General features: G+C 31.7%; 7 protein-coding genes and 1 pseudogene across 11 annotated transcripts; 4 read left to right on the top strand and 4 right to left on the bottom strand.

The window, feature by feature from the left end:
- Window positions 1-25,442: 25,442 nt before the first annotated feature.
- Window positions 25,443-26,294, bottom strand: LOC125073165. The gene is made up of 2 exons (XM_047683883.1): window positions 26,039-26,294; window positions 25,443-25,855 (listed from the first exon to the last, which is right to left on the bottom strand). The coding sequence occupies exons 1-2, from the start codon at window positions 26,196-26,198 to the stop codon at window positions 25,467-25,469; spliced, it is 549 nt and encodes a 182-aa protein (XP_047539839.1). The 5' UTR covers window positions 26,199-26,294; the 3' UTR covers window positions 25,443-25,466.
- A 413-nt stretch (window positions 26,295-26,707) lies between these two features.
- Window positions 26,708-32,956, top strand: LOC125073098 (serine/threonine-protein phosphatase PP2A 65 kDa regulatory subunit). Its single transcript, XM_047683794.1, has 6 exons — window positions 26,708-27,075; window positions 28,825-29,059; window positions 30,107-30,293; window positions 31,365-31,519; window positions 31,720-31,837; window positions 31,921-32,956. Exons 1-6 carry the CDS (start codon window positions 26,850-26,852, stop codon window positions 32,770-32,772), a joined length of 1,773 nt encoding a protein of 590 aa, XP_047539750.1. The 5' UTR covers window positions 26,708-26,849; the 3' UTR covers window positions 32,773-32,956.
- Window positions 32,957-34,456: 1,500 nt separating this feature from the next.
- Window positions 34,457-42,994, bottom strand: LOC125073011 (V-type proton ATPase subunit B). Its single transcript, XM_047683667.1, has 11 exons — window positions 42,835-42,994; window positions 41,619-41,737; window positions 40,272-40,401; window positions 38,944-39,075; window positions 38,092-38,216; window positions 37,396-37,626; window positions 36,810-36,912; window positions 36,406-36,560; window positions 36,137-36,274; window positions 35,806-35,934; window positions 34,457-35,578 (listed from the first exon to the last, which is right to left on the bottom strand). Exons 1-11 carry the CDS (start codon window positions 42,917-42,919, stop codon window positions 35,441-35,443), a joined length of 1,485 nt encoding a protein of 494 aa, XP_047539623.1. The 5' UTR covers window positions 42,920-42,994; the 3' UTR covers window positions 34,457-35,440.
- Window positions 42,995-46,091: 3,097 nt separating this feature from the next.
- On the top strand, window positions 46,092-65,455 carry LOC125073218 (4-hydroxybutyrate coenzyme A transferase). Of its 2 annotated transcripts, XM_047683957.1 has the most exons (11): window positions 46,094-46,251; window positions 46,287-46,516; window positions 56,432-56,594; window positions 58,183-58,321; window positions 58,793-58,883; window positions 59,390-59,578; window positions 60,520-60,646; window positions 61,212-61,300; window positions 63,340-63,459; window positions 64,486-64,632; window positions 64,881-65,455. In XM_047683957.1, exons 2-11 carry the CDS (start codon window positions 46,330-46,332, stop codon window positions 65,063-65,065), a joined length of 1,437 nt encoding a protein of 478 aa, XP_047539913.1. In that variant the 5' UTR covers window positions 46,094-46,251; window positions 46,287-46,329; the 3' UTR covers window positions 65,066-65,455. The 2 variants fall into 2 exon arrangements, with proteins under 2 accessions (XP_047539914.1, XP_047539913.1); XM_047683958.1 differs by having other exon boundaries at window positions 46,092-46,516.
- A 454-nt stretch (window positions 65,456-65,909) lies between these two features.
- LOC125073219 (casein kinase I-like) lies at window positions 65,910-84,130 on the top strand. 4 transcript variants are annotated; one of them, XM_047683962.1, is made up of 9 exons: window positions 65,910-66,361; window positions 76,224-76,330; window positions 77,349-77,470; window positions 78,779-78,973; window positions 80,106-80,205; window positions 80,482-80,584; window positions 81,011-81,097; window positions 81,403-81,582; window positions 81,669-81,877. In XM_047683962.1, exons 1-9 carry the CDS (start codon window positions 66,230-66,232, stop codon window positions 81,777-81,779), a joined length of 1,137 nt encoding a protein of 378 aa, XP_047539918.1. In that variant the 5' UTR covers window positions 65,910-66,229; the 3' UTR covers window positions 81,780-81,877. The 4 variants fall into 4 exon arrangements, with proteins under 4 accessions (XP_047539918.1, XP_047539915.1, XP_047539917.1 ...); XM_047683959.1 differs by lacking the exon at window positions 81,669-81,877 and adding an exon at window positions 82,633-84,130 and having other exon boundaries at window positions 65,914-66,361; XM_047683961.1 differs by lacking the exons at window positions 65,910-66,361; window positions 81,669-81,877 and adding exons at window positions 71,958-72,112; window positions 82,633-84,130.
- Window positions 84,131-90,584: 6,454 nt separating this feature from the next.
- On the bottom strand, window positions 90,585-125,605 carry LOC125073111 (probable sodium/potassium/calcium exchanger CG1090). Its single transcript, XM_047683813.1, has 16 exons — window positions 125,240-125,605; window positions 102,101-102,287; window positions 101,221-101,351; window positions 100,714-100,821; window positions 99,334-99,475; window positions 98,857-98,967; window positions 98,393-98,570; window positions 97,952-98,098; window positions 97,712-97,806; window positions 97,221-97,333; window positions 96,675-96,770; window positions 95,696-95,780; window positions 94,241-94,405; window positions 93,754-93,856; window positions 93,441-93,571; window positions 90,585-92,354 (listed from the first exon to the last, which is right to left on the bottom strand). The coding sequence occupies exons 1-16, from the start codon at window positions 125,249-125,251 to the stop codon at window positions 92,155-92,157; spliced, it is 2,004 nt and encodes a 667-aa protein (XP_047539769.1). The 5' UTR covers window positions 125,252-125,605; the 3' UTR covers window positions 90,585-92,154.
- LOC125073244 lies at window positions 104,072-104,167 on the top strand (annotated as a pseudogene).
- Window positions 125,606-135,392: 9,787 nt separating the features above from the next.
- On the bottom strand, window positions 135,393-137,908 carry LOC125072955 (piggyBac transposable element-derived protein 2-like). The gene is made up of 2 exons (XM_047683591.1): window positions 137,273-137,908; window positions 135,393-135,506 (listed from the first exon to the last, which is right to left on the bottom strand). The coding sequence occupies exons 1-2, from the start codon at window positions 137,906-137,908 to the stop codon at window positions 135,393-135,395; spliced, it is 750 nt and encodes a 249-aa protein (XP_047539547.1).
- Window positions 137,909-142,183: the final 4,275 nt, after the last annotated feature.

Genomic DNA, 142,183 nt, shown 5'->3' on the forward strand with positions numbered 1-142,183 from the left:
ATTAACTATCGAGAAAGAAGTCCGTTCTAAAAGCACCAAACCCTTCTTTGCAACTTCATACATAATAATTCGTAGAGAGCTCACACAGCACTCATAAACATATCATAAAAGATAACCTCTGTAACATATTACCTAGGTTTCTAAAAAACAACATGTTCGAGATCGTTTTATTGTCCAGGGTTCCGTGCAGGTAATTAAAAAAATTCATATGTAATTTGTTTTATACTTATGGACGTTGTTCGAACTTTTTGAGGAAATAATTCGAAAGTATCCTAAGTTTAGTAGCTATTCTAGCTCCAAACATCGCTCATTTTTATTTGTTCTGGTTTGAAGTGTTATTGAACCGGTGTCAAGGTGCACCTCAGATAACATGGTTGACGGAGCGTTGAAAATGTTAGGAATATACATACGGTGTACAAATATATCATTACGTTACTGCTAGAATAAATAAAAAACTGGCACAAAAATAGCTTACGTCAAATATGGTAGAAATATAAACATTCCTCGGCTTAGTGTTTGGATGCACTTAGTATTGTAAAAATTGTTATAATAGCGACAAGTCCCGGCTTCGCAGGCGCAGACTAAGAGTTCCCATAAAATATTTATAACATAATTGGTCGGCATATTTTTTTTCTGACAACTTCAAAAATCGTCATTAAATTTCAGCCAATTTACACAAAATAGAAATTACTTGAATTTATCTGACCTAAACATAATGAATTACACCATTGAAAAACGTATAAAAATCCGTTCTGTTTTTGAGTTTATCGCGCACGTACACGGAGGGAGTACTTTATTTTATGTAAGTAGTTTTCTATGAATTTAACAAGATTTAGTATTTACATGTAGCTGTTGCTAGTGAAATCGTTTTGTTTTGTATAAAATAAAAGATAAGCCTGAAAAATAATAATATGTATCATTTGTTACGACATTAATGTTCAAACAATTTGGAGGCGACTCCACCATATCATTTTTCGAGTTGAAGTTAATAAATCGATTATATTAATATTAATGATTATATATTTTTTTAATTGGCATATATTTTATACCTTCGTCTACCTATTAATATAACACTTATTATACCCATATATATATTTTAAATCACCGGGTGAAGCCCGAAGTAAGTAATAAAATAAATAAAAACATATTTTATATTCAATATACCTGTCTTGGGCTTTGTGCTTACCCGTTTAGGTAGGTTCCATCACTCATCATATAATCTATCACTACGCACCATTACTTAGAATTATTGTGTTCCGGTTTGAAAGATGTGTGTGCTAGTGTAACTACTGACATAAGGGACGGCACATCTCCGCCCCCAAAGTTTATCGATGGACTACAGGCCAGTCCACCTAACATGCTCACAAAAAAATAAAAAAAATATAAATATTTTATTAAGGATCCCTAAAATATATTAAAAAGAAAATTTGTAAGAATTGTAATCGTCTCGAGTTACGATAAGGTCGTGTCACGTTATCAGAGTTTTAATCAAAATGTATGCGTTTATTCACTTTACTTTTCATTTTTTGAGATAATTCAATTTACGTTCAATAATATTGTATAAAAGTAGATGTATAAATCAATAATTCTATTATATTTAAGGGGTCTGACCGCGTCTGGATCATAAAAAACTGGACACTTCATACGGACACATTTTCAAGGGTGCTAAAGGTACCAGGTGACCTTTTTAAAAACAAATATCAAGTATTTGTACTTTTTATACATTTTTAATCAAACCACAGACTAAAAATTTATATCCTTGCTTAATTTTATAATTAATTGTTAGTATTAAACAATGATGTATATCTCTGTCTCTCTTCAGAGGTTTCTTAATTTTTAAGATAACGGTTCTGCTAATGTTCTGCTGTAAATGACCCTAACTAAATAATTTTCAGATATTATTTGACGATATCGAGATTTGTTGAACGACGGTGCTTTGCATTCGACTTCTAAGCTCTAAGCAGAATTACCAATAAATTAGTATGAGACTAATAATTAAATTAATAATTCGTATTTTTGTTTTGACATATAAATCATACACTTTAGCCTTTATAGATAACACACGTTAATCTACACCTAAACAAACCAAACTTTCCCTATAACATGAAACGAACGCTAACTTTCACGTTATCGTTAATACAATTTCGAAAGACGTCGGTTAAGGAATTCCTATTTGGATAAACAACAAAGAATACAGTTACATAGTAGCCTATCTAACCAGACATAATCTTAACTGTACAATGATCGCTATAAATGGAGAAATATTTGCATGGCGACGCCAAGCGGCGGGCGAATGAATTATTCATTATGTGTCAATGTTAGTGAACGATTTTAAAACGATATTAGATTAGATAGACAGCCTGAAAATGTCCAAACGCCAAATGTGGCAGTGTTTCTTCTGAAGACCAAACACAAGATTAATAATGAGCGCAAATTAAACATATAACAATGCAGTGCTGCTTTCCTCTGTTTTAACTCGCAATCTTCGGCTAAGATTGACGTGTCTAAATCACTGGCCCTCTTACTGGTACTTGTACGCAAAATCATTTGGGTAGATACTTTAAATACAAGGTAGACTGAGTCAAACTTCGTAAACAATGACTTACTAACCTTACAGTATTATTGTTTTTTAAGTTTGGTGACCCCTTTCCTTTAGGTGATCCATTTGATTATCTAACTCTTGAGCCATAAACTCATTAAAACAATAATCTCAAAGAGGACCAAGATACGTTTCTCAAGGTATTATATTTATAATCGTTACTCAGAATAACATCGCGATATAAATAACTCAAAGTTCACCGAACAATCTCGCGTTAAAGAAAAAAACCACCCACGCTGCTAATTATAGACACAATTCATTATAATGGAAAAATATTCCGTGTTACAAGATCACAGCTCAGAAAACCTACTTTTGTCTTGATAACTGTAAGGGCCGTTAGTAATTTATAAAAATCACGCTAGACTGTAGGCTGTCGAAAAATTATGAACGACGCAATGATGTTCTGGAACGACGCATATTTTTTTGAATACCTATAGATTTATATGTTAGAGTTATTTTTTTTACACATTGTATAACTATAATTTATTAGATTAATTTAATGAATAATATGACTATTTTTAGAATATGTTGTAATGTAATATTTTAATTTTTCACGATTAATACTGGCCGGTAAGAAAAAGAATGTCAAGAAATCGAACGCGGCGGCAGTGTTTTGTTATAATGCTAATTATTTTTAAATAGGATATTTTAAAATAGGGGGGGGGGGTATATGAAAAATACGGGATGTATTATGAAACAAGGATTAGTGAGTAAAATAAATGTGAAAATAGTGTTAATAAATGAATCTGGAAGAATATCGTTGTTTAAACTTGCGACCATCCTTAGATATATAATAATAACCTAACCCAAAAATTTACTTACTTTCGAATGCTCCATTCACACTTTTTTAAATTGACAATATGTCTATTGTAACAATTCTAAGGTCTTTTCAAGTTGACGGTGACTTGAAGCGAGTTGCTCGTGGCATAGACAAGCAATTGAATTAATGATACTTTTAGCTTAACTTTTGACTTGATCTTATACGTGATGTGTATTAAGTATCAAATACGTGACCAAGCGTTGGTACAACGACGTAAATCACACGGTGACAAATAGTGTAGAATTCTTATAAAGATTTAGTAGTTTTAAAATTTACGTAACTAATTATAATCTACGTCTATTAACTTTGCCAGAAATCTGGTCATTTGGTCCCTGACTCCTCTCAATATTATTAAATAATTGTATGGTTATTCAAATTACGTATACTAACAAAGTATCAAGCCAAACCAAAATTAGTAATAAATGCTAAATATTATTGTATCTCATCATAAATTAAACTCTACGTCATATTCAGAAGCGTTTAGTGCTACAACGTTACATGAAAAAACGTTTTAAATGTATTTATTTTAAAAATAGAACCAAAGAAACCTATTTCAGAAAAAGAAAAAAAGCTGAGAAATCTACCCGAACTAACAAACGCTTTGTGTTATTTGCAAAGAAAAACGAACAGCAATCCTAAACCTACACATCTTCTCGAAGAGACAGTTACTGCAACGCCGTTGTTAATTGTTATCAACAGCTTTACGAGCGATAAACTATGAGAACAGTTAACCCGTTTAAACATTTTACTACCTTGAATGTCATAAAATACAAGAGATGTATATTTTTTTAATGTGCAATAGAGATGAAAAAATCAGGCGTCAAAAGTGGACGTGTTAATACTTTTGTTTTTGAGTTTCGGTGTGAATGATTAGCGGAAGAAGGACTAATTTTGATAGTTCAGTGGATAGAACGCATTGATCTTACGTATGTGCAGCCATCCTAGAGACTCTCCGATCCATGTCAAGGACGATTTTGGGAGCGATTTTTGGATAAAAATCACGCATACGAGTGCTGAGAGGCAAGGACTCGTGTTCTTATTTTGAAGATTCAGATTGTGAATATACATTTGCTTAATGAGTTTTAATAATTTATCTATTGCTCGATTATGAAGAAAAACATTTCGAGGAAACCTGCATGGTTTAGATGTAAATCTGCCTCATGCATCCATTAACCCGCATTGGAACAGCATAATGGAATAAACTCCTAACCTTCTCAAATGGTCTCTACATCCTTTAGCGCAACAGAGGGAAATTTAGTCAGTAAATAATTGTAGTAATAGTGCATTAAAAAGCGTTCATTAATCGTCTAAGTAGAAGCCATTTTAACGTCCATTTAAAAGTTTTTATTTCAACGTTCCTCTTACTGTAATGGTTTTAAAAGTATTGAGTTAAAACGCTGTCACTGTTACGAAATGCGAATATAATTTAGCACAATGTTTGAATGATTCATCGGGACACAACTTTGTTATAGAAATTTTAGCTTCTTTTAAGCTGTCTTACTTTTTACTATAGATAGTGGAAAGTTAATTGAATTAATAGGGCAATGTTAACATTAACATTATTATTAATGCTGAATTATTATTAATAACTATTTTCTCCCGCGACTTCGACCGCATTTGGAGGGGAAGGGGTTAATTACATGATAATCGGTAACAAACTGAGGTTCACGTTTATATTATTGGTTATGATTACGTTATTATATGACCCGACATAGCCCAGTGACTTTTTTTAGCGTGCGTTGGTAGATTGGCACATAAACCAGCTGAGGGTAAGTGGTCGCCATTGCTCATAGACATTGGCAACGTAATTTTGTTTAAAAATTACATCACCCACCTTGGAACGGAAAAGTGTTGTCCTTTGTGCCTGTAGATATTCGTACACTCTATCATTCCACACACTCACTAAACACAACAATCTCTAGTAACTGCTTACTTATTTAGAAAAATATAGTTTGTTTGCCGTACAGATAGATTAATTCCAGACTCTCTATGTGTATTATATATTTTTTAATTTTTCTATAAATCTCTCTGTCTCTGTCTCTCTCTCTGTCTGTCTTTCTCTCTCTGTCTCTCTCTATAAAAAAAATCGATGTTATTTAAAACAAAGATTAATTTTAAACATATTAAAATCTACGTAATTTATATGCTTTTATAAGTAGAAAATACTTTTTTGATATTCAAGAGAAACTAGAAGAAAATTTTACACCTTTGACAGCAGAGTTTCATTCCAGTTTTATGTAAACTTATAATGAGGGATCTATTTCATCTAAGTTATATTGCATTTATTTAAAAAAAACTGCTAGATTTTGTTTACAATCAAATGCAGCAAACGGCTATTGACCAAATCGAAAATTGAATTCAAAATTCTTAATCACGTAAAACTATCTCCAAACCAATTATATATAGAGTTCTAATTCATATTTGTTCAGTTAAAATATTTTTTCAATGTTACTTTAATTTTGTCAATTCTGAAAGAAGGTTTCATTGCATTTATTACTTATTAATTAGGATTTATTTTCAAAATGTTTCAAAATGACTGTCAATTTTAATATTTTGTTTTATTACATTTTTATCTCACAAAATTAAAAACATTTTTTTCATTCAATTCTACCTAAATACTTCTAAACAATATTTTTAATTTATTTTCCTTTATTTTTTCGAATAAATTAATTAAAACAAGTAAAATACCATTTCCAAAATTATTACGTTTAACGTTAGCAGAATCAATTAATTATATAAAACTATCACGCCTACGTGTTAAGTTCCCATGTTGAACATTCGACATTTACGACCTTAAATAGTTCTTTTTTACATATTTAAAAATAGACTCACGTATATTTTAGGCAAATTATGAAAACCACTAAAACCTGCTTTGGATGTTCTTGCTCGTTAAATAAAACTTATTCTTTGATTTGCAATATGATCAATGAAAATATGCTTCCTTCAAGTACTTAGACGCACTTTTTAATTGTCATTTTATATCGACGATTATACTAGGATTTTATGGTACAGATGAGATTCAACCATGTAGAAATCCAGCAGTTACTCAAAGATATAAGTTTAAGTTTTTTACAACATAATATTTTTAAAAGAAATCAAAGAATACGAAAGGAATTCAATCACAGTAGTGCTCGGCCGGATTTGAACCAACGTCCTATCTCATCTATCATTAGAGTTTTCAGAATCTAAACATACGTTGACCATTACTGAGTATATTATCTTTAAATATCAATTTTAATTCTACTGTACGTATATATGTACTGTGTGTACTAAACTCCTTCTAAACGGCTAGACTGTTTTTTTTGTGTGTGTTTCTATGGGTCTCTGGTTGGCTTAGACCCAGTGGCGTAGCTATCGTAGGGCAAGCTGATGCAGTGCATCAGGGCCGGAACTCGGGGTGCCCTCTAACCTAAGCTTTGAAAAGAGCTTTGAATAGAGATGACGTATGGATTTAACCTACTAATGTTAAGTCCAATACACTGTACCCTGTATCCTATTCTCTTCTATTATAGGAATAATCCTATCTATAATTTTGAAGGGAAATTAAAGTTAAAGAGGGTGGGAAAGAAAGGGTGAGGGCCTGATTCTTTTTCTATGTACCAGGATCCTTGTCCACCTAGCTGCGCCATTGTTTAGACCGGACCAGGTAGGTAGCTTAGTAGAGTGCGGAAATTTTATATGAAATAAATAAAATAATAATTACAGGTAGATAATATAATCATATATTTATCATATTGTCAACACTGCACTATTATACTGATCACACTACTCACTAGATGAATTAAACTTCCATGTTCTTGAATAACTTATGTTATTGACTCGCATACAATATGAATATGTAAATCATTTGTACGAAACATCAGTGCGATTTAAAAGACTAGTAATTCCATCTATAAAATTGTATGTGAAATAAAAATAATTGATAAATATAACACAAAATATTTTAGACAATATTATTGAAAATCTAACATAAAATGTTGCAGACAAAACAGCAGCCAACAGTTCATTAAAGTCCAAACATTGTCTAAAATATGCGTAATCTCCTATTGAGTTGGTTCTTTAGTCAAACCCAAGGGATAAACAGAAGGTCATCCGACGAACAAAGTTTATTCAAAAGAAATCAAGCATAATACTGGATCCGAAAGGGTCCGTAATCCAATAGCTTTTGATTCAATTTGCAAATTGGTAAACCATTTATTAAATTTGGTTGTTAGTTTTACTTTTTTAGTTGCTGATTTGATTAAAATACTTTTTTTTACTTTTAACTTGTGTCTGGAAGATTCGTGGTTATTATTCGGAAGTTATTATGTCGGAGGAAGATATGAGTCAGGTTGATTGATGTTTGCATGTATAACACACAATATTATTTGTTTACATTTTAATATCTTTTAAAATTCTTGAGTTAATTGTATTTGATTTGTTACTTTGTTTTAAGAAGTTATAAATCATATTAATTTTATTATAAACGTTATGAATATTGTATTTCTTGTAACGACCAATCAGAGCGAAGCATTTGCCTCGAGCGGGGTCGAGGCGCCATCTGGTTGACAGAGGCTGAGACAGTTTTGACAGATGCATTTTGTTTGATTAGAAAAAGGAACAGATCGAGTTGGTTCTTGAAAAGTGTAGAAGACTATAAAAGGTCAGATCGGTGCCCTGAAACCGCTGCTGATGTTGTTACTAAATGTAATTAAAGTGTTAATTTGTTGACTTTATATTAATTAAAATACTGTGATTACGTGATAGTTGTGTTTTGTGCTTGTTCTTTACCCTAATGACCCACTAAGCCCGTAACAATTGACGGCGATGTCAACAAGAATGATGTTCTCATTATATATTTTATGCATCAAATTAAAATTCTTAAATAATTTTTGACAAAGTTAATTGTATTCTAAATATAAGATTATCTACCAACATTACGAACTTCATTGAAATTTCCTCGAGAATATTTAAGACCGGAGCGCTACCTTATGTTATGAAGTAATAGCATATAAACTACCCAAAATCTTTCCTCGTGATGTTTTTTCGATGACTATCATTTAATAATTTTTGCTTAAGCATATTTTTATTTAAACGATATCAATGTCACATATTATAACAGAGTTCACTTACTATTATTAACTTATTACAAAAAGTCCATAAATATATACGAATTTGTGATTCAACGGTGTAATGCTGCTGGCATTCTTGCCACCATTCCACGTGGTCAAGTTTTCATAATGATTACAATAATAAATTAAACGATTAATATAAAATTATACTAAGTGACAATTTAAACATTAATCACTAAAAAAATCACCAACTTAATCTATATATTTATTTAAGATTCAGCATAAATAAAGTAATGTTTTTTTTTCTTAATGCGTCAATCACGTGAAAACTACTGAACGTTTCCGTAAAACTAACGCGAAATCCCTGTAAATGGTTATATGCTTTTAAGTTTTTAAATATTACCGATCCTTCCCCTTTTCTTTATTAAATATTAAATAAAGCGAATGGGTATCAGCTAGAATTAAGATATCACATGCATTCTCAAGACCTTTTCCACAACATGGTCCTCATTCCTCCGCATAGCATACCCATACCATGACAGCCGTTTTCCAGATAGCTTCTAGGTTACCGGTGCCCTTTCAAGCTTTAACTCCATACACAAAATAAAAACTAACTCATATATATTAAGCAAATTATTATATATAGGCATATGCATTATTTTTAATTCTTCATAGCAATATATGCGTTTAACTACATATTACTAAATATAATGCATCTACAATATGAAAAACATCACCGTCCCAATGGAACAAAAGAGTTATGAAGAAAAATTCTAAGCAAGAGAAAATTTATTACAAATATTTCGCATGTCTGGGTTCTATATTAAAGGCTTTATAGGAATCCTTTGTTTAGTAAAGTCGGGTATATTGTGTTCGCTCGGCGCGGGATACGACGAATGTCTGACGTGGATAGGGATAGCGGTCACTGAGTGCTAAGAACTAGTTTGTTTAGCTCTACAATCCTTTGTAGGTCTATTGTTATTGGCTTGGATGTGGTAACAAGTATTTGTTGAGTAATTGTCTGGTAACTGTCATTGCTACATTTGATTTACATCTTATCTATTACATAGAGATGAAAAGCTTGTTTATAGAGCCCATTTTTGGAAAAAAATATAAATTAAAAGCGTCACGATTCGAGAGCGATTCGACAGGCTGTACACAGTATGTGCCTGAAGTGCCGAATAGAAGGCCCCTGTGGATCAATAAAAATATAAAATAAAATATAGTTTTTTTAATGAAAAATCCTCACTTGCTCTTACAAGTAGAGTTTCTGTGTTTGCACATTTATGTCCGAACTAATATTTCCTGCGCAATCGATTCCAACCGTGGGTTTTACAAAGGAGAACCGGTAAATAACTCAGAAGCTATGTAAAACGTGACAAAGTATGATGTATATATAACAAACGAATACCACATCCATTTCTACTAAACCAAACACTATTTATCCCTGTCCTACAAGCACTAGCAATATCGTCACTGAATACTTTGCCTGTTCGACACAGGCAACTGACAAAACCGTCCAATCGAAACAAACATATGACTATATTTATAGTTTTCTTAAACCTTCACGATCTTTATATCGTATTTAACTATTTTAATGGTATTACGTTAGTATTTATTCACTGATTTTCCGTTCACAGTTCAAAACATCGCATAAACTTATAGGCTGGCTAAGGAAAATCAACTGCTTCTTTCACGGTAACATATTATCCCTTTTCTTGTATGAATTTTAGTACTTATGTACTTTGGTAGAATACTGTGTATAAAATTAATAAGAGATCAACTTTGGTTAGTTCAGTTTGAGGATCAAGTTGTAGCGAGTAAAGAAATATGTCAAAATTAAGGAAAATAATGAATTTCAAATCACAGACACATATTCAGTCATTATCCTTAACTTGTTCGAAATTACTACATTTTTTTTAAAGCAAGACCTTTGGCTAGTGGGAAGATGCTTAACATTGAGGGAATCAACAGATAGTGGTTTCCTCAATGTTAAGCCTCTCAACATTACTGAGATTTAGACATTTAGAAGCGACTCTATAGAATGGTGTAATGATACAGAATATGTTTATTTTTTCATACTCAACGGGTTCGATTCCTGGCTAGGAAAATTGTATATCAGAAATCTAATGACGTTTGGTTTTCATCAAAATCGTGCCCGAGTCTCTATGAGTATATTTTGCCATTTCTCATAGTTTCCACCAACCTTGAAGATGCCTTAGCACAGCAGTGGGAAACATACGTGCTGTTACTGTACACAGCATTTGATTTGGCCACCCACGCCCACTTGAAATTTCATGCCGATCTATGTGAATTTATTTTTACGCACAAAACTAACACAACAACAAATTAGACAATATTATTTCGATTGTTCGTTAATTCTGTTTGTAACAAAAGGTAAAAACAACCTAGTTATATAATAGAACAGAGAATACTAAACAACATGTTCGTTTACCAGATCTTAATACTTATGCTAATAAAAGAAATTCCCAGGCAAGTAACCTAACGAAAGCCTCCAATTTGATTCATTGTAGATAAAAGAGATCCTCACATTAGCAAATTAGGTATCAAGCTATCCAATAGAAAAACCACGTGTACCTTAATAAATTAACGCCGAAAAGAATTGTAATCAAATAAAGCAGCAGCTATACATACGCTTAATGTAGCTTCCATTCCAGTTTATTAACTTCCTTGTTTAAACTTATTGTTATACGTCAGATTTTTCTAATGTTTATAATATGTTTGTAAGGATTAATTACGGTCAAGTGCGTGCACGGTGTACTTAGTCTAATAATGGTAAATATTGGACAATATCACATACATTACTCTGATCCCAATATAAGTAGCTAAAGCACTTGTGTTATGGAAAATCAGAAGTAACGACGGTACTACAAACACCCAGACCCAAGACAACATAGAAAATTAATGAACTTTCTCTACATCGACTCGGCCGGGAATCGAACCCGGGACCTCAGAGTGGCGTACCCATGAAAACCGGTATACACACTACTCGACCACGGAGGTGGACAAATAATGGTGATCCTGGATTGAAATCACAGATCGGGTTAGTCAAAATTAAAGTATTTTTTATTCAAGTAGGCTGTTAAAAGCACTTTTGGACTGTCATCGTTAATGTGTTGAATTAACTGTATGTCCAAATCGGTGGTAGCTTTACCACCGATTCGGAAAGTAGATTCCACCGAAAAGAGCCGTCAATAAACTCAATAGTTACTCTCTTAAAACATTTGATATACAAATTTGTTCTGCTCTTATTATGTTTTTAGTTATGAGTGGAAACTTTAGTGATATGTGTGCTAATTTTTATGTTATAGCTTTAAGAATGAATTGTACTGTTTGTTTCACAAATAAAATAAAATTTACATCTTTTTTTACATTAACAGTCTGTAAATTTTCCACTGCTGGGCTAAGGCCTGCCCTCCCTTTGAGCAGAAGGTTTGCAGCATATTCTACCACGCTGCTCCAATGCGGGTTGGTAGATATACGTGTGGCGGAATTTCGTTGAAATTAGACACATGCAGGTATTTACTTACGATGTTTTCCTTCACCGCCGAACACGAAATGAATTATTAACACAAATAAAGTACAAGAAAATTCAGTGGTGCTGCCCGGGTTTGAACCCGTAATCATCGGTTAAGATGCACGCGTTCTAACCACTGGACCATCTCCACTCTCTAAAAAAATATAAAATAAAATAAAACAAAGTTATGTCAGTTAAATACAATTAAATTTATTTCATAAATGCCCAAAGTCAACAAGTATTAGCACGCTATTTTATCTTCTATAATATTGTGTTGAAAATATGCTTTGTTTATAATAATGTTTTTTAGTAAATGTTATTTTTTTTTGGTGACAAAGACTCAGTAATAAGAATTAAGAAACAAACAGTGACTTACAATCCTGTACCGCGCAAAAGATATAATGCTGTTAGTTCTGCACCTGACCACAGTTTTACTGAGAGAGATCCTCGCCAGTCGTTTTAGGTTAGCGTTCCGTCGTGCTATACGTCGTGAGACTGAAGATATACAAAGTTCGCGTGTGTTTACGCTTTTTTGTGCAGAATAGTATCACTTGCTTGCCTGTATTGCCAGTTGCCTCGTTTTTGAGATTAATATATTATTTTCTTTGTACCATGTCTCCTTGCTTTAGAAAACACACCGATAATTACGACTTTTAAACATTATTTCAATCGAATGTTCATTTCGTTTACTTATTCTTATTATTGTTGATTCGAACTATTGTAGTGGACTGTTTTGAAGGAATTACTCATATTCCGATTATCGCCTTCAATTAAACGTAAGGAGTGAGTACCACCACAAGCCCCCAGGATAGAAAAATTAAAAAAAAATATTTTTCACATTGATAGGCGTCTTTGAGGTATTCATTATAAAGAATTACCACGATTATAATTTTAAATTTACGGGTAGCAAAGCGTGCGTTTAACATATATGTGGTTTTGAATTAACAACATGGTGTTCATAAAAAAAAATCAAATTTATAAAACTAACGAAAACATAAAATTCACAACAAAACAACACAAACAGAAAATTATATCGTGACACGAGACATCAAACGCGGAGGACGAAAAATCGCCCACTCATTATAACCTACGATCGAGGAAATAAAACTACAATCAGAATTTGGATGTGTTATTTTATTTTTAATTTCATAAACTTTTCAATAAAATCTATATGAAAAATGTGGTGTGTGTTATATAAAATTATACATCTTTGAAGTAATTAAAAATAGTTTTTAATAAAATAAAAAGCCTTTTATTTCTCGTATAAATTAAAATTAATTACGATTTTTATTGCAATTATAATATTAGATAATAATTTCTAAAAAAACATAAAAATAGTTTTTAATGGCATGCAAATATTTAATTACAATAAAATAATTACAATCTACTTATTAATAATAAAATTATTAGATATTATTATTCTTTTTTTGGTCGCTACTATAACAGTTACTAAGAAATTTAAACCTTCACAGTTTTAATCTGTAATAAAATGAACGAAATAAGATAAGGCGTGAAGTTGTCTATTTGTTGCGAGCGACTTGTCATTTCATTGGAGGTTTAGCGAGCAACTTCACCGTGTATTCAATCTGTTATAAAACATCCCTGTCAACATTTCTTTATAACGTGTCGAAATAAATATTACTTTAAAAGTGAGTACCTAGTTTAAGTAATAAGAAAATGTGTTATATGTCACCAACGTATTAAAAATAAAATTCATTATGCGTCAGAGATGTTCTATTTCGAAAAGTTACATATATGTATGACCTTGAAAATTTACACCCATTTTTCTCGATTCAACTTCATTTCAAAATTATAGTTAAAAAAAAACAAACAAGAAACTCGTTTCAATTAAAACATGAACATAATTCAAAAAAAGAATTATATAATATATAAACTCTTTCAACTTCATATGTAAAAAGGTTCTATAAATGCGTTGTAAATGGACTTTGTCTATGGTCACGGGCAGAATCCATTTACCAGTTTGCCATGCAATTTATAATAAAAAAAAAAAACAGGCAAACTTTTGTACTAATAGTAGTGTTATCTTATTAAGCCTTAACTTAAGTTATGAGTCAACATAAAGTAACAATCTTGGACGAATTGACGCCCGTTCATTATAATAACATTTACGACTCAGATAGAAATACCAGACTGAAATATAGCTTCGGTGACGACTTTAATATGTGTTTGAGAACTGCGAATGTGTTAGTGATAAAGTATATTATATTTTAAAATATACTAGAGATCTTATCCGGTTTCTTTCAGGTTGATTTGCAGTGTAATTTTTTATCTGCAAATTAAGCGTAAAAAAGCATGTGTCGTTTTTAAGATTACTCGGAAACGAAACATATTTTTTTTTATTTTTCATAAATGGTAAGTAAAGTGGTCAGATGGTCAATCTGATTGCAAAGGGCTACCGCCGACTCTATATATAGGATATGTAAAAAATATGTAACTATACCTTTGACGTCAATATCATTAAAACGGAAACGGAACACAACAATGTTGAGTGGTTCTGTTTGGCGGTAGAATATATGATGATAGAATAGTACCTACCCAAATGGATTTGCGCAAAACTTGTAATTTATGGTTACTCTACGTAATTTTTTTTTATGTAATAGGGGGCAAACGAGCAGGAGGCTCACCTTTTGGAAAGTGATTACCAACGCCCATGGACATCTGCAACACCAGGGGTGTTATAGGTGCGTTGCCGGCCTTTAAGAAATAAGTACGCTCTTTTCTTGAAGGTTCCCAAGTCGTATCGGTTCGGAAAAACCGCCGGCGAAAGCTGGTTCCACAGAGTGGTTGTGCGAGGCAGAAAATGCCTTAAAAATCGCGCTGTTGTGGCTTTACGGACATCTAAGTGGTGCAGGTGAAATTTAGAATTTTGACGAGATGTCCGAAGGTGAAATTCAGTGAAATTCAATCTTGACGTGAGATCCACGTCAGTCATTTAAACACTTAAAGAAAATAAAAAAGTATAACTCATAAAAGTATAAAATATACTCGACGTTCTTCACGTGTTTTAATTTGATTTCCAATTAAATTAATAAAAAAATCTTACTAATATTATAAATGCGAAAGATTGGATGGATGACGTTTGTTACTCGATCGCGCCAGAACAGCTAAACAGATCTAAATTAACGTTGTCAGAGAGATAAATTTTAGCAGATATATAGGTTATGTTTATAACTGACAAATGTACCTGAAACTCCAAAGTCACAGGGAAACCGCGAACGGAAACCAGTAAACTTTTAAGCACGTGGAGCACACGAAATCAGTTGATATACAATTATTACTAAAAAAACACATTGAAACAATAACGCATTCCAATTTGAAATAGACGTATGGCAACAGGAACAGCAGTTTCTTTACGAGTCCGGAAAAAACACACAAATAAAATTTTCCTTCTCATAATAGTGATTAGTGTCATGTAAATCATTCCGTTTATTTACCATTCATAATATCTTATGCTTTATTATAAAACAATGTTTATCGTATAAATATTTTATTAACAATTAAATATTTACGTTACAAATACATACTTATGTTAATTTAATAATATTTCACTCGATCGCAGTGCTATTTATTGGGTTCAAATTAGCAACACAATCAAACATAACACACATAAGTCATCAAAATCGGTCCAGCTGTTTAGGAATAGTTCAGTCACATAAGCACAGAGTAACTAAAAGACCAACTGTCCATGCCATTACATTTGATTGAATTATAATTAATAATTAATAATCATTTAATTAATAAAGAAACCTAATTAAAATCGTTCGTAGATAAACGCGTTTTATCGTATAAATGATAGTAGTAGGTATACTTAGTAAAGCCATAGATATCTACATAGTATAAAACAATGTCGCTTCCCGCCGTCTGTACGCTTAGATCTTTTAAACTACGCAACGGATTTTAATGAAGTTTTTATTACCAGAGTATAATGAAAAAGAAGCCGCAAATTTCGATTTAAGAATTTTTCTTTTTATCTTTGTTTTTATATTATTTAGTTTTTGTTATTTTTAATTCATTGTTTTGTTATTACTTTTACATGTTATCTATCAAAACTCTGTGTTGCTACTTCTATTAACTAATATTAAGTTTGCATAATTCAATGGAACAGTAATTGGCTCTATTCTCTGTATACTGTATTTTATGTTTATATTTTTTATAATATGCTGTTGTTTTCCTGAAATAAATAAATAAATAAATCTTTTATCTTCAATCTATTAATAATCTTCAGTCTATTTTTTGTATATAGACCCTTATTATCCCCATTGAAAGCCGCTTGTAAAATGAAAAATTAATTAAGAGATTATCAACAGACTTCCCCTAATCAACAACGAACCGAATGGTTTACTGTCAACATAATATGCGAACCATTCATTATAATCAACGAGTATTTAAGCCAGTCGTAAATAAAGTCTGATAAATTAAAAAATATATTAATATATAAGATTACAAAAAATACCAAAAGAATAAGGGCACATCTGACACACGTATCTGGCTCGATGGTGAATCGTGCGGAATTAATCGCTCGCACGAACTGCTGACCTAATTGCGGACAGAGACGCTAAACGCCCAATCTCGTGTAGGCAAAACACAAAGCTATCATACGAAAATATATACATTGAAAAATTTGGTAAATACGAGACTATGAGAAGTCTTAGAAGACTAGATAGGCTTCAGCCTCTAGCAGCAATTTTTATACTTGATTTTCAATGTGAAACATCTCGGGAGAAAGGCCGATTCGTATCCCGTCACGGCAAACAGCATGTTGTTCTCCTATGCCATCTACTTCGTCTCCGCCAACGTTCAAAAGTTGAAAAATTTAAGGCACTCTTTAATGTGTTGCTTTAGCTGCTTAGCCTTCAAATCTAAACAGCGTCATACTGTATAAGAATTCAATTGTCATTCAAAGTCAAAAAGGGATTTACGCCGAGACGCTAAATAATTGAATGCGTATCATTTAAATATTATAATTATTACAATCAACGACCAATATCACTTTCAGAAACACCACAGGCAAACGCCTTTTACGAGAACTTTTATTCGAACAAAATTACTTTATATATTATAAAATTATAATTTACTGTAACATTAGCTTGTGTGTCCCGTCCTTAGCCAAAATGCCTATTATTTTTTAATGGCATTGGTTGGCGGACGAGCGTATGGGCCACCTGATGGTAAATGGTCACCACCTGCGCTGTAAGACATATCAACCATTCCTTACATCACCTATGCGCCTCCAACCTTGGAAACTAAGATGTTATATCCCTTGTGCCTGTGTTTACACTGGCTCACTCACCCTTCTAACCGAAACACTCCAAAACAGAGTACTGTTATTTGACGGTAGAATATCTGATGAGTGGGTGGTACCTACCCAGACAGGCTTACACAAAGCCCTACCACCAAGTAAAGCCTAGGTATGCTATAATTAAAGCATTGGTACTTTCCTGCAAAAACACGAAAACTTTGGTCGCAATGGTTTAATTCTTAAAGCATCCTTAAAATTCCATTGTCTTTGATATGTAAAAATCTTCGTCTCATTTTCCCAATGGATGATAAATTTGCCATCAAGCATGTAATAATCTGTCAAGACTAACAAATGATCGGGTAACGTTGAAAAAAGCCGCTTTTAAAAATATCACAACACGATTTTCCTTTTAATGTACGTAAGTAAGGGAACCATAAATTCCCATAAAGGCAAGACACTTTTTTCACATTATTTTCCACGTTCCAATACGATGCTAAAATTATGCTTTCAAGCCCATCTTCTACTATACATTCGTATAATTAATAATGTAGGCCCAGTATAATTATAGAATAGTTCACGGCTGAATTTAGGGAAAAGCATTCAGGCAGGGCCCAGGGCATACAGACCGCGCCTCCACAAGATAAGCTATAGATTTCTTAAAAAACATTTCATTTCCAACGAAAAATCTCTTTAATATAGTATTAATGTGAATTTAATATAATACAAGTATCATTATTTTCATTATCTATAGATCTCTTCACTCAAATAGGCCTAATTTTAAATTATCGGTAAATATATTTTTTGTCATCAATAGGGGGACCGGCACATGTGCCAGACCTGCCAACCTGATGGCAAATGGTGAACACGGTCAATAAAACATTGTTACTATAAGAAATATTAATAATTTCTGATAAACAAATAATATTATATGTTTACCTTTGTTTTTAAGTTTTACGTGTAGTTTAATGTGGAGGAATGCACTTAATTAATCAGACCTAACTATGTTTATTAATAGAATATAGTTATTTCTGCAGCAAGTTATGAAATAACCCATACATAAATATGATAAAAAAAGCGATTGAATAATCAATTACACGGTTGATAAAAGTTGATACATATTAGTTTACATAACATATTTCTAGAATCTCGTAGAAATCTGTGACTTAAAAATCAAATTAAATGATGACTAGTCTCGAGATAATTCTCGATCCTCTGCCGTTGTAATTTGAGATCAATTCAATCTCCAGATTTTAACGCTTAACATGACTAAAGAGTTCATTTCCAGATTAAAGAATCAGCCAATGTAAAGACGGACGCAAGATACTCAACAAATAACCTCCTTTGATGGATTGATAAGTATGATTAAGGAGTTAACATTTTCAAATTATTTGTCATATTAAATTATCACAAAGTAACGGCGCTCTTAAATACTCGTCGTTTTTACTAGCAACATCTAGTTGTCGTAAAATTAATTACTAGAAGATGCCACTGTTTCATTTTAGACATCAAATGTAGATGAGAAACGAAGCAATGTAACATGGGATTATGTTTACTTAAGAATATCCTAGCTTTGATCTTCAGACTGACCACATTCTTGAATTCAAACGAGCATTCATTTGTGAACATGCTGTGCCCTTGTCTTCGTTTGTATCAATTTAAAACATACGATTAAAATATCGCTTGTAGTTAATGTCATTCAAGTCTCGGTGAAAATATTATGTTTGTTTGGAATTTATATCATCATATAATTGTTAAGTAAAAAAGAACGAATTAGTTACAAATCTTGTATACCGTTTTTTATTTGTTACGTCTTTTTTTGTTTAATTTTAAAAATATACATAAAGCAAACGACATTGACGATCATTAATTTTCGTACTTTTATTTTCAAAAAAAGAACACAATAACAGTTCAGACACAATAACAGTTTTATTATATGTAAAGTTACTCGCGCCTCAATTAGTACATCGAAGTTAGATTTACGTTCCGAGTCGAGCTAAGGAATAAGAAACTGTATTACAATTGTTTTGGACACAATTTATATTGTCACAGAATAGTTTTCAATCATAGTATTATATACGACATTTGTCTTAGCCTTTTAAAAGGTCTGATTAAAACAAGACTATTCAGCGAAGCTTCAATCATAATTAGATTTGACAAGAAACTGTTTTTGCAATTCTATCCGTTTCAATTGATTAAACAAACTTAATAAAAAGTTCATCTACACGACTTATAGACATATTTAACAAATTAAATATCAAATTAAAACCGCATATTTAAAGCTACCGATAAATTAGTTGGATATAGATAGCCTAATGAGATATCTACCCAATATTTCCTTATAATAATAAAAACGAACTAACTGAAACACAGTTCAGGAACAATTATCTGATATCAGTGATAAAACGAAATTACTTATAATAATAAGTTTTAAATACTACAAGTATTTAAAATTTTAGTATGTTCACGTGAATAAGACATTCGTAAATAATGTCGAAATATCGAGCTCCATCAAATAAAAATAAAAAAACATAGTATAAAATCCCGTTTTAAGTACGTAGTAATAAAAATACATGGTTATTTTTATTTAATTTAAAATCTTATAAAGAAATTACTTATGTCCGTTATGGACTTTAAAATAACTTCACCAAGAGTAGTTGTTTAAATTTTATTGATTTTAACTAATTTAGAAAAAAAATCTTAAATTCTATGGTTGTAGATGTCATAACTACATACCAATAGGCAGCCGGTTGGTCAGTCCTTTGAATAAAAATCAAATAATAACCATTTAATTTTAGTTTAGTAAATTTTTTACCTTTATTAATCGAGCATTTTGAAACAAACCATGATGAAATCTATCGATTTTTTAAATTCCGTAAACCGTAAATTTTCCACCGAAACTATTTTATCTTAGTAAACAGCTAGCCGTCTATAACAAAAGTAATGTGTCCGAATGTATGGAACTCTTGTTTTATGTACTATTAAGGCATTAACCTTGATTTTCTCATATTGGGGCGTGAATTTAAGAGTTTTGTTTACAGAAAGTTTGTAATTCAGCACAATAGATAGAGTTTATATGTACCTACGTTATGTGTGACAAAGGGCTTAATGGTTCTAATGGCGCGTAATTCAGTTCAGAAATATTATAACTCTGTGCCTAATTGTTTAATATTTATCTGTGGTCTGTAAACAATGGCCTTCGTTGAATGTAAATAATTAAGTAGGTAAAATATGATTGTTTCCAAATTACTAATGTTCGTGTTTTTCACCTCCAGTTAAACTTAAAATTGTTTATTTGCTCTAATAACGGATAATATAATTATAATTATCATCTCAAAATAAATATTGTTATTTTTATTATGGCCCTGCTAAGATATTGTAATACCTACCAACTTAAAACTTTTAATAAAATATTACGTAAGCATCATGTTCGCAGGACGAAATAAAAAGATTATCTTTACTAATATGATAAATACGAAAGTAACTCTCTCTGTCTGTCTGTTGCTCTTTCAGAGCCAAATCACCGAATCGAATTTGATAGAATTTGGTATGACGTAAACTTGAACTCCGAGTAAGAATATAGGCTACTTTTATGCCTAACACTACGACTAACCCCTAAAACCCGAGCGAAGCCGCGAGCTACATCTAGTAAAATAAAATAGAATAGTAACAATTTATTCGTATGATTAATAATTTGTATTAAAGGAAATTATTACGGAAATGTTATATCAGTTTTCAATTATTGAATGTCTATACACTATAAAGGGAATTAATAAAAATAATCAACTCAGTAAATAGAACGCAAGTGTTAAGGCCGCAGAAAACAATATCGGGACATGATTCCAAAAAATACAGACGACAAGTTAGTATCGGTTACGTTAATGGGTCGACGGGTAACGCCATCTGGTGAAACCGACACGCTCTTATTGTTCACAGAGTATAATGAAGTTTTTTTTTTTTGCTGTAATATCGAGAAAAATTTTTAGTCTATGAAATATACTTTGTAAGGTATATAAAATTCTAAACTTCTTTTGTTACTTGAAAATCATCATATATGCTTTATAAAAAATAATACTTTTATAAATTATTATTATTATATTTATATTATGATCTTTAATATAATTTGGCAAACTTAGCTTTTTACAGCCATTCCTTACATTCCTTCCGAAAGACAACAATAGTATTTTTTTCTGTTTAGCGGTAAAATAAAGTGGGTTATGTCTACCAAGGCAAACGTGCAAAGCTCTACCACCAAGTTATTTTACATATAAATAGTTTATGACAAATTTCTATCCGAAAAAATGCATCAGAACAAAGTCGTGTGTTAAAACTAGTGTATATAATGTAGGTATATTCAGCATATCCGTATGTTAAAAATAACGTTTAAACATAGTCTAATACACTTATTACCAACCTTGCTATATATTTAAATATATATTTTAAAATTCCATAATAACTAAAAAAAAAAAAAAAATATAAATAAAAAGTAATCCACAGACAAAGATTATTTTCTGAAAATATACACTTTTAGCTCAGTATTTATGATAACGAATCCCGTGAATAAGACAATTGAAATAATACTCATCTCAAACGAAATTTATTATATCAAAAGCACTGAGGGCTAACCAACCGTGTTCTGCGAGTCTAATGTACGCGACGGGGTCCGCGCTGCGTGATGTCGATCACTTTATCCAAGAAGTTCGTATATATTATGTTGAAAATAAATTTTGGTAAAGCGTGAGTAGCAAATATATTAAGTCTCAATAAATACACTTTGAGGAATCGAATTCGGGTACATTTGTATTTATCAAATCAAATAAAATCAAATTCCTTTATTCAATATCAATAAGTAAGTATAATAGAAGCATTATTTAGTGTCAAATTAAACACTAGCACCAGTTCGAATAAGAAAATACCTGAGAAAGATATAGAGAATACTGGTGAAAGAAACTCAGCGAGTCCCTGTTTTTTGTCAATTTGTTATTATTTACATGTTATCAAAAAGGAATAGCCCGGAAACGATCGTGTTATTCCCAAGCTAAAACCTATGCAAGACCGGATTATGATAAGTACATCAGCTTACAGTTACAGTTTTCACATTTGGTGTTCTAAATTTTACAATTTTATTTTATTTATTTATTATTTAGCTTAAACCAGTGTACTGCTTCAGAGATGGCATTGTTTACATCACACTGTACCTCATTTCGTCATACCATACCTGCTTTCTGTTATTTTAAAAGCTAAGGAGATATCATCAGCAAACAATACTATATCTTGTTTTCTCCCAACAAGAAAGGGCAAGACATTTATGAATATGAGGAATAGAGAAGGTCCAAAAATTTATCATTGAAGAACCCTCATTCCAACTGAGACCCCAGGAGACCTTATTCCTTTGTGATAAAGTTTCCTGACCAGAAGTTCATGTTGAACATATATGTACATACTTAATGTACTCTTATAATATATATGAATATAATAAATATACTATTGACATTGTAAAAATATCTAATACAATAGGAGATTTTATGATCGTAGACATTAGTACCTTTGCCTAAAGCGTATTAGCGACGGCTACAACTAAAATGATGCTCCTTTAGATATCTAAGGGTCTCCCCACATTTATTCGATGCGGATTCGTTTTAAATTGATCAGAAAAAGTTGCAGTCAGAAAAAAAACGTCCACGATATAAGGGTGTCAATAAAACCGTTCTCATTGACTTGATTTGTTCTCGTCGACTGCAAGCTATCGATACTTCTCCGATTACATGTTAACAGCCGTCGAGACAAACGTTTGGCTTAATAGGAGTACTTAGGAGATGGGCAGTCAGTGTAAGCCGATTCCACGTCGATACAGGATGTAGGATGTACAAAGGTTACATTCAATAATATGTCTACAGTATACTTACTTAACATCCAATTAAAATATGCTTAATTATAACAAACCTTCATTTAAATTCACGGTTAATATGTTTGGGTCAAGGGCTTGCGCCCGTCTGGGTAGGTACCACCCACTCATCAGATATTCTACCGCAAAACAGCAGTACTCAGTATTGTTGTGTTCCGGTTTGAAGGGTGCATGAGCCAGTGTAACTACAGGCACAAGGGACGTAACATCGTTGGCATAGTTTCCAAGGTTGGTGGCGCATTGGTGGTGTAAGGAATGGTTAATATTTCTTACAGCGCCATTGTCTATGGGCGGTGGTGACCACTTACCATCAGGTGGTCCATTTGCTTCGTCCGCATGCCGATATCATAAAAAAAAAATCTTGCAATTAACTTTTACACTAATTACTAGTTCTAGTCCGGTTGAGTTTGTTTTGCCAACACTATTAATAGTAGTAAAAATATTATCAAGTATACCTAAATATGTATTATAATTGTTAATTTTTAAAATTACCGTCAATTTAAGGTTTTTATGTTATTTCATTGAATGTGTTTTGGATTGCGTATTTATTCTATGATGAAAAATAATTACCTACACAACGACGGGTAAGATCTTTGTTGTGCGTAGTGTAAATACTTTATGAAATAACAATTTGTATGTATACCTATATAAACCTATCTAGATAAATTAATATTATAAATGCGAAAGTAACTCTGTCTGTTACCTGTTCACGCTTAAACCTCTGAACGATGAGATGAAATTTAATATGGAAATAGTTTGAGTCCCGGGTAAGGTATTATAGGTATAGTTATAGTAGGTATATTAGGTATATTAAGTAAGTATAACATAGACTATTTTATTTATTTTATTTTATTTCACATTCAAAAGTCCAATACTTTTAAAATGAGTAATTTACCTGAAAAGGAGGGCTTTTCAGATTGTATGCTATAGGTAAAGCTTAATAAATTTCGCGCAGGTAAAGCCGCAGGTTCAACTAGTTTAATAATAAATATCAAAACAAATTTACTTATCGCTCGACATCATTTTGACATCTTACATCTGTTAATTAAATTAGTAATTATTTTACTACGGAATACGGAACACTAAAAATGGCGCGTACAATACCTTCATTGTTGTCTCCAAGGTCAAAGACCTAAAATCAAAAGACAAATATAATTTCGAGAGAGGGAAAGAGCACTTCTTCACCCGACATAAATATTTTGTACGCACATTAACGTTGAGCCTATAGAGGAATAATATTATTATGTTTGTTTTATTTTGAGAATTATATCAAATGTAATACAGCATAAGCACTTAGATCAGTGTACTTGAATAAGCGCCAAGCGCACTTCTAATTAAGAAAAGAGTAGACGAGGCCTAAGGCTAGCAATGCGTCATAAACATATTTTTACTTTTTAAAAACGACTGAACAATCTCTGCAGTCGCCATTTTTTTAAAGCTTTCGCATAGTAATATAAAATATGCTTTTAAAAAATCCATCATATCGAGATTATAATTGTTATACATCACCATTAATAATCAAGACTTTTACTTTTTTTTTAGACATAGGTAGACATAGGTAGCCCTCAGTTCAATGGAAAAATAAATAATTTTATTTATTTATTATATATTTTATTGATTTTATTAATAATATTTATTATTTAATACTTTAAAAAAAATGTATTATAATTCTCATCTCTAATTATTGATTACGTTTAATTTATATTTTTAATACTAATGCCGTTACCAAATTGTATTTCTCTCAACTTTGAAATATTTGTGATGAATTACAGCTTATGTGATGACTGTTATATTATATGCACAACTTAAAACTTAGTTTATTTAAACTTATTTATTAGAAAAAAATTAATGTCGGTTAATTTAGTCCTATAAATAATCTATGTCAAAAATGTAATTCGTTTCTCTTTGTACTTCATCCCAGTATTAAGCTCTTGACGATTTTCAAAACATTTCATCCAGGAAATGTCGGTCGGTGCACAGCCAAATTGAATATAAAATGCAGCTGACGAAAGCAATACCGAGATTTTACGCTACTCGAGAATGAAATCTCTATTCTTAAATTGGTCGCTGTGACCGAACTAAATCTGGTAATGGTAATATCCGTCTAAACGTAATACAAACTTGTTTGTTCAAAAGCAGAGGCATTACCTTGATAAGTATTAAAATAATTAATAATTATTATTATACATATTAAGCTTTTGATTAATGGATACCAATAAGTTTACAAGACACAACATGATCGAATAACAAACAACAAAAAAAAACTCAATAATTTCGGTGATTATTTTATTCACAGCTAGGAGAATTGAATACGGAAGATTTTATAGGCACAGTATTCCATAAGAGCAAGAAACAGTGGATAAGCGACTTTTTGACCAATTTGAGGAGTAAAAAAATATGCAACAGCTCCCGCACCAGCCGTATACCATCCCCAAACCCTATCATTCTGTTGAGAATAAACACACAATGATACAATATTGCATGCTATCATTAAATTTCCTAAATGTGGATTGTCGTTTCCTGCCAACGCCATCACGAATGGAATCAAACCAGAGACGAGATGGATGGTACTTAAACTTTGGTCGCCACGGTATAAATCTGCCATTAGACAAGGCAGTGCTAAATATCGACTAGCGCTGTAACTGATGACATAGGCTGTTCTGAAATCATTATTAAATCTGCCGCCTGAAAAAAAAGTATTATATTTCTTTATACACACGCGACTGTTATAATTCACTATTACAAAATGTAATTATCAGCTGTGTAGGAAAACAGTATAAAGTATCACATTATAATATTACAATTTATATATGTAATTTCACGCTATCTATGTATTTCTCATATATTTTGCTTGTTAAAAAGCCTTACTTTGGAAGTGCAAGAATCCCAATATTCCATGTACGAAAAAATTGGCATGCATCCCCGGGTGTGAATAACTTTTGGCATGTACACGCCCTAAACTTTGTCCGGCTACACAACATAACACAATGTGTGCAATAGATGTATTAAGATCATCTTCTTCTCCCATAATATGTAATTCATTTAAATAAAATTATAAATACTTATCTAAAAATCTCAAAAGGAATAACGTTATTGACAAAAGGGCTTAGTCATTTTAAAAACACTGGCCATTTTATTACAGGCATTGTAAAAAGTTCCGTGTACAGTTGAAATGATTATAAAGTGATTTAAATTTAATAATTCTTATGTATTTTTTTCATGGATAAATTATTATAAATTAAACTTACAAATTTATAAAAAATATAGTTAATAGTACAGTTTAATCAATCTTATTTTTTCATATGAATAAAGCATTAGTAAACGATATTATAGTTTTATAAAAATCAAAAAGAACTTTTGCTAGTATGCACCAGCCACAAATACAAATCTAATAAATAAATAATATGTTATGTTAAGCTAAGGCTCTGATATTATTATTTATAACTATTATAAATTTATTATTATATTTAATTTTTACATTCCAATGAGTTACGTTTTGAATTTTTAGTAGGCAACACTAGAATCCAGATCAAAGCATAGACAAAGCCAATTCTAAACTAAAGGCTTCCATTTTGCTGCTAAATGCGTAAGAATTTCCAAAAAAATAACGTCTCAAATTGGTGTGTACAAACGTGAATACAAAGTCAATTCTTAAAAACGCAGTGAATAACAGTTGAGGATGGCGGCTAGCGACTCCGGGACGGATGACTCACTTTATCCCATTGCAGTACTAATTGACGAGTTAAAAAATGAAGATGTTCAACTGAGATTGAATTCTATCAAAAAGCTGTCGACAATAGCACTCGCTTTGGGCGTGGAGCGAACCAGGTCTGAACTCATCCCTTTCCTGACAGAGACCATATACGATGAAGATGAAGTGCTTCTTGCTCTCGCTGAACAACTAGGTAAGCTTTTATCTTTAATTTCAGCGTATTACTATTTATCTCCATTTGTTAATCAATGCTCTGTATAGTATGATAGTTAATGCTTTTCTCTTATTAAATAACTAAATATACAATATTTTCAAATTATTTGGATTTGTATTTTGAGAATTTAAGAATTTATTAAACAGGAAAAGGTTATGTTAAAATTTTTTTTTACAAATTATTCTTAAATAGTTTGTAAATACGAATTCAACCTTCAAGCAGTTTTATTTTTATTTAAATAACGTAAAATTGTAAACATTAGGTAATATTCAAATAATTTGTTCTTGTGTGGTTGACTAAATCTATAGTAAATTGATAATTTATTGTGATCTGTAATTTAATTGCAATTTTAAAGTTTAAAGAATCGTTCAAATTATATTTTCGTTGTTTTAAGTAATTTTAACTTTTAATATATTTTATACTACCAAAATTAGACAATTTTGGTGAATCGTTCTATTTCCATGGATACAGTAACTGAAGTTATATTAGCTTTATTTTTTCAACAAAGAGTTATATAAACTTGAAATTGATTATCTAAATTAGCAAAATTGTCTTTTATTACTAGTTAGTAGGGGTTTGTACAAGTCACTAATCAGATAAGCTACTGCCAAACAGCAATTCTTAATATTTTTGTGTTCTAATTTGATGGACGAGTGAGCCAGTGTAAATGCAGGCTCAAGGGACATAACATTTTAGCTTTCAAGGTTAGTGGCATTAGGTTAGATGTAAGGAACCATTAATATTTCTTAGAGCAAAGGTCTAAGAGTGGTGGTGACCTCTCTCTACCAGGTGACCCATTTGCCTGTTCTGGCTATTACATTACAAATTAGAACAAAACGTTTTTATTTATTCATCTGTAAAAAGCATTTAATTTGTTCAGTATCTTTGAAATATCAAACAATAGATGTATTTTTAATCTAGTTACTGTCTTGCTGGATACAAAGATAAATTTATTACTCTATACCAACACAATTAAATGACATATTTGTCAATAATATCTCCCAATTAACTATAAGCCAACTGATTTTAGTTGATAACATAATATGTAACACTTATATATCATTCACATTAACTTACTTTACATTTATGTATATCTTAATGTCTTTAACATATTTTATAATCTATAAATATATATATATATATATACATACATATATCTTTATACTATGCATCATATCAGTCTGTCATGCATATTATATATGATGACAAATACTAAATAATGATTCCCTATGAGTTTGTAATTATTATGCCTCATTAAAGAAAAATGTACAGGTTCTAGAAAGTTCAGTTGAATTAAATATTGTGCAAGAAACGAAATATTGAAAATGTCATATAAATTAATTTGATTAAATTTTTAAATGTAACACAATATAAGTCATATATAATAAATAGGCAAAGACCAACCAGCTTGGAGCCTTTTTCTCCTATGTTTATCAACAGTTTTTGTTATAAGCTTAGTATACACATGTAGGTTTCCTCACTATGTTTTCACTTGATAACAAAAACAAGATCAATTTTTGATTCCTATTTAAATCTGCAATCATAAGTCTTCATCCTTTAATCTTTCTGTTACAATTTTTGTCAAAGCAATATATAAAAAATAACATGAGTATGATTACTGTTGTAAAAGTTATTTGCTATTTTCAAAACAAATCTTGAATCAATCTAAACAACAGCATATTTAAGACAAGGACTTATAATTAAATATATTATCTGTTTAATCCTAAGGAAACTTCATTAACCTGGTTGGAGGCTGTGAATATGCTCACGTCTTACTGTCACCACTGGAGTCTCTTGCAACAGTTGAAGAGACAGTCGTGCGTGACAAGGCTGTAGCATCATTGAGAGCAGTTTCCGCACATCACTCACCTCAAGCCCTGGAACAGTACTTTGTGCCATTAGTCCAACGTTTAGCTGGCGGTGACTGGTTTACATCAAGGGCATCAGCATGTGGACTTTTCAGGTATTTTTATGTAATTTTTTAATAAGTCAAGGTTTTTATAATCTGTTTTGTATTTACAAGATCTAAATCAAAATGAACAGGGTGCCTAATAATGTGCATATTGTGACAATGCAAATGTTTTTTCACTAAAAAGCTATTTTATTTATTGGTTGAGTGTACAATTATTATTGTATTGCACAAGGGATGGATATAATGCCTTCTTTAGGAAATTCCAAAGGTAGTACATACTATACTGTTGACATAACATTCAAACTTAAACTCAAACTCAAATTCCTTTATTCAGTATAGAAGCATTACACTTTTTATTGATGGTCAAATTAAACACTACCACTGTTTCGGAAAAAGGAACACCCTGAGAAGAACCGGCGAAAGAAACTCAGCGGGTCATTTATTTTTTTTCGTCAAATTAATTATATACATAATTGTATATGAATAGAAACAGCCAGTTTAATTTATACCTTAATGATTGCTTGGCTCCTAGGTTATAGATTGTTCGAATTCTGTTTATAATAAAACATTCATAATAAAATGCTATTCCACCAAACTACTTATAGTATATAATATACTTATAATATTCCGATAACCACTTCACCAACATTTAAAATGACAATTTTAGATCTTGACCAATATTTTATTTATTTACACCACTTTTGAATAAGCTATTATCTGCCATTTATGCTAAGCTGATATCAACAATAGTGGCAAATGTTTGATATAATAACAGACATTGTAAACATTGGTGATATGGCTTAGTGCAATCCCTTCTGTTTAAGTACCACCCAGTCATCACATATTCTATACGGCCACACAGCAATTCTTCTGTTTATTGTGATCTAGTTTTGAAGTGAGTCACAACACTTCCAGTGTGACTATTAGCACTATATATATCCATCTTAGTTCCTAGGTGGCACTTTTTAAAAATAACTTTTCATATATAGCCAATGTTTATGTATGATGGTTAAAACTTACCGTCAGGTGGCCCATTTGGCTGGTGGCACTTGAAATAATAATAGTAAAAAGAACTAATTATATTCTGTATCTTTTTAGCGTATGCTACCCCCGTGTATCGGCACCTGTCAAGGAAGAACTCCGTGGGAACTTCCGCTCGCTGTGTCAAGACGACACGCCGATGGTGCGTCGCGCGGCGGCGTACAAGCTGGGCGAGTTCGCGAGAGTGGTCGAAGTTGAATATGTGAAGAGTGACCTCATACCGATGTTCGTTACTTTGGCTCAGGTAATATCATTTATCTTTATCGTTTAACGAATTTAAGTGATATTGGCTGCTGTACTTTTCAAAGACTGACTCACTTGAGTGTAAAGTAAAGATGCAGTCCCTAAATGCCCACTGCTGGGCTAAGGCCTCTTTTTTTATGACATAGGCTGGCGGAAGTAAATATGGGCCACCTGATCGTAAGTAGTAACTACCGCCCATAGACAATATGGCGCTGTAAGAAATATTAACCACTCCTTACTTCGCCAATGCGCCACCAACCTTGGGAACTAAGATGTTATGTCCCTTGTGCCCTTGAGAAAAAGATTAAGAACAAATTCCGCCATGTTAGCTTTGCTGGATACATAAACGACCGATCCGCAGTCAGCACTTGCAAGTTTGATGTTTTTCTTCACCGCTACTCACGAAATAGTTAAAACCACAAATTAATTAACAATTTCAACAAAGAACATTTAGCTGATTTGTGCCCCTTTTTTTACCAAAAAATTTGCAATTAAGTATTGTCTTTCTTTTGGACAAACTTGCATGTTTTTATTTCCAGGCTAAATCAAATTCGTAATTTTAGGATTAGACATTTTGGGTACTTTGTCGTCTGGATTTTTTTTTTTAATATTATTGTTGCGATTATGTGGTAGGTATCGTACCTAGTTTCTTTCTTGGAAGATTGTTATTGACCATTATTTTCTAGTCTAGTCTACGGTACTCATCTAGTTCTGTGCCTCCTTACTTCACCAAATCGCCTTATTTACCAAATTCCCACACCTTATCTTTACTTTTGTCAATGTGAAATACGAATTCTATGGATATTACTAATACAAAATTCATACATGTTGTGCATGCTGTGCTTGTTATTGTGTATGCTGTATTTACTGTTACAGTTAGTCATGTCACGCACACTAAGGCATCTTGTAAGCACAAACGTCACTTATTCATACTAATGCACGCCAAATATTATAATATTTCACCTTCCACGTTGGACGAGCGCGCCTTTATGAGTGATTAGATTTATATTCCATACTCATTATTTATAAGCTCAACCGATTTTCATATATATGAACTGTTTGGGTATTCTAGGATGAGCAAGACTCAGTGCGCCTGCTGGCAGCGGAGGCCTGCGCCGCCGTGGCCGCGCTGCTGCCGCCCGAGGACATGGAACAGCTTGTGATGCCCACCGTTCGTCTGCGCGCCGAGGACGCTTCCTGGAGGGTGCGCTACATGGTAGCTGAAAAGTAAGTCATCTTATGTGCATATATTACTGTTTAAAACCTAGACATAGGAATATTTTATCTTTCTCAAATGTATAGAGTCCAAAAATGACGCACTGCTACGCAAAGGCCTCGTTTTCTATCAAGGATTAGGCTTTGGGATATGATACATGGAGCCAATGAACTTAGTCTTCAAATTAATTAATTGTAACCTATTTTGACAGATTTGTTGAGCTCCAACAAGCTGTAGGACTTGAACTGGCACGCACCGACCTCGCACAAATATTCCAAGCACTTCTTAAGGACACTGAAGCTGAAGTACGAGCCGCAGCTGCAGAGAAAGTAAGTTAAAGTTTGTAAAATAAACGAAGTTGCAGTTATAAGAAGTTGTATCAAATTATTGATATATAATACTTTCTTTTCAGGTTAAGGACTTCTGTATGAATCTAGACAAGGCACACCAGGAACAAATCATCATGACTATGATACTGCCACAGATTAAAGATTTGGTCTGCGACCTCAACCAGCATGTGAAATCCGCTCTCGCTTCTATCATAATGGGTCTTAGTCCCATTGTCGGCAGGCAAAACACTATTGAGCACCTTTTACCGTTGTTCCTGACGCAATTGAAAGATGAATGTCCAGAAGTCAGGCTAAACATTATTTCAAACCTTGAATGTGTAAATGAGGTCATTGGTATTCAGCAATTAGTCCAATCACTTCTACCAGCAATCGTTGAACTCGCCGAGGACACAAAATGGCGCGTCCGTCTTGCCATAATTGAACATATGCCACTGTTGGCTGGACAACTTGGCCAGGAATTCTTCGATGAAAAGCTGACTGGTCTTTGTATGTCCTGGCTGATCGACCACGTCTATGCTATCCGTGAAGCTGCTACATTAAACTTAAAGAAATTAGTCGAACAGTACGGAGCAGCATGGGCTGAAACGAATGTAATACCAAAAGTGCTGGCCATGTCGCGTGAACAAAACTATTTACACAGAATGACATATCTATTTTGCATCAATGTCCTCTCAGAAGTTTGCGGGAAAGATATAACGACGCGAGTACTTCTGCCGACTGTCTTATCTATGGCTGATGATAATGTTGCCAACGTTCGGTTCAATGTTGCCAAGACTCTACAAAAAATGGCGCCATACTTAGACCCCGCTGTGATCCAGCCGCAAGTAAAACCGGTTTTGGAGAAGTTGAACGTGGATCCTGATGTTGATGTTAAATATTTCGCTTCAGAAGCAATCGCTGGAATCGCCGGTTAATTTATATTAATCTTTGCAACTTTTCTATTTTGTATTTATTCCAAAAAACGATCGTTATACGAAGCCCTATACCAACTCGTCAAGTTTCATTCCAGTGTTAAAAATCAATAGAGAACACTTCAGGCGGCATTTAATTTGCACACTTTAAAATTGTAAACAAATTTAATATAGATAATAAAAACAATTCTTGTTTTATTTATCACATCAACATCCAGATTTTCCCATAGACAATTTACCGTTTTTAGTAGTTCATATAACGCAATTGAAACAAAACATGTTATGGGTTTAAGTCATTAGGCCTAAAGGCTTTATCTATAAACGTTGTTAGTTAATGATGCGTCTTCTTTCGAATGTCAAATCAATGATGATAGAAAGGAATTAATCAGTGTTTGGCTAAACACCGCCTCAACAACTAAGGCCTCAAGTCTTGAATTGTATCGTAGAGTAAACGTATTTATGTTGCATAAACTCATCTATAAATAAATGAATGTATATCTATATCAGTAAAAATACAAATCGAAAATCGAGAAGTTTTATTTTAGTCCATCTACAAAATATATTAAATTTATTATCAAATTGTACCTTTAATTTGAGAATCCGTATCGTTCATATACATTTCAAAAGCTTTATCACTTTTGCTTTACGCTGGTATTTTGCTAGATCTATTCTAGAAGGCAATTTCTTCCAAGTTAAATTAATATCCAATAATAATTATAGTAAACGTAATAATTAATTTGCTGCTTCAATCCCAAAAATTTTGAACTGATTTTCCCTGCCTGCCCAAGAACTTTTTAGGTATATTTATTATGGTAGTGTTTTTCGAACGACTTGTTAGTCGAATGAAACGTAAAAAAAGTCAGATGACTCATGGCCTTAAAACTCCTTTTAATTTTAGTTACTTCTCAATTTTTATGGTACCAAGTGTTCCTCCTCTTTGAATTCCTTTACTCAATATAGAAATAACTTTTATAAAAACAAGGCAAAACTACTTTTATAAACTACATATTCCGATAGTTATATAGGGTATTAGTCGCCGATCTTTATAACCTGATAACGAAAGAAAATCAGCGACTCATTTTATAATTTTCAATACAATAAATATGGTCCAAGTCTTGACCATTATCAGCCAATCGCTCCACAAGGCGCGACGACCGGTCATTTTGCATCACCGGTACTCTGGATTAAAACGGGCCTATACACTAACCTAACCTAACAGAAGTAATATTTATTGATAATATGAATATCACATTTGGACACTTATTCTTTAGAGTAATATGTATTGAAGAGAAGGTTAATGTCGTGTCGAATCCGCCATCCCATCGGATTATGAAATTTAGGAAATTGTGTGTTTGCGCACACATATCTTCACTACAATATGTCCTGCATAGTTGGTTGGTCTTCTTTGAGATTGGCCGCCATCGTTCAAATCAGCCAGGAGTATATCATCATCGTTTTCCATAATGCTCTATGTCTCCAATAAAAATTGCTGAATATCCAGACCACTACAAGCCGCTGCAAGATAACGTCATCCGCATTGTACAATAGGTTTCAACTATCATTTTCAAATTCTATATAAATTGCTAGACATTTTCTCACGTTGTGACTTAAAATAACTCAATTAAATGCTCTTTGTTTCAAAACCCCCATTTACAAACTACGAATTTTATTTAAAAAAAACGAATGGTTTAACTTCTATACTTTTTATTTCCATAAAACAACAATGTCCTAATTCACTTATTCATTGAAGATAGAATTTAAAGAGTGAACGAGGAGAACTCGACGTGGAATGCAACATATTGTTACGGGGCTATATGAATTTATTATTGCTATTTACATAAATAACATTCTGTCACAAATTGTTACGAATTCAGAAATATCACACATGGACGTGTATTACGCGATGATGTTATTACAATATAATTTTATAGATTAAATACATTTCCATTGAACACACTTTCAACAATTTGTGCACGAAAACAACAGATAAATATCATGTGTCGGAGAAGCACCAGCATTATAACAAAAATACATTTATTATTCAATTCGTCCAGCAAAAAATACTACTTCAGAAGAAAATATATACACGAGACGGCAACATTTCCTTTCACGTAGCAACACCGTTATATGGCTATTATAAACATTTATTTATTTTTTTCTAATTATTATAAAGCAACACGATTGTTATAATTTTGTAACTTGATTGTAATACATGTAATACACATTATTAATAAACTATTAACAACTTACTAGTAAACAGTATAATATCTTACAATTTACCGCGGACCGACATCCCAGCCGAGCGAAGAGGTAATAATAATAAATAAAAAAAAAAAAACTATAAATAGAATCTCCGCTATAATTAAAATCGTTGTACAGTTAATTCACTCAGAATTTACTTTCAAAAAAGCAATAGTATTGATGACAAATATGGTAAAATTAAAATCAGTGTTGTCATAATTTATTTTTTATATTGCCTAAAAAATACAGTGTAGGATGTTTATTAAAAAAACATATCTTATATAAGGAATTAATGATACAGAAATACAATCATCAATATCCCCTACTTTTTTCAAGGCGAATATTCTTCGATATAGTATGACAACACTCAATATTAAAAGAATAAAGTTTCTGGCTAGCGTGTCGGGCCGCGCGTATCCGTGGGGCGAGTTTAGTGGCGCGAGTCTCTGGGGTAGAACTCTGCGAGGATGGAAGCCGGGATACGTTTGAGCATCTCCTTGGGGAAGATACGGAGAAGCTGCCAGCCGATGTCCAGGGACTCGAAGACTGTACGGTTCTCGTAGTTGCTCTGGAGAAACATCGATTTTTTAATATGTTATGATATGAACATGTAATTTTCAAGCATACTTTTAAGTCATTATCGACCCTATTTTCTGAGGTAAAATAAATAAAAAAAAACTATGATTTAATCTACAAAAAAAACTGATTTCTGTCATTTACACTTTCAGAATATTTGTAAGATACACTAACTGTTTAATTACAAGAAGAATGTCGCTAGTCATTCGTATAAGTTACCTGGGTGATGAAGTTCTTCTCAAACTTGGTAAGGAACTCAAGGTACAGCAAGTCATCAGGCGTCAACGCCTCTTCACCCACCACGGCCTTCATGGCCTGCACGTCCTTACCGATAGCGTAGCAAGCGTACTGCGGAGCAACACGCAAATATTATACACACATTTATTATAATAACTCATTATTGTAACTAGTTTGTAGATCCAAAAATAAATAAGTTCACAATTCTCAATGTTCATATTAATATTTAATGGTTTTGATGGAATACTGACAATTAGGAAGCAATATAGCTGCTATGCCTGCTATGAATACAACAGTTAAGATTTATGCTCACCAGCTGGTTGGACACGTCAGAGTGATCCTTGCGGGTCATGCCCTCGCCGATGGCGGACTTCATCAGACGTGACAGGGAAGGCAACACGTTGACTGGTGGGTAGATTTGTCTGTTATGGAGCTGACGGTCTACGTAGATCTATAGAAACAAAAAAAATTATGATGCAAAAAAGTAATTAAAAGTTTTTTTTTTGTATTTGCTTATATTTCGTTTATAGATTTATGATTTAACTGAGCCAGCCTTATAATATGCAGTCATAGAATTCTCACCTGTCCCTCAGTAATATAACCTGTCAAGTCAGGAATTGGATGGGTGATGTCATCGTTAGGCATAGTAAGAATAGGGATCTGTGTGATGGATCCGTTACGGCCCTCGACACGTCCGGCACGCTCGTAGATGGTGGCCAAATCCGTGTACATGTAACCTGGGTGACAAACATTTACAAATATATTATTTAAGCTCAACATTTTTTTAAAGATTGGTTATTATCATAATTAGATAAAGTATTTAATTAAATCACAAATCGTCATTTAAAATTGTACCTCTTGTTAGACTTCATAAGGTCAAAAATTCAATAGATTAATTTCATAATACTTTTATGACATGATTTTAAAAGAAAATATCCGAAGCGGTCAGCTGGTTTGCTATGTGTAGTACACGCGGAGAATCGTACCTGGGAAACCTCTTCGTCCGGGCACCTCCTCACGAGCGGCCGACACCTCACGCAGAGCCTCCGCGTACGAAGACATGTCCGTCAGGATTACCAGTACGTGTTTCTGTGGACCGACAACATCGGGTTTAGTGAAGCCATGGCCAAAGTGACTTACGAGCTATTTTCTGACTATCTTGCAAGAGATGGGGCTTTGATGGAGATGATAGAAAAAGTGTAAATTATTCAAGATTTGACGTCTGTTGTTGATTACTTTATAAATCACAAATATGGGACATTTTATCTTTTGTAGAAATTAAATTGAAAATCAATAGGCGCCTTGTCTCGTTTCATATTAGCATATCATGTTGTGTGTCAGCATCAATAGTAAGATCATTAGCTATCAAATTGGTAGTCCGACTTTATATAAACAAGTTATGTTATTGAGAAGAGGTTATACTCTGCAATCTGTAAAATCATTACATAAAAATCACTAATAGTAGTTCCCAATCATACTAAACCAAAACATTTTTTAAGAAACTCCTCAACAATGCACTAACTTACGAAATCATTTCCATGAAATATTTGTGCTGAAATATACTCGTCTCACCTCACACTGGTAGGCCAAGAACTCAGCGGCCGTGAGAGCCAGACGTGGGGTGATGATTCTCTCGATGGTGGGATCGTTGGCCAAGTTCAAGAACAGGCACACGTTCTCCATGGAACCGTTCTCTTCGAAGTCCTGCTTGAAGAATCTGGCCGTCTCCATGTTGACACCCATAGCAGCGAACACGATGGCGAAGTTGTCTTCGTGGTCATCCAAAACTGATTTACCGGGCACCTACGGGGGTATTAAATATTTTTGTTGTTATATAATTACGAAGAGAAGTAAAATGAATAAAATATATTAATATATTATTTTAAATCAATTTTGACAAAATGTTTTATATTATATTAACAAAATGTCGGATGATCATCGCCTATTGAAAAACTATAATTGATAAAATGTTGTAATTACTTCTAAGTTCATTTAAGTTTACTTACTATATTCATATACATTTTTAATACATTATTGAACGATACGATTAATAATAACGATATAACTTTTTTTTGTTATATTTTGATTTGCAATCGCACTTTGGTCTGACTATAAGCGGATAGGTGGTGCGATTATTGGCGAAATGACTAAGCATCCATCGAGGACACAACTCGTGATATGAGGATGCCAAGATGGTTTTCGCTTTTGAGTTGGTTTGCCAATTGATCGGGGGAAGAAAAAAAAGATAATTATAATATTCTTACGAACCTTGACAAGACCGGCCTGTCTACAGATCTGGGCGGCGATTTCGTTGTGAGGCAAACCGGCCGCAGAGAAGATGGGGATCTTCTGACCACGAGCGATGGAGTTCATCACGTCGATAGCGGAGATACCTGCAATCAGACCACGGTTATAGAATGCTGTGTAATTTTACTCAGTTAAGGGAAAAAAATGTTGTCCAAAATCAATTAAATTACATCACATTACATTACATAATGTAATGTAATTGTATATAATGTAACATAATATTTTTTAAGGGAAAAAAATGTTTTCCAAAATCAATGAAGATTCATTATTAATAATATCAATTATATATTTACTACATAATACTAATATCAAACCAAGATCAGAAGTAAAAGTTGCTTCATCTAATCAATTCAATAAAAACTTTTTAAAAACAAGCATTTATTTAATCTGTGCTAAGTACTAACCATAATAATAGACAGGTATTATTGATTGTATTGTCTCCTGAGCCAAGTGTTGGCAAAGTTACAGCTTTCAGCTCAATATAGATGAAGGATTAGGAATGGATCAAAATGTACTTTCAAGATTTGACTAAAATATTTAGTCACTATTAAACAAGTTTAATCCAAAATTGAAACATTTTAATTTTGAATTTTTCCGAAAATTATTTTTTTAAAAATCATCAAAAACATAATCATATATTGCTATTTTTTTTATATTAAAATTTAAGTAAATTATAAAACTGCGATAAATCACTTTGAATCAAAATTATTTTTATTTAGATATCAAAAAAGAAATTACACAAATATTCAATAATGTCTTAATTAGGAAATTGTTAATTATATTATGTTTTTATAGATAATTCAGTCCACTTACCAGTCTGAATCATTTCCTCGGGGTAGATACGCGACCATGGGTTGATGGGTTGACCCTGAATATCCAAGAAGTCCTCAGCGAGGATTGGGGGTCCTTTGTCGATTGGTTTACCGGAACCGTTGAACACACGACCTGAATGGATGTATCACAAATGATGTAGGTAGTTCTATCTTATTCATTAATGAATGACAAATTTAGTTTATTGAGTAATATTTTGATTATATTTTGTGAATTGAACAAGTGGAAGACCTGATGGTAAATGGTCACCTTAAACTATAGACAGACATTACTAGACCTAATCAACTCCTGAAGTCCTTACACATGTTATGTCCCAGTACAACATTGATCTACGATTATGTCTCTCTCATGCTTTTATAAAACCGACTCTCCCTTCGAACCAAAGCAAGACTCAGATGTTCAGTGACCCAATAAATATTTAGTGAGTGGTATCCACATCTGAATAGAGCCTTATTACAAAATAGGCACAGAGTTTTGAATTATTTTAAAAACATCATTGGAAATAATTATTTCAGAAGACTCTTCTTCAGACTCTATTGAATTACTAGCAGCTTTATCCACGCGAAATTTATAAAACAAACTTTAACCCCCATTTTATCTCCAAAGGGGTGGTGTGGTCTTAGCGGATGTCTTAACCCTATAAGGAACCTACCTGCCAAAATTCAAGTTTTTAGTTGTTAAAGTTTCTGAGATTTCCTGATTAATCAGTGATTGGTATTTCGATTATATTAATAAATGCATATATACTATTTATTCTTTTCTTTATAAAAACTTTTCAGTATAAAACTAGTAACTGGTAATAGGGAAATAGATTAAGAAGACGCCTTAAAAAAAAAAACATTTTATTAATAAAAAAATGATAAGGTTAAAATATGTTTGACAAAATATCATGTTTCTCTTCCAAACTGTAACATGTTGCCTAAATACAACTTCAGTTTTAACTATCTATATCTTTATCTTTGAATATCAGACCAGACTGTCAAAATTAACGATTTAAAGACAAACTATTATTACTAAAATATTATGTTTTTAGTTTTAGTAATTAGCTGCATGCCCGTGTTCTGTACAATATTTATAGGTATCTTTGCTCGTACGTCGAATGATTTTTATCCATAATATTTAATCCATGGAAGATTTTTTCAAAAAGAAAAATTTTAAATACTTCTTACTAAAATGGCATATACAATACAAAAGTGTTTTTTTTTTTGTAAGTCTTAATTGAAATACCGATTCGATTGGTATTTTATTTTAGAGTGATAGAGAACAAATGATATCCTATATTGTAAGAAATAGTTTTCAATAAGACTCACCCAACATGTCTTCAGAGACGGGTGTGCGCAAGATGTCTCCCGTGAACTCGCAGAGCGTGTTCTTGGCGTCGATACCCGATGTACCTTCGAATACCTGGACAACGGCCTTGGTACCGCTGACTTCCAGCACCTAATCGTTATATATATTGTTAAGTACATAAGTACATAACAGCGCCTTTTGAAAGAAATATTAAGGATCCTTTACATCATAAATGCATCATAAACCTTGGAAACTAAGATTTTATGACCCTTGTGTGTACATTGAAATAAATTCTAATTGGATCACTAAAATATATCCAGATTTCATTAGATTAAATTTTATAAGAGATTAAAAGTTTAAACACTACTGGTCCAAAACACCATCAGCTGATGGTGTCAGCTGACAGTCATAAAAAACATACATCTTAACACTACCAATAACTAAAACTATGCACTAATTATGCCTATCATAGTTGTAGCTACACAATTGAATATGTACATAATTAATCTGTTAATATAATTTAATTTAATTTAAGATTAGTATGCAATCCTTAAGTACTTTAAATGCAGGATGTGGTATATAAAACCATAACTGTTACTAAATCTATAGTTTCATCAAAGTCTGTTAATATTTAAACTGTTGTGTACATTTAAGATAACCAAGCATAGATGGCCCAGTTAGAATGCCTGCATGTTAATCTATGACTGCAGGTTCAAACCCAGGCACTTAATTTTCATGTGCTTAGTTATAATTCATCTCACGCTCAGAGATCTCATATTCATACTATTCAACCGCTGCATTGGAACAGCTTAGTGGAGTACAAAGTGTAAAGTTATATGACCTCTAACATTAATAATATTTTAAGATAGTTAGACGGTCAAATATTATATTCCTTGTCAAGTGCCAAATGGTACTTTTGGGAAATGAGGTTTAAAATTAAGTTAGTAATCCTCATTTCTCAAAAATATCATTTTAGTGTTTTACCCTTTCTTCTTTTTAATTGACATGGATATGTGAACAAAATTTTAGAAAATCAAATTTAGTTGAATCAAAAAGGTTTAATTTTTTTTCAGAGTGACAGGTGATATATCAAAGATACTATATCAGAAATATTTTTATCACATCATATGTCAGTAACAGTAACAGGATTTTTATCCTCAATTATTTGAATTACAATGATTTTTTTCAACAATAAAAATCTTTAAATGTGTAGGCTTTTCACTTTTTATTCATCATTCTAAACCCTTAGAGTTAATCCGGGATGTATATACATAGAATATTCTACCAAGGTAAGTCAGTCAAAAACAAAGTTTTAATGAATTAAATGCACATAAATTAACATAAATAAGATAAAAAATAATTATTACCTGACCAGACCGGAGGGTGCCATCAGCGAGTCTGAGCTGTACAATCTCAGAGAATTTGGGGAATTTCACCTCATCTAAGATGACAAGGGGTCCGTTTACACCCGACACCGTCTTGTAAGCTGTACGACAAAACAAATTTTAATAACATAATCTTAATCATCTTTGCTAATAAATAATTATAAGTGACCACTATGTAGTTAATCTTCTAAAAATTTCTGTTACAGTTTACACCTATAGACATTATAATAATTGCTTATCTATATATTAGTGTATTGTCCCTGAAATTGTTAAATTGGTGTACTTTTTTTATGAATTCAGGTTAAGACATTGCTTAATATATTTGTGATATAATAACTATGTATTATGCTAGGAAATTAGTGAACTATATAGTTAACTCTACTAGATTATAGTAACAAAACCTAATTTCAAATTTAACTTATAGTGCCAATTAGGTATTCTATTCTATAAGTAAACATTTTGACTATGCATAGTTTTATTGAAGGTAATTTATAATACTTAAACCATTATTTGCTAAAACTCAAACTCTTAGACAGCAATATTTAAAAAACGAATTCCATATATTTTTATAACCAGCCAAGAAAGTAACACAAACCTTAAGGAAAATTTAAAATAATTTCGAAGTTAAATTTCTACTTAACAGCTGACCAAAGTCATGTGATTCCAATAAGACACTTAAATCAATATAAAAAAAATTACATGAAGAACAAATATGTAACTATATTTTTTTATATAACGTTCTTGGGTTTATTTTAAAGCCCTACTTTTAAAGTACGTAAGATTTACTTTGATTTTTAGATAATTCTCAAGGCCGTGTCTCTATACATCTAGGGCGTTTGTCGCAATATAAGACATTTCCACAATTAAATGAAAAGTATACTGTGAAAATTATGAGAATGACTTTAATCAAGATAAAAAAGTCCCCTTTATACCAATTAACTTCTCTCAAATAGTATTAGAAGAGATTTCAAATACGATTCAAGATAGCTTCTATTGGGGACTTTTTATCAAAATTGATTAACATTGGCTGATTCCTGTAGAATTTACAGATAGATATATATTTTTTTTATGGAAAAAAGTCAAAAACAAAACATTACAGAAGAACTTAATGGCAAAATCGATAATTTGACATCGCTGACTTGCCAAGTAATAAGAGCTATATACGTATAATATCGCATTAAATCATTATAACACTTACTCAGACGGGGCTGGGATATGAAGTCACGGGATACCACCAGGGCATGTTCCTTATTTGCCTGGGTAGCCGAAAGACTTTTAGCCATGTTTCAGTTTTCTTTTGGCAGGCCGCTCAATAAAACACCAAACTGCGCTGCCTCCTCGCCCGAAAACTGACGAATAGATGTTTTGTCTATGCCACTTCACGTGCTGTCACGTGACCTATCACAAGGTAAAAGTTGCCATAATATACAAGACCTTTCCAATAATTGTAAGCATAAATATGAATAATATTATACAGGTTTTTGTTAATTCGACTTATTCCCGTTAGGAGGTAATAGGGGTGACTATTTGCGATAATTTTAACCACATATGCAAAAGTGAACCATTTTTGAGTTATTACGTTTTTTATATTTTTACAAAATAAGTCAAAATTGCAACTTCAAAAATTTATTTAAAAAAAAGTATCGATTAAAATCTTTTTTTCTACTGATTTATAAAAACAATTAAGCACGGGATATTTTTCAATATTTTACTAAACAAAACATTTTAACAACTGAAATAAAATGATCAGAAAGAACGATCGTGGAAATTCGTATTCGAACATGGACCGAATTCGTACTAAAGGTCGCTCTTTAAAATTCCCACAAAATTGATTTAAAATAATATCCATTTTCTTAACTTACTTACTTAATACAAATTTTAAATACAATTTAGATACATAAACAGTTCAGTAGTTAAGTTACAATTAAGATATTTTGTATTTTAGCCTAGTCCTTGCTCGATGACTTCCCATAATGCGAACGCAAAGTCGCATTCTTTTTCTAAGTTGTGACATCAACTACCGAACTAGTCAAATTATTCCGCATTGTATTTGAAGAGTTTATAATTCTTATTTTGATTTCTTCCGCGGATGACACAGGCGGAGACGTCATAAACTAGGGATTTCGTGTGACCCGAATATGGAAATCAACCGGCGTTAAGTCCGGACTTCTCGCGGGTCACAGGATGGGTCCCCTTCGGCCTATCCAACGATAAGGAAAATGGCTATCAAGCCATCGCCTAGCATTGAAATGTGCAGGACATCCGTCTTGCTGGTATTTTTTGCCTAGTAGCCAAAGGGACGTCTTCGAAGAGGCCAAACATTTTATTTGCCAAAATATCTTCGTAAGCTGCAATATTTAGATTACTTGGTAAAAAATATGGTCCGATTAAATTGTCGTCAATTATTGCCATCCAGACATTATAACCCTTTTGGCCTCTTTTTATTAGGAATATTTGTCCACTTTTTCACTCTTATAATGTTTATTGTGGTAGTTAGTAATACCATCTTGATCAAATTTGGATTCGTCAGTCAAGCGGATTTTTTTCAAAAAAGATGCATCTTCTAAATCCTCATTAAGCATGAATCTACAGAAAGCAACTTTTCTATCAGCATCCTCTTCGTCATTAATTTGTCGTCTCTTAAAACTACCAGTTTCCTGGATTCGCCTATACGCTCCATTAAAAACTGGTACATGCGGTAGTCGGCGATTATGAAACCGACGCGAATAATCTTGTCGAGCAGCTTTTACTGTTACCGTCGCAAAAGCCGTAACAAAATAAAATATTAGCGTATTCTTCATTTATATAATTTTGAATGAAATGCCTACGCTGTTCATTTTGGTCAAGCTCTTCTTCCATGTTTCAAATAAATTACAGTAGTTAATTCAAATTAAAAAACAATCGTGAGTGTATTAACTTAAAACTACACGGCGCCAATTTGTAAAACAAATGCAATTCTTAAGTGAAAAGTTTTTGAAAATATTGTTCTTTTTTTTCTTAACCCGCCATATAAAATAAAAAGTCGAGTAAAATTTAAAAAAAAAATTAAATAAACTTATTTTTGTATATGAAGGCAACCTTATTTTAAAATATTGAAATCACTCTATAATAAACCCAAATTTTATAAATAATTTAAGTCACTTTAGGTAGATAAATTGGTAGTAACTTTTTTGTATTGTTATTATGTGTATGTAGTATTTACTTCAAAACAAATATACAACTTAACCTAAAAACTATTGAAAATAGTTTTATGTCATAATCTTTTTCAGGAACGCTTATGTGTACTTGTAACATTCTTTTTTTATTTTTTTAAAGTAAAATCAAAATAAGAAAAAAGTGTACTCGTGTAATTCACACACCGAAGAAGTGAAATTTTATTATTTCTTTGTTTGTTACTATATCGTAACACTTGTTCCTTTCGTCGAATTTCAAATCTAAACGAAAGAAGCTTCACTTCAAAAATATTTTATTTTGATAGGTATTGCGATATTTATCAAAATAAAACGGTATTTTTTTAAAATGTCTTTGATGTCTGATATTTTTATTTTTTAACTTATTACATTTATTATTGGAAAACCAGCAATACAATGAAAATAAACAAAAACAACAATGACAATAATTGAAACTAAATGTAATATGTATTAATATAACCTAACATTTTTTAAATAGTATTAATTTTTAATCTGTTGAAATTGCAAAATGACGATTTGCCGCGTAAATTTAATATTATCGTCAGTCTCTAACTGAGCTGCTCTAAACAAAAACTAATTAAACTTGAAAATAATTTGAAATACATAGTATTTTATCTGTTTATCTTATAGTTACACTGTATTGTATCAATTATTTTTGATTATTATGCATAATATTTAATTTATTTTAAAAGAACTGCGATTTACATACCTACTTGTCAAAAACAAGTTTCAACTATCCTTAGTGAGTAATTGTTTATTTAGAATATCAAGACATAATGTTAATAACATTTTCAAACAACTTCATATATTATCGAATTTCAATAAATAGACTAACTTTGAGTTTTTAAATTAATTTTTTTTTTATGAAATAGGGTACATAGCTAATTTTGATTAGTCGATTTGTTTATCGATTGATAAATAAATAATAATAATCAAAGTTATAACAAAAACAAATATATTGTACTACAATATTATTGTTCAAATATAAAGAAAAAAAAAAACTAAGTATATTTGTCAAAGAATACATTTATTTCACGAACTCTAATGTTTAATATCACAAAATGCAAAAGTGAGTTTAAAAGTATAAGAGCATGATCCACCACGTATTATATTCGTTCTAATATATTAACATTATTAAATTCAATATATTTTTAATATATTATAAGAGTTACATTTTAAATAATGCTACGTCATATCTTACTTATCTGTGGCATGTTCGTAAACTGTAGGTAATAATAAATATTATGTCAAAATTCTTGAGTGAAGTGCGCGGGGTACACAAGTCAGACGGCCTGTTTGGCGCTCGGTTTTGCTGTATTGTATACACAGAATACTTTAGATTTAGGTATAGTTTTCTCGCAACTCGACCTATCGTACAAAGAGGGTCGCCCCTCTTTTTATTTTCCTGTGTCGATACATATACATTAGTATTTTTTATAAATTATTAAACAATTTCCAGTTACATTTATTTGTGAAAAATATAGTTAAAAAACCATAATATAATGTCGGCGATAGGTAAAATAGTGCCTAATGTATCGGCATGGAACTTCTCTAAAATAAGCGCGGCGTTACAAAGTGTGAAATCGAATAAGAATTATTTTACGTATACGCAAGAGTTATCGCAGCCTTTGGACCGAAAACCTGAGTTTGTAACAGCTAAGCAGGCGTTCGAAAAATGTTTAAAATCAGGTAAAGTTTATTTATTTTATAGTTTTAAAATAAACTACATTATTTTTACGAAAAATACTATTATTGTTAAGATTTACATATCGATACTAATATCGAATTCAATCATTCGAATGTTAAAAAAAGTAAATTATACAAATAATACAGAGTTTGAGTTAGAGTTATATATAAACCCACATAAGAGTTAAATAACAATCATTAATCTATTAGGGGAATATTATCCAGAGGCACAGAGTCAAACAATTGAACCTTGTACTCTGAACTCCACTGTTTATTGAACAGTACTAATCATGGTTCTGATTCCATACAAATTAGAACTTTGTATGTAGAATATAAACCTGTATTCTATTCTGTTTTTTATATACTTAATTATTAAAGCACCTTGAAAATAATAATACTATTAAGAATTATATAGTTCTAAATATGTAATATTGTTTCTGTTGTGTTTTCATTTGAACTTTACATATTTCAATATATTATTTATTGTAATCTTTTATAATATAAAATAAAGCTGAGAATCATTAAAGGAAAAACCAACAATAATTATTTACAAAAAAAAAAAGAAGTTAAGTCTTATCCAAGGTCATTGTTTTACCATTTTGACAAAAAATCCATTACTAAAACATCTATCTGAATTAACCAGTAAGTTTTATGTTTATTGACTAAAATTATAGTAATATAAGTAACTAAGTATTAGAATTATAAATTGTCAGATAAGCATATAAACATGACTGAGTGACTCAATCAAAAATCATTATTATTCAAATCATACCCTTTAGAATGTAACCTAGCTACAAAAACATTCCAAATTTAAATATGGAGCTTTAGAAGTTTTATATAGATGATAAAAAAATAACAACATTAAAATAGTAAATGTTGTTATTTTTTTTTAATCTGTGGCATTAATTTGGAATGAGCTAATGATGAAAGAAGATTGTTGAACATGTCAATTATCTTTATTATAGCCATTTTGTGATAAGTAATTTTGTTTGTGCATGCTACACGGTATAATATAATTTCCTGTTTTATTTTTAGTATTTGTGTTCTGTAACATGATAAAATATTCCTTAAAAATGTTTTTTAAAATATACTAATTATATTATCTGATTGTCTTATGGATGGATCTGTAAGGTCATAGACAATCCAATCCCTTATCTAAATAATTATAATATTCAATCATTATAGAACATTTTCTAGCTAAAATATGCAGTCAAGAACTGGTTATTTTTTGTCCATTGACCATCTTAGTTGAATTCTTTTTTTTTTAAATGATATCTTTTATTAAAAAAAATATAACTAATGTTGTATACTAGTTGTCCATGGCTTTGCTCTTGTATTAAAGGTTGGTCAACAGTTGTTAGGTGTAAAAAAATTACTTTAGCATTTATAAATGTTAAAGTAAATTATTATGTATATAAACAATTAGGAAAAAATAATAAATTTTAAAATTAAATATCATGTAAGGTAAGTTAACATTTAATATAATACAGAGAAAAAATTATATGTATTCATAAAACAACGCAATCTTGTTCAATATATAATCATGAAGGCAAGTAGCCTATCCTAAGCAGGGATTGTATATATAATTTATTTAATAAATTATATATATTATTTTACTCAAAAGTCATTTATATTCCACCTAAATAAAAATATACTTTTATTGTCCATACCCCAGATTAGAGTATTTCATGCATGGAAAAAAATATTGCTATTTTTATAGTACATCCAGTCTGCATTTTTCCTTCACTGTTTTAAATGGGTATGTATTGATCCTATTCTTGTTTATGAATTACTGATAACTGTGACTTCAGAGAATCTTGAGTACAGCCAATCATAAAAGTGACTATAAAATAATTTACATCTATACTAGTATTATAAATGCGAAAGCAACTCTCTGTTACCTCCCCCTTCAACTGCTAAACAAATTTAGATTAAATTTGGTTTGAGTACTAGATAGGAGGAAATGAGGAGTGACGCATTGTGTACTATGGGTAAAGTGTTAGCGGCAGGTTCAGCTAGTAATTTATAAAATACAAAAATAACTGTCGGTGGACATCATCTGTCAAATTCTTTAATTAAAATCAATCATACACTACCAGTCTGGACACTAATGATATAAAGATCTAAGTTTTTTTTTGTGTCATGCACAAAACGAATATAATATGAGTTAAACAATACTTTCTTTCAACTGTATAAATAAAGTAATAAAGTGAAAATAAAGTTATATTGGAAGCGAATGGTAGATTATCATATCATCCACTTATGTTGTCTATGTTTCCTCATGATGTTAACCGCGATTTAAATTATAAATTCAAATTAATTAGTGGTGCTTGCTGCGGGTTTGAATTCATAACCATCGGTTAAGATTCACATCTTGTAACCACTAGGCCATCACGGCTAATCACATCACAGTATTATAAATTAAGATATAATAATCAAGAACAAGTTGGTAGTGCATAATATAACAGGGTTATTAGCAAATCGTATGGAATACATACATAAGTCGAAGGTTTTCAACTTCTCCTGCCATTGAAATAAACTAATGTTGAGAACCACTGGCTTAGATAAAATATTAAGTGCCGCTAATCAGTTACAAGTGCTCACTCCCTCTCTGTTTACGGCTTTAATCTCCGTGTAGGTGTTGCGAGTTTTTATTACAAGATAAACATAAAAGATTAGCTTGATATATTTCGTATGAATAAACAAATTAAGTTTAAAAAAAACAACAGACATGTTTTTGTATTGTACACATAATAGATTCGAAGTTAAAGATGTATGTTAATTTATATGAATCAAAGTGAAGTTATATATATCACATAGAAGAATACGTCAAACTGAGAGCGTAAACAACTGATTAAACAATATATTTTAATATAATATTTATTCGTGATTAATGGTCTGTTAAAATCAACCGAATCAATTTGAATACGGCTGTCCAATGCTGCAAATTTATAATGATGACGCTATGTTCTCAAGTTCCCATCCAACGAGTGAACCGCAACTGGATTGTTGTGTTATTAGAATAGGAAAGCTTAACGTCAACGATAAAGTTTCGATTCGATTTCGAACATGTGTCAATTTTTTAGTAGAAATGATCTTCAGAACATGTAGTACTCATGCATACAACTGGTTGGTTTTCTATTCCCTCACTCTAATAAATAAATGGGATTGCAACCCGACCAAACTTTAGCTGTTGAAGCAACAGTCTACTTGCGTTTCGAAGCAACGAAGTGTATACGTCATCAACTATCAAGTTACGTACTGATACTCGGGTTTTTTGGTCGCATAATGTATTTTATGATCTAAGACCTCGGGATCGCTAGCTATGAAGCTGAAGGACATACAGACAACTGAATTATATTATACAGACAACTTTTTACTTGGTCGTAGATTTGTGCAAGCTAGCATTATATATTTACCTGGTGGTAGGACTTTGTGCAAGCCCGTCAGCCAGGTTGTGTTGTTGTGTTCCGGTTTGAAGGGTGAGTGAGCCAGTGTAACTACAGGCACAAGGGACGTAACATCTTCAGTTTCCAAGGTTGGTGGCGCATTGATGATGTAAGGAATGGTTAATATCTCTTACAACGCCATTGTCTATGGGCGGTGCTGATCACTTACCATCAGGTGGCCCATTTGCTCGTCCGCCTACCGATATCATAAAAAAAAAAATCTACCGCCCCTTTATAATACTAGTGATGTTTAAGTTTGAAGGGGGATCGAACCAGTGTAACAAACAAAAGGGATATAAAATCTCAGTTCCTAATATTGATACATTGTTGATGTAAAGCAAGGTTTGTATTTATTCTAATGTCATGGGTGACCTTTGGTGACTATGTACCAGCAGGTACAGCATAAACAAACTAAATTATTTAGACCATGTAAGATAATAAGTGTCTTTTAACTAAGAATACATCCCATCAGATGGCTAACTTACCTGACAATTACAATAAAAAAAAAACTAGGCGGAACGTATACACGAAGGTAGTTTAGTATAGTAGTAAGTATTAACCAACTAAATAAAATAGACTTTGTAAGAGCTAATTATCTTAAAGATTCGTTTTGTCGTGCGGAAAAGAATAAATCAGTTCGCGACTGTACTTGTTGACTCTATAGTCTTTAATGTATGTAATATGCATTCTCGTGACGATCGTAGTTATATAAATAACATATCATGATAGCCGCAATCGAGACAATGAGTTCTCGATTAAAATCATTATTAAATAAAACACTAAATGGCGCTTATTACTTTTTATCATATTAAAATAATACTTTATTCAAGTGCGCTCTTATATGCACTTTGGAATCATGTTACACGATTAAATTGAATTTTAATCTGTAACGTACAACTATACGTGGATCGAATGAGTTCATTAGTTGAATTCCAACAAATTGTATTTTTTAACCCTGTGACCGCTACTTACTTCGTATTGTAAGTGCACTCTGAGTAAAAGCTAGTACTTTTTTTAATAACAAATGGAGTTAAAATTTTTGTTTGATTAAATGTCAATAATATTGTAATCGCTAATATTTTTCGTTTTTTCACTCCAAAAATTTATATTCATAGGAAATTTTACCGTTGTCTTTATGAAAAGCAATAACATTAATTATCGATAAATGCGTTTCCCTAAAATAAGAGCTTGTCGTTTTAAGGCGCCGATGGCGGACGACTCCAATGGAAATTCTAATATTATTTTCTTGTCCATGACACCTGATTGTTATGATGACGTTCGCGTATACTACTGACCTTTTTTTTGCCTTATACTTTTCCTATGCAAATGCCATCAAACTAGAACACATACCTTTTAATACTATAAACACTCCACACAGAAAAATAGTGCGTTTGCCTCGAACTTGTTTATTAATAATTTTTTTACTTCCGTTACTATATTTAATTTACACACGAGTCAAATGTGGGGTCGTCTAACGTCGATGACTATCTGGGTATAAAATATATTTTACTCCTGCTGCGACGTTGGCGGTTAAAGAGTTACTCTAACTCGGTAACTCACTGCTGAACGTGAGCTTGAAATCCGACATTGACTATTATAGACTAAAATTTATGGGATACAAGTATCAAAATGGCTTATCACTGTGAAGTCGATTGTCAACATTTCACGAGTGAGATACGAAGTGAATTCTTACAGAATCGCGCAGTATTTTATCTTATTCATAAGCTAATTACAAACTATAGCCTTTTACAATCAACGGAGGCGTAAAGACAAATAAATTAAATAAACGACTTTGATAAATGACGTGATGTCACTGGTCGAGATATTGAATAATCTACTATTTTCATTACGGATTCGAGAATAAAATGGTTTTTGAATATAGTCGAAAATTGCGTTTTGAACGTCGACGAAACTGTATCGGAATTATGAAAAATAAAATGAAAGTGGAAATAAGCAGTGAAGTGGAATATAGTGTTGATTATGTATTCAAAAAAAGATATGTTATTTAATTGCTGCTCGTGATGCTTAACTTGGTGGTAGGGCTTTCTGACCCGTCTGGGTAGGTACCACCCTCTAATCAGATACTCTATCGCCAATTAACGGTACTCAGTATTGTTGTATTCCGCTTTGAAGGGTGAGTGAGCCAGTGTAACTATTACTTACCTTAGATTTACGTATTTCATGCGATTTGCTAATAACTCAGCTATATTTTGCACTACCAAGAGTTTATGATTAATATATATTTATAATACAACACTATTACACTTAACTGCAGATTTCCACTTTAATTTTACTTCCAAAATTCCGATACAGTTTCGTCGACGTTCAAAACGCAATTTTTTCGTAAATCCATATTGAATATTATAGATTCATCAAGCTCTCGACCAATGATATCGCGTCAATTTGCTGTCAGATATTGTTTATTTGACTTTTTTCCTGTTATGGTTGGAATAGATATAGATACATACTTACCAGGCTTGTTATGGATATGACATTTCTGATCTGGATATGGATACGGATATATGAATATTATTTTATTCCGTTTCACTGAAATTATTTCGGATAGTTTCGGTTACGGGTATTACATTATTTAGAAATTGTTAAAGAATAAATTACAACATATTAATTTGACTTAATTTTTAGATTATTATTTAGTATTAGGTGTAAGCATAGAAAAAACGAATAGCTTCAACTTACAATTAAATATTATCTTTAAATATAACATGATGCAAAAACCAAATTATAATAAATATTTTTTATCGGTTTCGGTTACGGTTACGGAACACTGTAACATCCCTGATCCATCCATCAAATGGCTCACTTGTCTGTCTACCAACTTATATTATAGAATATATATAATATATATTAAAACCTTTTAATTCCAACGTGTTTACAGTACAAATTAAATTTTTTATATATAAGAGTCTCGAGCCGCAAATAATAGGTAATTTAGATCTATTTTTATAATGTTACGAAAACGCCGACATTGAGAATGTTGCGACCGCGATACGTGTTCGTTTAAATTAATATTATTTGCCTTATCGTATGTTCTGTAACTTTATCAAAATAACTATTTTTATTTAATTTTTTAAAGGGTAACAACCAGGCCGTTTGTTTGATCTTTAAAATAAGGAATTAATATTACTGAAATGTATTTTTTATTAGTTATCTAGAAATCATGTTTTTGTTAGCGGAACGATTTTGGTTTTTTGTAATTAAATTTGGAAATTACAGTATGTTAATTTTTTTTTAGTATAAGCCAGTCCCGAATTCGTACGGTTGAATAAGACTTTTATTTCCCATCTCACCTCAGTTCAAACTAACATTGAAACAAACACTCATCGAAACCGGATAAACCGTTTACTGACACACGTACAGAGAAGTTATATACATAAAGAAAATTTTATATGTGTTTTAATAATCGTTATTCGAACGTCATCGTTTAGTTTTAAAAAAAGTATTAATGCTTTTTTATGTAATTGACATTAAAATTTAAAGTATATCTGTGTACGTACTGGCTTTCGCCCGCTTTTTGTTTTTTTTTTTTTTTTCGTTCAGAAAACGTTCCTACGTACGTACGTTTTACAACGAATCAATTAAGATTGTTTACATTTTTCGCTTTTAAATAACTACGCAACTTATTATATAAACAGATAATATTATTATCTATAATATATATTATATATTGTATGTTGTGACATGTACTCGATGTCTTGAGGTTAACGACATGACATAATTTACATCGATTGCTGTTATTTTTTTTTAATTATTTCTCGAACCGGTCTTTGTAATGTCATAAAGATGGGTGTGGCATAATATTATGATACACGAAAATAAATGTATATGTTTATAACGATTTTATAAGGTAATAGTCGCTGTCGCTGTAGCTTCGCTGATGTTTTAAAGGCTGGTATAAAAAAAATATCGCCATATCCTCCCTTGGAGTTCAAGCTTGCTTCATTAGACATCTCATCAAATTCGGGTCAGTGGCTTGGTCGTGAATATGTAACAGAGAAATATAATATTAGTATTGATATATTTTTAATTTATTATTTATATAAATTAGACAATAATTTTATTTTATATTTAGTTTTCTGTTAGGATATTCTCAATAGCAAAGTTTGATCCTAATAATTGATACCTAATAAAGTATCTGTTCCTATGTGATCGCCGACGCATAGGATCGTGTGAAATGATAATTAGGGAATAGCACACAGTCCCGTCTTAAGCAGAACAAACGCACGGGTGCAAGCATTGTACTGGCGATCTTTCTCCCTTAAAAATATTTCAATGGTTCAATTACGATAGTCCATTATCGGCGAGACGGTACCTTTTATGCGATATGTCTGGGTTTAGACCCATATAGTAACATTTTACTGTGCATAATCACTATAATATATCCTGCACTGGTTTCTCGGTCTTTCAGTCAGATCAAATTCTGTTAAAAGCAGATTATTATTATTATTTGTTGTGTAAACACAATTACACTGCTATAAACACTAGTGCGTTTATAATGTATCTAGGTTAAGGTGAACTTGAACATCGAATTGTAATTGATAAACTGTTGCCTCTGTTTTCCTCTGCTCTTTTCATTGTATTCGCAGTGCAGAGATAAAACAATAAAAAGTTTTTTGCTTACGTTTTTTTTTTAATTAATTAAGTAGTCTGGCAAATGTGAAATGGCACTGTAAGAAATATTAACTATCCTTCAGATATCCCTTACCTGACATTGTCAATGCCCCCCCCCCCACCTTAACAACTAAGATGTCCCTTGTTCATGTCCATGTCCATTGTCTTTGAACTGCACGGGCTATGAACTGGGTCACTCATATTTCAAACCGTAACACAAAAATACTAATTATTGCGACTAGGTTAGACGAATATGTGTATGAGTGGTACCTTGCGGTAACATATCTTTGTGTAAGCTAGTAGGTACCACCTAGCCGAGTAAATTATATGTGTGGTATTGTTGATCGAAGGTGCCAAATTATGTATAATCGCACGGGAAAAATGGGTAATTCTGTTTACTGTTTAATAAAAAATTATGTCTTATTATTTTAAATTCAATGAGCCAATGCTAAATCTCATTGGCAGACGGAGTAATTAAAAACAAATATTTGATTCACATATCCCATACAAAAACAAAAGTGACCTCTCTATAATATTTGTAGGATACACAAGTAATAGTTATTTTTGTACTGTTCGTATTGGTTACAACTGTATAGTACAGTTGTAACCAATCAGAACTCGTCCCTTCGTTCAGTTAAATCACAGACAATCAACAATTGTGTACGGCCGATTTCCGGTATGAGGGGTAATCCAATGTAACCAAGATACAAGCCATACCGACTTAAATTGGTCATTAGTGACGTGTTTGTATAATGCCTTGGCATATAACTAAATATCTTTTGAAGTCACTGGGACAGTGTCTGTCTTCTATAAAGAGGACAGTGCGCATATTCCTCTAATACAATGATCTAGTTGTGGTTGGGTCGATTTGAGATCGGAATAGATCTGAAATCATATGTTAGCATAATTGACCCCTGATTTTTTGATTCTATCCAATGGCGTATCTATCGTAGGGCCAGGTGGTGCAGTGCACCAGGGCCCCGGAGCTCAGGGGGCCCTCTAACCTAATCTTTGAATAGAGATGACATATGGATTTAGCCTACTAATGTTAAGTTCATCTCAATGTATCCTGTAACCTATTTTTATTCCTATCTATAATTTTGAAGTGTAAATTATGCAATATAAGTTAAAGAGGGGTTGAGGTCCCGTTTCTTTTTTTATGCACCAGGGCCCTTGTCCACCTAGCTACGCCACTGATTCTATCCTACCATGAATGACATTCATTATCATTTTGAACGTGTGGTTAGCATATGTAGCTTCATATCCCGGGTCGGGCTACTAAAGATATTATCGGACATTTTTACATTACATACATTAACAGCCTGTAAATTTCACACTGCTGGGCTAAGGCCTCCTCTCCCTTTGAGGAGAAGGTTTGGAGCATATTCCACCACGCGGCTCCAATGCTGGTTGGTGGAATACACATGTGGCAGAATTTCGTTGATATTAGACACATGCATTTTAGGTTTCCTCACGATGTTCTCTTTCACCACCGAGCATGAGATAAATTATAAACACAAATTAAGCACATGAAAATTCAGTGGTGCTTGCCTGGGTTTGAACCCGAAATCATAGGTTATGATGCACACGTTCTAAGCACTGGGCCATATCGGACATTCCTTTAAAAACAATTTAGTAACGTTCACTAATTGGTAAAGACTTGTTCCTGAACTCTACACTCGTATCTGTGTGTGTGTGTGTGTGTGTTGGTGTGCACATTTGAGCAGTATAGTATCAGATACGCATTTAGATATTCGAGATAGAAACAGTGGTAGCAGTTAATTAAGAGTACAATATTGAAAATGGCAAAGTAAGTAAATATTGCCATGTAATATTTCAGGGCAAACCGTCTTCGCCCAGGGTGCTGCGGCCACGCCAGTGCCGCTACTCAATGCTATGACGGAGGTCGGCAAAGCAGGCTCCCTTAAGGACATTAAGGTCGTTCATATGCACACCGAAAAAGAAGCCGCGTACGTTGCCCCGGAATGCAAGGACATATTCAGGTAAAACATGATATTGTAAAGTATATAATTATTTATGTATCTTCTATATAGATATAATAAAATTCGAGTGTCTGTTTGTAATATTAAAATAACCACTTTTTACTAAATGTATATGTATATATAATATAGGTATGTATACACGGTACATACACCAAAATATTTTTTTTACAATATTTGTCTGTCTGTCTGTCTGTTATGGCTAATCTCTGGAACGGCCGGACCGATTTTGAGGGGACTTTCACTGGCTGACAGCTGATGTAATAAGGAGTTACTTTTATTTCAGAATTATATTTTATATATATATATAAAGTCACGCTGCAATGTCCAAATAAAGTAAATTCAAACGCCCACGAAGTCGCAGCCACAGCTAGGGTTTTATAATATATCCTACCTAGAAATCACCAAACACTAATTCAACGCTTTTCATCTTTAATATTATCATGATATAATTCAGTAATATGTTTAATCAATGTTTTTGTATAATTATTATTATTTATCTAATATAATTAATAAAAATTCAAATTATGAATTAGATGTATTATCATCATTTGTATGATCTCGACATGGTAATAATACTTATTAGTTTCATCTAACCGCCCTTGACGGTATTATATAAGCTGTCATGAGTGTTTATCATAAATACCATTATCTAAATATGTGTAAATACGTCGCGATAACGAATATTCGAATAGTCTGATATCATTGACTTTATCGACAGAATTTGTTTAGTTCAAGTATCAAAATGGCTTGTATTAGCTACATCAAAATCGACATCGGGAGCCATATAATCTAAACACTATGTATGATATGGATGAAACAAAAAATAACAATGTTTTTAACATTTTATAAATTACAGGGACAACAATTTTATAAATAACATCTAATACCAAAAGCATTACAGTATTATATACAATATACAGTATATTTTTGGAATGGTTTTTTTTTTATTATTTAATTATCATTATATCGTGTAGCTAGTAATAAAATGAAGATGATTCCTACTGAACTATGAAACGGTTATATTAAATTCAAGGTCTAAATTTACTGAACTGTATCCAACCAACCGATATTAGAGAAGTAACTTTAGCTCATCCTATAAATTTTAATATTTTATTAAAAATACATCAATAAACAAGGCATATAATCAACAAAAGATTATTGGATGATAAAAAGCATGGAGTTGATTTTTTTTGCTTTTCAGACAAGATATTCAAAAAATTTAAATTGATGGAAAAGAGTAACGACTGAAGTTTTGACCATTTTTCTTAGAAGAATCTACATTCCAAACCGGATGTTTTTATTTTCGATATTAAAAATTTCGGGCAGGTCTAAGATAGACCCTATCTAAACCTATCCACTATTATAATCGTTAAAAAAAATATTTCAACGGGAGACCACGTTTGACGTTTACGAGTGCATTCACAGAGTGTGTTCCCAATAATAATTTCGTGGAGTTATTAAATAGAAATAAAAGTTTATATTTAATAATTTGTTTAGTTTAATTTATTTTACCCGACCGAAGCCTAGTACTCGCCTACATGAATAAAATATATATGTAGATTTTGATCCAAAGATGATGCACTTCCAGGTCCGTCTCTTTGTTTATGGCAGCCAACGTCCGTAAGTCAGTTGCCGAAGGACGTTCGGACGCGATACCAATCTTCCTGCAAGACATCCCCAAGCTGTTCCATAGGAAGATCATTCAACCTGACATCGCTATCATTCAGGTTAGTCAAATATATGTTACTTCTACTGAAATAAATTTGACAAAATTTCTTTAGATGTTTGTTTAATTATATGATCGAAGAATCGTCCAAAAATATATATTCTATTCTCAACAATATGAAACAAATACTATTTATAATGTTGTTAGGGCAGAAGTGAAATATCAATCAAATAAAAATAATATTTAATCTAAATATTACAAATTTAACGACATTTTATTGACACACGAAAGGAACAATTAAAATAAGTTAATTATTTGATATTAATCATTTACAGATCAAACCATTATATAACACTGACAGTTAGCTAATTAAAGAGTCTGTAAAACAAAAGAGGTCCCGTGGTCGTTGGTTGGCCTCCTTTGTCATCTTACAATATATATATAACAGAAGCAACAAAGTAATTTAAATAAAAAAAAGATGAATATTTTGATTCATAAATTTGTTTAAGCATTTTTATCGGTATATTTTTAGGTTTCGCCCCCAGACCAACATGGATACTGCAGCTTGGGCACTTCCGTGGATTGCGTGAGATCAGCTTTAGTCAATTCCAAGATCATAATTGGTAAGTTTTTCTCGAACTTTAAAAACGTTCTAGTCGGCATTTGTCCGTTAATATCGGTCGAATGACAGCACCGCTCTTCTAAGAAACTAAATCTTTAGAGTTACAAACTTTTAATATTGATCGTGATTCAGCGATTCTCAGTATTGCCGTATGTATGTACAATCGAGGTACAATTACGGACACTAAAGGCAGCGTAAGAAATGATTAATATTTTACAGTACACATTGGCACGGTGGTTAATTGTGAGCGTAGGGTATCAAGGCTATTCCAACGATAAGAGATCAAAAGCAAAATACACAACATTTGACAGCAAATTGACACGATATCATTGGTCAAGAGCTACTCATTATATATATTTGACAAAAATTGCGTTTCAAGTGATGTATTATAAATAATGGATAAATAATAGCGGACAATATAGCCGAACTATTATGATATCGAATGAAATACTTAACTTACGTAACTTTGAGGATCGTCGATTCGCGTTAACACGAGCTCGCCCGCAGCCCAGATCAACGTGAACATGCCGCGCACGTTCGGCGACGCCATCATCCACGTGTCGCACGTGGACTTCGCGGTGGAGGACAACACGCCGCTGCCCGAGCACGGCGGGAAGGGCGCCAGCGCCGACGAGACCGAGATCGGCCGCCTCATCGGGCAGCACCTCGTGGAGGACGGCGCCACGCTGCAGATGGGTGAGCCTCTCTCTTTATTATGCTTTACCACCGCCGTAGACTGCGACCTACACATAAGAGATACACTAAGGTTACACTGGCTCGATACTGAATACTGCAGTTTGGCGGTACCGAAGTATCTGATAACACTTCGTTAGACCTTACAGAAAGAAACGTCCAAAAGGGACATTGCATCAAAGGCATTATTTAACACTTGAAGAGATTTCTTCAAATCAAATAAATTAGAGGTACACAAAGGTACAAAATGATTATTAATTTAAGATTTTAAATTAACATGGTTATTTTTATTACTAACAGTATTCAAAACTAGTGGAGCTCGATATTTCGACATTATCTACGAATGTCTTGTTCACGAGACTGACGTTTGCGGGTAGATATTGACGGCATTAGAAGTGTCCATATCGGACTACCTCCTTTCTCGTACGTTTGCTGCGTACGAAATATCGAGCTCCAACAAATAAAAATAAAAAACATATTAAATATTCCGTTTAAATACGATTATTAATTTGTTTCATATTTTAAAATTATATCTATGTCGCGGTTACATCGATGCTGTTTATACGTATTTAAACGGCACGTGTAACCGCAGCACTCGTATGTAACAGTAAACCAGAGGTGACAGTTACGAAACAATATAATCGTTGATTTGCCAATGCAATCTGTAACAAATAATGTTTAATTTAATAGTTGTAGTGGTGAAAGTAAATATCGTGAGGAAACCTGCATGATCCGGATAAAAATCTGCCACGTGTATCTATCCGTATTGGAGCAGATGGAGTAGGCCCTGAACCTCCTCCTTTTTGTCTCATCTTCTTATTTGGAGAAGAGGCTTAAGCCCAGCAGTGGGATACTTTACTATATAAATTACATGTTAAAATCTATTTTAACTGTTTTATTTCCAAGACAAAGTTTCGTTAGTAAGTCATTGTTTTATTTTCCAGGTATCGGCAGCATCCCCGACGCCGTGCTGTCGGCGCTCAAGGACCACAAGGACCTCGGCATACACTCGGAGATGTTCAGCGTCGGCGTCATCGACCTCGTCAAGCGAGGCTGCGTCACCAACAATAAGTGCGTTATTTAAAATTTTAATAACACTTTACCTATTTGTAAGTAATTAAGTATTAATTCCCTTTTTCATGTCCGTTTGGTCTAGATTATACATTATGACTAGACGCAATTCGGTATTTCTGGAAAAGTTATCAGTAGCTGCTAAGAGGTAGAACAGATAGTGTTCGTGCTTTTGGAAGTGTGTAAGGATGTTTCATTTGATGATCCTCCAAGTATTCCATTGGATTAAAATTTTGAGATAATAGAAGGTTTAGTCTTGTCCAACACTTTTGACCTTGACAATTTTTTTTTTTTGAAAATCGCTTTCCAAGGTCTAACGTTAAATGTGACATCATTAGTCGAGATATGAAATTATATTATGGTATTGTAAGAAATGGCGTTTGTTTATCGGTGAAGTAACTAGTAAGTTTATTAGTAAATTCTATTCTAAAATTGTACAAAGTATTACTTTATTGTATAACTATATATAACTTGAACTGTTACTACAAAAATAATTGATTGTAAAATGTTAAAAAATATACTAGAACCTTCATTGTTAAATTTATTAATAAAATTGATGTTTCAGAAAAAAGAACCACAAAGGGCGCATTGTAGGTAGTTTCCTCGTCGGCAATAAGGAATTATATAACTTTGTTGACAATAATCCTTTCATTGGTAAGTAAATTATAAATATTAATGTCTCAAATAGCTTTAGACGTTAAATTACAAGGAAATCGCGTGTAAAATAACTAGCTTTATCTGATCACTCAATCAGTAAAATTTAGTTAAAATGAATTCGTAAATATTAGAACTACTGGTAATAATATACCAAAAAAAATAAATAACCTAACAATAATTTTCTGGTATTATGTCGTATAATTTTATATTTTTGTTTTATGACAAACTCAGATTCGCCTAGCAAATATGTTAATGTTTTTTTTTTATTTGCAGAATTTAATAAAACTGATCTCGAGAAGTTTAATCAAACATTTTTTGAAAAGGTTACCTTTAAATTATTTTGTAGTTCGATAAAGTAGGTTATTCTGGTATATACAAAGTTAATTTGTCATTACTAATAGAGTTGCTATCCATTTTTACACTATTGCCAAAAAAATTATTGTAACGTTTTCCAGGATTAATGTATATTCTGTCTGTATGTAAGTTAGTTTCTTTATTCCAGCATAAATTTTAAATACCTACTAAGATTGGGATTAGGATCCCATTCCTTAGAATCCTTAGCCCATCCATCAGCCCAAGTGAAAATGGCTAAATTAATTCATTGTTTAATTCGAGGCAGTCATTTGTTTTTTAAGGTTAAAATATTTTTTTCAAATCAAGCTGTTATATAAGCTTACTCTTTGGAATCAATTCCACTCAGCCAGTCGAGCTGGCGACGTACTTGTGCCTCAGCGCAGAACAAGACCATGAAATGTCAGATATGCAACATTGTCTAATTATTCAAATTTTTATATAATGTATAGAATACTCGTATATAAATGGCGTATCACCGTAAGTCGGTTATCAACGGTGAGATATGAAGTGAAGTCTTATAAAACGCACAGCTGATAAATTTAAAATTAGTTGTCTATTCCGATGGCAGGAGACTAAAGCGAATGCACAACTTCAACCTTAAATTGGCATGATGCAATTGGCCGAGATTTAACATAATCTATAGTAGGTATTCATTGTGTATTTGTGAATAAATTACTTTACGAATGTCAGTGAAGTTTTATAAGACTTCGACTCGTGGAATGTATAGTTCATTGTTATTATGGTATGGTTTATTACGCCACGTGTGTGTTTTGCGACATTAATTGTATGAAACTTCAAAAGGCCTAATTCGATCCTCTATAATTGAATTAAATATAAATCCACGTGAAAAAGTCATACACACATATGTGTGTGTGTGTGTATAATACACATATTACCTTTACAATGATACGTAACTACTAACTACGAAATTGTGACGTACATTCCATTAATAATAGGGACAATAATAAACTTGTTACTCCAAGTACCCGATTATAACACAGGGCTAGTAACTCTTTTTTGGGACAATGTATAAGTTTTTACAACAGGATCCCAGAAAATGTTAAAATTATTCAATTATAAAATTCAAAAGAATCGTTAAGGACCGTTTGTGTGCTAAAGGATATTACAACACTAATGACTTTTTAGTTGACTGTACACCTTGGGAATGAGATGATCGCCTCTAGGCTGCTTCAAATCAAAAATAAGTTTGTTATTAAAACATGAAAATAAAAAAAATAAAATATATATATCCCGTTGAGTTTTTATCGCCGGTTCTTCTCAGGTCCGAGGTATTAAATTCCGAACCGGTGGTAGATTTTTGACTATCAATAAGCAAGTGTAAACACTTCTATATTGAATAAAGACTTTGACTTTTTGATACACACACACACATATATGTGTATCAAATGGGAATTTTATACTGGGAACAGATCAAATAACTTGTGACATTATTTTTACTGATTCGTGATCGAATCTTCTACTGTAAAATGGTCATTATAATATATTAGTGTCTATTTCTTACGACTTCGTTTCTCATTAAACACACATAATTTAATGTGTCCTATGAACTTAGATAGGGTCAGCAAAATAAAACATTTTTAAAGTTTACTGCATTTTAAATAGTTAAGTTTTAATAACCCAAAATTTAGGATTGGTAGGACTGTACTGAATTATCTTTACAGAAATGTTGGAGATTGACTATGTGAACAACACGCACGTCGTATCCCTGCAACCCAATATGACTGCAATTAACTCATGTATAGAGGTTGACCTCACAGGACAAGTGTGTGCTGACTCTATCGGTAAGCACTATTACGTTTGAAATAGTTTTCATATTTTACGAGACATTATTAATGCCAAATTAAGCTATATTTTTTTCATTATTAAAAAATATATATTATATTACATTGTGATCTTAAAATAAAATAAATACATTACAAAATAAAAATAATATTTACATCAACAATAATTCTTGAACTTCAAAATGATCAGGTATATGTACAACGTAAGAGTTGTATGTAAATCTCAATAAAAATATATATAAGAGGAATAACTTTATTATGTACTGTAAAAAATCTAACCTGTTTTAAAAAAAATAAAAAAATCCACCCAGTGTCGTCAATCATATAACGTACTTATATCCATACATCACCTGATCAAATCATACTTCTGACAGGCCAAAACGTCTTTTTCTTTAATTTTTTTTAACTAAAAGTTTATTTTTGTTTCGTTAATTTTTCCAGCCTCTGAGTACAATTTCTCCGGAATGGAGCTTGAGAGTACCTTTGTTGTACACCAAGGTACACTTGAGCTAAGCACAACATTTCAGGATACCTATAATTGTTGCGGATCCACCACTGAAATAGGTCGTTGTTGTGCCTTTTTAACTCGACACGTTGTACGAGTGCAGTTCATGAGTTTACCTTGACTTGTCATCTTGGATATTTTCTATTTTTCTACATGTACCTTTTTTTGGTAGCATTACCGAAATTCCGGTGTGCTACTGTTTCTGTAGTGTCTGCAGACACATGCTTTAAGCCGACTAGTTCGAGTGACTAATTGCTTAGACTAAAGTGATAGTTAGCACATCTCTGATAATTTTCATTACTTTTAAAATAAATTAAGGACGGCGATTTGTTTAATAACTGCAGATTAAAATAAGAATATATATTTTGAATACGTTCAAGTCCTAGGTTTAAGTAAACAAATATAGAATCTAGAATTTTTAGGCATGACGGTAAGGTGATTATTCCCACCTTATTCCGTAAGTAATTAGCCGCCAACTCCAAGACTCGGGAGGCAGGTGTTGTAAGTCGCGCGGTCCGCAGGCACGCGCATGTTCTCGGGCTTCGGCGGGCAGGTGGACTTCATCCGCGGCGCGGCCGAGGCGGTGGACGGGCGCGGGAAGCCCATCATCGCGCTCGTGTCCACCACCAAGCGCAACGAGTCCAAGATCGTGCCCACGCTCAAGATCGGTCAGTTCATATACTACGCCTACATTATTGATGTCAATGATGCATGTAACGAATAATATTATCTAATGATAAACGAGAACCAAGATCAGCGAATCCCTGAAAAAAGGACTTGTTGTTTTAAATCTTAAAGTTTCCTATATTCATGTTAAAATAATTTAAAAAAAAATTCGCCCCACATATAAACAAGTAGTACATAAATTTATAATAACATAAAATAATTAACATTTTCATTAACACTTTATAAACAGGTGCTGGTGTTGTAACAAGTCGTGCTCACGTCCACTACGTTGTCACCGAACAAGGAATTGCGAATCTTTTCGGTAAGACTCTGAGACAACGCGCCTACGAACTAATCAAGATAGCTCACCCAGATCATCGTGAAGAACTAGAGAAAGCTGCTTTCGAACGTCTCAAATGTATGCCTGCACCCTAAACTATGGATAATTTACAATCCATAGACTAAAATGTTGCCAGTGTAGAAAATACAATGCAATATGGTAGTTTTCATTTGTTACTTCTAGAAGTAACAGTGATAAAAAACTTGTCTTGTTTGGTACGCAAATATTAAATTTCGAATTTAAAAATGCATTTGACACGTTAGATAGAGCGTTAGTTGTGGCCTAATCATTACTGAGATTTAACGTAGCAACGATTTTAGCTCGTAAATGATATTTAAATTTTGTATCACACGACTATGTAGATTTAAGAATATTTTTTGCGAAGTCTTATATTTTATGGTTAAACCGCAGTCTATTATTTCATATATTTTTATGTGAGTGTTTATGTTACTGTTTAAAAAATGTAAAATAAAGGTTCAACTGTACTTGATGTTTTTATTTTATTCTGAAAAAAAACCTTTTAGGTTATTAGTCTATAGTTCAAGGGAGTTTTCCAATATACTAGTATTGTCTAGTTACTACTTATTTTTATTATCCTTTTTTTATTATTAAGTATGTACAGGTACACATACTTTTACCAACGCAGAAATATTAAATGATGAAGAACTATAAAAAGATATAATAATACATTTAGAGTTTCGAATTAAACGTTTTTTACATAAGATAACACTTTAAAATCAATAAAAAAATGTATAGCTGAAACGCAAAGTATTTATAGGCGAATGAAAAAATTTAACAAAGAAGTAGGTAGAATGTTTTATTATTATGCTTACAATTTATTAAGCTTAAAATAGAAAATGTGTAATATTTAAATGACCAACACAAATCTATCAAATCTGTACATGTAATTGTATAGTCTGTGATATCGTACAAATTGGAAATTTGGAACGCACCGTAAGGGCGGAGGCCATTTCCATTATTACAAGCCACATATTTTTGTTTCTTTCCGTTCAACAAATCCAATAAATTTTATATAAATCTAGATTTAAATAAAAGTGTTAGCGTATCAAAACGTGTCATTGCAGTGTTGAGTATTTTGGTTGCTCTATAAAAAATAAACTAAAAACATCTGCGAAGTACTTTTATTTGCCAACTGACGAATCGTCGATATCTTACTAAGCGAATAATGATCCTTGACTCCGTATAAGTGTTAATTCGAACTATTATTAAAATAATATAATTGCACACAAGACGTAAACATGTCTTCGTTCAACCATCTCATCGCTTTTCGACAAGAACTTCTTATTATAAATAAATATAGAATCATTCGAAGAATCGGAGGTGGCTCATTTGGTGAAATTTTTTTGGGAATAAACGTTGCCAATGGCGAGGTAAGTCCTAATCATTTACTAGAATTAAGAAATACGACAAAAAATATTATACTAAATATTATAGTACAATACGTTGTTTGTGTTTTATCGTGAATTTACGTCAATTTTCTTTAAACAGTGAAAAAAGATATCATTTCAATTTACTAGTTTACCTAACTAAACTATTTAATATAAAGATAAAGCACGTAAACTAGTATAAAACCCGAAAGACATCTGTTGAATATATTTTTTTTTACAATTGTCATATTAAGCTGTGTTATTCGAGCACTATTTCATCACATGTCAATATTTATTAATTCAAGTTTTGATTAGGAAGTGAATGAGCTAACAATGACCTTTAAGTAAGATTACGATTGCTATAAAACACATTTTATGTGTGGGTTTCAAAAATGTTAAAGTTATGAGTTAGCCAAATCACATATGAGTTATGAAACACCTAAAGTTCTGTCACTAACATTTCACATAATATATATAAATTATTTTTAGTCTTAAATTTTTATTTACACATGAATAAAATAATAGTTTTCTTATAATTTGATTGAATATGTACATTTTTAGTGGTTCATAAATGAGTATTGTTTTACTCAGCAGTATTTTGAGGTTGTACTAGTATGGTATACCCTATTGAAGAAGTAAAGATAACTAAACCTTAGATTTACATATTCCATTTGATTTGATAATAGCTCTAACTACATAAATACTACAGACAGTTCTTGTTTAATATGTTGCATATCTAAAGATAATTACTTATATCCTATACTTAAATTTTTCTTCAAAAGTTCTGATAACAACTTTGACGATAATCAAAATACTGTTTTACAAACCATTAATAAATATAATTTATTATGATTCAAGATCTTGAACAATGATTCACATCAATGCATTGTCAAATTTGTTTAATTCGCTTTACTTCCCTACTGGTTGAAATAGATTATGGATTAATAATATATTATATTCGATAAATATATTGTGACACAACTTGATATCATTGGCTAACTTAGAATGGACGCTTTTCTTGCTTGGGAAGATAATTTACAGGAAAGTAATTATATAAATGTAACCCATAGTTAGCTTTTTCAAAAAACATCTTGTGTTGGATTGTCTCATGATGGTTTCCCAAACATTGACATTTATTGTGTTATATATAGAATAATACAAAAAGATAAAGGCAGCATTAATTATACGGTCCTTAAATAAAAAAACCTAACTTCAAATTGTCAATAGAGGCAAAGTATTTAATTTGATATGTATTATTTACTGAATTTCAGTAACTGATTGTAATTTCATTCAGTACAGTTTTGTTCACTTATAATATTTTAAATCTGATTTTTAGTCTTGGCCCTCAGAACAGAAAAGAAACATAAAATATTGAAAAAAAAACGGCTTTACTAGCTGTAACTTCAACATATGTATGATATTTATAAATTGATATTTCTGATGTCAGTGATATTCTTTTATATCTTTAAATAAAAGGCTTTGCATAGCCTTTTACAATCAGAGAAGGAGAAGATAAAAACAAACCTTAGATTTCCATATCCAATTTATTTTGCTAATAATTCATCTACAAGATTTTCTGTTGTAATTGCTCACAAAAGTAAACAACTAAACCAATATCTTATACCTTATACTGTATAAGGTATATTGGTTTAGTTTGTGCATTTCGGAGAAGGTTGTAGTAATATATTGATAAAAGATTAAATTTAAAGAGCAAGTAAAAATGCAATGCGCAGACACGTTTGTAGTTTCACAGTCTTTAAATTCAGACTACTGATGTCACAAGCATTGGTAGTATTTCACATACATGTCGGTTTTTATAATTAATCCTATTCCACTTAATTACTTAAATTCACTTACTTATTACTTTCAATTCATATTAAATATTATGGGTTATTCAGGATCTTGAATTGTATGTCTATGTTGTTTACTTGTATTTACTTCATTGTTGTAATAGACAGAGAAATATAAATTGAGTTTTTATGTTGTTAATTCTTAAATTTAAGATTCTTACATTTACAACATTAAATAGTAGAAATATGTACTTATAATATTATATTATCTGATCCCCTATTTGATAAGTCTTTTATTAGACTATATCAAGTTGTCAGAATCTCATCAAAGTAAAAATTTTAATTACCGAAACAGTTATAAAAATAGAATTAGAAATCTGAGTGGGATAGTTATACTAGTTTAGAGGTTCATGTAATTCACTATTTAGTAACGATCATTTCATATAACCTTATGATATGTTTATTATTGAATATTTTTTTAAATAAAATAAAATTGTAATATAAATAATGATATAATATTGATAAACAGTGTTTCTATTGCAAAAGAAAGTGCATTGAATATGTAAGTCTATGGTTTGTTTATCTTACTCCTTTTGCCCAATGGCAATTCCAATGAATTTTGCCCAATTCCAATGAATAGGTTATATCTGTACACCCAGAGATACTGCTTCGATATTTATCATCACCGTATGATTATTATAAGTAAAAAAAATCAATATAAATATACCAACTCTTCGATTCCGCGAAATTAAAAACGCGTTTGTAACACTATTAAATTTTATTAAGTATTTATTTTTCTTTATTTTTTGCTGAATCGAACATAATCTCTAACTAATCGCAATATGACGAAAGCTATAAATAATCTTATCAAATTATTATGACGTGACAGTATAACATATAACATTTACAAGTTATGGATTTAATATTTATTCAAGTAGTCTCATAAAAGCACTTTTAAATCGTCATGTTACAGTATTTTACTAAATATAAAGCGACTACCGGTTCGGAAAGTCGATTTTACCCGGAACAACTGCCACGAAACTCAGCAGTTACTTTTATCCACCATTTAAATTACAGAGATTATGTCTGTAATGTACAATTTAATTTATATAAATCCTACCTTGCAAATCAACAAATACTAAGTTGACGTTTTTTTTTTAAATTAATACTCTTGGATTGAGTAATATGCTTTATATATTTTCTTTTTTTTTTGACATGTGATTTTTTACTACTGTCTTACTGATTTAAATTTACTACTGTTATCCAGGAAGGAAATACAAAGTAAGACTTTACGAAGTCGGTAATTAGTTGTTATAAGTTAAGCTTTACAGCTCGTATTATATTATTGTAAGCATACTGCAAAGCAACTGTTGGTATATACATTTCATAAAGATATTCTGAAGGGAATCTCGAACTCCAAGTTTATAAATATACTGGACAGCTTTTTTTTACCCCAAAGCAAATTGCCGTTACATCAATAGCATATTATCATCAACATCAATTAATTGTTTATTTTTTTTAACCACATATACTGCGGAGTCTAGTTAGTCTAGTCTAGAGTCTATCAGGGACGATAAATGAGGATTCCATTAAAATTTTGTCTAGTGATTCCTAAAAACATTATAGTATTCGTTTTTAAGTACACTATCTAATGCTTTGGATAAATCACGCATATATCAGGGCAAATGAATTATGCGATTAATCCCATGCATCGTATATATGTATATAAGCAGTGCTATTCCAGCATCACTTTTTGACTGACACCTAGTAAAATAGTAGTACTTATACCGAAGCGAACCAGAAGTTGATTTATAATATATTTTTTCAAATATTTTGCGTAACGACGGAAGTGTAGAAATAGACCTTTAATTACAAGGATCCTATACTACATTTTAATAAGGCAGGAAAAAAACTCGATTTTAAACACTTGTTAATAATTGAGGATTTTTTATCGGAGCGATATCATAAATGATACTATTGAATAGGTGAAAAAAAATTCAAAAGCATTTGCCACTTCCCAATCCAAATTTACATATCTATTTCATAAATTTCATGAAAAGGCAAAATCTTCTTTTAGCTATCATAAACTTCTTAGAAATCCTGTCTATTTTTTCGGGAATATTATAACAGACAAATTTGTTCGTTACGTTATACCAGAAAAAATCAGGCATTTTGGTCAATCCAGCGGTCTTTTCGACTATCAGGACGACTTTTCTTCAGACTATTTAAGATTCTGATCTCTTCCTTATTTAAAATTTAGATAACTCAAAAACTAAGCTACGAGCCCATAAACTCCATCGTAACTCCAGTGATGATGTGCTAACCAGACTGGAAATTTAAATTGGCTTAATTATCGTAAATCAGTCAAAAATTGTAACAGTAACACTATCAAATGAATGAGTTAGGTGAGATAAATTTCTGTCTCCAACATGACTGATCTTATACGACACGAAACACATTCGAAAAATTGATATGGATTTTCCCAGTAATTACTAAGCCGAAACAAAAGTTTTTTTTTTTGCAAAGGATTTTATTATCTCATATGTTATCATTAAAAAATTTCATACGATTGTATGAAAAATTTTTTAACTTAGGTGAATTTTTTTCAAAAAATTTAAATTATAATGTACATAACTTAAAATATCTATGTCTGTATATCTAACATCAAGAATGATGAAATATCATTCAAACTTTTTCTTTTTGAAAAATCATCTGTTAGTGGCTCTCCTAAGTCACATTAAAATTTCATCCTATTAGACCCACTGGTTTAGTCTGTGCGTCATTTTAAAATTTTATTAAGTAGATATTATGTACAATAGCGGATTTTCTGTGATATTTCTCAAATAACCTCCAACCGTCTTATTATATGCATAAAAAAACAGTATATGTAGTAGAACTAATAACTTCGGGCTGATATTCAAACAGTAGACAGACAGATATTCAAATAGACAACAGAATACAATGTCATAGACAAATATAGGGAGAGAAGCCTACAATTATTGTACATGGTCATGATCAGAACAATAGGTTGCTGTTCTCATGTTATGTTCGTAATATGGTTTATGTGCTATGCTTGAAATTTACGAGATTTCTCTTCCAGCTTTTGGATTAGAGGACAATATTATTGTGGTCAACGATCCACTTTTTTAACAGGCTGTAAATAAATAATAACTAAAGAGGTTATGATAGGTTAGATTTAGAGATGATATGAATGGATTTTGCATTCAACAAAATATTTATCAATAGATAATATCATTCAATCAATAAATGATAGGTTTTTGAACCAATACCAATGGTCCAATAGCTTTAATACTATAAAAAATGATTAGTCGTACAAGTATTAACTGAATACGTAATTTTTTTTTTCAGCCCTCTCACATTCGTACCAAAATTGTGTAAATCTAGAATGATTTAAATATTTTTAATTTGAAGCGCTCGGACGCGTACAGAATACATTGATGTTAGGTCAAACTCGAAAATTTAATTTTATTAAAAAAATTTAAATACGTGTTGGTATTTTTTACCCTTAATGATGAAAATAAAATAATTCAAAGCATCCAGATTTTTTTTTAATGTTACAATATACGTTTCTTGCTGATAGTGCAATCGTAGCCTTATAGTGTTGAGAGTTCGTACTACGACATATTCCATAGAGGCAAATGAAACTATAGACTTCAAGTCTACGATACAGTTTTAGATGTTTATATTTATCTGTGGTAAAATATTTGTTGATTAAAATGTGATCGAGATTTCATATTTGTTATTAAGTATATTATTAAGAGTTTTCAAGAAATTAGTTTAAGTTACACGTGCTTGATAGTATCAACAAATAACTTGAGATAGGCAGTACAAGATGGCTAGCCTCAGGCATATATTTATTGCCGATAGATATAAAATAGTGGCAAAATTAGGAGAAGGTTCATTTGGTGAAATATATCAGGCGAACCACAGATATACTGGAGAGGTAAAATACATTACCATGTGTTTTAAGTATATTTTTTTAATCAACAGAATAATCAAAACATGACTGAATTTGACTACTAAATATTTAAAATAAATATTTGCATGCATTCATATCTGTAGCTCTTTTTAATTAGTAAACATGGATTAATGTAATTTCGTCTGGACTGCCAAATGACAAATAAAACAGAATTAACGATAGCTGAGGTGATGATGAGTACAGAGAACATAAAATGAAATACGGTATTTAATGTTTTTGCATGATACACGCACTAACACGAAGCCAGTTACGATTTTATATAAACAGCTTATTTTAAACAATTATAACAATCACAGCAAGAGTAAATAAACAATTTTATCATTGGTAGAATTCTTGAATGATTTATAGCAGTGGTGCTCAAAGTTGACTGGAACTCAACCCATCTAAAAAAATGCCCGAAATCAGACATTTCCTTTTGGTTTTCATGAAGAAACTATTAGAATGTCACAGTAAGTCATCACCACTGAATAAGCATTGGCATCCTAATAAATTTAGTTTATTATGATGTTGATGTTTATAGTAGACTTTAATGAGCAGGTGGTAACTACTCTATGGGTTTGCATAGCACTACGACCATGTATAAAACAGTTTCATTTGTCTAATTTATTATTAATATTAATCAGCCTAAAATCCTACCTCATATAGGAGTATGGTACTGAAGGATAGGAAAACATTTTTTTTCAATTTTAACTATTTAAAAATATACATTTTTTATAATATGCCAATGCATTTTCTTCAATTTTTGAATTGAGTAAAGAAATGTTTTTTTAAAATAATTTCCAGTTTTTATTAATATTTATTTTTAATTAATTTCAATATAATTTTTCTCTTCAGATTTGTCACCATTACAAACTTCATAATAAATCCTATGTAGTTTCTCTGTAGTATTCTTGGTACAGTCAAAAATAATAGATGATAAAAAATTGATAACTAACTAATACATCTTTAATGCTTAGTTTTGGTTTAATGCTGTAATGCATGTTTACTATCTCCATATGTGTATTAGTATGATGAAATTAAAAAAAACATTTCATATTGAAGATAAAATAATTTTAACAATCTTAATTTAGGTGTGAAAAAAAGTTAATAGAATTCCATTCATGTCTGCATTGTGGGACTAGTGACTTATAACACTGCAAATTGAAAATATCTCAGTAGTAGCCTGGGGATCTGGTTAATGTTTGCACTTGACTGATGCTGAAAGTATGTAAGTAGCTGGTCCGGCATATTTTACCTTATCCTGTGTGTCAGTTTTCTATCCTGATGAATTATGAAAGTGACAGCAAATGGATAGCACCTCCATTGGACAAGTCAATATTATAGTACTATTATTAAAAATGCCTCCCTGAATATAATTTTTAGATTTAACTATCAAATTACTACTAAAAGTAGCATAGTATAATTTAATTTATACTTTTTAATAGACTTAATAATATTCTACTAAATCATTCCTAATCATACTCCAAAAATCCAATCACTGATCTAATTATTTTGTTACATTTGTCATTTTTAACCATTTTGAAATGTGAGCTGGACAAAATAAAATTAAAGTTTGTTCTACTTATCTGCCATATTGATTTCAATAAAAGGTGGTTATTTTGACATGCTTTAATTTCTTAAGTTTTGTACAAGACAAAAACTTCATGTTATTAGGTCCAATTATGTCAACTTTAATGTTTAGGTCCCTGTAGATAAAAAAATATTCACATTCTAAATTTAATTTAAAAAAATCATCAAAATTTATTCAAATTACAAATTAGCAGCCTTTTTTGATAAATATATTAGTTATTTCTTACAAATATATCACTTTCAAAAACATACATAGCAGTCAACGTGAGCACAAACGTGTGAATGAAATTGTTGGTTCTTCGGGGCCCTCTCAGGATGGGGGCCCTGTGCACATGCCCCATGTGCCCTATGGTAAAAACGTAAATGATTATCGGATCAGATTAGTTGAACGAACAAAAGGTAGACGGAGCGCGCGGAAAACTGGTATAGTGCAGCAATAAAAGCGAATATAGAAGCGAAAGCGCATTCCTGGTAGTGCGAAAGTGATATTACTTAAATTATTGATATAACCGGGAACTTGTATTCGCTTTTTCACTTTAATGACAAATATGACTTCTATAATAACTTAAAAATGATATATATAATAAACTTTACTACCCGAGCATTTTTTGAAAAGCGTATTTATACACACTTAATTTTAACATTAAATTTTTAGAAAAAAAAAAGATTTAAGTTTCTGTATCAGCCATCAGAAATACTTTAATTCTTAATAAAATAATGTCTTCTGCTGGATTATTTTTTACCACGTTTTTTTTTTATGTTCGGAATTTTGGTTTAATATTTCAACAAAGAGCGTATGCGTTATTATCGACTTCATCAAGTACTTATATAAAACCATAGATTTGTTATTTTTTTTTGTCAAAAGTGTTTAATGTGGTGTAACAAATAAAAAAATAGTACATACCATTATTAATATTAAAGCCCCGACAGAAATGTTTGTAAAATAACACAATATAGTAATCGTTCTGGCAACACTGATCGTAATGGTAGTTTTGTTGAGAGTGGTAATATTTCAATATTTTAAGTCTGGTATCACAGCTATTGTGACGTCACGAGGTACAAGCTGACGATGACCACTTTGTACTAAAATGATTAATTTACGTAGTTTTTCATAGCGTTCATATACAATTAGTGATTTTTAAATAAGTATAAAAACTAAAACTAAAATGGTAAATTAGTGTCCTAAAATAGGAGTTTACATAGTTTAGTGACAGCGAGTGATGAAGGCAAAAGAAAATGGCTTCCTTCGAACGCATTTTATATTGCAAGACGAAATTAATAATAAATGGTAGATATGAAATCATCCGCAAAATCGGCAGTGGAAGTTTTGGAGATATATTTTATGCTAAAGACAGAACGGAGGAGGTAAATAAAACTTGAAACAAAAATTATGACTCAACAAAGTAAGATTCTCATAAACGGCCCGTTCGATTCACGAATTCACTTTAATAACTTTACAAATCAAATTCATATTATATTTTACATGTTTCTGAAGTTATAATATATATACTGTATGTTTTATTATATTTTTAATGTAATTAGCCATTTTAAAACGTTTCAATAGATTGAAGTTTTCATATATTGAATATACCACAATGTAGGTTTTATATTTAAGAATTTCATTTCTTTTTTAATATTATTATTTATTGTGGTTTGTAAATAAATGATATAAGATATTTTTTTAAATCTGACTTTTACGATTTATATAGGAAATAAACTTGAATTATTTATAATCTTTCACAAATTCCTAAAATATTATATATGTATGTATAACTATGTCGAAATGAGTATTTTTTGTTGCACAATTTATCTGACAACAATCAATTTGATACATTGTTATGTTTCTATAAGATTTTTATTTAGAGCCAATATGAAGTATACTTGATACAAAACAATTGTTTTAATCATGCTATTATCGTCATAGTATAAAGTGTCAATAGTTATTACATATATATTTACTTTACTTTTGTTCTAATCTGTAACTGTTTAAAGGTATCATTGTGAAAGTTTTAAGTATATTACAATAGGTGTAAGCAAGTTCTTATTTATAGCACAGTCACTCAACATTCTGCAATTACATTTATTTTCATTAATGTTATAAAAAAATAATTAGCAATAGATAATAGTTCTCTAGTTCTAATTTTTACCAATGCTATAAGATATGTTGGTTTATTGTGGAACTACCATGGAGTTGTCAGTCAAATGAGGTTAAGCCATAAGCTAAAAATATGAATTGATTGTGAAGCTCATTCTAACATTAATTTTAGCTTATATTATATTTACAACTCGCAAGACATGTCTTAATTTAAGCTAAGGTTACGGCTATGTGCAGTTTTAAGGTTTGTTTCACAATACTTTATTAGTGAAATTAATGTCATAGTAAAATTATTATAATATTGCTACAAAACTGCTTATCTTATAGCTTTGGTATACATTTCATAGGTATCCGATAAGGTGTATTTCTACTATGGTCTCTTAACAATTTGTATGTAATTAATTGTCACAGGAGGTTGCTGTTAAGATAGAATCGATAAAGGCGCGGCATCCACAGCTTCTCTATGAGAGTCGAGTATATAAAATGCTCCATGGGGGCATTGGCATACCACATATCAGGTAAATAAGGAAGCATGATAAAATTTAAATAGATAATTTTTAATTTAATGAAGGATTTTTTAGTCTATCTATACCATCCCCTCATAAGATTTTCTACCATCAAACAGCTGTTGTATTGTTTTGTATTTTTAAAGGAAAATAATAAGATTTCAAAATTATCAAAAATTGCAAAGAGGAAGTGTTTGGTAAAAATATAATTGTTTTTAATCATTGCAAAATCTCTTAAAAATATTATGACTTAGCTTAGCTTTTGATTTTGCAGTGTGAACCCACAACAATTCTGTCAATTGATATATTTTGTTTGTGTAGGCTTTATTTAAACATAATTAATTGACACATACATGATAATATTATTATATTTTAAAGTCATTGAAGTTGGTGCACATTGCCAGGATATCTCAATTATTAATAACATATTAGGAAACAAAATAAATATGTATCATTAAGTTATTTTAAATTAATAACAAAGCTTATAAAATCCTTGGATTGAAGAGATTTTCACAACCATATTATGTAAATTGTCAGTTGACCTCATTACAGTTTTAGCAACAGTTTCAAGGCCTTCTCAAATTTGTTGCTTGTTATAAGTTTGAATAAATATTAATTAATAATATTATATAATAACACATAGAATTAAAACTTAAAAACAGGTTTGTTTACTTGTAGTGGAAGTCAAGTTGTACATAAACACAAATTTAATAATTGATTTAGCAACTCAAGCTAAACTATTTATAGTGTAGGTTGAATGAGTATTAATTGCCTGCCGTAAGATCAATTTAAATAATTTTAAATTCCTTAGAATGTTTACAAAATCCCTTTTCTTATATTTCATGTCTACAATTCTCCAACAAATAATGTTTAACACAATGGTTATAAATCTCTTCAGTATCCAAAAAATGATGTCTGGTTCTTGAAACTTTGTAGTAACACATGATATTTATTTAGTTTCTATGCTTCGTGTTACTTTTAAAGTAAAATTTTATTAGTGGGAATCATAAGTTAAAGTTATTTGTTTCAGATGGTACGGCTTCGAAAGAGACCACAACATCCTCGTGATGGACCTTCTGGGTCCATCTCTGGAGGACTTGTTCAACTTTTGTTCGCGTCAATTCACAATCAAGACGGTTCTTATGCTTGCAGGTGAGTGGCTTATAATAAATAGACAACATATTTGTTTGCCTACATTTTTAATTTCTTTCTTTGATAAAAAGTAACATTTTCAATACTTATTATGAGTATAAAAGGTGTTTTTTTTTTAATCCTTTTGTGAAAAGCACAAATCTGCAGGTTTCAGGTTCTATATCTATAGTTGAAGATTAATTTGTCACTGCTTTTATCAAAAGTTTATTATTTTGTTTGTCTATATCAATAATTAATTATGATTGTGTGAATATTAGAACATTTATCAGTTCAGAATGTAAATTCTAAACAAGAACTGGCCAGCGAGTAAGTTAATCTTTTATAACATTTAAATTATTTAAGTATTACAATTAAATACATTTTAATTTATATACAACCCCATATTATCATATTATAATAATAATGTTAATTTAATGTAGTATTCTTGTTTCCATGTGAACACAAGGGAATAAATAAATATGTACTACCAGTTGGTGCAATGTCAAGAACATAAAGTATTTCAATAATTTGTGTTGTTTGTTTTAGGGATACCCGAGCGTTTTTAAAAATACGTATAAAATTGAAAGTTGTAAGATACATTAATTTCCACATTAATCGTTTATATTCTATTAAAATAAGTGTACTTTGCCGCGTTTTGTGTATAATTCATAAATCTCAATCGCATGCTAAATGTCGTAAGAACTAAAGTTGTTATTTTAAAAGTATTTTATTAAAATAAAATATTTCAATACTTAAATTAAAGAGTTAGTTACCAAAACCCTTTAAATTCAAAATGGCGACTAACGGCGGAATGTGGTCGCCATTTTGAATTACTGACTCCACCTCAAAGTTTAAACTTGCTCAAACAATGCAAATTCAAGGAAATATTGCAGTCCTACTGGGTGCTATATATATTAATGAAAGATATTTTCTCGCCATGGTTACGGTTATTCACAAGGCAGACGTCATGCATGTATTAAAATTATAGCAGATAGCGGTATTTTCATCTTTTAAATAAATCTGTGGAAGATTAATAAAAAATATACCCAAATATTATTTGATAATAAACAAAATTATATATTGTATATTTTATAATTTATTAGGTTTAAGTATACAAATACAGATTATTTGCCTTAACAAATTTGGTGCAACTGATGTTATTTCCATTTCAATGTTAATCAAAAAAATATTGGATACTTTCGATTTAAACTTTAATTCGGTTTTTATTAAGGGGTTATAAAATTTTACTTAAATTCCAACATAGAATCTGTTTGTTGCGAAACGAAACATTATTTATAGAACTTTTGTGTTTTATAACTCGTGACACAGATCAAATGCTGGGACGCGTAGAGTTCGTCCACTGCAAGTGTTTCATCCACCGCGACATAAAGCCGGACAACTTCCTGATGGGCATCGGGCGACACTGCAACAAGCTCTACATGATCGACTTCGGCCTCGCCAAGAAATTCAGAGACGTCCGCACTCGCGTTCACATCGGCTATCGCGAGGACAAAAACTTAACCGGTCAGTATATTTCATACTTTTCAACCGGACATTTTCTAACATATACTTTAGAGTTGAGTTTGTTTTGTCCTTGCCCAACCACTCGCCAATTGACGAAATTCTATTTCCAGATAACGCTATTGATATTGCTGTTTTGGTTTAAATGGTAATTTAGCCAGTGCAGATTCAACATTATTTTATAAACAAAACTACTAAACTTTTCTGCCAAACTTGATTTTTTTGTTGCATATTATTACAAACATTACCTTGAGGAAATTTTTGTAATCATAAAGTGTAAATTATGGATTACATTTAAGTAAACAGTATGGATTGAGTACGGCTCATACAGTACTGACAACAGCACAAATAAGTATCAGCCTAAATTAAACTGAGATCATATTTGTTAATTTAAATGAAACCTGTATAGCTAATAAATACCTTAGATATACTACAGTTCGTTTAGTTGTAAAATTTAATTTATTGTTTTTTTTTTGCAATTGACAATAAAAAAAAAGAACAAGAAATATACACATTTATTTGCATATAATTTAACCTGAAATTCGGAATTGATAGTTTGATAAATATAATACTTCTTAGTTCAAAAATATAATTTCGTACTGAATAAAATAACCTAAAGAAATATAAATCGAATACAAGTAGTTAAGTGGAATATTTGTATTCTATTTGATTCTACATACATTTTTACATATAATTTTTTTTTTGCGGAGAAGGCTTAAAAGCTTAATTCTCCACGCTGTTCCTATGTCGGTTGGTAGACAGTCACGTGGCATATTCTCATGCAATGTTTTTCTTCACAACTGACCACAAGATGAATTATAAACACAAATGTGGTATGACATGAAAATTAGTGGTGCTTGTCTGATTTGAACTGGCAGTCTTTGGTTCAGATTTACATGATGGTGCATCTCTTTGATCATTTATATTATTTTTCAATTTTAAAATAATAATCATTGTCTTTTAATACTAGCTTTGCCCTGAAGAATCTTATAATTTAAATAATAAAACTGCCAAATACTAAAGCAAAAGTATTATAATAACAGAAATTACAAATCAAATAATCATAATGGATTATTAACAATTAATTCCTTGCTTGAACACTTTTGAGGTTCTAACTCATAGTCTCTATTAACAGGCACGGCTCGCTATGCGTCAATCAACGCTCACCTCGGCATCGAGCAGTCGCGGCGAGATGACATGGAATCTATGGGCTACGTACTTATGTATTTCAATAGGTGAGTTTGTCCTGTCCTTTGTGCAATAATTAAGAATTAAAAAAAATACTATAAGTTAATCTGTCGTTATGGCTGATACAATATATCTTTATCGCATAGACCATTCTAACAATTGTATAATACATCTTTGGAGTCCGAATTGTTTTTGTACATAAAAACGTTGCACTAATATTATTATTCAAGTAAGTTTTACTCTAAATTCACATTTATAACTGCGACTAAAAATATTTTGATGATTAAATTTTTTAAACACACAATCAATGCATCGTTTTGCAGAGGTTCCCTGCCGTGGCAAGGCTTGAAAGCTATCACAAAGAAACAAAAATACGAACGTATTAGCGAGAAGAAAATGTCCACACCGGTCGAAGTTTTGTGCAAGGTAAGTATTTTTATTGGATTTTTTACAATAAATTATTGTATATAAGTATTGACTGAATATTGATGTTTTTGTTTATTCTATGAACTACTAGTCGTCGCCCGTGACTTCTCTCACATTTTAGAGTTGATCATTAGATGATAAGGTATTAAAAAGTAGCGTGTGTTCTTCCTTGGGGCTAACACTTGCTGTATGCTTAATTTCATCAAATTCGGTGCAATTGTTTTGCTGTGAAAGTGTAACAAACAGATAGACAGACAGAGTTACTGCCGCATTTATAATATTAATATAGATATTGTGTTCCTCCAGTTATAACAATCAATTACAGTTTTGTATTTTGATGTCTGTGAAATGTTTATTATATTTATATTTTGTTACTTAGTTAATTATTATTTTTTCGTTTTTATAACATAATTTCATCTCTTACAGGGATTCCCAGCGGAATTTTCAATGTATTTAAATTACTGCCGTGGTCTTTGTTTCGAAGAAGCTCCTGATTACATGTATCTTAGACAGGTTAGTTAAATTAGATTTAATAGATATTTTTTTTACATATTCCGATGACGGCATTGAAGTTGGCATCAAGCGACCGTGCAACCTGAATTATAAATTCATTCATTTGTTCTTTATAAAAACATTGGATCATTCAACTTTATACAGAAGCAATCACTTGCTCGGTATGTATGGTAATGATAACGATTCGGCAAGATAAATCGGATCTCAAAGTATCTCGTATAGCCATATAAAAAGTAATCACAATTGAGAATAGGACGCGCCCACCTCGAGCAGAGTATCGTCTCTAACAAAGTATCGGCCCGCAGCTGTTCCGCATCCTGTTCCGCACGATGAACTACCAGTACGACTACACGTTCGACTGGACGATCCTGCGCCAGCGCAAGCAGCAGAGCACCGAGGCCAGCGCCGCGCCCGCCGACCGGCGCTCGCCCGCCGTGCAGCGCCGCGCGCAGCAGCAGCCCGCGCAGCCGCCGCCCAAGACCGAGGTACCGCCGCCCCCTCGCGGCCCGACCGCCCCTAATGACCCCCCTAGTCGGCCTCTATGATCCCATCCTCCTCCTGTCCGTCCCAGGTGAAGTCTATCCATGCGGTTCAGAACTCGAGTAAACAGGCGGTCAAACCTCACCAGTCGGTCGGTCAGTTGAAGAAGAAATCCATTCCGATATCGCCGACGAAACCTTGAGTCGCCGTCGAGAAATGCACCTTAGCTTAATATAAATTGTTGTCTTTTGAAGTTATTTAGTAGAGTATTTTAATATGTTTCTGCTCCTTTTGGATTTGCATGATCGATAAGAGTTACGTGTCATGATAGAGTTGTTATAAAATACCACCTCCTAAATGTATGCGTTTTAGGTATGATCTGCAACATACAACTTTTATTGCTTTTGGTATGATAATAATTAAAATTGTAGTAATTTTCTTAACATATTTTGTCAATAATATCTCTAATAACAATATCGATAGAATTTTGTGGTTAACTTATTTTTTAAATTGGTAAAATGTTTTTTTAATAGAAAGGCATTTATAGTAGTTTATTATATGGAAGATTGTTTGAACGTTGCGTGTAAACTTGTGTAAAAATTGTTAATAAGATGGAAAAGAAAATAATAAAAAATAGGTTTGTTTCGTTTTCATATGGGTTTCATTAAATTATTAAATTGTCTCAGGACAGCTTAATTTAAAAATGTATTGAGTTATTTTTGCCTTTTGGAATACTACAATCAACTGTGAATTTTGTATATATTGAATAAATATTTAAAAATATTGAATGTTTTTAAAACAAAAGAGTAAAGGGGACGATTACAAAGAAACGGTAATAACATGTTTTTAATTAATTTAGACTCATCATCATTATCATCTGGCTCTGTATTGTATATATAACATCGTAAGATTGATGTCAGTAAACTCCATTTAATTATAGTATATATTATCTAAATAAACACCACATAGAAAAATAGATGACAGTAGAGCTGTGCTATTTTAATGAGTATTGTAATATAACACCCGTAACTAATTGAATGTTATCTCACTTTCAGTGAAAGAGATTACGACGTTCGGCAGCCACGGGCGGTCCCGCGAGGAAGCGAGCGCGATAACTGTGTGTGTGACGGTGTGACGGTGTGACGGAGTGACGGAGTGACGGAGTGCCGGAGTGCTGGTGTGGTTGTGTGCGAGTGCGTGTGCGTGTGGGCGACCCGCTGCCGACCTCGGCTCGTCGGCGACGTCACGCGACGAGGCCGAGACAGACTTTCTATTTTATTACAGAGGCCTTTTAAGTTAACGTCGGCGTAGTGTATAGTGTCCTTTTGTTTAACGAAAGTGTATAAAAACTTCGGTGACTAACTTTTTCTGTGAATGCAGATATTGAATAATATACCTATTTTTTTCATATGGGATTGTATTATATTTTTGGTAATGTCCTCACCTATCGAGTAGCAAGTGTTAGGATCTTCGGATCGTTGATTTGCATTTTTTTATATCGAGAAAATAAAAATTCATTGTAATGTTTGAAATAATGTGACATTTTGATTAATAATTTAAAATTTAGGTCTTATTTTGTCTCAATATTTATTAAGTTCGTCGATGTTAGTTCTTCCTAAATAGCTAGAGTTAATCGGTATAATTAGTTATATGTCTAAAATAGTTTTGCAGTGTGCACAGTCGCTTGAGAAAACTCCAAAGTGTGTGTACGTTTTTTTAATATATTTGTAAAGGCGCATATTTTTTTAGACGGTCTAATACAGATATATACAATTATAATAATACTTCGATGCGAATATTGGCTAAAAACTTTTAAAACACTGATTACCGGTATATGATAAATAGGTCTCTTGATTGAAATTAAAAAATGTAAAAAAAATAAAAATAGGTTTAATGAAAGTGAATCCAATCTTATGGAATGCTTCACACACGCCCCATATTCATAGATGTAAGTTCCATTGTTTATAAATTTCTTTTGTCATTTGTCAAATCGTACTCTTGAAATTGTACATAGATAGGTGCGTGTGTGAAGCGTTCTGAAAGAACTAGGTACATACATATGTATCGTATATTTTAAGTACTACAGAAGAAAAATGTAAATACGAAACATTGTTCATTTTAACTGTTATTTTTTTTAAGAACACTTGGTTTTGTCGTGGTTGTGTCGACACGTGACGTCACAAAACACAACTACTCCTTTCGACCGTCAGGTGATATTTTTATATGAATTAAATATCAAGATGCTCCTATATTATTAGCTCCCCGAAATAGAAGACACTTCTAAAGTTATTATATTATGAAAGTGTGCATGATCGATATTATACTGCGAGCATTTGTAACTTGGGGACAAAAACGACCATTTACATCCGTAAAATGACTGGAATATATATTGATCAATTTTTTAAACTGGTGATAATGTGGATCTCAATATTCCTCTTTAAATCTGCGGTCAAAGGATACGTTATTTGGTACATTAACTTGACGATGGTAATTTCGTCTCCATTTTAATATGTTCATTATTGCACTTAACTCTAATAAATAATAATAAACGTGCTTATTGGGTTTTATTTTTATCCTCTGTATTGTCACCAAAAAATAAGACTGATTTAATTTTGTCCCGTCTAGAATAGATATTTTGCAAGAGTTCGTCAATTATCTGCTGCAGAGTATTTATATCCCTTCGGTACAAATAAAACTTCATGCGATTTATTGAATCAACCATTCACGAGTAGATAAAGCTATTTTGTTTTTTAAGGGTTCAGTGGTTTCGCAGAATTTCACTAAAAGTAGCTTCGATATGAAACCGAACAAAAGATAAATAGAAAGCCACCATTGCTTTCCCTGCAGTTGCATTCAATGATCTCTGGGAGATGTAAAAGGAACATTATCACGATATGAAAAGAAGACGAGGTATTATTTTTGTACTACGCATATCACGCACTTAAAATTATGTACTACAAATACCGTAATAAGTCAATAAAATTATTATTACCTATCTTTAAATTACCCTGCTTCTAGACGGTTAACGAGCGCAAATGTGATTTCGAAGAGGTTATAGCAAAACCTAAATTTATATCATTGTGTCCATCTTTCTCCAACAGACAGAACTCCACAAACAGACAGTTTATGTCTTGTTGATTTATAAATTTAATTGCCTACAGGAGTTGGGACTCTGAGAGTTGGGAGGGCTGCCATTTAAGTTGTCTTTTGAAATAAGTATAGACAATCTAATAGATGATTACCTTTTATTATTTTTCAAAGAATTCTCCGCGATATTTAATACACTTTTGCATGCATTCAAACCAGTTTAAAATATTTATTCCACTTCGAAGTTGGTATACAAAATGACCAATTTGTATGTGTCAACAACGTCTTCGGGTGAGCTGAAACGTTTGGGTGCTCAAAAATATCTTTGGCGGGCGGTGTGCGAACTTGCATTGTCATGGTGAAGTATCATCTCGACGTCTTGAATTGTTTTTTCGAAATTCGGTGATGACAGTCAGCGGTAACCGTCTTGCGATCTTCTAGTACAATAGTGGCGACGTTACTACTCTTTGCCTCAAACAAGGCAACCATTTTTTTAAGTGCTCCGTGAGCGTATGATTTTAGTCGGTTTTGGCATATCCTGGAAGACCCTGACAGTTGACTGCTGCTTAGAATCTGGATCGTAAGCAAATATCCAAGACTCGTCACCTTTAACCATATCATAAACATGCTTTGACTCTCCTCGGTTGAATCGCTGCAGAGTTTTGCGACACCAACTAACACAGGCTGCAATTTGGTCGTCGCTAAGCGAATGTGGTATCCAACAAGACATCAACTTTCTTGCGCCAAGTTCTCCGTGCAGGATATTCTGGACAGAGGTCTCTAAAATGCCCACGGATGCCTCTATTTCACGGTATGTCACATGACGATCTTCGAGGATTAGTTGCCGGACGGCTTCGATATTCTCTTACGTCATGGTGGTTTTTGGACGACCTTCAGGTTTCCATTTTTACAACCGACTTGTCTCCTTTGAATAAACGATACATTAAAACTATTCGACCAATCTGAAAACATTCTTTTGTTTTCGAATTCTAAATTCAAAAAGATGAAAATGCCATATGTTTTGTGTAGAAGAATTAAATATGGCATTTTTGTAAAAATAGTAGTTTTGAATAGTATTTCTTAAAATCATTATCTTATATTTTGCTATTGGAATATCTGTTTTAAATAATTTTTAGGACACATCGTAGTTGACTTTCTCGTTACTTTATCTATGTAGGCATATTGGTTTTACTGCATATAAAGATGTCTCTCATGTATTTAATTTTCGTAAAATAATTTGTTGACAAGAAAATACGAAATAAATTAGTTACCTTAAATAATTAATTAATCATGTAAACAAAGTGCGCATGTAAACTGGCTTTTATCGACCCACTAAACAAAAATGACTGAATTATTAAGAATACAAATTATTTGCTGCTTTCAGCAACTGTCAGCTCCTCTTGGCTGCTCGCATTCGACTAAACGAGTTGTGGACAATTGACCGTAACTTAGCACGCGAACCAACACTTTCCGTGTAATATTTTGTTCTTTTTATATTGTATGAAGTCGGAACTGAGCTATGGTTCACTTGTGCGCGCTCTCATCAACGCAAATCGTCGCAACCGAGGTCTCGACTGCGGGAGTTCAAATACAATAAGATTATTAGCGAGTACTTTTAAAATATTTTACATCGAAAGAATTACAAAATTAACGAGTAAATAAATTATAAATTTTTAATTGAAGTTTTTGGCGTCGTCCTTAGACAAAAATCTTTAATTAAAGCATGGGCCGAAAATTATGCGATTAAAAAACCGATCTTCAAGTGATTCGAGGTGCGATTTTTAAGTAGTACATAATATTTTTTTCAATTATGTTCTGCATTATTTTACTAACTTTATTTATTATATAACCTTAATAAAAAATAGGGATCAAAAACAAAAGTTTTAAATAAAAAATCTATTTCAATTTTGCTTGGATTTTTGTGCGAGGTCCCTGCAAGAGAGGCCCCGGGCGATTGCCTTATTCGCCACCCCCCAAGGCCGCCGCTGCGTGTGTTGTATCTTTAATTGAGATTTCTCTTCCCCAAAAAATATTTTTAAAGACACTTTTTGGAGCGCTTCATCGAAGGTTCAAGACTGTTCAATGTTGTTTACACCTTTAAAGACGTATCACTTTGTATGTTACCCAAGGCAGATATTAATTTTAAGTGCTTAGTAATAAGTTGATGGTGTAACTTTTCCAATAAATAAATAAATCATCGGCGGGGTGACCTCAACGTGAATGTGCCGTATGAAATTCAGCCAGATGTGCCACCTGATGGTAAGTAGTCACCTCCACAGCCCATAGACAATGGTGCTGTAAGAAATATTAATCATTCCTTACATGACCAATGCGACACCAACCCTGGGAACTAAGCTGTTATGTCCCGTGTGCCTGTAGTTATACTTCATATCAGAACACAACAATACTGGGTACTGCTGTTTGGCGGTAGAATATCTGATGAGTAGGTGATACCTACCAGGTTGGGCTAGCACAAAGCCCTCCCACCAACCGATCAGCGTAGGTACTTATGTATGTACATCCGTTCCGTTTATCTAAAGCGTTTCCACAAGAGAAGAATCAAAGGGCCGCTGAAACTTTACTTTACTTTTATAGCAAAGGCATTAACGACGACAAAATAAAATCATAATTACAGTGTTTTTTACTTTATTTAACATCATGTCATATAACTTACAGCAATTAACAATATTTTCACATACTTTCCACTAGCTCGAATGAGCCTTACATACACATTTTGAAAAACTAACACTAATAATATAATTGTAACATATTAAAACGTCAACATACTGGATACGAGTTCAGCTTACAAGAAATTATTTGTGTTGATAAGAATTATTAATAATGTTAATTTGCAGGATTAGTGTAGCGTTATTTTATAATTTTACTCTTATAACGAACAGAACATACGTTAAGTTCGAATCAAATTAGTGAACGAAATTTATAAAATTGACGGAATTCAGTGAAATTTGTCACTAGTGAAATTTTAATGTCACGACTTTCAATAACCAAATAAAATTTCAGCTTAAAATATAAAAACAACATCAAAGTTTCATGTACAGATAATGCTATTAGATTGTGAACACATAATTATAAAAAAAAAATAAAGGTATAATATTTTCAATAATGTTGGTATTACATATTTTAAAATTCGAATGTCGGTAGGTATATGAAACTTGACGTTGTTTTTATATTTTTAATTTACACAGATTGTTGATATTAGCCGCGATATAAATGAAATTTTATGAACGTTTTCATTTGATATTTCAACATTAGTTATTAATATTATTAAGTTAATAAAATATGCTACATTTATTGTATATCAAAACACTACATGCTTCGAAGCCATTTGAATATAACGTTGACATTACAATATTATAATAAAGCTAAAGGAAAAACGTGCAATTAAACACTTAGGTCTAAATAATAAATCTTATAATAAATTGTTATTTATCGACATGAGTATTGTTATACGCTCATAGTGAGCATGATTTTTCTAGAAGGACTAGTACTTAATTTTTATCATTTGAAATTATTGATAAAATTATTGAATAGACTCCTATATTGAGTAGGGATGTTTGTTCTGAAAGTAGGTAGTAAATCTTACCTATGTAGGTATATAGTTTATCTTAGGACACGTCGCAGTTGATTTTCTCGTTTGGGAATGATTTCGACATTAGCTTTTTTTTAAATTCATTTATTGATTATGGTCTGATAAATTTTAAATTTACATATCCACATGCCTGCCAAAAGTGAGGTGTGTATTTAAAAAATAATCTATTTTGTATAGAGATAGTAGGCCATAACAGGCGGATTCGCCAATGTATTGTGAGCAAGTCACAAGTATATTCACTGATCCTACTATTATGAGGTGACACAAAAAATTAAATTTTGAATAGTGAATTTAACTTTACTATTCAAATTTAACAACATTTACATACATTAGGACCATATTAAAGGGACTAATATATATTTTTTTCAATTAGCACTGGCAGCATTCACACAAGCTTTTTTTTCTAAACATACATTAACTACCGTTTTATCATTATTCCACTTCAAATTGACATTTATAATTGATGCACGTGCGTGCATAGTTTTACTTTTTAAATATATTCTTGAAAATGAACGATAGTAATAAATTTCGGCTTATAACAGAATATTATAAAAAATATTTTTTAATCTCTACGGGGTAATAATGATCACAGAGGGATTTAGATGTACATATATATATATATATTTATATACGTAGTCGATACATTTTATACGTTAGTTTAAAACTAACGTCTCATTCGCTCGAAGTCTATCGAAGCCGTCTATAAGATCGAAGCTTATACCCACATATGCAAAGCGTTTATGCTTGACAGTAAATAGATTTCCCATACGTATCGATTTCGTTTAGTACGATAGATTTGCCCTTTCAAGGCCGTTAAGATTTAGATAGGTACCAAGGCAAGGTAGCTATTGAAATATATTTAGAAAAGCGTAAAAATTTAACGTAAAGCTACTTATTATTGTCACTACTTTAATACTTGTAAATAATTACTCTATAACATGAAGTAAAATAGAATGAATTCATTTCTACCATTCGCTCTTGACATTTACGCACTTTGTAAATAACGTCATTTTCGGATTGGCTCTTTTTCTGTCATCAGTAATTTGACATTTGAAAGAAGACAAATAATTTGAATACAACACAGTAAGAGGATTAATATATAACTTAAGGACAATTCTAATTCCACTAATTAAATCTATAAATAATATGATATTACGCCTAAATTGTCAGTGTTCTGGAAACTTGCACGTCGCATAAACGGGAGACAATTGCTCAGGTGACTCAGAAGCTAGTGCAGTCCTTAATAAAACGATTTCAAAATGTTAATAACATTCTTTCAGACAAGTGATTCTTAATGGTCCGCAGAATTCTCGTGATCCATAGCTCAAATATTCCATAAAAAAATTAAGTAGGTACACAATACCTGTTTTAAATTAAAAATGAAAATGTATTTTTTTTCTTAATTCATAAAACATTATTAAAATAACGTTTTAAATTAGTAGAGGCGGTCCTAGTCAAGCATAGGTAATTTTAAGTATTTCCTTTTTATCTTTTTAAAATTAAAACGATTGACTATCTCTGTGTTAAGCTTAGTGTCATATGGTCATGTGTTTCACAGATTAAAAATTCATAGTTACTCATATATTTCAAACATTAGAGAACCACAGATTTTTGATTCAGACATATGTGTGTGTATTGTGACGCGCGAATGATGTTAATACTGAACACAAAATATTATAATGGTAGTCTCTTATAGTTGTTTGACAACAAATAAAATGTATAGTTACAGGTTAAGGAGTTAATAAAGGAAGTTTAGATATTGAGGTAGAATATATTTATGATGTATTGGAAAACCCGTTCCAGTCTTGATTTTAAAAAGGGGCCTATTTAAATGGAGATTAGATATTCCACTCAATCTATTTAACTTTAGCGAAATCGTATATAATTCTAGGAGAGGTGCTGTTTATAATGTAAAAATGTTAAACTATTTAGGTATTTTAATTCGTCCAAATCTCGATGTCCTTTTGTTGTATGAGTTTTACTTAATCTATGGTCATCTACATTATTTATGGCTAACCGTTAACCACAGATATTTGTTAAGTTTTACATTTGATATTGTAATTTTTTTATTATTTTGCGCTGCTTAAATTGAACAGTCAGCCTTAATAATCTACATTTATACTGAACACAACTACATTTTTATCATTACAAGGATATAATTAAACATTTTGACTAGCACAGATAATCAATTTAACAATATGACATTTTTACATAATATATTTTTTTTAAATGACACTTAAACTAGATGAACATTAATAAATATTATTTATACATTTAAGCAAACGTACATTTCATTAGATATTTACGAGGATACGATAACAAATATAGTATCTCTTAACGCCTTGCGTTGCAATCATAATAACTTACGCTTAAAATAATTCAACGTAACTATGTATTAAGTGTAATAAAATTACATAAATTATATTATGAAATCGTCAAACATGAAAATTGTTAATCCATTTCGTTGAATTTATAGACGATCGTTTTCGAAATAATTTATAATTTCACTTCATAAAATTCATTTATATATAGTATCTACATTATAAAAAATTTAAACTGTTTTCTTTGTTTTATTTTCATAGAAACACAAAGAATAGCATTATATAAATCTTCCCAAGTTACTTTATTTCACGACGAGACGACGGTATTCATTTAAGGTCATATTTTTTTGTGCGTGAAATACAATTCATACTTAGTAATAAATTGCAGATAAAAAACTAATATATTGAGTTAAAAATTGATATTTTTAAAAAATAACAATTGTATATTTGAATTGCACAACTTAACGATGAATGAAATAGATTATTTACAAAAATAAAATACTTTACTTTTACATAGAGCTGCTTAATCTTCAAACCATGTCAAGAAGAAAACATCCGTTTTGAATTACTTACTATATCTAAATGAAAAATAAATTATTCGATATTTAAACGTACTATTTAAATAGTTTTATTTTAAAGCTGACAACTATGATAGTACAATAAAATGTTCGGAGTTTTGCGCCGATTCTTTAAAACGGACACATAGCCAAGAATAAACCAGAAGGATGACAGCTCTATCATTCATTTCAATTTTAACTCGCACATCTAATCAAATAAACTCCTAATCTTATTAATACAGATAGAAGCTACAATCGATGTTTCATTTATTCGTAAAATTATGGCAAGTGAATAAATCTATAAGTAACACAGATTACTAATTCCATAAAATAACTAAAAATAAAATGAAATATTTATTATTCAACTTCATAAATTATTTTATCTTACATCATAAAGCTTTTGATCGTTTATATGTCTAGATAGGATGTCAAAGCGAAAACTATTTTTTTAAGTACACGCACACTAAGTAGTGTGCCGTTTGGCTAGTGTCAAGCGTATAGTTGTCATACACGCTAAGATAATAAACTTGGATCGATCGTTTTAGTTCTTTTGTAGTGCGACACTTTCTAGATATATAAAAAATCTCAGCATAAAGCTAATCTGGTACTCTTTAATAAGCTATATTAAATAAATTAAAGTGTAAAATTCACCATACACACAATATACGAAATAACGAGAGAGTTCGAAATCTAATCTAGTGACGTATCAACAGTTGTAAATATTTTTAACGGATGACTAAGACCTATAAATATAACTTGTTTGCAGGACAAGAAACTTTGCTTATTAGGTCTTTTGTAAATATTTTAATTTACTTGTTAAACATTAAAGACTATAAATTAATTGAATGACTAGAGTAAATAAATACTTTTTGCACATGAAATTTTAAAATCATAATAGAAAGAATATTTTACACTGGTCACACTGAAATAAGTCATGTATTAAATTCGAAGCAAAGTTTCTTCATACAAAGAATAAGTATAAACTACCGAAGTTTCAAGTATTTAATAAATGGACTCGCAGTCTGGTGGATGGTAGTTACCGAAGACGTTGAGCTCGTAGAGACTTGCGAGGGTTATAAACAGAAGGTACCACACCATCAGTACGGCGCCGAACTTGCGGTCGAGTTTCCAGCCGTTGGCGTGAGTCGCTACCACGAGGAATATGACCGTTGAGAACAAGGACAGCGTTGAGTAGATTAAACCTAAAAAAATATGTAGTAAATTATTTCTTTGCCTTTTAGATTGATTATCAATTTATTTTTTAATTAAATGATTTATTCTATGTTTTACTGTTTTAAGAACAATATAACGAAAACCCTATTGGAAATACAGGTACTTTTTTAATTATTCGACGAAGGCAGCCTGTCTGGAAATCTTCGCCAGCAAATACATTAAAAATAATTCATTACACTGTCAATGCACAGATAGTCATGAGATGTTATCTGTTCATAACCAAATTACTGGTAAAAGTACAAGCTCAACAACAGTTGAAATGCTTCTCGTCTCCGTTTGTTTCAGATTGCCCTCCCGTCGGGTTACGAGGGCTATTCTCCGTCCAGAATGACAAAATTTACCGAAATCGTTCCAGACGCCATGCTTGTTCCAATTAACAGCTAGAAGCTGCCTATAACACTTTAAGTTTAATGATTTCATGCAATAAGCAGATGAAATAAATGATGGTAAAGAAAAATGCACCGAAAATTCGTAGAATCTGATGATATTGATGCTTAAACCAATTCTGAAACGAGGCTTTCCACAATTGCTGCATTTACATGATGGTATTTAAAGTATGCGCCGTATTTTATTAATATTATTGATAGCCGCTCACTATGCACAAATATGATTTATTTAGGTATAACCTAAAAACCACGAGTAATCATTATTAGAAATGGGTTTTTTAGCAATTGTAATGTTACATTAATGTTTGTAAAGCATATTGTCAGTGAGCCGAGATGGCCCAGAATTTTGAATGTGTGCATCTGAACCGATGATTGCAGGTACCCAAGCAAACAACACTTAATTTCCATGTGCTTAATTTGTGTTTATAATTCATCTCGTGCTCGGCGTCGAAGGAGAATCTCTTGAGGAAACTTGCATGTGTCTAATTTTGCCACGTGTATATCCAACCAAAAAATAGCCCAGCAGAGGGCTGATACTACTATATTCTCCTACAAATAACTTATACTAATTAGGTATAAATGCTTCCGTTCACATATGAATTTATATATATAAGTTCTTGCTAGAAGAATTTATTGTTAAAATCCATACCCTTGTTTACCACTCATTACCTTTGCTAATGACGTTGACATGACTGCCGGGCTGGATGATGGCGGTCTGAATGAACCACGGCAAGCCGAGGCAGACCAGAATATCGAAGACGTTGGAACCGACTGCGTTTGAAACTGCCATATCGCCGTAACTGTAGTACGAATATTTTTATACATTATAATACCCTTCAAAATTGTATTGGAATAAATGTAAATTAAAAAATTGTCTGAGAACTAAATTAGGCACAGATAAGCACTTAAAAAAAATCGGAAAAATGAATAGAATATAATTATTAAATAAAAAATTAGAAAATTAAAATATAAATAAAGGTACCCTTCTTTGATGACTGCAAGGGAGGAAAGTGCATCCGGAACGGATACACCCGCAGCCACGAACGTCAGACCCATCACCGTATCGGGAATGCCAAGTGTATACCCTAAACATGGAACCAATTGTTAAATCAGCTTAGAGTTCCTTTAATATCAATATTTAGTAATTAGATGTCTCTTTACACTTAGAATCGCACCTAAAAAATTCATGAGTCAATTTGATCATTGTGTAACATCTGTGATTAACGGATATTTAATGGCAAATAGATAAAATATTATCAATGAATTAGACTTTGGAATAGTTACATTGATTTAAGCTAACATATATATTCTTAACGGAATTTTATCATAAACAATAAATCTTCGAAAACGGTAAAGTTTTTTCTAGATGTTTAAAAGTACCTACTTATATTTCTCAAATACTACTGCCTTATAAATTTTAATACAATTTTATATTTAATAGTCCATAATGAGAACTCTCCTAAACTCACCGATAATAGTTATCATCCACACCATAAAGTAGGAGTAGAAAGAGATCCATAGCATAGAGATGATGAAGGTGATAGGATACCAGCGACCACGGCAGTCAGGCATCGTGTGGCGACATGACCAATGGACGGGGAAGGCCACGTACCAGCACGCTAGCTGCACCACGCCTGAGAGTAGATACAAATCTAATGATTATAGCACATTAAACATTTCTGTTTTAGCGCTATAATTCAGTAATCGTTTAACTAACTTAATTGATAAATTAGCTTAGCTAAGCTTCAGATGCGGTAGTGATCAAGTAACTTAATGCAAATTATCTAGAAACAAACTAAGTCAGCTTGGATTCTGACTCAGTAAAAATAAATTCACGGGGCTTCTCAAGAAACCCTTATTAGCCACCTGAGGTTATGATCGTGAGATTGGGTACATTCCATTGAGTCAGAAAAGTTCGTAAAGCTGTTTGAGCAGCGGCTGATTTGTCTCCAATCGTGTTGGATCTCCATCAGACATAGAGTGAAAAAATAGGACATACTTCGCGTTTTTACCGCTGAACTGATTTCGATTAAATTTGGTATGGAAATAGTTTAAGTCCCGGTGAAAGCTATATTTTTTAATTCACTTCTCGAGGCTGTGCAATTGGTAAGGTTTTATAAATTTCGTCTCGGTAAAGACAGCTAGCAGTTCAGCTATGTTATAAACTTTTACTGGTTTGATTCAAATACGTTTGTGTTGAGATGTCATCTTATCACAAGACGCTCTATCTCTAAACAAAGAAATATTTTCATATTTTGTGACTTTGACGGATGTGATTTATCACTCACATACTCATACTGATAACAAAATTAAAATAAAATATGATATGTCACACAAACTGCAGCTTCGGAGAAGCAAAAAAATCCTTATTAAAAAAAATGTAACCGCTTTTACACGCAGAATAGACACTAGAAGTAGAAGAACTAAAATTGTTTCGCAAAAAATTATCTATGTAATTGTCTCTTGTGATAAATGCACTGAATCACTTTTCATTAAAATATGAAATCTGTTTATGAATTTAGTACTAGATTTCTTGAATCTAATGTGTTGGAATGTGTGCATATTCGTGTCTATTAATGTGTAAGTATCCATGTGTGTGTGTTGTAGTAAATCATGATCATTTTAATACTAATATTATACGAGTAAATTCAAAAGTAACTCATCTATCTCTATGTTACAAGGTTATCCTTCAAGGCTAAACCACTGAACCAAATTGCACATGAAGCGAGCTTAAACCCAACGAAGGACATGGGCTACTTTTTATATCAAAAGCGACCATCTCCCCAAATAGGCAAGCGAAAACTATTAATATATATGCAGGGCAGCATAAAATCTCAGCGATCTGTCTAAATAAAAATGACATTAAAGCATACGTTTTGGTTTTCGTTAGAACCTTATTCAAATATAAATAAAAACAAACGTACTGGCTCCGATTGGCTTTACAAGAGGATCGATTGCTGTTTCTGGATTGTATTCCTTGGCTTTGTAGTAAGCCGGTTGTGCTGGTGCCTGAAATTGTTATATTTAAAATACGTTATTATTAAACTTATACAATTGATATTCTTCTAAAAATTTTCAAGTTTTTTTTGCAATTATTATAATGGACAGAGGTATTCTGCACTAAGAAACTCGAGACTCAACGCAGAACAGACGCGTGAAATATTAGAATTTGATATATGACATTGACTAATAATTTATATGAAGGATGGAGCGTCAAAATTGAACATATCGCTTGTTAACATTTCACGAGTGTCGATATGAAGTGAATTCTTACAGAATCATACAGCTGTTATTTTGAAGTAAAGTTACTATACAATATACATAAATACATCTTCTGTGATAAATATAATCTTAGCAATAACTGGTAGGCAGACGAGGGTGGGCCACCTTCCATCAGGTTTGACCACTGATCACCACCGTCCATAGACATTGCCAATGCGCTATAAGCCCTGGAACTAAGATGCTATGTTCGTCGTAGGTATGTTGGTTTACTCACGTTTCAAACCGAAACGCAACAAACTGAGGAATGCTGTTTGGCGGTCAAATTTGTGATATAAGAGTGAGACATAACTATTTTTCTTTAAATTAAAATTTGACCAAATAACTCGAACAGGGTATAGTAGACTCTTTATTGTTCCTAACATGTATTCTATTAGAGGAAATTATTATAACGGATCTTATAGTCCGGTTTATCATGCTCATGGTCACGAGATCTGTAACACAAGTCTTACTTAGTTTGAGCTGCTGTGATTTACTTTTATTTTTTGGGTATCATAAAATTGAATACATGTATTTTGAGACGATAAATAATAGTAATATATTTTTATTACCATTATATTAGGAACACTAATGGTTAATGTTAGTTTAAAGTTTCGGTGTCTTGGAAAATCGAGTCCCGAGTACCTGTGGGGCGGGCGGCTGCCCGGGCGACGTGGCGGCCTGCGGCGGCGGCGCGGCGTCGCCCCAGCCCGACGCGGCGGGCGCGGCCGCGGGCTGTTGCTACACGAAACAAAGATATTCGGTTCATTCAAGTTCATTTTCTTCTCTCAGAACGAATTTCTTCAATTCAAATTACTGTTTGTTGAAATGAGCTTGCATAAAGATTTTCAGTTAAAAATAGTGTCCTAGTGAATATCTTAACCCTTATGTGCGTGAAAATGTTTTTATAATATTTGTTACACAACATTTCATAATTTTATTTTAATATCCTTAATTCATGAATAACTAAAAATAACTTAATATATACTTTTAAATCACTATTCACATAATTATAAATAAATGTTAATTTTTTTACGAAATAAAATTAAACGTTAAGCTGATACCAAGCTACGCCCATAAAGGCGTATTATCCGAGTTGAATCTTAACAATAAACTGTATTCACGTTATTTTAATGTGCTCGAATGTATTTAATAATGACGTCATGAGCTAAAATGGATGAAGACACGTACCAGCGCGGTCTCGTCCCAGGCTCGGTCCGGATCCCAGGCCTGGCTCGGGTCCCAGGCGGCGGTGGGATCCGCATTGTACGCTACGTTGTCGTAAGCTCCATCGGGGTTGTACGCTATTGATCATATTATTTTCAATCACAATTATAAATCGTCATAATTATATGTGATAAGCGATTAGTTATTAATTACTAATAAATACAAACGAAAAGAAACAATCAAGACAATTTTTAAAGCAAAGCTAACTTGAACTTTGAACACATTAATTCAAGCTAGCTAATGTATGCTGTATCAACACTAATAATTAATTACCAGTGGATTACTAACAGTATTTAAAAGGGGATATTTACCATGTTTTTTATTCTCGTGAACAAGACATTCGTAGATAATGTCGAAATATCGAGCTCCAACAAATAAAAATAAAAAGACATGGTAAATATACCGTTTTAAATACTGTTAGTAATAAAAATAACCATGTTAATTTAAAATCTTACCAGTGGATTGTTTCGTAGCGTCGTTGTCCTGTCCCTCCATTTGCGTGTACTGGCCTTCCGCTGCGGGCGCACTCGGTGGCTGACCACCCGCACTTCTGACAAGACAATATATATTCTATTAGCTCAAGGGATTATTATATATATATATGATATATTATATAAAGATTATCAAGCGAGTAAACTGATCATATCAGTCTCCGCGTTAAGAAGACATTTTTCTATAATATTAGATCGTTTTACTTGTATGTAACGAGCGCCGCTTGTTCCTCCCTCGAAGGTAGCTTGAAGGGCAGAGGGAGGGTCAAGGCCCATCTTTCCAAGGCGTTATTGAACCTCAGCGCCACGCAGTATACGCCATACATTATCAGCATGAATAACGCTTCAGGCCTGCAAATGGTAGATAAATGTAAATGTCCACTAGAACCAAACTTAAATAATATGCTCATAATTTTGAATTGTTTAAAAAAAAAACCAGATCTATTTGCAGAAGTATGCTATCATGCAGTATATTTTTTATAGATTTCATTATACTATCTAAAATTAAAATATATATGACCCACACACACACTTCAATAATATGATACAAAATAACGCAGAAGTTTAAGCTTCATTTGGTAACAGAGTAAATTCTTGTTTCGCCGTGTGTGGGTCAAAAAAATCTAATTATATAAGAAATCGTACCAGGACACGTAACCATTGGCGATAGTGCAGAGCATGACGAGTATGGAGACGGCGTAAAAGAAACAGTCGCGACAGAGCGGCCACCAGTTGAGATGAGACACCGTGCCGGCGCACAGCGCGCACACCGAGATCACGAACATTATGTTGAACACCGCCGAGCCGATAACACCCGACACGCCTGCGATCGTATAAAATACTCTCAGTATGACGATGATGCTTGTCTATGATCTATTATTTACATTTAGTCACCATTTTCAGAAGGCTAGACAATAACATTCGAAATTTAAAATAATTGTCGAAGCAAATTCAAGCTTTGCTCGTCGAAAGAAAACGTCGAAGAGATGGAATTCTTTATTTTAATCATAATAATATTTGCTATTGCTTGTGCACGACTGTGTATCGCATACATTTCTGTATAAATAAAGGATGTTATTTTTTATATGTACACTGACCAGTACACTTACCAATATCATCTTGGGCACAGAAGACACCGATGACGACGGTAGCAAGTTCAGGGGCAGAACTGCCCGCCGCCATGAACGTCGCACCCGCAACGTCCGGAGCAAGCTTCAACTCTACGCAGCACAGATAATAAATGAGACTTTACGCGACGCGTTGTAGAGCACTAAGTTACGGCCAATTGACCATAACTAATTTAGTCGAATACGAACAGGCGAGGAGGAGCTGACGATTGTTGACATCACTTTAACAGCTTGTCTTTTCAAGATGTCAAGTGCTAAAATATCTATAATCCGGCATGAACTCGCGAAGAAACTTGATCAAGAAACTTCGGAATTAGGTACATATAAATGTCCACCAGTCTATTTATTTTTAAAACGGCTTATGTAAGGTGACCAATTTGACCATATTAGTCTAATCCTAATGTCTTATACCTGGATTATACAATTCGAAGTAAGGCAATTAAAAAATTATAAACCTACCTTCGCAGATCCTGTCCAGACTTGAGACAAAATATTCATCGCAGACGATAGCCAGGCCGATGAAGGTGAAGACTGCGACCAGGATGTGGAGGATGAGACCGCCGTGTCGGCGCGCCGTCTGGCCCATTAATGGCCGCGGAAACTGTTATGTCACGAGAAAATATATAGCATATATATATTTAAAGAAATACTATATATCGAGATGTTTTTTTTAACTATTATTTATAATCAGTATTATGATATAATATTAAATAAGTATCCGTAACAAGGGTATTTAATATCAAATTTATATAAATTAAAATATGCATTTTGTAGCAAAATCATGACGATTGTAAAATAAATCTTAATATCCTTCAAAGTTCAAAATGATAAGCCATTCAAATAGAATTAAATAAGAAAAATTAATTCAATAAAATTCAATTGAACGCGTTAGAGCGAAGGCGAAGAATGAATGTTTTTTGTCAAAATGCCATAAACTGGTATTTTTCAGTAAATTCAGTTAACTGGAAGGCTAACGACCAAATTGTATATAGGTAACGTCAAAGCCGAGCCGAGATGGTCCAGTGGTTAGAACGCGTGCATCTTAACGATGTGCATTCTAATTTCAACGAAATTCTGCCACATGTGTATTCCGCCAACCCGCATTGGAGCAGCGTGGTGGAATTTGCTAAAAACCTTCTCCTCAAAGGGAGAGGAGGCCTTTAGCCTAGCAGTGGGAGAAAATTTACAGGCTGCTAATACTAACAAACGTCAAAGCGCTACAAATGAATTTGGTTGTAGGGTAGGTTGTAGTTGTAAAAAAGAAGCTCTTGTCTTTCCTTGGACTTCAAGCTTGCTTCATATCAAATTACATCAAATTCGGTTCAGTGGTTTAGTCCTGAAAGCCTAGCAAACAAATAGTTAAACAGACAATATATCCAGTTACAGTAACAACGTTCGTTTACGTTATTGTTATTCGTTATATCACTCTGACAATTATAGTGACAAAGAATCTTCATAAAATATAACTCTCTTACTGGATAAAAAAAGTAGTACATTGAAAAACATTATTTTGTGTTTAATGGGAGACTTGAAAAACATATAATAAACACTGAAGCAAAGTCTTAAGTTAAATAAAAATTCGATAGAAGACCTAAAAAAAAAATCACAATACACTTAGTATAGTCTATACAAATATTATAAATGCGAAAGTAACTGTCTGGCTGTTATAATTTCACGGATAAACCAAATTTGATTAAATTTGATACGAAGCCAGCTTTAACACCACGGAAGAACATATGTTACTTTTTAATACCTAACACCTTACGGCCAACTCTGAAAACGAGAACGAAACCGCGGGCGACAACTAGTCATTTCATACTTTGCTTTACTGTAAGTTACCTGTTCGATGGCTGGTGGTGTGCAGTTCCGGAGAGGGTGGACGGTGGGTATAGCATCGATTTCTTCCTCCTTTTCTTCTTCGTCGCGAATCTCTATCGTAGTCTTATCCTAGAAAATTATGTCATTAAACATTAAAATATTGTAATGCTCAACTTCCAGGAATTGCCTGTCTGTGTAAGCAGTAAATGGGATGAGGACGTAAAAATATAGGAATGTCTTTGACGTATTACTTATCAGAAATGATCGATTAATAATGAACGTTAAATGGGAATTCATATTTACACACACACTTTTAATGTGTATAACCAAGAGTATTACGACGTTGTGTAGGCGATTTAAGACAAACCATAAAAATATAAGATATTACTTTGAGGTACAATAATTAATAACTTAGTGGTATAATCCTAACTAGATTGGATGTAGTCAACCAGTACAACCAGTGAGGTATGAAGTAATACTTAGTAAGGTAATTCTAAATGTTTGTCCAAAATAAACGAATAAACTTACATCCTCATAACCTGCGTCCTTCTGTTTCTTCTTCTCACCCTCGTCTTCAACGTCAAGACCCTTCATAGCTTTCTTACCGTCGACTTTTGTACTTTCTTCTTTATTTGATACCATTGGTGTTACGTCTGACACTATAAGAAATTTAACAGCAATAAATTCACATAACATTTTATATTTTAAGATTGTGTTTATACGTTTAGTTTGCAAATGGCCATGCGTGGGTATTGTGCTGGATTTTTGTTCCAAAGTACGACATGTTTGGTATAGGCAGTTCTTATAGGCGTCTTTGAGCGTGATCGTAAACTTTAAATTTATTAGTACATATAAGAGATCTGCTTAGTTTCATTGTTATGTACTATTGTGTATTAGTATTTTATTATAAGGTATCGTAATGGGTCGGTATTTATTAATATTGTTTAAATACATTGAATTTACATTAATATATATTTTTTAATTCATATTATAGAAGATGTATATTAAATAAACATAGTTGTTTAATTAGCCGTCATTTTTATTATTTTATTTTTTCAGATTAGTAGACCCAAATTGATTCCCTTAGTGGTTAAGAGGTCATTTTCGCTCGTAGACATTGCAAGAAGTAAAAACAACACTTTAACCTTTAATGACAGTAATTACAATCTTCAAATCGTAACACAGCCAAACAAAGTATTGATGTTCACGGTGAGTGGGTTATACCTACCCAGAAAGACATTATTTTTATGATTACGTTAGCAAAACTCAATTACGCGATTTCCCCACTTGAAGGTGGGACTCGCCGGCACTGAGTGCACCAAAATACCTAATGCCCGAGGGCATCATGTGGTCGCCTATAAAATGTGCTATTAAATTCACTTTAATGATATCAGAAGTGATTATTTACCTTTAGGACCTTCAGCGTTTGTCGTTTTACTGAACTCAGGGGCTGGTGATACTTTGCCAGTTTCTGGTGTTTTGTCCATCGGGTCAGCCGGTTCGGACGCATTGCTCAACACAGCTTGGAATACGGAGTACGCGATGAAGAACACCGACACCGTCAACCAACGGTGTCGGCGCGGTTTTCGCATTCTCTGTAACCATAGATATATTAAGTTAGTATTATAATGATTTATACAAAAAATATTTTTTTCTATACTTACTATGCTACATGTTCTGTCTTCACACGGAAAATTCGTCAGAAATAACAAGTTGTTTTTTTCATGTCTCTTCGTGCTAATTTTTTTGTCAAAATCAAGAAACAGTTTCGCGCCAATATTTTGTATTTACGGACGCCAATATTTGTATTACGGCGAACGAGTTTATGGGCCACTTGATGGTATGTGGTGTGACCAATGCCGCCTATAGAAATCAGTACTGTTGGAATTAATAAAAATTCCTTACATCAACAGTTTTTAAAAAGATTAAGATGTTATGTCACTTGTGCTTGTATTTATACTGGTTCACTTACAGTTCAAACCAAAACACATAGCATAATGAAATTATAATTATTTTGTCAGGATTGGTGGTTTCTAGGATTAGCACGATTAAACATAAGAACTATCCAGCTTTTACAAGTACAACACAAGTTGGTACAACTTACATTTATACTTTACATCTACTAGTACCTAAATTTAAGCCTCCCATGACATTTACAATTACTGACAAAATCTTTATCTGAATAAAAAAATAACTGAAAAAACTGGCGTGGAATGTTTTGAAAAATATTTACAATATTCAGTTCAATACTAAATAAAGTGATTGTAACTTATAATTATATAGATTATTAATTAACTTGACACGTTTCAATTTGTGTCAATATTTTTTTTTAATAATGAGAATTGTAATTAAAAAAGTAAGCACTTTGAGACTTTTTATTGGTAATAAAACCTCTATCGTATCGTCACATTCGAGTTTTACTGCGGCCGTTAAAGTTTATCGTTAAGAAGTTCTATTATATTGAACTACAAATTGAATAAGTTTGATATGAAATAAGTTTTTAATCAGTTTCATATATTGTATTGTTAGTTTTGACGTATTTTTAATATCATGATTAAAGACGTACATCGTAAAAAGATTCAAAACTTCTTTACATAGTATAAAACAAATTCGCTTTCTCTTTGTATGCTTAAATCTTTAAAACTACGCAACGGATTTTGATGCGGTTTTTTTTAAATAGATAGAGTGATTCGAGAGGAAGATTTTGTATATAATACATAGACAATATAGTTAAGTAACACTGATATTTTTAAAAGTTTCTAATGTGATGTCGTAAATTTATACATTTTTTGCGCTTACATTGTAAACGCTGGCTGAACCCAACGAGATAGTTCAAAATAATGTACTTCAGTATTGTACACCTTAAAACGGTCTTTAAAAAAGTCCGCGAAGGTATATGTCTATCTCTTAGGGATTACCCACATTGCACCCGTGCGAAGCCGGGGCGGGTCGCTAGTATTCTTATTAACCTTCTTTTCCTCTTGCATTTTGTTCCAAATATATTTCGTGCCTCTGACGACGTTGAGTCTTTGGTATATTCGGTATTATATTTTATTCTTATTTATGAAAGTGTTTTCATTAATAAAAGTGTTTTTAATATTATACTTGTAGGAATTGCATTCCACATTATAATTCATACATGCATCGAGGTCCAGAGACGCGCTCCGACTAAATTAAAAACTTTTTTTTTTTTTATCATGGTTGAGTATTGCTGTTGGCCCTACTGGCCTTTACAGCGTCACCGAACGTTGGGGCGAGTGTTACGACTCTGCCTTAGAGTGAACCCTTTTGGGCTCGAGAGTGACGTTCGTCCTGAGGGTGTCTCCTATGAGATCGCACCTCGGCTCAGAACGTAGTCGGTGGGGATCAATTAAAAACTATCGCTTCTCGGCCTTTTGGCTAAGATCAAAGTGTAGTATCTGTTCTTTTCAGCTTAATTAAAAACTAAATTCGGGAGCTATTTATACTACGCGAAAATCGGCAAGCGCACACGGCGCTTACCCAGCGCGCTCTATCGGACTTTCGTGTCAACACACGAAATGAACATACGAAATTGCGGCGTCGTCATTGGTCGAAAAATCGAACATTTAATTCGTAGTTTAATTTCCAAAATATTTTCAATTGTAATGTATAACTTTTAATTGGCTGAATCATAATTTTTATCATTGTAAATTTTGTAACTTTCTATTGGTAGAAAAGTAAGCGTTTTCTTTGGACGAAAGAATTTGTAAATATGCACTGAAATTATTTCATTAGATAATATTATTCCTAGATTTTGTATATATATCGACACATTTTTGAAATAAAATCATTCCGATCCGACCAGCAAGAAAGTGTTCTTTTACTCAAGAAATAGTAACAACAAGTAAGCTAGGGACCAGTACCCCTACATACTTATTAATTCAAATCTCTAGACATTTTTTTTTATTTATTTACAGTATTCTTTGTTTAGGGATGAAAACGAGGCTTTTATACAGTAGCACGATATCTGTTCATTCTTACCAAGAGTAAGAATGAAGAGAGAACGAATTTTTCGAAAAAAAATCAAAATTGTTTTTTTTTATTTTTATTAAACGAAAGCATGAACTATGCATTCTATGAAGATAAACTTAAGCTGGCATTTAAGTTTACATTTAAATCAATCTCGAAAAACTAACTATATAAATAATAATAATTTAATATTATTACTATATAATCATTTTCGGCACTATCATATTTATATACAGGTCAAGTTACGAGTGCGCTCGTCCGTTGCCTAATTTGCCTACATAAGCGGGACGGCGTCGAATTAGTTTCGGTACGTGAAATGACCCGAGGGACAATTTCAACTGGGCACCGCTTACATGAATTACCGTGATCAATTACGCTTCGCATGTTATGGGGATAGTTTTCGCAATTAGTATTTTGTTAAAATTTTATGTTTGAATAGTTTAAAATTATACGTAATTTAATATACGTAATTTTATAAAATTAAACGAGAACTCAGTATCAAGTAATTAGTTGGTTTTGTGTTCTTGTACATAATAAATAGGTTTTGTTTCATATTAATAAGTCTTTCCCATATGGTAGTCTTTATCTGTATATGTATATTACACACGGTGCTGCTCACCAGTTCTGTTACTAGAACTTGGCTGACACGCTACCGCGTGTCCAGATTACTTATTTCATGTATAATAATCACTATTGCGTTATTATTTATGTTTAGTTACTATTTATATTATATTCTTATTATTACCACAGTTTTCCAGCATATAAACTATTCCAATCCTTCTGGTGTACTGTAAAATATTATACAATCTAATTAAGGATGTTCAACTTTTTAAATGTGCTGAATATTAGAGTTCTATGTTTGAAATGTTTATTTGGTCAAATAATTACGTTCCGATCTATCCTAACCGATATAATTAAATGCGACAATATGACATCCGTTGCTATTTAATTTAACGTGATTAGTGAAATAATTATTTGTCAAATTATATAACAAGAATTGTTTTTTGTTCACTGGTAATTTAAACAAGTTAAATCTTATATATATTGATTATATTATATAGATATAATCCCATATAGATTGGTACTATAAGAAGTTTTAACCATCGCCATTGCAACAGCAATCGTAGGAACTAAGATGTCATGTCCTTCTTACCTTTAGATAACCGATTCACTCAACAATGATGAATTTTGGACACTATATTGGTATATAATATATGTATATATGTATTAAGAAATGTTTCCCTTAAATTTTTTATGAGCTTAAGACTTTTCTATTACAAGCTACGGATCACAAACATGGGGCCTCACCAACAAACACATAATTAAAATAAACAAAGAAAATTAATCTTAACATCGAGTTACGAGGCAAAATTAAAGTATTTAGATAGAACTTCGTAAATAACATGAGAAATAGATGTCCAAAATATGAAATAAATCTATCACACACTTATTAAGGAAAAAATATAAAGGAATGCGTCGGTAGATTGAAATTACAATAAAGCGGGAACTTGGAATTGAAAAGCCACAAACCGGAAGTTATGGCAAAACGTGGGTGGGAAGGATCTAAAGCAAAGAGGAAGCTTTGTCAATGCTAGAGATTACATTATTATTAGAAAAAATAATTGCATATATATATATATATATATATATATACACAGTATCAGAAGTAAAGTCTATTTGAATTTGTAGTCATACGATATCGTATTACTTCGAAATTTAAACATACTTAAATGTTGTGTAGCGGTGTTTATTAAACCCTAATTTATTTACTTCTCAATACATAATTGACATAAGAGAAAAATTAATTAATCAATATAACATTGTTTAACCAATCACTCATTAAGCAACATTTTAAGTAAAGCCGTTAATATTCTATTAAATTAAGCCTCTCAGAACTACTTGGTGGTAGGGCTTTGTGCAAGCCCGTCTGGTTAGATACCACCCACTCATCAGATATTCTACCGCCAAGCAGCAATACTCAGTATTGTTGTGTTCCGGTTTGAAGGGTGAGTGAGCCAGGGTAACTACAGGCACGGGATATAACATCTTAGGTCCCAAAGTTGGTGGCGCATTGGTGATGTAAGGAATGGTTAATATTTCTTACAGCGCCATTGTCTATGGGCGGTGGTGACCACTTACCTTCAGGCGGCCCATTTTGCTCGTCCACCTACCGATACCATAAAAAAAAACAACTGTTATTAAACATAAAAGATTTCACAATTGAATGATTATAACATTAGACTGATGTGTCAGTGCCATGAAGTCAACTTTGCAGTCAAACGGAACATTTCTTTGGCTTCTTTAAAGGTATCGTGTGTAGATAGTAGATACGTATTGGGAATTGTATATATAGCGTTTATAATACTTTGGATAATGTAAGTTAAATTAAATTATTATTATAATAAATCTGACATACATATAACTGCGTGCAGTGGCGTAGCTAGGTGGGTAAGGACCCCCGTGCATAGAAAAAGAATCGGGCCCTCGTCCCCTCTTTAACGTATATTGGCATTCAAAATTATAGATAGTAATAAGAATGGGATACAGGATACAGTGAGTTGAACGTATCATTAGTAAGTTAAATCCATACTTCATCTCTATTCAAAGCTCTTTTCATAGCTTAGGTTAGAGGGCCCCCAGAGCTCAGGGGCCCTGGTGCAGTGCACCACCTGGCCCTACGATAGCTACGCCACTGACTGCGTGGACTTAGTTCTATTATCTATACTGTATGTACATATACTCTAAAATTAAAATGATGAAAAAGGGTAAATTAGTTTCTTGCTAGTTTTTTCGGTATAATCTACTTTCCGAACCAGTGATAGCTTTACGTTTATTTTAACACTGTAACACGACGAATAAAAAGTGTTTTAATGACAAGTATATCAAGATATTCTTTATTCAAGTAGACACTTGAATAAAGAATATCTTGATATACTTGTTTTGAGTATTTATTTTTTTCTTATAACTAATTTGATAAGTTAGTAGTAATAAATACACCAGTACAGAGAATATTTATTTATTATTTGTTTTATTTTATAAATATTATAGTCCTCAAGTTAAAAATCTAATTACCAAAAATGTCCTATTATCATTCCATGCGCGACTTTTTTGTTTTTTTTTTTTAATAATCATTTTGCGCGGGAAGACATCTTGTATTATTTTGTTTTAAAGCCATACGAATGACGTTCTGAAATCGATTACACTTTTATGCAATCGGATACAATAACAAAATATTTGTTTTTATAATATATAATTATAATATAAGTGTAACTACATAAATAAGTATTTTTAAGAGTAGTAATAGTAAAAACTCCCAAATTGTCTTTGGAAAAATCTCATTGTCTTTGATTAGTATCTAGATCATGGTATGATCTAGGCTGATATCTCTGTAATAATTATTACTTATATACTAAATTATATATAATATATAAATTATAACTTTGAGCGTATTTAACTATCTCAATCTCAAGTTCTTTATTCAAATGTAGTTTTGAACGAAGCTTCTGTTAGTGAGATAATATTTTTTATCTCTCTGAATACATTTTCTGTATAATCGACCACTGAGCTATCTCGGCAATTGAATACAATTATATCTTAAAAATACTACGTTTATTTCAAATTAAAACAAGATAACGGCGTAAGTAATGACTATCATGACGTCACGTATATCCAAGAAATTTTTTTTTCGTGAATCCTACCCATACTAGTTGCTAGTATCTATTTAGTAATGTAATATACGTTAATACAAAAAAGGTCTATACCTTTTTAGTTTCCAAGTATCGATAAGAGAAATGATTAATCCTCTTTGTCATCGAGTGAGTGCATCAAAGGAAACAGGGCGATAGAACTCTATAGAGGCATAGTATTGATCGGGTCATCTCTGTGTGGGTAGATTATACACAACAGTATCCAAAAATAAACCGTAGTAACAAGAGATACAGCACAATTTAGAGTACACATGTTACAAAGTGATGTTAATAATTCAGTATGAGATTAAATTAAAATGATGCCTACGTGTTTTCCGATGTAAGCCGAAAAGGGGTTTATTTCGGGATCAAATTAATGAAGGCTTGGCCTGATGTTGAAAAAAGTAACAAATATTTTTAATTACACTTTTTAAATTTGGATTTTAGGAAAACGATGTATAAATAAAAAGGCCACTCAGTCAGCCCACTACGATCGTAACCGAAGACTGTAAGGTTCAAACAAGTACCACTACATTTACATGTTTAATTTGTGTTTTACGTTTAAAATAAATTTCATCGTCAAAGGAAATCATCGTTAGAAGACATGCACGTGTTGGATTATATTCTGTCACATGTGTTATTAAAAACCTTTTCTAGCAGAAGAATACTGTCATGGTATTACTTTTATTTAACTGGTTTTCCGTCTTTAATAACTGTTATATGGAACCAAAAAAAAAAATATAAATATTGGACTATATCACATACATTACTCTGATCTCAATGTAAGTAGCTAAAGCACTTGTGTTATGGAAAATCAGAAGTAACGATGGTATCACAAACACCCAGACCCAAGACAACATAGAAAACGAATGAACTTTTTCTACATCGACTAGGCCGAGAATCGAACCCGGGACCTCGGAGTGGCGTACCCATGAAAACCGGTGTACACACTACTCGACCACGGAGGTCTTATATTTATTTAAATATGAATTATAAACAATAAGGCCTTCATTAGATACAAATACAAATTAAAAATACTATAAAAATCATGACCGCGTATGTTGGTGGGAAAGTCCTGTTTTGCTATGACAATATATTTTACAACTACAATCAGACGAAGTTTGAGTATAATGTTTTATGTATACATAGATTACCTGCAATAACAATAATACGTACGAACCATTGTGCAGAATCCATAGTGCAAGGATCTGATTTAGGGATTGCAATCCGGCGTTATTTTCGGTCCGGTCGGATCCGGCCGGATCGGTTCATATAAATACGATTTGATAAATCTGTCCAATGAGTGGCACAATTACCACAATAATGAGTTTGTATTATACTTAAAAAAATTGAGTTTCAACAACTTAGGGTAAAAAAAAATATTTAGGTTTTTAGCGGTAATCCAAAGTAAGGCGTTATACTTTACCTGTTTCGTCTGTCATATACGTTTGCAGCTACATATCATTTTTTGTAGACAATCTTTTGAAAAGCTTTACCACTTTTTGCACTTATTGAAGAAACTCATTGTATCTAAGAATTACTTCTGCCTTAGAAAGACAAGGATGACGAGGATCAGTTATTGTAACTGTAACTCCTTGTTCATCATCATTCGTTGTGTCTTCGTCATCTGTGTCTGATTCATTTCATGATGTTGGCGTTGTTGCCAGGAGGTCATCTGCATCTCTTCATTATTTTTATATAAAATATCGACCATATCTAATCATAGCTAATGTGCGAAGCACAGCCGTTCATCACAATTCATAAGCTTACCTACTTTGACCATGACTGCTCATGCCAATAATAACAGTTCAGTATCAAAACCGAAGTATTTTGAGCAGTGCTGATAGTATGTTCCGCAGATGATGTAATTTAATCAAGCCTAGATTAAAGAGTTTTTAACAACTAAGCGCATTTAAAGTGTCTACTTATGCAACAGTTCTATCATTTTGCCAAAATTGCTAGCACCATATTAGTACCGGATCCGGTAGACGTATAATGATGCCGGATCCGCCGGATTACCGGATCCGTTTTTCCGGATTGCAATCCCTAATCTGATTTCATTTGGTTTTTTTGTAACACAAATGTTTGAAAATCAATAGGAAATGATTAATCGTGTTACATTTCTACGTCATTGGCTTGTATCAAATCCGCGTTTCCTTGGTTACCATAAAGTAAAAAGTACCATCGCATGACTTATAGTCCAGTCATTAAAGACAATGGAAATGAAAATGAACCACGAACGCTGATTTTTGGATATGTTGTAGGAGAGGCTTAGAAAAGCTTAACTTGAAATTGTCGACCTCGATTTTATATGTGCGTTCGTCGCCATTTTGAAAAAGGGGTTGAATTTAGTTTATTTGCGATAACTCGGTTGTGCGTCGTGATACGAGAATCATGATAAAAAAGGACCTAAATTGTGGAGTATAAATGTAGCAACAAAAAAGTATCTTATTTTAAGTCTCGTATCACGATGCACATTTCTACTTTGACTTTATGCAAAATAAACAAAAATAAAATAAGCATTTAAAATATCTGATAACATAATTCTGGGCGCTACGTGTGTTGTCACATTGATCCCGTGTCCCCGTCACACATTAAGGAAATAATGTTAAAGGCCGGAGCCGCAGCGGAAAATGCTGAAGCGAACAAACAGCGCAAAATTAGAGACTAAATTTCAAATGATATCTTTGTCTCATTTGTTGATGAACCACTTTTTTATGTGATTGTGGTTGTATGTTTTTATTACCAGCGACATAATGTAAGTTTGAGGAATAAATGACAAGTCAGACATATTCCAACGAATTTTCCATAATAATCATAGCATAGTATAATATCAGTCTATCGACTAGGCGTATCTAGCATACAATCAGTATCACAATTAGAAATTTGGATTATAATAAAAAATTACAAAAAATTAAGTAGTGGCAACACTATTGTTAGGATGGCTAGTACGACCATAGAGAATCGGACTTACATTACTGCTAGCATTCTTGCCACCATTCTAAGCAGCCATATTTGTACAAATTTTGATTTGTATATATGTCTTTAATGTAAATAAATCTTATGTTAATATGTGAATATATTATCCGTCTGTGCACGCATTGAAGCTTCAGCATTAATTTTAATGGAACGAAACTCTATTTATAAATGTAAATGAAAAGGTTTCATCGTGACAATGTAAATGTATGTGTATCGAATTACGTCACAACACGTTCACAACGTTCCATGCAGATACGATTTGTACAAATGCAGACTGATTTTATATACGTAATATTTTTTATAACAAACGCAATTGATACGTAAAAATAAACGGCAATACGTAATTTCCGAGGCATGGGTGTGTAAACATTGCCAACTTCTAGACTTAGGGCTGTTATTGAGAATTTTTCGACAAAACACCTAATATTTTTTTATCGGCTCGACGTGGGGTTGGCGCCCAGAATTTCGGTATCTATAGTTTTATCTCACTAGACCAACGATACAATCAACTGTATTAATACTTACTAGTTGGTAACAGTCGTCTGTAATCTATTTGAAATCGTATTTAGGTAATAGAACATTATCCAGCGAGAAGCCTTACGATGTATTAAAGGACGATAATCTTCAGCCAACATTTGATGGATCATCGTGCCAGGGACTGACAGTTGTATTTACTGATAAGATTATCGAAGATCTTTTTTTTCTAATTCAAATTTGACTGTGATTCAATGGAGTAATGCTTTTAGCACAGAAACCCATTTAAAAGGACCTGTTCAAACAGCTTTTAACGGTCAAATATTTACGTGTCTATATCCGAGTTTTGTTACGATTTTTTTTGGTTTATTATTGAGTAAGGTCGTGTAATATTATAAAAGTTATGTCTAGTATTCATAACGTATTTATTTAAGAAATACCTACGTCTGATTATAAAGCAATATGTATATTCAGCTTTAGGGCTAAATGTCCAGCCTTATTATTTACAGAGTTCAGCTTTTGTATTTAAAGAACGTTTTAAGTTTTCAATAAATAATAATGTTAAGGCCTTTTCCCCGAGTGAGGGAATAGAGAGTGTAAGTTCAGCGTTGATTCTGCTGATGTTTAGTAATAAGATAAAACATAAAACGCCAAAATGTAAAATAGGCACGGCCAAATGAGCCCGTGGATGTTATTAAAATAATATAAAAAAAAAAAAAAAACTATGAACACCTCTTTATAAACAATATAATTAAACGGAGAGTTCATCATTCCACACCACATTCGCGAAACCTACTAATTACTGAGCTGAAGTTTAGTTTCTACTGAATGATACTTATACACACCGTAATTAAAACATTAAATAGGTTTTATATATAAAGAACATAACAGTGTTATATATAAACAGGTTTCTTTTGGATGGGCGTGTACCACCTTCGTCTTCATCTACACTTTCCATCAGGTGAGATGGAAGACAAACGCCTATTCCATTACAACTATAAAAAAAAACATAAGCTATTTTAGGCTTATCTTGCTAGTAAATAAATGGTTTTAAATAAACGATTCGGAAGTTTAATCAAAGATGATACAAATATAATTTCATATTTAAAAAGAGAATTTAAAAAAAAAAATGTTTGAAATTTAATTGTTTTAATCTGAACGCACTCCCTATGTATGTTTTTAATTTTATTCAATTAAAACTGTATCTTACGTAATATCCGAAATATATTATCAAACCTACATAAATTTTGAAAATGAAAAAAAAAAACCTAATATAATAAAAGCTTATTTCTAAATTATATTTAACAGAAATTCAATTCAAATAAACTTCAATACATTATATTTTACAATTTTTGACAATAAGAGGAAAATGTAGGCAGAATCTTTAGTGATATTTATCGTCCATTTTCGTTGAACCATATAACGACAGGTCGCCATTAACCTTTGCCCTATTTCATTATTCAGCGAAAATTATAAAGTAAAAGTGTTTTTAAAAAAGTAATCATATATTATTATTATATGTGGGTTAATAGTTTTCTCGCATCACCGCACGTGAGGGGAGGGGACGTGTAGTAACAGGACACACACACGCACACATACACACACACACAAATGGATTTGAAATCATAACAAACGATCAAATAAACAAACTTAATAATATCATTAAACGATAGAGTTACACTACACTATTACATTAATATTTTTTTTTTTTAATTTGTAATAGTAAATTATAGCTTTAACTTGTCTGATAGTCAGCATGCTCCGACCTATAGGATAGATAACATCGATTCACCGTTCACATTAATCGTATGAAAGTGTGTCAAAATTTTCATATTCAACGTTAACACGAACAGAGTAATACACACATGTACATCAGGTCAGTATGTATGTGTGTTGGATGCCTGGTTTATCTAGTAGTTTATAAGGCTACATCGGTGAATCTAGGATTCGTCGGTAGGTCATTTGGGAGGGTTTCACCCCGTTGAGGGTTCCATCAAAGTAGACACTAAAAAAAGCACACGTGGTACAATGGTAATTTTTTTTTATTTTACAAAATTGATGATTCAAGTTGATTGAGTCTGAGACCGATTATGAAAGGCGCCTAGGCTGACGCCTCTACAAGACCTACCAGTCCGCGCACGTGTCTTCTTGGACATAGGGTAAATACGGCATTACATAAATATGATGAGAGTTAGGAAGTAGAGATTACACCGAGACACATTTTAATTATATAAACTTGCGCAGTTGGTTACTTTCCGTTGAGAACGGCTATCATCATACATATATATATATATCTGTGGGCGTATACACTATTAGCTGTGGTTGCTTATATGTTTGTATGAACTCGTTTGAATTTATATCACTCGAATACTAGATGTAAACAGAAAACTGAAACCATTGGCTTACTTAGACTGTTGACATTCTCGAATGGCCGGAGGTTCGTGACGTCATCACGTCGTCACCAGTCTCAAAGGAATTTCATAAGAGCAATGAATGACACAATTTATATCTATGAATGTGTTAATATCTTATAGTGAATGGGAAAATTTATGACTACGTTATGTGAGGAATTGTAAACAGCTTCTGACTACATAAGAGTAAGACAGAACAAATTAAATTGTGTTAAATGATTCTTAATTAAGATTTTTGTCAATACTACTTCTATTAACCGATTTTTATCTGTCCAATTTGATAAATCAGATTTATTAACTGTCAAAATATTCTAACAGTATCAAAGTCACCGAGCTAAACTTTCCTTATCATATATACCTATCGCGGACCTAAATCTGATAAGGATGACAAATGGAGTTTCCGCAGAAGCTCTAAATCTAAACTTATACCGAAAATATGGTTTATTTAAAATCACAGAAATCTTTTTCCTTTTTAAAAATTACGTTCTGTATTATGGATTTCATTTAGCTAAAACTAATTTTATTCTTAAACTCTGCAATTATTTATAAAAGCGTTATAAAGTTTGAAAGGGTTTATTTTAACTAACTTAAAAATTATTCATCAATATTAGTATCATCTTCAAACAGTATCATGTCAGTCCTAGAACGTTTTAATTTTTTTTTATTATTTTCTTCTGTGCGATTGGAATTAGTAAAAGTAAGTAGAATTAGTAAAATTGTTCTATTAAAAAAAAAAGTTATTGAAAAGTATGTATTTAAAAAATAGTCATTATGGAGGACTATGTGATTATCACGCTCTGGAAAATATGATTTGAATTAAAAAATTGTACCCAATTATAAGCTTGAATTAACTCGTAATTCAAGCATAGCAAGTGTTATACATATTGAAAATGTGCTGTTTAAGCCCTTTTATTTAATTTTTTTTATTTACACGGCATTTTTGAAAACTATATATTTTTAAGACCTTATATTATCTAGAGGACGTCATATTCAATTGTGACATCTTAATTAATGTGACGTTACATAAGAGTGACGTCACATAATCTATATCAATCGATTAAGACGCTTCTAATTATACCTCATTTGTCGAATTATGATAAGTAGTTAAGAAGTTATGCGGAAATAGATATTCAAACATTCAAGCTGAAATCATTCATACCCTCGTAGTCGGATCAAAATAAATTGTACTGAAAAAAATCGACTCAATTATAACCCATGGGTAGTTACCGTTTTTTCTTAACATAATATTTAGCAAATTAATATAATAAAGTTCCATTTCATCTCACAAACCGACCCAAATAAGAGTATGGCAAATTGGGATTAAATATAAGTATGTACTCGTATGTATGTACTAGTATCTATCGCTGAAACTGGGCCGCCCGAAATGTGTCAATATACGGCGACCGCGTGCCGAGATTTTACGGTCATTTTGTAGTTAATAAAATATGTGGAATTATTGTGGACGTAGTTTAGGTAACATCATATTTGTGGCAATTTATTAGTGTCTGTATAAATGTACATTGTATATTTTAAAGTGAAATTAATGTTTCCTTGTTTTTTGTTAATATTAGATAGGCAGTCTTGACTGATAGTAAATGGTCACTACTGCCCATAGACACTGACATTGTAAGAATTATTACAACGCACCACCACTTTGGAACCAAAGGTGTTATAGTTGCTGTAGTTACACTGGCTTCGTTAGTTCAACCGGAAAACAAGAATACTATAAAATATATTGCTAGTTACCTACCTAACCTAACCTAACCTATCCACACGAGTATGGATTAAGCGCTACCACCAAGTTCAAGAGAATTCAATTTCATTAATCCCTTTTTAATTTCAGTATATTAACCTTAAGAAATATGTATGTCAATCTAATACAAAACTGTCTAAGAAAAAAAAAGTAGGCGTACAAGAGTTGAAGCGTAATTTCCGCTGACTTTTATTTTCTTCTTCTTAGTTGTGAAGCGTTTCCGGTTCAATGGTGTTTGCACTTTTGCTACCAATAAGAGTATCGCATTTAAGTTATAGATGTTTTATTTACAAATATTAGTTAGATTTATATTTAAGGTTAAGTTTTGGAAATCCTGTTCTATAAAAAAAATGTGTTGATTTTGAATATAATAACGCTTAAAGTGTAAAATCAGTAGTACTCGTAAGAATCTTTTTGAAATATTTAAAAGTTCTGATCCGTTTTAAATGAATTCTATTTTCATTTAGATTATATTTTGATTTAATACAAACAGCATACGAGTGAACATCTTTGGAAGTTTTATATTTCGAAAACATTTATTGGCCTAGGAATAAATAAAGACGATGAATTGACTTAAAGTTGCTTAGTGGTAAGTCGTTAAAAGTCTGTAATTCAGCAGGTCATTGTTAAGTTTCAAGTGACTCGTCGGAGCATCCCGTCTCGAATCCAATCTCATTAATGAAGTGATGATCTCTAAGTGAGTTTACTACCTCGCTCTTCAAATTTCAACCAGCGGCTTCGTTAAAATGAACTCAACGTCTCTGTCAAATAATTGTAGAACATAATTCAATATTTGATTGAATTTAAAAGGTAAATTATAGATGCTGTGTTCTTTTTTAAATATATATAGAGCCAGTGTAATCACAGGCACAAGGGACATAACATCTTAGTTCCCAAGGTTGGTGGCGCGTAGGTGATGTAAGGAATGGTTAATATTTCGTACAGCGCCTTTGTCTATGGGCGGTGGTGACCACTTACCATCAGGTGGCCCATATGCTCGTCCGCCAATTTTTTAATACAGAAAATTATATGTTATAAATATTATTTATTTCCTATAGTACTTAGAAATATTGTAATTTACTATCAGTGAAAACATTTTCAGAATTGTATCGTTAGTCCGGAAATTCTTGCATACAAACAATTAGAAATTAACATTGTAATGTACATATAAAACATTTCGATATTTTCCATAATAGAGAAAATAAAGGTATATAAGCTCTATTAGATTTAAGGAAAAATTAAGTAGTAGAAGGAGAGAAGAGAGAGGGATAAAGTCTGTAAATAAAGCGTAGTATGATAGTCAAAAAAATTGGTAACTCTTGCGTTGTCAACATACTTGGTTCAAAAAAAACTGCTATTGTCTTTATAAATCTCAGCGACATCTGTTCTTCTTGATGAAGAAAGAGATTTGCAGTAACTTCTTCGTTAATTCAAGGAAGCAAGAAAACTATGTGAAGTTATCCTTCAGAAAGTGGTGACACACATTTTTACAACCCTCAACGTTGTTGGTTTAAATTATTTTTAATCATGTAAGTGAAATTAGTTGCTGTGAAATGAAGAGAAGAATTACGGTGACGTGAAAAAATTTACCAAGTTGCCTAAAATAAAGTTGAAAATATACCCAAAGCCATCAAGAAAAAATTATGAATCAGGAAATTATGAATTATGATCAGGAAAATTGCCAACAAAGAAATTGCCATATATTTGTATTACTAAAAAATATCTCAGAATAATAAAATTATTAATCTTAATAATTCATTTAGAAACAAATATTTTAAAAACATTTTGTTTGGATAAATGTAATAAAAAATTTTTTTTTCTTAATTTTTTCTTTTTTTATTTATATTTTAAAGCGCATAGGTATCATAATAATACTTGAATTTGTTATTCATGTATTATTATGAACATATTATGATAACCTTAGCAAGGAAAAAACATTATGATAACCTGTGACCGGAAATACTATACAAACATCCACATTATGATAAACACACGAATGTGTTATGCAAATATTTGCGAGTTCAATGTTTGTCGGTACATCATTATTTACTGACTAACTGTTCCATGTGATTTTACCTTTGTGCTGCTGCTACATCTTAAACAAATATTAAGGGATGTATGTTTTCAAAAGGTTTTTCAACATTTGAGTTTATAGATTAAGATATTTGGCCGAAAAAGTTTAAATTTTTTTTTTAATTTTTATATTTTTTCTTCCCAGATTTATTTTATTAATTTTATATATAAAGCAATTGTCCTTTCTTGTGTCGGTTAACCTTAATTTCAATTTAATTTCGCATCGGAAACCTTTATCGTGTAACCCATTTATCGATATAGTGTGAATGAAATAACTCAGAAAGAATTTCATTAGAAGCGATTATCAATTCATACCAAGGGATCGTTTGCCGCTCTAGAAATTTCATAATACACAAGTTTGGAATAAGATATGTGTAAATGTACTCTTATATAAGTGAACATGGATAATAATCGTACCGTTTATTGGTATATATTATAGAACGAGGGGAATTAATTTATTTGAAAGGTACTGGTATGGGTGTTATGGGTGGTATGGGTGTTCAAGAGGAGCTTGACAAATTTTACACAACATAATGAACGGTATTTCGATATACTGTAGGTTGTTTTAGTATGATATTAAACTATTTGTACATATATATATATATATATATATATATATATATATATATATATATATATATATATTATAAAATTGATATTTAAATTAAAATGTAGAAATCGAACTAAATTGTGATTAAGTAAATTAAATATTTTTTTAAAGATGAAAATTGTTGTTCTTTGCCATCCTTATTAGGCTTAAGCTCCATATGTACATTACGTCAAAACAAAAAATTACACAAATTTTCTTTTAAAAAGGAGCTAATTTCAACAATAAGTTTTTACATATAAATACATAGCAACCTTTAGCAATATAAAATGTCACCATTATTAGGATAGTAAGAAACTATTATTATTAAAAAAAGTCTGTAAAATTATATTTAAAAAAATATTGTTAGAGTCCACTTTAATAAAGTATATTTATGCTTTTTATTTTAATGGACATGCTGCTAACATTCTTACCAACAATTAACTCGGTCCAACATTCTGATCACGGTTTCGACATTATAAATGAATATTAAAAGCATTTTAAGTGCCATTTAAAATATACCCGGAGCTTCTTAGTTATAATTATTTATAAATTTTATATTTGCTAAAGAATCGTAAATATATAAAAAAATAACGATTATGATACATTTGTTTTCATAAGAAATAATAACATTAAGTCTTTATCTGTATTCAAATATAAAAAAAGTTACTAAAAATAAATCATGACCGCATACAAAACATACACGGGTAATTTCTTATCTAAAACAGGGTTTTATTTAATATCTCATTATATAATAAGTCACTTATGCTATGGAGCTTTAAAGATTCTTTTGTACTATTAAAACGATTGTTATAAAGGCTTTATCATGTAGATATATGCTGGCTCAAGTGGACGGCTTGGCGAATCAGATGGTACAACGCGTGTAGTTGACAGATACAGACACTGCGAGTAACGGAACTTTGGATTAAATGTCAAATGTCAAATGAGTAAATGTCTGGTTGATGTTCGAAATTCGAAACAGATTGGTAATTATTATTGTTAGCTGATGAGATTGTTTTCGTAAACTATAATGAACAAATCGAAGTAACGTAAGGTAAATAATTCAAGAGATTTTAGTTTGTTTGTTGTATGTTCACATAAGATACTTCACTCTAACGGATTTAATTCTACTAAACCTAATATTTCATATAAATCTAAAGTCACGTCCACGTCTACTCTTAAATACTACAGACTATAAATAGTAAAAGTTAATGAAGAGAACTCCAAGATTGAACAAACAAACAAACTCCTGTATAATACTATTACTGTTTAATTTCAAACCAATCTCAGCTAACAAAGAGAACTAAGGAACTAAAAACTCAAATGAGAAAAGTTCCAAGTGTCAAGTTATCGCTATGAACATTATCCCGCTGCGTTGACCGACAGACGTAATTTAAATGGCTTATTCCCCTTTCTATAAATATAAACTTGTTACCTCTATTCTCAGTTAGTCTTTTATTTGACACTATTTGTATATAATTTTACAAGATGAACCAAGAAGACGTTTAAAAATAATAATTAGTTTTTTTACGGTTTTTATTGTAAAAAAACTAATTATTATTTTTAAGCCCAAAATCCGCTATTTCTTTCGCCGGTTCTTCTTAAATTTAAGGTATTTTTTTCCGAATCCGTTGTACATTTTTAACAAGCGTAACGTAGCCTAAGTTTCAGAAGACATCATTGTTGTTTTTATCTTTACCCGTATTGTAAAGTGTATCCTATTCATGAATATAATACTTTAATAGTTTTAAAATTATCGGTTTGGAGTAACCAAGAAAAACCGGTAAGAAATTCGGTAGCGGTAACTAATTTTAAAAGCCAATATAATCTATTAAATGCAGGCAATCTCAGAAATTGCTTCATGAACTGAGTAATAGACTATACTTATACGATAATGTTTTAAAATTGAAACCTTTAATAGCAGTTCAAGTTAATTTAAAAAATATATTGAACGAAGTCGTGTTGCAGTTCGTTTAAGTATTCGTCTTCATCCAAGTTGAATTACACGAAATATAAACCATTCCTTACTTCGTCAATATGGCCATTAAGCATGGGAGCCATGGGGGCTAAGATGTCATGTCCCCTGTGGCTATAATTATACTTGCTCAACCACCCTTCAAACTGAAGCACAAAAATTCTGAAGTTGAACAAACTTGCCTCGACGCCTCTAGGGAATAATTATGGTATTATCCTGAAATATTTATACATACAAAACAGATAATATAAAAAGATCTGTATTCCTTCCAGCTATTTTGCTTGTGAATATGAACAAGGGAAGTTTTCATAATATGGCAGAAGTATAATACTTTTGAGACATTTATATTTGATTGAATTTTGTATCCTAAGAATATATATTCCAGTGCTCTCATATTTAAAATAACGTCTAGAAGCTTATTTACTTATACATTATATTTAATATCTTCGACTTAAATGCCCTGGTTTCAGTAAATTATATTTTGTCAGACCACAGATCCTGAGGTCCTGAATTCAAAACTTGGGTAGGCACGTTGATATATTATTGGATTTTTTTGCATAGTATTCTGGAATCTGGTTCTTACACATCCCGGAAGCACGTAAAGCTTAGTTCTACAGCTGAGTTCTTTCCGATCATGTTTAATTTGATGTCCCAAAGGACATATAATGAGAGTGAGTCGTATACATGAGCTTTGTGATATGTACTGCAGATCGACCACCTTGGAAATAACTAAATTGGTCTGAGAACAACCGCTGTGGCCAAATTGGACATTTTGTTTGTCGTATGGATTTTGGTCAAGGGATGGATGACATCGTTATAATCTCGGATAAGCATCCGTTTACCCTTTACTCTGATGGATATGAATATTTATATACATATGTTACAATACGTAATAATACATACAAAGGTTCAGATAAATCGACGCGTTGACTATGGGTACAATGGATAAAATATCCGTTTTTTAAGTCCACTCCTACTCTTTTTTTAAAGCAGCCCCAAAAACATCAGGTGACCCATATCTGTCGTAAGTATGGGTCTGATTAACTTGAAATTTTACCAAGTAAAGATTTTTGAGTATTTTAACTGTAAAAGGGAAATTGTAGAGGTAACTTTGTATGAATTTTACACGTAAGATGTCGGGCGAACAGCTAGGGAGCAATATTTTTCGTTGTCAATTGTATAGTGGGTCAAAATTATTGTTTGTTTCCAGCTACTGCTCAGCGTCCAATTAAAATTTGTCAGGTGACAAATTAATGGGCGACATGACATTGCACTCACGGCAGCAGCTATTATGTACGAACTCAATGTATCTCACTCGTGAAATATTGTAAACCAATTTACAGAGACACGCCATTTTGATGCCGTATACTTTAAATGTTATTGTACTGTATATAATTTATATTATATGTATTGTCGCATATAACTTTCTGTCATTAAAACAATCTTGTTATGCGGTGAGTTTTAATTAGTTATAGTTATAGGACTAGCAAGTGGGTCACTAAGTGATCTCCACCGAATGTATAAATCAGCGCTGTAATGTCATGGAATGGTAAATTCGTTATCGGCTTTTAAGAAGAATATTGGACAACATCACATACATTACTCTGATCCCAATGTAAGTAGCTAAAGCACTTGTGTTATGGAAATCAGAAGTAACGACGGTGCCACAAACACCCAGACCCAAGACAACGTAGAAAACTAATGAACTTTTTCTACACCGAATCGGCCGGGAATCGAACCTGGGACCTCGGAGAGGCGTACCCATGAAAACCGGTGTACACACTACTCGACCAATGCGTCATAAAAATTGGGAAGTTATTTTGTGCCTCAAATTAAACTTATTCATTCTCTCAACTGGAAAACAACAATATTAATTATTACTATGTAGCGGTAGAATTATAGTGAGCGGGTGGAAGTTACCCAGACAAGCATAAAGTCCTACCATCAAATAGAGCTTCAAGGTTTGCAAATAGCATTCATAATATACATTCATCTGTTTATCTTATTATATATTAAAATGTGATTACTTAATCCTATATATGTCTCACAGTTTGTTATATTGGTGTACGTTCATGATTTCATCGCCAAATTGTTTGGTCGTAGCCTATAGATACCCTTAATCGAACGCATGATTATTTTTTTTTTCGAACGGGTAGCGCTCGAGATTAGAGCGTTCAGCCATATAAACTGTCCAGCTTTGTGTGCATATAAATAAAACTGAGTATAGATTCAATTTGGTTCAATCACAAAACAAGTATCATTCAATTTATTTCAATGGTCGCATTGTTTGATCTAAAGTACGTAAGTTTTCAAAAGCAAATAAAATCTTTGAGTTTAATATTCGAAATCGATGGCACCCTCATTGCCGATTCGAGATCTAAAGAAGCGTTCGAGTAAATCTCATTTACGTCGACACTCCAACCCACTTCGTTATCTTGAACGCATAAGCCTTTTCGTGGAAATAGGTTGGTATTTTTTAAATCAACGATAAACGTTTATTGATCTGACAACTGATTGATTGTCAAATGAGCAACGATCATATTGAGTACGATGTCTTTTTGCTAATATTATACTTGTGACTGAAGACGTCTGTACATTTAGAATGGACTCTAATATAATTTGCTATTTAATTCCGTGTCTTTTTTATTTGACTAGTGTTCGCCCAGCGGTCTAAATACGACTATTACTGTTGAAAATATGTAGAAAATATATTTTGTATGTTTTGAATATTTATTTTCTGCTCTTATTTCAAATTTAATTCGAAATTAATTTGATTAACGGTAGTTAACTGATTTTTTCTTTACCAATACTTATAAATAGATTATCATTAAGTAAAAAAAAAAAACGATAAGCGTAATTATTATTTAATTAATATTCCGACAACTGTACAACGTTTTAAAATCTTACAAGCACACTGGATAACTTGATATGCGAATGAAAATGAAATCAAAACCTAAAAATGAATTTTAAAATTTTCTACTCGACTAATTGAGCAAATAATAATATAAGATCTGATAACAATTATTCGTTTGTGCACATAGATTATTTAAATCGTTCCTTTAAAAAAAAAAAGAGTATTCCATTTTTAAAAATTCTTCAAAGACGAACTTAAGCACAGAGTAAATAAGGCAGTTACTGCTAACAGTATTGTACCCGTTAGAATTAAATTATTAACGAACGTTATGTTTTAGACACATTTGAATATAATGAAATAACGCCAGGTTTGAATTAATTGGGCCATGAAGTGAATTTTATGATTCCTTAATGAATTTGATTTATACGTAATAGGTAAAATGACGTAACGATTTTAACCGTAACTTATATATTTAATATATATGTTTATAATAATCAATATTAGTCAGGTCTCAACGGCGATCATACAAAATCTGAGGTAACATATAAAAGTTAACGAATATTTATATACGTTTTATACGACTTGTAGTATCAAAATATATCATATTATATATATCAGAAAACGTTATAGGTTGCTATTGTTGCTAGTAATAATAAATATGTAATATTCTTAAGACACGAATAAATGTGCGAAAATTTATCAAAATTTTTAACACGAGGTCACGGACCTTTTATCTTTTGTGAGTGTGATAAATTGAGAAACAATTTATTAATATTAAGAGGTATCATAAAATTCAAAGAGGCGACATAGCGATATCACCTATATAAGTAAGTTTTTAACTAAAATTATTTATACATTTTCGTCAAAAATTATATGACGTCACAAATATAAGAATGACGCATGCAGTTTTCAGTGGCGTCCATTAGACGATCTGAATTCTATTAGTTTAACCTCTTCGATGAAATTAACGAAAGAACTTCGTACAACATTACGATTGATGAATGAATGGTATAACCATTCAATTAGTGAATCATTCGGTCATTTAATTTCATTCATTGAAATGTACTGATGCTCAATTAAATACAAACTCAGTATATAAAATACTGTTTTATAATAAAGTCAATAAAATATTTATATTCTTTATTATTATTTATTTCTTATATTCATTTGTTGCCTAAATGTTGTTTAAATTTTTTTTTTTTTAAATATATTATAAAACATTTTTTTTTAATTTATTAGTTTTATTTTTAAATTTTATTAGTAATAATCATTTTATATCATAAAGAGAGAACAAAGAAAATATTTAATATGATAGTTTTATTGAATTGTTGATAGTTGTTTTTTTTTTCGAAATGAATTTACTTAATATTAATCTTTATTTGTGTTTTATTTGTTTGTTAAAATTAATCTTTTTTAGTATATCTTTATAATTAAAATGAAAAATAGAGCTGGTCAACTTCTAGAACTGTATAAATTCCATTTCTGAACAAAGGAGAAAATTTAGGGCAAGGGTAAACATTTTTACAACAAAAAAAAAAATACTATAGAAAGAATATAATTATAATTTAAAATAATATTTATATCAAAATATTTTATAAAATATTTATTAGCTGCAACTCTAAAAATACAATATAGTATTAATTTTTATTTTTTTATTTAAATCAAATAAAATAAAATGTAATAATTCCATATTGATTATTATAATATTGTTATCCTTCGCAAATTATTAGATTAAATTAAAAAAAAAAAAGTTCCCGTATACTCACCGAAGGCTGCATGGCTGGCGACCGGCCAGCTGTTTTCAACTTTAGTTCGCTATTTATACGCCTCGGTTATCGATTTTGCCCGGAACAGTTACGTAACTTACACACGCCACGGGAAAAGGTTTGGCGCCTCTGACGCTACCGGCTTTCATAAGATCTTGCACATTTCGATATTGTAAAGCCTCTTTATGTATTACATACAAAATCAAATATATACTAAATAGAAGTTATATAAGATGAGTGAGGGATATGGATACTACAGTCTAAATGGAAGGCAGGAATTGACTATGAAATAATTTTGTACACAATTGACGGGTATCACTGAAATAGCTTCGACATTGAATACACCCCAAACACGACCGTGCTCAGTGGCGCCACCGAGACGACTGACCGTGGAAAACGGGCGACTGCGCGGCTTTCCTCGCATACATAGAAAGAAAACAAACGAATTATTGCAATCTGTGCTCTTTATTGTAGTAATAAAGTATAAATTTAATTAACATCATATTCAGCGCAATGAGTACGTTCTATGGCAGTCGTAGTATGCTGTATTAGAACGTGATAAGATCGTTAATTCGTAAGCAGGTAATTTTAATAACTTTGTCGTATAGCGATGCCATCGTTGTCCCAGAATTGACGGTAGGAACAGACATGTCGGCGTCGGTACAAGCAATTGTATACGATTAATTGCAACACGTTATTACTTTGTTTTAAACAAAAAGAATATTCAACGAGATATGTTATATTTAAATATCCGAAGAATTCCGAAGCATCAATTGAAAATTGATTTTTTAACCAAGACACAGAAAACCGTTCGCTACACGTAAAATCTTTACTAGTTATAATGACGAGCCTGTAATTTTATTTTTGTATTAATCGAATTTATGAATATTTTTTATTTATTTAGCAAAAGAGAGATGTTTTTGCTTTGATTTGGTTTCAGACAAATAGTAAAAGAGCGTTAATACTTGAAAAAATACTTCCTTAGGTAGTAAGTAATATTAAACGCGAGATGTAAAAAAACACATGAATACAACCAGTTACACGGTAGCTGAAAAACACAAAACACAAACCTTACAACCTTGTAAAATCATCGTATATCGATTCGAGGTTTACGTTCAACGCAATTGAATTGCTACGCGCTACAAATTCCGTAGCTAAATGCTACGCACGTAACTTGAAACAAATCAAAGATTACAGAAATAACGCAATGTTATAAATACAATTCGTATTATGATAAAAATCTCGTTAGTACTTTATAGTATACAATGTTATTAATGTTTAATTAATTTAATTTTAATGACTTTATCGTACCAATCTTTGTCACTGAAGTCATCCTAAATGACTGAATCGATTTTTGTCATGTTTTTTGTCTCGTTAAGTGGCGGTGTGATCAAATTTAACGGAGGGTTTTTTTTAACAAAAAAAAAATCTTGATCCGGGCAGCTAGTATCATATGTTGTTCAAATAACTTTATGTATAGATATAATATTTATGTCTTGTATTATAGCTTAATATTCACGTTTCAAGATCTGCTATTGCACGCGTTAATATGACTTTTTTTCCTAACTTGATAATGTCACTCTCACCGTTCTACAGTTTCACAATTGTTAAACGATTATAAAAAAATAATAAATCGTATTATAATATATACATCCAAAAGATTTTTTATCTATCTTTTAACACATTTAGATATTATTTTGACACTATTATTATTATTAAATTTAAAATAACGAATAAAAACTTAATGAGACATTTTAGAAATTCAAAAGAATACTCATTTAGCCGTTTCCGTGATTCCATCCTAATGTAAGGTTATATTTTATCTTAAAGCTGGCGAGATGCCAACGTCTACGGCGCCCCTTTGACCTTTACGGAATACGAGTAAACTAGGGACGTCGGCATTTTTATCTATAACCTATTTAACTGAAAATTTATAGTTAATAATATGATCATATTACTTAATACCGTTCAGATATTTTGCTATATATAAACAAATAAATCTTAGGATATTAGATATTTAATTAATAATGTTTTTTGCATTTTTTGTTCTAGAAATATTTCTCCATACCTTAATACCATTATATAATAGGTATCAGATATCACACTATAAAGTGCAAATTCAAGTCCAAAATTGAAATCGAAATGAGTCAAACTGCTGTGTTTAGATTATGAAGGCTAAACGAAGTTTTCAGAAAATACTATCGTAACAAGTCGTATCGTATCGTATCGAGTAAGCTCCTATAATACCTATAGTATTTTTGTTATGACTATGTTTCTAAAATAACTATACTTACTATCACGATCTATAAAAGCTGAGGTGACCCAGTGGTGAGAATACGTGAGTCTTATATGATTATTACGGGGTCCAACGAATTATCCTGTGTTTATATTGTTGTTATAATATAAATTTGTGCTCTACGGTAAATAAAAACATTAGGGAAACTCTATGTGATGCTTGATCACGGAATGGAGCTATATATATAATTTTTTTTTTTAATATATTTTTTGTATTATTTTTCATTGTATAATCTACAAAACTTGTCCGACGGAGTGCCTTAGCCCAACAGTGGGACCTCCACGGGCTGTTACGTTTTCTTAATTTTATATAATCATCTATTAAAAAGGTTTAAAAAAATTATCTGTGTATAAAATATTTCTAGAAAAAATCTTATTCGTTTGTATTAAATCTAAATACTGTCCAATAGTCTTTTCTATTCTGATTAGAAAGTCAACAAATGCACCAATGCCATCTAGTGAGTGGTAGACAAAACTTGAAGAGAGAGGGAGAGATGTAATTGTAACTCAAAAATTGAGAGAGAGATGGCGCTGACCTTGTCAATACTAATATTCAAATACATAGTATAAATTAAACAGTGTAACAAATAGTAAGGGAGCTGATGTGCAATTCGATGAATGATTTGTTAAATTTTTGTAACGAATCGATCAAGTCAATTAAGATCTTCGCTTTTTCTGAGTAGCATTTTACGATACACTTATTTTATTTTATTTTGTGTGGGACAACCAACATTAGATACAATATCACATTACACAATAGGTATTAAAAATATGAATTAAAACATAATCAATGATTAAAGATGAGAATTATAATACATTTTTTTAACTATTAAATATACATGAATATTAATATACCATAAAATTAGAAATGAGCACAAATAAAATTCTTTATTCTTCGATTGAACTCGGGCGACTATCGTGACATATGTCTTAATCTTTTACTTGATTACAAAAGGTCATATATAACAATAATAACCTCACTATAGCCTATATATAGCACATTTTAAATAATATAATGTTAACGAGCAATATTATTCATAACGTAAACATAATATTATTTATTACTAATTAATTTATTAACGTTAAACGGACGTCTAACATTATATTTTGTATATTTTATTTTTAATGCATAGTAAGAACTTACTAATCTCCTTTCTATAGACTAACCTTAAGAATAGCAATGGCCTGAATGTTTGTTTCATCGATTTTCGTTGTATTTATAAGAAATTTAAATATCAGCAAATATTTGTAATTTAAAAAGCTATCGATTAAAAGGACAGAAACGTTTTGTTAAATTGTTTTAATGTGGTTTTCATTCATATATTTTCGTCTCCATTTAAGCAGAAGTTTTGGAGCATATTCCACCACGCTTTAACAATAAGAAAAGTTCCAAAAATACCTCTTCCCATTGACGTGCCCTCCATTATGACCATTGGGGTCTCCTCTATTACTTTCCAGTATGTTTTATTAAGCATATACATATATGCCTACTGAAAATTTAGTTTTTTATCATTTATTATTTTATGAATCATTATTATATACATAAAACTAAAGGTATTATGATATTCGTCTATTAAAATTATTATTATATCTATTAATTAACATCCATTTTTATCGCAAGCGGTATTCTAAGTTTTATATTTTAAAAAATTCAATGTCACATTTTTTTAAATGTATTGGTAATTGAAATTCATATTATATTTAATACAAGTACTTATTTATAAAAGTTAAAGTGTGCTACTAAAGTTCAAGTAGTATCAAGTTTTATCAATGTTAAATAAATCCAATATTTTTTTCAACTGTACCCTAATTGGCTGTTACGATATTCCGGAACGCGCCCTATACTTTTTATAAAAGAGAACTGCTATGTAAATATAAAGGAATTTAAAATATGTTCGATTGGAATAAAGTAAAAATATCCTTAAGTTTAATGCTGGAGTAAAACTAATTACAATTGTATATTTTAGATTAAATATCAAATTCTAACTTAACATATAAAATGTCATATAGAAATATGAATTACACGAACCTGTGGAAAGCGTAGCACACACATAAAATTGTTTGGAATTTCCCATATTTGTATTTTTTTTACCATGCGCAGAAAAAATTTAGGCAACGATAAAATAACTGCAGCATTTTTTTAATATTAAAAAAAAAACTTTTTATTGGAAATTAAAAAAATAAAAGTAATCACATAGTTTCAAAGAACACAATACATTCAACCATATTTAGTATGGGGTGTTTATGGGTGTCAACTGAAAATCTACGTAATTCGATGGGTGTTCCGTAACAGATGCGGTTATGTTTGATTATTATTACTGTGTTTATATTATTAGGGTTCTTTTTATTGTACTATACATTGGCTGGCTTTGATATTGATAGATATTATTAGATACTTTATTTATCGAGGATAATTAGTATCTTCAAACGCGATACATATTTAATCTGTGAACGAAAATTACAAAAAAAAAAACAAAACCCAAATCTTATATTTTAAAACTGAGTCGATTTAAGGTTATATTAAAATGACATACATAAATATTTAGAATACTAATAAGTACTGTTAGGTTTATCGGAAATATTATAAAAACTGAACAGTTCACACCTGTCTCTTAAACACTTCTCAAACCAAACAAAACAATAACAAACATTAAGTAATCGGATTACGAACAAAAACCGTAAACATTCTAAATTCAAACCAAGTGTCAAACACTTAAAGACATAATGCTTCGAAATCCTAACCCAATTTAGCGACGCAACGCGAAAAAAATACCCTTACAATTTCATTGTGTTCACACCATTTAATAATATGCATTCCTTTGTTCCTTATCGCATTGTATTAAGGTTCATTTTTCCTTGTAGTTTGATTGGGGTAAGAGCCTTTTGAAAACCGTTGACTTATGTCAATGAATATCTCTCATTGTTAAGGAAGCCACAATAGCTAATGCACTCATGATCTTTACAACAATGTCATCTATACTAAGTACGCGATTGAACACTATTTTCAGATAAAAACAATATGCTGTACTTAATATTTATTGAAATAAGGTTCATTTTTGTTTGCGTCTGATATTAGCGGCGGTAAATAAAGTTGGTTTGTGTTGAAAGTAATTGAATATTTGACTTTTCTAAATCGTGTGACGGGGCGAGGCGGTGTGACGAATCCTTGGACATTTTAATTTCGCACAGCTTGATGTTGAGAAAGCGGAGAAATTTTTGCAATTGGATGATTTGCAAATTGAAACATATTTACGTATTATAAGAACAAGAATATATATATATATCAAAATATTCCGTACACAACTAGGCGCATAGCATTGTGTAATGTAAGTAATTATTTAAAATGTAACCAGTTTTTTTTTTTTTGAGAAAGCTAGCTAATTTGATTAGGGTATCGATCGATCATTTTGTATTTTTTTACATAAAATTACATATTTATAATACATACATTAAGTTTATAAAATATTAAAGAAATAACATAAGATGCATATTAATAGTTGACTTAATATATTATATATTAGGTGAAATTTCATCTGTGATGTAAATCAAAATGATTTTCATATTTCAAAATAGAAAAATAGAAAGTTTTCAGTTTAGAATAACGAATAACTCACACTGAAATCGAATCGTATTCCTTTATTTAATTAAACATTACAAAGACTTATGACTGCCAGATCAAACACTACCAACGGTTCGAAAAATAAAATGCATTAAACTGAGAAGAACCGGCGAAAGAAACTCAGCGGGTTTTATTTCGGTTATTTGTGATTGTTTACATATTTGAAATATCACAAAGAAGTAGCCAGGAGGCGATCGTTTAATTCCTAAGTCTTGCTCATTAACTCACTAATTGTACTTGTATAATACACCTTTTGCACACAATAATATAAAAAAAAAGATATATTAATTTATAGTCTATCATTCCTCTGTACTTTATTGACCTTCTTCTTGATAGGCTTTAGCCCAGCAGTGGAACATTTACAGGCTGCAGCCTTAAATATAAGATGATCTTTTCACCAACGATTTTAATTAGGCATTATAAAGTTATGCTCGTGCTTTAAAAAAAATAAGTCGTTTTTCAAAAAAAATAATTTAATATCTATGCTAGAATTTTATTGTAAGTCATTTTGATACAATAACCCCGATGTTTTGGCCCGTGTTTGAGTTTTTCATTGGTTATTGTGTGAAGCAGATGTGCGGAGACGACTTTTGTATGTGACCACATGTGACACCCGCCAATGTATTATATGTAATTTATATTTATATAATAAAATCTTCGAAGGAGCTCTATTGTTCCCGAAAAGGGTACATTTCTGGCGAATTATTACTATTAATTTAGCCTTTGATAATATTAGGTATACTTCAGATGACATGCCGTGTGCTTGCAAGCACTACCAACTACTGACTGTAAATTATACAAATACTGTTTCAGTATTTGTTAATTTAGATGTAGTTATATTTTTGGAATTATGTATATGTATATATGTAAACTGCATAGTTTTGACTTTTTAAAACATTGTAAAACTTTCTTAATAAATTATATATCTTTAAAGAATCAAAAATAACGATATAGCAGATAAAAAAATAATACCTTCGTATTTTACTCGTGAAATTATAAAATCAGACTTGCGGTATTTTTTCACTCTACTATGAATGTTATAATAATTATAGTAAATCAGTCTGTGACAATCTATGATCGTGTTCAGTGATCTGTTCCGAATAAATATGTAATTGTATCAAAACGTAACAAGCTAAAATACTTAAAAATAGATTATTTTACTAAAATAGGGTATTTTGATATTCCCCAAGAGACATTTCTTCTTTATATAATATAACAATGTGGTAATTTCAAAATAATAAAGTGTGTGAAAATTTATAACATTTTCTGAAACCGACGAAATAATAAAAGCTCATTGGTCGCTTTGCGTCATCGTTTTTAACCGACCAATGATTAACCGAAAATTTTAACGACAAACACTTCAGATAAAAATGAAATTAATTTACATCAACGTTTCAGAAACTGCTAGTTAGATAGCTTGCAGAACAGCTACGCTGTATTAATCTGCGTTTATATATGAATATCACTGCGTCTAGTACAAGAGAACCGCTCGTATATATTATTGATGATATAATATAACAGATCATAGAATGTTGAATGAACAAATGATCGCAACAATGGGGTGAAGTGGCGCGGAAAGTCAGTGAGGTTGACCGACGCCGACGCACGTGTTTTGGGGGACTGTGAATTTATTGCAGCCTGCGTTGATTCGAAATTTAAAAATAGCTACAAACTTTACATGAACTGTAATAAAATTAATTTATTTGCAAGAAACTCTCTATCTCTCTCTCTCGTCATCTATAAAAGTAAATAATAATAAATAATGTGAAAATTATACACTATTTTTAGTGTAAAAGGTCGTAAGTTAATTTTGAGACACGAGAATTTTAAATCTAGTAGAGCATGTTCTTTTATATATTTGATATTTAACTCAGTTGCAGTTTTAGACTGTAAATATTTATAAACTATCTTGTAACTATATTTAAATGATATATGACTCTATTACCTTCTATTTAAAAGTTAAAATTATCTTTTATTTGCTGGTACATAAGACATTTTACATTAACTGTATTTATTTGTACCTAATATTACAAAGTTGAAGAGTTTGAAAGTAGTTTGAACGCATTGATTTCAGCATCTACCAGTAAGATTTGGAAAATAACGTAAGATAACCCCTTTATTGAAAAAGCTATATAACATTACTACGAACCACGAAGTCGGAGGGTTGACATTTAATGTAAGAACCTCGTGGATCAACTATTTATATAATACTAGTTGTCGCCCACAACTTCATTTGCGTTTTAAAGTTTGTTCGTCAGGTGGTAGGCATAAAAAGTAGCCAATTTCCCTGTAGTCCAAACTTACAACAACAACATGAACAGCCTGTAAAATTCCCACTTCTGGGCTAAGGTCTCCTAACCCTTTGAGGAGAAGGTTTGGAGCATATTCCACCACGCTGCTCCAATGCGGGTTGGTGGAATACACATTTGGCAGAATTTCGTTGAAATTAGGCACATGTTTCCTCGCGATGTTTTCCTTCGCCGCCGTGCACGATATAAATTATAAAACAAATTAAGTACATGAATTTTCAGTCGTACTAGCCTGAGTATGCCATTATTTCAAATTTCATCTAAATTAGTTCAGTGGTTGGACCGTAATATTATATTATTACGTTTTTCAACTTTAGTACTAGCTTATAAAATATATGTTATATTTTTATTTATATCTGTTTTGTAAAGGGTTGAAGCGATTTATCTCAATGTGTCGCCCAAGCTTTTAAAGAGAGGAGGTGAGCTTACCAGCAAAGTATACGATGATCGATCGGTTCTTTTCGCTAACTTTTTATTATGACTGACGTGATATGACCTATTTAAATTAGTCTCGTTTATAATTGATACACGCCAGAAAAGAACAAAAAAATATATTTTCAAACACCGTTCGAACAGAAATAGTAGATATGTCACATTTATTTTCAATCTTCTTTTTGTGTGTTGAATTTATGTTATTATAGAGAGGGATATTTATATCAGTTACAAGATAGTTATAGATCCGCTTTGCTTGTTGCAATACCCAAAAAAAAAAAACGTTTAAATTGTGAATACACATGATACTTGTAGTTTTTGTATGGATCTTAGAAAACGTTCAAATATATTCCAATTGTAAAATTTAAAAGAATCGAAAAGGAACGTTTGTGTGCTAAATGATATTGCAAAACTAATAACTTCTTAGTTGATTGCATACCTTAGGAATGCGATGATCGCCTCTAGGCTGTTTTAAATAATGTAAATATCTATTGTTATTGTATGAAAACAATAAATGGAAAATATTACATTTAAAAAATATCCCGCTGAGTTTATTTCGCCGGTTCTTCTCATGTTCGAGGTTTTAATATCCGAAGCAAAAAGTGTAACACTTCTGTAATTCTGTAAAAGTGTAATCATATTGAATAAAGATTTTTGACTTTGACTTTTTTACTATTTGTTGAAAGTATTCAAAATAAGGTAGTAACTACTTCGAGCAAGTGAACTGTAACAGAACTCTCAGCCCAACACATGTCATGACCACAATATCTTTCAACCCTTGTCTCCTACTCACGCTTTGACTATTCCGCAATGAGTTGACATCTGTAAAGTTGCGAATCTAAAAGCAAACAAACATACAAAGATACCGCGCCCCGCCCCCACGGCGAGTTAAAAGTGTGTAGAGTATACTGCACACAAAGCATCTTGATGCTTTATAATTTATTTATTTAGTTTTTCTAACCTTGTTATCTTCAGCATTTTGTATCAAGTTGCATTGTTTTCAATATTACCAAATATATCAATCCAAGTGTTATTTTAGTGTTCGTTAATTGTCTATAATTTAGATAAGAAAGAAAGCATAATCAGCTGTTATATTTATTTAAGCTTACAAACACATAAATATAACGTCACATAATAAAATGTATTTATAACTGTTTTAATAAAATATGTACTTATACTATACACCTGTTTCAACTGTGAATTAAAGAGCTAGAAGAACAAATACAACATTTACTGCAGAAAATGATGACGGTGAAGTGAAATGCTAGAAACAGAAGTCACGTTAACCATAATAATAACATTTAAAGAATACACGCATCAAAATAGCGTATCACCGTATGTCAGTTTTCAACGTTTCACGAGTGAGTAACGAAATGCACTTACAGAATAGCACTGCAGATCACATTTTATCCAACTTAATGTATTCATCAGAATTTAAATATTTCTTACATCATTTTTAAATGTATTCGTCAAGTTATAAGATGGTTTGGTCAACGGATCATTGGCAAGATATATGGATTGTCTTGAGTTTCCTGACGTCTTGCATTACGACTTTCAAGGGCGTCATGGTCATGGTCTCGTGCGTACATGATCCTATGGCATCCCTATAAAGCTGAAAGAGTACCGCTGGTATTTAAAGGGTATTCTGGTACATTTTCGACCCAGCGAGTTCTTCAAACCCGCTTCATATTGGGAGACTGGTAAATGCGTATTACAACGAAAACTCAAACAAAGGATTTAATTGATAAAACGAGAACTTATACATTTTAAAAATAATACGGATTATTGCACTTTATTTAAAGAAGCAGCATATTGAACTTTTTAAAGTATCAAGAAATATTTCACACTTGAGCTAAATCGGCTCCTAGTTTAACATAAAGTAAATACCGAACAATGACACAGAGACGCCGAAAAAGTTCCGAACTATTACAGGACATTGTCACTCACGCATTATTGCTATACACACGGCTTAATAAACACTTTACAATATAAAGAAAAAAACGTTTCACGTAGAGATGCTTGTTAGTGTAGACAGTTTTAAATGGTTTACGTACACCACATTCGTTCTTAAATCTAGTAACTTTAACCCATTAACCGCCAAAATAAAAACAAAAGTGATATTTTTACGAAACGTTTATTTTACTATTGTTTACAAATCAAATAAAATTAAAAGTATGAAAAAAGTAGAAAAAAATAATCAGGGTCCTTTAGAGGGGGGTGTACTCGATTGTGTACAGCGGCGTATTATAGATGAAAATTTTCGAAACATTGTTTTTCTACACACAATGTTTTGAGACACTTTTTGCATTGCCAGCGAACTCTGGCGTGACATATAACACATCGTAAAGGTTTTCCAAGTTTTTGAGGATAGTGTCCTATACCGTCTTGAGGCAAGCCTGGGACCAATGACGACGAAGATCGAGCCTTATGTTGTGTTTTCTGGCGTAAGTAGTATCTCGCAATGGTACGTCGAAACAGTAACTGATCCATGCTATCACTGTGACTGATAACATGCAAACGCCACGCATTTGCAATAGCCATATCTACCATATAGGTAAATAAAACCCACCACCACTTTTTTCCGTGAATTGCAATCCTATAAAGTGAAATAGACTGATCCAACTCATCCACTCCACCCATATTTTTATTATAAGTTTGAAACAGCTTTGGTATATTGACATCAGTTTTTTGACGCTGCACATGAGACCATCGTTTTACAACTCCTAACGGTTCAATTGTATCATAATTTGTTGCCATTGTGCAAACACTGTTATCTTTCCATCTCACTAACAGTATTTCATTTTGCTTATCAAACCTGTAATCATACGAAGCACGGTCTTTTTTCTTCATCTCTTTAGTACTTTTTAGTGGACATTTCTTTGTTCTATTTTCTCGTATTGTTCCAGTCGCACGATATCCTTCTTTTTTGAGATCTACTAAGAGATTATAATTAGTAAAAAAGTTGTCAAAAAATACTTGGTGATTAGTTGGATCAGTCCCCAATTTCTGAAGTAACATTTTGACTACTCTTGATCCTAAAGGATCAGTAGAAGCTTCGAGAGCTTTTCCACAATACAGGTCAAAAACATAGCAGTATCCCGTTGAACTTGCTGCTACCCAGTTTTTATAGCCAAACCGCACTGGTTTTCCTCGGATAAACTGCTTAGCAGGATGATGGCCAAAATATTTTACCATCGATTCATCAATTGAAATATTTTCGTGCATCACACCCCACTGAAGAAATTTATTTATTAGAATATCAGCTAATGGCCGAATTTTAAACATTTTATCTCTGGTACTAATTGCTTCGTCGTTGTTTACGAAATGAAGATTCTTTTTTATATCCCGAAATCTTTGTCTTGGCATGGATCTCGATACCATTTCGACGCCTACGTCTTCATCATAAGACCAATACAAATCTTCTCTGGGTAACTTATGATACCCAGATAATATCAATATGCCTATAAACTTTTTCAAGTCAACAGAGTCCAGTCGAAAGGTGTGTCTATTGTTTTGATTAGCATATAAAATTGTATTTGTAATTATCAAGCTAATCACTTCATCATCAAATATTTTTTCAAATATTTGTACTGGGGTTAGATCTTGAAATTGTTCTTTTACTAGTTTCTGTCTAGCTATAACTTCAGTTCTTTCTTGAGTTGTAGTAGAGTATGTTGGTGAACACGTATGCCATACTGGCTGAACTGGCTGTTGACGACGACTTCTCTTTGCTTTTTCAGCCAAAGGCTCATCATCGCTGCTGTCAAGGTCCGCACATGGAATTGTATCCTTATTACTCCTAAATACCTCTATATTACCAGGCACATCCCGGGGTAAAGAGGCAGTAATTATGGCCTCGTCGGCACCTTCTTCTTCATCTGTTAAGATGCTAGGTTCTGGTGGTATAATCGCGAATTCGTAATCAGCCTCACTGTCACTATCTTCTAAAACAGCAATGACTGCTTCCTCTAAGCCGTTGTAATAGTTAGAAACGTTAAGACGTTTCGAACTCATTGTAATAAAAACCTGAAGAAAAAAGTGCAATCGTTATATAGATGCGGCCGTTGTACCCAATTAGGTACAGTAATGTTTCAAGTTAGACTACTTTGTAAATATAAGTTGCAAAACATTAGTTTATCATTTATTTGATAAATAAGGATGTACACTACAAATCAAATATACATAAAATAAATTTAGGTATATGTAAACACTAGAAAATAATAAAATTGTGTACTTACCTATATTTAATGATTATATTGATAAATTGTAATCCTCTCAGTGACATCGATTATGAATAAACTCGCTTAAATCGTTTTTATTTCAATACACTGTATGTCTACTTTTAAAATGAGCGAAAAAAACAACATTAACTTTTAAAATTTGATATCTACCCTCAATTGTTTTGCTGTACCCAATCAGGTACAGAGGCGTCAAATGGGTTAAGCCATGCACTGATGATCCTTGGATCAAATAAATAAAATAAAAAACATTAATTTTTATATTTTAACTGAACATAAAAACTAAACTTTAAAAAAATCATATTTCAATCTTTTAATAATTAGAATCTAGTTTATAGAAGTCCAGTTTTTTTTATATCTAAGTAGGAAGAAATTATTTTAATCTCGCCGTTAGACCCGTGATGGCTAAGTGGTTACAATACATTTATCTTAATTGATGATTCTGAGTTCAAGCCAGGGGCAAGTACCGCTGCATTATGTGCTTCATTTGTAATTATATAATTTAGCTCGTGATTTTTGGTCATAAGGCGAGAAAATTGGCTTATAACATAAGTCTGGGCAATATATGTATTCTGATTGATTTTTAGAAGTCTTTTGAACATTATCGAATAAATGTTGTCACCATAAAAATTAGGATTTTGTCTGTAGTTATTCGCAGAATTTTTTAACCTCTCTTATTAACTAACTTTATGACATACATTTATTATTATTAACCTTATTATATATCAAGAAGTAATGAAAGAACTAATTAATTCTGAAATTGGATTTCATGCAAATAACTTCCTTGATTTTTAGGCTAAAAGATCCCTAGCATGGATGGCTCTTTAGTCTGCTCTAATTTGTATTTTGTAGTACTTACTGACTTAATAAATCCAAATGTCGTATTGTCACGGACTGCGAGTATCTTAATAATTCTTGCCTCTCGATTGTGATATATTTTTGAAGTATTTTCAAATTAAATATCTTACGCAGTAATAATAAACATTTTTATAAAGCCATAAACTTAGAAGTTGTCGTCACCATCAATAAAGCGATCCCATTCATGTAACGTGTAAGCAAAAATACATGAACCGTAAGTCGGTTTTGAAGTGACCGCCTTTACAGTAGGCCGACAAAGGTGTCAGAAATGTGTAAATTAGATTGTCGGCCAACGATTGATGTGGCGAATCTGTGTTGGACCGACAATGTTGTATTGTAGGTTTAACAGGTATGGTCATTTGAGATGAATGTGTTGCGAGATTCTTTTATCTCTTGTTAGTAAGGCGCTGTAAGGTATTGTTTATTGCTTTACAAAGTACTTAATAATTCTATATGCGTTAAATCTTACAATTGAATTTATAGTCTAATATTATATGCATGTGCATGGTGCATGGTTGTTATAGAGTTAACAAAGGATTTATATTTGTTAATTAACAAGTACAACTAATAAACTAATAATTTAATGTAATGTTAAAAAAAACAATAAGGTTTTTTACTGAATACAAGATTATATAGATTAATTTTTGTACATCCTTACTAATATTATAAAGGCGAAAGTTTGTATGTATGGATGATTACTCTTTCACCCAAAACCTACTGAATGGATTTTAATGAAACTTTACAATAATATAGCTTATACATCAGAAAATCCGGAGGCTATAATTTATAAAGACATTATGTGAATCATACCTGACAACCAGCCACTAAAATGGAAGCGAAGCCGCGCGCGAAAACTAGCCTGTCTTTATTATAGAGAGGTAAAAATTGTTTGTTTTTCCAATTTCACTGGTAGAAAGCTTCAATAATCCTGAGTGCTAAAGGATAAAAGTATATTTATATAATACGATCTTTGTGAATAAACTGCACCCGTGCAGAGCCGGGGCGGGCCGCTAGTAATAGACAAAGAACAATGATAGCTGTTGTAGTATTCAAGCAACTATATAAGTAATCATTACTAGACAATATAAATGATTTTCTTTTGTTTTATGAAATAGGTTGGTGGCCGGTAAATGAGCACCGCCCGCACCCCACCGCACCGCCTATGGAATAATATCCATAACGCTTATGCGATAAGTAATTTTAACCATTCCTTAAATCCAAACTACTACGAACCTTGGGAACGAAGTTGTTATGTTCCTTATGCCTGTAGAAACACTGGTTGACTCTCCTTTTGAGCCGGAACACAACAACGGTAAATATTGATGTTTGGCAGAATATGAGATAAATGGCTGGTCTCTTGGCTTTGCACAAATCCAAGTTTTTTTTTTTTAATGTTTATAATTGTATATAAATGCTTGTATAATTTCGTTTTAAAAAGTAACATCTGTATATCTTATTGAACCCGATTACTATAGGATAGTTTACATATTTTTTGATATTATAACATAACGATTCGAAAGCTTGTTTGGTCCTTATGCAATTTTTATTTAATTTCCAGGCATATATATTGCTATTTTTTGCTATTATAATTGTTTAACAAACAGTTTTATTGTTCTTAAGGCGAGGTCCGTCGTTGGCATGGCGACACGGATAACTGACCGACATATGGAGCCCCTGGAATGGCTCAGTTTGAATTCATGTTATAAATTCTCGTTTTTGTTTTTTTTTTTTGTTATTTTAGTGAACAAAGAAAATAAATATTAAGCACGAATATATATAATAATAATATAATATATTTTTCAAACAATTATTTATGTATTCTTATTCCAAAGTAATAAAAAATGAGTTCTAAAATGGTCAGTCTGGAAAATTTGTAATTATTAAAACATTATTGCTATGTTTCCACCGTAAATATTACTAAAAATGTATTTTTAATTTTGTATTGATATCATTAAGAAGCTTATATACCTCCAGAATTCCAGATCCATATTAAATCCACATTAATTTTCTGTGAGAAAACGCATTTAAACTATTTTTTTAGATTAAATTATAAGTAAGTTTCTTAAGTAGTTACTTAGTACATAAGTAATCTTAATATTATTATATTACTAAGTCGTAGTTTATAAATGTAGCTGTTATATATTAACGAGTTTGTTTAAGTAGCTTAAAGAATGTATATAACTCGGATCCGAAAACAATTAGTGGTTTTTTATGAAACTAACAATTATTACTACTTAGCATTGTTTAAAATGTTTTTTCTTTTTAAGCAATTGAGATTCCTCGAAGATTATAAAAAAAAATGTCATTTAGATTTAAAATTGGACACTGGATGGAAGTAACCCATTAGCTAGAACATGTGAAACTTGATTAAGAGTTGTGGGTTCTAACTCGGGCAAACATCAGCGAGTTTTTGTGTGTTTACTTTGAGTTTTCAACTTATCTCTTGCTAATCGTTGAAGGAAAACTACGTGAGAATACCTACAAATCAAATCAAATCAAGTTTATTCAAGTAAACTTCACAACGAAGCGTTTTGAATCGACAATAATAAAATACTACCACCGTTTCGGAAAGCAGCCTTCAGCGAGAAGAAACTGCAAGAAACTCGCATTGTTGCTCTTTTCAAATAAACAGATTTAGAATGCTGTTTTTTTACAATAATTAAAGTCTTGCGATGGAAACCGAGCCTAAATCCAGGCGTTTATTTTCTAAAAAGTACTCTTTTAATGAATAATAAAACTTATTTATTAATTTAGTCTTAATAAACTTTTTAAATTTCGTAAATGGTAAATTGGTTACATTTCCCGGTATCTTATTATATATGCGTACATACATGTGTCGAATATTATCTCACATACTACGAACGACCAGTATTGAAGCATGGTGACATACGCTCCAAATCTTCACTACGGTTACTTCCCATTGGATTTATCCGAATATCGGTGTTCGTTGTGACCACTTATAGACATAAACTGTCATCATATCGGACATATACGTATATATTAATAGCGTAAGCCGAATTTTGTCCCAATGATTATGGGACAATGAAATTAAATCAAAACAAAACCAGTCATAGGTTTCAAAATTCCTAAATATCTGTTGAATGAATGCAAAGTTTCGCAGGCGACCCACTAGTACAATAATAAAAAGATAAAAATAAAAACAAAAAGCAGGTAACATAGCAAATAGAATTAA

This window comes from Vanessa atalanta, chromosome 23, assembly GCF_905147765.1.
Source record: "Vanessa atalanta chromosome 23, ilVanAtal1.2, whole genome shotgun sequence".
In the NCBI taxonomy this organism is placed as follows: Eukaryota; Metazoa; Arthropoda; class Insecta; order Lepidoptera; family Nymphalidae; genus Vanessa; species Vanessa atalanta.

Coding starts and splice junctions, on each gene's coding strand:
- LOC125073098 (XM_047683794.1), top strand. CDS start 26,850: ATGGCGGCTAGCGACTCCGGGACGGATGACTCACTTTATCCCATTGCA. Junction 31,520..31,719: donor CGCTACATGGTAGCTGAAAA/GTAAGTCATCTT, acceptor CTATTTTGACAG/ATTTGTTGAGCTCCAACAAG. Junction 31,838..31,920: donor GAGCCGCAGCTGCAGAGAAA/GTAAGTTAAAGT, acceptor CTTTCTTTTCAG/GTTAAGGACTTCTGTATGAA.
- LOC125073219 (XM_047683962.1), top strand. CDS start 66,230: ATGTCTTCGTTCAACCATCTCATCGCTTTTCGACAAGAACTTCTTATT. Junction 78,974..80,105: donor CGAGGACAAAAACTTAACCG/GTCAGTATATTT, acceptor CTCTATTAACAG/GCACGGCTCGCTATGCGTCA. Junction 81,098..81,402: donor ATTACATGTATCTTAGACAG/GTTAGTTAAATT, acceptor ATCGGCCCGCAG/CTGTTCCGCATCCTGTTCCG.
- LOC125073165 (XM_047683883.1), bottom strand. CDS start 26,198: ATGGGAGAAGAAGATGATCTTAATACATCTATTGCACACATTGTGTTA. Junction 25,856..26,038: donor GGGATTCTTGCACTTCCAAA/GTAAGGCTTTTT, acceptor CTTTTTTTTCAG/GCGGCAGATTTAATAATGAT.
- LOC125072955 (XM_047683591.1), bottom strand. CDS start 137,908: ATGAGTTCGAAACGTCTTAACGTTTCTAACTATTACAACGGCTTAGAG. Junction 135,507..137,272: donor AAGACGTAGGCGTCGAAATG/GTATCGAGATCC, acceptor GTACTCTTTCAG/CTTTATAGGGATGCCATAGG.
- LOC125073218 (XM_047683958.1), top strand. CDS start 46,330: ATGTCGGCGATAGGTAAAATAGTGCCTAATGTATCGGCATGGAACTTC. Junction 56,595..58,182: donor GAATGCAAGGACATATTCAG/GTAAAACATGAT, acceptor ATGCACTTCCAG/GTCCGTCTCTTTGTTTATGG. Junction 61,301..63,339: donor TGACAATAATCCTTTCATTG/GTAAGTAAATTA, acceptor TTATCTTTACAG/AAATGTTGGAGATTGACTAT.
- LOC125073011 (XM_047683667.1), bottom strand. CDS start 42,919: ATGGCTAAAAGTCTTTCGGCTACCCAGGCAAATAAGGAACATGCCCTG. Junction 41,738..42,834: donor CATATCCCAGCCCCGTCTGA/GTAAGTGTTATA, acceptor TTTGTCGTACAG/CTTACAAGACGGTGTCGGGT. Junction 39,076..40,271: donor CGTCTCTGAAGACATGTTGG/GTGAGTCTTATT, acceptor ACATCCATTCAG/GTCGTGTGTTCAACGGTTCC.
- LOC125073111 (XM_047683813.1), bottom strand. Junction 100,822..101,220: donor AGGACGCAGGTTATGAGGAT/GTAAGTTTATTC, acceptor ATAATTTTCTAG/GATAAGACTACGATAGAGAT. Junction 95,781..96,674: donor GGCAGCCGCCCGCCCCACAG/GTACTCGGGACT, acceptor TAACAATTTCAG/GCACCAGCACAACCGGCTTA.